Source organism: Salvia miltiorrhiza, chromosome 3 (genome assembly GCF_028751815.1).
Source record: "Salvia miltiorrhiza cultivar Shanhuang (shh) chromosome 3, IMPLAD_Smil_shh, whole genome shotgun sequence".
NCBI classification, from domain to species: domain Eukaryota; kingdom Viridiplantae; phylum Streptophyta; class Magnoliopsida; order Lamiales; family Lamiaceae; genus Salvia; species Salvia miltiorrhiza.
The window spans coordinates 5,949,353-6,093,531 of NC_080389.1; the positions used below are offsets into that span (position 1 = coordinate 5,949,353).

A 144,179-nucleotide genomic window follows, 5' to 3' on the forward strand; every position below is an offset into this window, starting at 1 on the left:
CTCCACATATGAACTGAAGAGCGTCTTCATAGAAGAAGGTGGAATGCCGATGCTCAAACATCTCTGAATCTGTGAATGCCCCATGCTGAACATTGGGAATCTGTCGCAACACATCAACATCTTCTTTTTTTTTTATAAAAAAAATGCATAAAAGTATGTTTTTATATGCTTTTAATGTACTTGATATTGAATTAATTGAATTATGAACAACTATTTATTGAATTAAGTAACTGCTAAAACAAATGCATGAAAAATGAACCGTACGTAATACTAAAAAAAATTGCTTCGGAGTCGGTTAGGCAAATATTTTCAGACGGCGTAGTTTAACAAATTCAGCCTCCAATGTTAAATCCTGGATGCACCCTTGGCCGTGAATGCCCCAATTATCTAAAGACTAGGGATCTACTGCAACACATCAACATATTCTACATATATCCTACATGGCATCCTCATATTTTACCATTTCAAAATTCCCTAGCTCCCTTTCATTTGAAATCCTATATATAATAGGAAAATGACTTATCCTACATGGCATCCTCATATCTCACCATTTCAAAATTCCTCATCTCCCTTTCATTTGCAATTATTTCTAATATATAGATTCTTAAATAATGCATTTAATACATCATTTTAATTCATGTGCTTATATGTTATTATGCCCATAATTATTTCTATTTATCTTAAGTTATCATTACATACATTCTTAATTTATATTTTTTATTTATATAATGAAAGAATAATTTTAGTAATTTCCGTTTCCTTTTTTTCTAAAGCCATATACTAAATTCAATAATTTTAATTTCTTATTTTTTATCCAAAACTATGTACTAAGTTCAATAATTATTCTTCATGACTGAACATGAAATTGATCATATTGATCAGAAAATTAATTAAGAAAGAGTAATTTTCTTAGCAATTTTTTTTCTTTTCTAAAGATATGTAATAAATTCAATAATTATTGTCCATGATTGAACACAAAATTGATCATATTAATCATAAAATAATTCAAAAAAATATTATATACTTAATTTTTATTTGTATAATGAAAGAGTAATTTGCTAAATAATTTATATTTGATCTTATTCTTTTTTCCAAATCTATGTTTCAAGTTCAATAATTATTCTACCTGGATGAACATAAATTAATTATTCTTATCCTCTCAATTCTTCGCTAAAAAAATTAAATTTTGATAAATTTTTTAATTTGAATTACTCAATCTACATGAACATGGATTCAAACAATGATATCATCGTCATAGTTTTAATAAGTTAAGCGATGAATACCATGAAACTACACATGTTTGTTTTGAAGAGAGATTTCTCAAATTTTCAACATTTAAGTAGCACATTTTTGTTAATTATAATAGGAAAACCAAACTTACCTATGTGGCATTTTAGAATTCAAGCATTTTAAAATTTCTCTATTTTTTTAATTTTCATTTTCTTTCGTAAGTCACGTCTCTTATTCCAGATTGATTTTTAATCAAACTTCATCTTGACTAAAGCCTAAAAGTTTGAAATTGGGCCTTTTGCCACTTATTCTAAAAGTTCATCTTGACAACCCAGTTGATTTTTTTTTCTTCCATATTTTGGTTTAATTTTCTATCATGCTTGGTTGTGAACATTTAAATAAATGGAGCATTATTATTGTATTTGTATTGATGCCCTGTTCCTGACATTTCAGGGGCCTTAGGCAAAATGAGAAAAGAGGGCCCTTTACATAATATATATATATATATATATATATATATATATATATATAATCAATATCATAAAAATCGATTTTTTCGAGCTTTTGCAGATGCAAAATCGTTAATAATTACATCATGAACATCAATATTTTCCAACATATCTTTCTCAATAGCCTAAATTGCCAAACCATTCAACCTTTCTTGTGACATTGATGACCTCAGATAGGTTTTTATTAACTTAAGCTTTGAAAAGCTTCTTTCAGTAGATGTTATAGTCACATGCACAGTTAATAAAATTCTATAATTAAGCAATTGAGACATTTGGATAGCAATCTGCAGATTTGACAAATGTAAGAATCTCAATGACAGACAATAAATTAAAGAGCTTTTACACTTTCAGCAAAAAGGGAAATAAATTCATTTTGAATTTTATGCCCAAGGTAATGATGATGAATTTCACAATCTTGAATCCGTCTAACTTTAGAGAGCTTTTAATTCATTTTTGAATTTTATGCCCAAGGGAAATAAATTCTTCACGATTTTATGCCCAACGTGACTTTAACTGAGGTTTGCGTCAAAGTCGTTGTTCGATAGCAAGGTGATTGAAGAAGGGGGGTGGGGTCGTGGCGGGCGCCGACACGCTTTTGCCTTGTGCCACAAACAATAATTCTAGAGGCCTAGTTGAGAAGAAGTAGGCGAAGTAATAGGTGAAATGCGAGGTGCCAAGAAATGAGGAAGTAGATTCTTCACAATGTTGACAAAAAAGTCACGTTGACAAAAGAGTGAACCTTCTCTTTGATATATAGTACTACTATTCAACCACCAATTAAATACAGTGTCTTTTCAATTAAAATAGTAAAAAAAAAAAAAAAGTTAGAGGTCGATCGAGATGGCAGCGGAGGCGGCAATCTTATCTTTGGTGGATCTACTGGGCAATCAGCTCATCCAGAAGGTGAAATTCATGCGAGGCGTTAAGAGAAATGTGGAGTTGCTGAGAGACGAGCTGAGGAGGATGCAATCCTTTCTCAAAGACGCCAACAAAAAGCAATTTGAAGACGAGAGCGTGCGTAATTGGATCTCGGGTATCAGAGAGTTGGCTCAAGATGCCCAAGATACCATTGAGATCTTCCTTCTCGACGTTGAGAGTGCCAAGAATTGGGGGTTCATCAAAAGGTGTACAAGCTACCTGAAGCATATGCACATTGGAGATGAGATTGAGTCGATCCGAGCTAGGCTTGATGCCATCGACAAAAGCCGCGAGACGTACGGGATCAAGGATCTCGGAGAGGCAACGGAGTCATCATCGAGATCGGAAGTTGAATCGCGGCGGCGGTTGATTCCTTGGCAAAAGGACGAGCACCTTGTGGGCGTTAAAGATGATGTGGAAAAGCTGCTGCATGAATCGATTTTGTGTGAGGAGAAGAAAGGGCTTTCCATTACGGTGTTAGAGGGCATGGGTGGGATCGGGAAATCGACACTTGCCCGGGAAATATACAACCACCCCAAAGTCGTTGCTGGTCCATTCGACCGCCGTGGTTGGGTTGTGGTGTCGAGTGAATTTACACCACAAGAGACGATCAAGCAGCTTATCTTGGAGCTGCCGGGTTCTCGCAACAAAAAGGTGCATGAATTGGAGGAGTCAACCAAGGACAAGCAATACCTCCTACAAAACCTTCAAGAACTGCTTTATAAGCAATTGAAGGGAAAATCATATTTGATAGTTCTCGATGATGTGTGGGAGAAGGAACATTTGGAATCTCTCATCACTGCTTTCCCAAATCAACAAGGTAAACAAACAAGTTTTCCTATTCTAACTTAAAATTTTGTCAATAATGAGTGATGCAATTTTTACCTTTTCAAACTTAATCATTGCAAACTTATGAAATAATGGTACTCTTAGGGTGTGTTTGATATAAAAATGAGATAAAGGGTGATAAATAAAACTTAGATAAATAATACCTAGATAAATAATACAGGGGGAGGAGATATTAAATTTCTTAGTGGAACAGTGATATAAGAGCGGGCCTCTCCCTTAATGCGGGCTTTCTTGTTAATCAATATTGCTATCAAACGCTTAGATAAAACATGATTATTTATCTATTTTGCTTTATCTAAGGGTTTTGTTGACATCAAATTAACTTAAAATTTATATAGAAGTAGTACTACAGTAAAAGAATTTCAATATCAAAATTTCCATATTTTATCTTTTTTTCTTATCAAAACTCGTAGGAAAAGTGAACGGGAAGAGAGATGCTTTCCACAAGCGGATGATCAACATGCTCAAAAAAGGTAAAACTAACACTTTTTTTTATCTATCTAATGATACAACTGCATATAAAAGTTATAAATTTTGTAATACATACATAAAACTTCTTATTACATCAAGATATTATTATTATTATTATTATTATTATTATTATTATTGTGCACGCATGATCACGATCTGAATCATTACACAAGAAACTTAATTTACCAATAGTAAAAACATAAAATTCAGGAAATTAATAAAATTTCGATAAAACTTTAGGAAATAGAAATAGAAATGATACCGTCAATGTGAATTTGGGAGGCACTTTGAATTCTTAAACGGCGAATTTCAGAACTGCAGTACAGAGAAATATTCAGAAAAGTCACACTTTGAATAAGACAAAGAATGAACACACTACAAGAAATCTTCAATACAAAAAAAAAAAAAAAAAAAAAAAAAACCTTACCTTACGCTGTGGCTACATGCTTTGAAATATTACTATACTAGTACGCTCTCCCGCGCGATGCACGGGCTACGATTACACTAAAGCATCAATATAACTAAATTAATAGCCGTCATTTAATATAATACTTTTGGCTCGTAAAAGTCCAAATCGTATATTATTAAATTGTTATATAAATAAATAATTTGTACACATAATTAAATAAATATATATAATATTTAAAATTCTAATTTTAAGATATATAACTAATATTTTATTTTCAAATTCATATTAAAATTAATACGAATTTCCTCCTCCTTAATTGCATTAAAAATTATTGTAGTTTAAATAATTATAATTAAAAATCATGTAAACTTTTTTAAAAGAAAAAAAAATGACATATGCTTATGTTTGTCACCAATAAACGAAAAAACAATTAAAATAGAGTACGATATTCAACATTATAGATAAATGAGAGCGAACAAAAATTAATTTTAATATTTTAATCGATCATAACTTAATAATCTCAAATTTATTTTTTATAATTTAAAACAAATTAAAGACCTTTTCACAATCTTTAACTTAACATCAATTTGCATTATTTTTATAATCGATATTAATGATTTTTTTAAAAAGAATTAACAAAAAAAGAAGATAGAAAATTTGGAGGAAAAGTTTATGAGGAGAGAGAAAAATTGGAGGTAAACAAACTCCTCTTTTATACTCCCTCCGTCCCAATGAAAGCGCGGTGTGTATTTCTTTTTAAGTCGTCCCAACGAAAGTGGTGCATTTTCCTATTTTGGTAATAATTTTACACTACAAACAATGTGGCCCCACACACCTTTACATACTTTTACACTACAATATTATTTTCCTTAAATCCTGTGGCGAAAAGAAGCGCACCGCTTTCGTTGGGAAGGAGGGAGTATTATATATAGATTATTTCAATAATGGTGTTATTGATGAGTTGTAAGTTCATATGTGCCAAGTAATTTGAATAAATATGGCAATATTTATCTTATTATGTATTTAAATTTTAATTTGTGTTGCTTTACAAACGGATATATTTTTTTTTATCAATCGATTAGTGGAAAAACAGTGGTTGAACATGATATAATTGTCATTCATTTTTAAATAATATACATGATCTTTTTAAATTTAAATAGACGTGCTACTATAAAATTAAACAGTTCAATTTGTTTTTTTATTTTTAAATAGGATCAATACTGGTTCTCCAATTAATAATTTTTCAATGAGCCATTTTGATGCTTAATATATAGTAAATGTAAATCTAATATAATATTTAATTAAAAATAGTAATAGTAGACATGTTAATATAAATAAATATAAAAAACAATACAAACATAATTAAAGATTTAATAAATTTAAATCATATGTGAAATATAATTTTTAAGATGATATAATTAATTATTCATCTATAAATTTATATTAAATTAATTTAAATTCTACTTTAAAAACAATATTTTTAAATTGAAGAGCTTTGAAATGAGCTAATATGTTAAAAAAAACACTATAAAAATAAAATTAATACTATAAAAGAAAAAATAAAAGATAAAATAACGTGACTTCAATATTAAAAAAAAGGGCGCTGATATTTGGACACTGAGTGTCTTGGACACTCATGGAGAAACCCGGTTTTTTGGAGAGTTTTAAGTTGACCGATTTTTTGGTATTCTGTCATTTGTCTATAATATCCCTTCCAATTATAATCAACCGATTTTTATGAAATGAAGTCAACACTTCTACAGAGCTCAATTGGTATGGGCCGAAAAATTTAGTTTTCCAACTGCACTAACTTATTTCAATTATATCATTCAACTTTATTTCATTAAGTATAATTATTTCGACTTCATTAATTACACTATAATAGTTAGTATATAGTTTTCCGAGCGAAATTCAATCGTTTGAATCATTTTACTTTATTTTTTTTCTCAAATTCACTAATTTACCTTAATTAATTAATAAAACTTTATTTTTTAACGAATAATTATTTCGACTTCGTTATTCACACTAGAGATGTTCATTTTCTTTTTGGCATGTCGCGTTTAGTACTTTATTGTAATACATTGTTATTGTCTTCGAGTAGAGTTAGTATATAATTTTCCGAGCGAAATCCAATCGTTTGAATCATTTTACTTTATTTTTTTCTCAAATTCACTAATTTACCTCAATTAATTAAAATTAATCCCATTTTCTTATGATTAAATCGAGTTCATAATTTACACTATTATAATAATTTTGACAATATTGCCTCGCGTTCATTACTTTATTATAATACATTCTAAAAATGTATATGTTATACATTTTTTCACTCGATTTCCCTACGTATGATACATTGAGTATAATTATGTCGACTTCATTACTCACACAATAGTGGTTCATTTTCTTATTATTATATCTCGTTTACTGCTTTACTAGAATACATTTAAATAAAGTATATGTTATTTAGTTTTTCGATCGATGTCCCATTGTATTCACCATTTTATTTTATTTCATTGTGTAATCGATCGACATGCTAAACGTAAGCCAATATTTATAAAATTGTATTTATTGTATTATAACAATTTCGATTTCAATAGTTTATTATAATATATTTATTGAGTTATCGACCGGTTTGTCACCGTACACAGCACTCTGACACTGAGTCAGAGAATGAGGAAGTTTCTGAGCTCGAACTCGAAGGTCAGACGTGGAGGCTAGCAAAGCTCTCACTCCTACATTCTACACAACAGAGGCTGCCAAACTCTGGAAGTATCTCAAAAATTCTCTCGTGTACAACGAGCGAAACATTGATGAGGTATCTTTTAAAGACTACAACTGGCTGGATTTTCTTAAATTTCTTAGATTGTTAAAGTCTGTGTTAGAATTTATGCCATATAACAAAAGGGTGGTTCAATTGGTTTATTCTAATCTGTCAACGGAGTTTGGGGATAAAAGGAATCGAAAGTATGGGAAATTGTTTTACAATAACAAGGTTTATAACCTTTACCCTTGCCATTATCAATGAAATGCTTGAGACGCCCAATGTGAAGGGCACAGTGGTAAAGGACATAGACAAAGTTGCAGAGGTGATCACAGGAGGCAAGTTAAAGAAGTGGATGAAATCGATGGAATCTTCGAACTTGTCCTATCTGTACTCGGCGTTATTCAAGATAATGACGTTCAATTGGGTGGTGTCATCCAATTTTACGGTCATCACACTGCAGCGCGACATATTGCTTTACTGTATTGGCGAGGGATTGCCATTCAATTTGGGCCAGGTCATTTTTGACCAAATTGCTGCTAAATCGCAACTATCTGCCTTGCTTTTTCACTCTCTTATCTACAGGGTACTTGATGTACTATTTTTCTAGCAACCAAACCGCAACTAACACGGTGTAATTGTAATACTAAATAGCAAGTAAATATATCGTCTCCACAGGGATTGAAATATCGAAATTACTCTAGCTATCTCCTAAACAAACAAAAATAGTAGACAGGAAACAGAAAATAGAGGGAGACTTAATTAAGACTAAACTCAAACAGAAACAAATAAAATTCACGAATAAAATCAAATAATAAAGACAACTGATCCTAGGGTAGTAAATTCATTAACTAAATCCACATAATAAATCTATTAATCCTATTAACCAATTTAATCCAGTTATGATGAGAGATCGCTTAATTAATCAACTCGCTAGAGCAGCAACGATCGTAGATTAGTAAATTCTCTATCTCCACTAGGTCTCAAGAAAATCTACTAACTCCCAATAGCACCTAAGAATAGCTCCCTATGATCCACCTATCTCCGTTGGGTCTCAAGGTTAAGATCATATCATACATTCCTGAATTCGCTAAACAGATATCTCCATTGGGTCTCAAGCCGAATAACTACACATGCAAACTATTGATCAGATAATTCACACGAATTCAAGCACCATGAATTATGAATCATAAACTGGAAGGTAAATAAGTACTAACAAATAAATCACATGAATCTAATTAACTATTTACAAACCCTAGAATCAGATAAGAAAACTAGCCAGACATGTTAAAATAAAACATAAACATAATTAAAAAAAAGTAATTGTAAAAACTGTATTAAATAAAACTGAAAGAACGATCTTGAATCTTCAATCCTTGCAGAAATCCAATCCAAGCTCTAAAAACTGGAAAACAATATTAATCTAAAGCTATGAAACTGAAAAACTAAAGTTGGGAACCCTGAATAGGTCAAAAGAAGACCTATATATAGTGTCAGGGTAAAATATAGAGTTTGAGCTCGAAAATAACACAGAAAACGCGTAAAAACATAAAAACACGGACCCGCGGCGACCCGACAATGATCGGGCGGCGCTCACCGCGAGGTCGCCACTAGCGCCGAAAACTCGGCGGGCTGCACGGTACACATCTCGTACAATTGTCCGGATCCATAATTTTTTAATGGAGTCTCCTCCCACATAGGTTAATTATAAAATAAATTAAATATAATATAATTCCTTCATAAAAACCCGCTCTGATACCAATTTTGAAAGCGCAAGCGCGAATTAATGTATAAGATGAAGTATTAAGAGAGATATAGTATAAGGGTAGGAATTGTATTTCACTATGAAGTGAGTATTTTTCATAAATGTTTTACAAGGGTGAGGAGATTTGATAGATATATTATGGAAGTGGGTATTAAAATTATTTAACCCTTGATTATATGCATGTGGTTAAAGTACGGATTCGACTTTTAGTTCCTTGTTGGCCTTGTTTTATGTATAAAAAAATTCATATTAATTTATACTCTATCCGTCCACGAAATAAGCACAAAATTTAAGAGTTGTGTGGGGTATGCTTGCCAAAAAAGGGAAATGAGCATTTATTTAGTTTCCCTATCATATGAATATTTGTGTTTTATTAAAGAAGATAGTTTATTAAAGATGAAAGAATATTTAGGCTATTGCCGTTGCCGACAACTTTAAAGCGCAAACCAATTAATTCAACAACAAAGGGAGGAATGTACATTACAAAGGAATTTTGCTATACTGTATAAATGCCCCATATAAATACAGAATACTCCATATTAGGAATAAATTCTCAATTGTGTATTTTCTTTTAGTACAAATTTATCATCATCATCAGAAAATATGGATTTTTTTTATCACATTCACTTTTTTTTTTTTTTTTTTATCTCTTGTTTTCTAGAATAGAAAATATGAGAAAATACTCACATCAATACTACATGATTGATGAACAAAAAATCATATTGTCTAGAAAAAATTATCCATAATGAAGAGCATGTGAAAAAATTGAAAAATGATAAAAATATTTATTTTCCACTTTTCACATCAAAGAGAACGCATTCTCGTGCGAAAAACTAAAATTACAAAAGGTGAACTTTTTCTTTATCAAATTTTAGTCATCCCTATATTTTTTATCCAATTCATCGTGAAGTGACAACATCAACCTCATTTGTGTCTTTGAATTTTTATGAAATTTTGGGACCATCTTGGTGGGGCCTACACTACTACAAAGTCACGCACGACAAAAAAGTGCAGCTTCTCTCTTGGATAAGTATATACTAGCCAGTCATTCATGACCAGTTCAACCACCAATTAAATATCTTTTCAATTAAAATAAAAAAATTAAAAAATTGTAGAGGTCGATCGACATGGCAGCGGAGGCGGCGATCTCATCTCTGGTCGAACTACTGGGCGATCAGCTCATCCAGAAGGTTAAATTCCTGCGAGGCGTCGAGGGAAAGGTGGAGTCGCTGAAAGCCGAGTTCAAGAGGATGCAATCCTTTCTCAAAGACGCCAACAAAAAGCAATTTCAAGACGAGAGCGTGCGCAATTGGATCTCGGAGATTAGAGAGTTGTCTCAAGATGCCCAAGATACCATCGAGATGTTCCTTCTCAACGTTGAGAGTGCCAAGAATTGGGGGCTCTTCAAACGATGTACAACCTTCCCGAAGCGTATGTATCACCTCTACGGAATTGGAGATGAGATTGAGTCGATCCTAAAGAAGCTTGATGAAATTAAAAAAAGTCGCGACATGTACGGTATCAAGGATCTCGGAGAGGCAGCCGAGTCGTCATCGAGATCGGAAGTTGAATTGCGGCGGCGGTTGTGTCCTTGGCAAAAGGACGAACACCTTGTCGGCGTTGAAGATGATGTAAAAAAGCTGCTGCAAGAATCAATTCTGTATGAGAAGAGAGGGCTTTCCATTGTGGTTTTAGAGGGCATGGGTGGGATCGGGAAATCGACACTTGCCCGGGAAATATACAACCACCCCGACGTCGTTGCTGGTCCATTTGATCATCGTTGTTGGGTTGTGGTGTCGAGTGAATTTACACCACAAGAGACCATCAAGCAGCTTATCTTCGAGCTGCAAAAGTCTAAAGAAGATAAACAAAAGCTGCTTGACGAAATAAAGAAATTGGAGGAGTCCATGAAGGATAAGCTGTTTGTCCAAGAGGAGCTGAAACAAATGCTTCGTAAGCAATTGGAGGGAAAATCATATTTGATAGTTCTGGATGATGTTTGGGAGAAGGAACATTTGGAATCTCTCATCACTGCTTTCCCAGATCAACAAGGTAAACTATACCATTTATCCTATTTTAATTTGTTTTAAATCTTATTTTACTGGATATTTCTTCTCCACTTTCAATTTGTATGCTTTAATTTTGCGATAATTAATTATGGTTTATTCAATTCAATTTTTTTAAAACAATTTATTCAATCCAATTAAGGTAATGTAATTATTTTAACAATTAATTTTATTTTTGCTAGCTAACAAGCGCCAATGCGTATTGTTTTATAATTATCCTTAGGGTGAAATATTTTGGAGAAAAAGCCCAAATGATGGTCCAAATAATTATCGTATTTTATGTGCTTGATTTCATTTATTTTTTATAAAAGTGTCATTTTTGTTGTTAATAAAACTATCATTTGTTGTGAGTAGTATCATTTACGTTGGTCGAGGTTACAGAAAAGGCGGTGGGGGGCAGGCCGGACTCGATCTGGTCGGGCTATCTGGGCTGGGTAGAACCTATCCTCATGGTGTGGATGGGTGTACATAAGACAAGCTCGCAACTTCATAGATTATTGCCTAAATCTACTTTCACAATAAAGCTCACTGTAGTTGCCATTTGGACACTCTTTTGAGGCAACACCCTATTTTAGCAAAAAATATATAATAGTTATAAAAACTATAGCCATATAGATAAAAATAGTAGCATTTCGAAATATTATTGTTAAGTTTTTTGAATTAATCAGTCGTTACTCTGATGGACAGATAAAGCAAGTAGATTGTTGGTTACCACCCGCAACAAGATTATTACAAAGTATGATCAATACGTCCACAAGATGAGTCTCTTAGACTCCAAAAAAAGCTGGGAATTATTGTTGAAGAAGGCATTCATTGGCAGCACAATTGGCAAATGTCCAGAAGAATTCGAGAGTGTGGGCACACAAATCTTGCAAAAATGCGATGGTCTACCATTAGCTATCAGCGTGGTAGGAGGCTTACTCATGGAAACACAAACCAAGAGTGGATGGGAACAAGTTCTTAACCAATTAAACTCTTATTTGGGAAGGACTGAAAGCGGCGTATCAGCAATTTTGGAGTTGAGTTATCAGAATTTATCTCCCCAATTGAAATCATGCTTCTTGTGCCTAGCTTTTTTCAAAGAAGACTTTACTATCCCAGCAAAAAGGCTAGTAAAGATATGGAATGCACAAGGCTTGATCCAACACGAAGGAAGCACAAGTATATTTGAAGAGATAGGAAGAGGTTATTTAAATGAGCTGATCAATCGAAGCATGGTTCAAATTCAAGATCTAAAAATCCACGATCAAGTCAAAAGTTGTCGCCTCCATGATCTTGTTCGTGAGGTTTGCTTAAGAAAAGCAAAGGAGGAAATAGGTCTTGAGATAGTAAAGGGGGACGGAGGGATGCCATCAGAATCATCCAATAAGCCTCGCCATCGTGTTGTCTATGCCAAAAATCTTGAGACTTCCTCGTCGAATCAAAATAAGCATGTACGCTCTCTTTTCCTACTTAACGTCCATGCTGATTTCGAATATATAACCACTCCATCTCATTACTGGAAGGGCTATCAACTCCTTAAGACAGTCGAGCTTGACGCCATTGCCTTCAAAAGATTTCCCAACTCTTTTCGGTTATTGATTGCATTGAAGTGCTTGAGAATATACGCAGACTATGGAACCCGCATAAAACTCCCATGTTGGTTTGATCATCTTAGAAATCTCGAGGTTGTTCACATGAAAAGGTGCTGTGTATATTTTCCAAGACTTGTTTCATTGAAAATGGACAAGCTACGTTACTTCATCAGCGGAGCTATTGGCCGTGGACCGACAAATAAAAACATGTGGAATAAAAATATTGAGTGTTTGAGAGGAATAAGGCACAAGGATTGGATGAAGTCAACTCTAACGAGTAGTTGCCATCTTCGTGAATTAGGCATACAGTTAGGAGAAGGACGGATAAAGCGTGAAGAGTTGATCAAAGCGAGAGCGTCATTGGAGAAGATGCAGAATCTTGTCATACTTCACTTAATATGGCCGTTCAAATATGATACTGACATAGCATTAGCTGTGCCGCAGCTCGCCAATCTCACCAAACTTAAACTGGAAGGTAAGATGCTCAAATGTCCAACTGCGAGTATGTTCCCTCCAAATCTTTCTCACCTCACGTTGAGACTTTCCTGCCTACATGATCCGATGGCAGAGCTGGGTAAGCTTCCAAAGCTTTTATTTCTCAAGCTACAGGATGCAGCTTACAGGGGTGAAACGATGCTAGTTTTGTGCGACGGGTTCCCCAGCCTCGAAGCCCTGGCTTTTCGAGATTTGTATGAACTGAAGAGCGTCATCATAGAAGAAGGTGGAATGCCGAAGCTCAAACATCTCCGAATCCGTGAATGCCCCGATCTGAAGACTGGGAATCTACCGCAACACATCAACATATTTACTCAATAAACTGATCAAGTTTACTTTACTCATCTTCTGTTATTCTTGTTTGTGTCTATGTGTAACAAGAAATGGAGTGTCTTGTGCTTGTTGAAACATTAATTTGTGTTCTATACACTTTTGCACATTGATTAAGGAAAATTTATTTTTCCCAAATTAACCTTAACGCATGGTAATTAATTTTCAATTAATCATGTCCATTATTTTAATGGGAATCAAATATGAGCCACTTAATTAATCACCCATTATGGTGGCATTGAAAAATGACATAATATTAGGGGTGATGAGAAGAAACGAACCATTTGAAGAATATCAGAATATTACAAATCACATTTTCTTGAAAATGTGATAAACTTGAATGAGAATAATAATAATGGGCTGTTTTGGTATAATAACATATATAGAACTAAATTCATGTGGCTTTAAATCATAATTTACTTTCAAATACAATAATTTAATTTGTATTCTCTCAAAAAAAAAATTATAAATTTGGTTAAACATATTTCAAATTCTCGTATAGAAATAATATACTAGCATTAAAATAATTACAATTTGCTATAAATATTATTATTTTAGCTCTTTTATTTGTAGATACTAGATTAAAGTGATTTTCCAATGCCGTGTATAAGTCTTGAAATAATTAAAATAATTTAATTCTTAAACTTGACAGATAAATTGTAATTGGGGGAACGTTGTTACCCATAGTAGTCGATAACCCGTCGAAATTCGACGAGTATCTTTTGACCTAGTTATTTTAAAGTTTTGATATATTAACAAATTCTTAAATAATTTATTATAAAGTGATAATATTAACACATTTAATTAAAATAAATGCCATGATAATTGAAATTTATTATTAAAAAATAATTTTACATTACATTTCAGACTATAATAAAGAAAAATATTATAAAGTAGTTTTTTGTTGCTTTTTCGATTTTTGCAAGAAACAAAAAGAAGATAAATATATTTTAAAATTTAATAATATTTTTACACGGATAAACAACTAAAAAAGTATACTAAGAAGTGTTTGCTTATTTTTTTATAAAATCTATATATATATGAAACACCAGTTTTTAACGGTAACTTTTTACCGCCAGATTTTCTCTCTCCTTCTATCACTCATTTTATCACACTTTCTCTCTCCTAACTCTCTCATCTCACACGTTTCTCTCACCATCTTTATTATATGATTTTTACCAAATTTTATCTCACTTCTCTTTTTTCTTTTGATTATTTTCTAGAAATCATCAAATTTGATTCGTGAAAAATATTCAATATGGATGTTAAATTAAAGATCGTGACAATATCTTTAATTTGATATAAAAATTATATTTAAAAAAATTGACATAAAAATGTTATAATAGTTTGAAATCATAAAATTAATTTATTCTTCTCTCCTCTCTCCTATTTCCTCTCTCCACTCTCCACTCTTTTTTTTAATATTGAAGTCACGTTAGTATTTTTTTAAATCATATTAGCTCATTTCAAAGCTCTTCAATTTAAAAGTATTGTTTTTAGAGTAGAATTTAAATTAATTTAATATAAATTTATAGCTGAATAATAAATTATATCATCTTAAAAATTATATTTCAGATATGGTTTAAATTTATTAAATCTTTAATTATGTTTTATTGTTTTTTATATTTATTTGTATTAACATATCTACTACTACTATTTTTAATTAAATATTATATTAGATTTCATTTACTATATATTAAACATCAAAATGGCTCATTGAAAAATTATTAATTGGAGAATCAGTATTGATACTATTTAAAAATTTAAAAATAAATTGAACTGCTTAATTTTATAATAGCACGTCTATTTAAATTTAAAAAGATCATGTATATTATTTAAAAATGAATGACAATTATATCATGTTCAACCCCTGTTTTTCCACTAATCGATTGATAAAAAAAATAAAAAAAAATTGTTTGTAAAGCAACAGAAATTAAAATTTAAATGCATATAAAGATAAATATTGTCATATTTATTCAAATTACTTGGCACATATAAACTTACGACTCATCAATAACACCATTATTGAAATAATAATCTATATATAATACTCCCTCCGTCCCAACGAAAGCGGTGCTCTTCTTTTCGCCACGGAATTTAAGGAGAATAAGATTGTAGTGTAAAAATGTGTAAAGGTGTGTGGGGCCACATTTTTTGTAGTGTAAAATTATTACCAAAAAAGAAAATGCACCACTTTCGTTGGGACGATTTAAAAAGGAATACGCACCGCTTTCATTGGGACGGAGGGAGTATAAAAGAGGAGTTTGTTTACCTCCAATTTTTCTCTCTCCTCATAAACTTTCCCTTCAAATTTTATATCTTTTTTTTAATTCTTTTTAAAAAATCATTAATTTCTATTATAAAAATAATGCAAATGGATGTTAAATTAAAGATTGTAAAAAGATCTTTAATTTGATATAAAAATTATAAAAAATAAAATTGAGATTATTAAGTTATGATTGATTAAAATATTAAAATTAATTTTTGTTCGCTCTCATTTATCTATAATGTTGAATATCGTACTCTATTTTCATTGTATTTTCGCATATTTCATTTTTTTCCTTTTAAAAAAGTTTACATGATTTTTAAATACAATTATTTAAACTACAATAATTTTTAATGCAATTAAGGAGGAGGAAATTTGTATTAATTTTGATATGAATTTGTAAATAAAATATTAGTTATATATTTTAAAATTAGAATTTAAAATATTATATATATTAATTTAATTATGTGTACAAATTGTTTATTTATGGGTTAAGTACCAAATACCTCTCCAACATTGGGGCCCCTATCGCGTATAGGACCCTATAGTCAGGGTCCGCGCTGTTTACTACCTCAACGTGGCTAAACCTAAGCAAATCCCCCCCTCAAATACCAAATACCCCCCCTGCATTAAGTCACCGTTGGGGGGGTATTTGGTACTTAATACCTGACTATAGGGTCTTATACGCGATAGGGGCCCAACGTTGGGGGGGGGGGATTTGCTTAGGTTTAGCCACGTTGAGGTAGTAAACAGCGCGGACCCTGACTATAGGGTCCTATACGCGATAGGGGCCCCAACGTTGGGGGGTATTTGGTACTTAACCCTTTATTTATTTATATAACAATTTAATAATATACGATTTGGACTTTTACGAGCCAAAATTATTATATTAAATGACGGCTATTAATTTAGTTATATTGATGCTTTAGTGTAATCGTAACCCGTGCATCGCACGAGAGAGCGTACTAGTAAATTTAGATATCAACGTTAAGGGTCTACTAGGCATGTACATGTGAGTCAAACGTTGTTTATCACATTAAAAAGTAAAGACAATTTGTTTTCACAAAATGTCGCATGCAATTTGATAAGGTGCGTGCTTGAGCATCAACATATAAAATTATAAATGACGATAGACGATATCTACATTTCAAATTCAAATTTAAATATATCTTTTTCAAATTTAAAATTTAATAATGAGATATAAAATAAATAGTCATTAAATGCATGTAATAGTATTACGCTTTAACTTAGAAAAAATAATTAATAGGAAAACCTTATAAATTATAATGTTAGTTAAATTGGCTTATTGCACTTTTTGCAATGATATCCGACTTTACTTTCCTTTAAAACACTTTTATAGCCTCTTTTATTTCTGCAGGTTTCGTAGTATCATGATTTTGTGGGGTAAAAATCTATTATTGTACCTTTACATAGGTGTCAACCAATAAATTGAGAGAGAAACAGTAAGATAAATACTAGTATTGTAATATTATTATGATCGAAACACCTCAATATGGATATTAATATGACCTTAAAAAAACATGGATATTAATATTATTTTTATCTCATTTGAGTTTATGATGTCTTTAGTGGTTCTCACTAAAGAAGTATTGAACCACTTGTCATTTTTCAAATCTTGGGCACCGCCAGAAATATCAGTAGTCAACAAAATGTTAAGGCCATTTAAAAATTTTAAAATCACCAAAATGTAAGATAGTAATATTTAAACTAAGATAGAAAATCACTATAAAGTGTAAATCTAGTTATTGACCTTTGAATAAAATCAATCACTTCCTTAATATCAGGTCAAATAAAAAATTGGTTTGTGTTGTTCATAGTGAAAACTTTTATTAACCTATAATATAATGTTAAATGTGTTACACTACAAAAAAAGGGCAAATACCGAGAAAAATTATCAAGGACATGCCGACCCTCGGTAATTACCGACTATTTACGAACGACAAAATAGACGGATCAGATATAACACACTTATCGACGGCGACCGTCGTCGATGATTACCGATGGCGTGGATCGCCATCGGTGAATATTAATTTGTCATTTAATTATTGTGTTTTAATATTATCAATGGCAGCTGTCGTCGGTGATTACCGGCGGCTTGGGCTACCGTCGGTGATCTTGACACGGGTCGGCTGGTACTGACGGAACATGCTGTCGGTAATTTTCGAGATAAAATCGGGCAGAATGTGCCCTACCTGCACATTACCGCCCGCGCCTCCCTCCTCTCCATCTTCGTCTCTGTCGTCGTCGACCACCGCCAGGTAAGTCTCCCTCCCTTTCGTCTCTCTCTCTCTGACCTGCTCACTCTCTATTTTGTCCAGCCACCACCGCAGCCGCGCCACCCCCCAACCGTCGCGCCACCCCCAATCACCGTACGCTCTCGCCAATTTTATTTATTTATTTACTATTATTCTTCATAGATAAATTTGTTAGATTAAGTATGAATAAGTAAATTTTAATTAATTTATAGTATGATTAAGTATGAATTTGTTAGATTAAATATGATTAAGTATGAATTTGTTAGATTAATTTATTTAGTTTAGATAAATTAGTTAGATTAAGTATGATTAAGTATGAATAAGTAAATTTGTTAGAAAAGTAAATTTATTGTTATAAATTTAAATAAGTATGTTGATAAATGTTTAAGTATATGCTAGTATGTGTTTAGGATAAAATGATTACATATATGCTACTATATTGTGGGATAGATTTAATCAATTTCTTAAAGATCTTCTCCCTTTGGGATAGAAATTGATTACTTCTTACGGATCTTCTCCTAACAAATGATTGCTTTTAATTTGATTATTGTATTTTTTATTGCTTATTTTATATTGTATTGCTTGAACAATTGGGGGTCGGGTAGACCTAGTAAATTAGAACCATTGTGGTTAACATAGCTGCTGGTAGAGTCGAGCACTTGGTAGTTATGATAGTGGAGTTATGTTGCCGAAATTTCGTTTGATTTAAGTAATTTATGATATTTTATTTATTTATTTTCAATTAGAATTTACAAGAATGGGTGATTATCGTATGTGGGATGCATGCGAGATACAATGATCGTTCTGCATTTGAAACGGGACTTGAGGGTTTCCTTGAGTATGCAATAAATCAAACGCGCGACTTACACACATGGAGTAGGTAATATTAGGTGTTCGTGTAGAAAGTGTCAACACGAGGCCTGTTTATCTGTGTCTACAGTCAGATAACATGTTACTAGGCGTGGGTTTGTCCACAATTACATAACATGGGTTTATCACGAAGAAGCACCAGTGTATAGGCCGTCATAATCTATTAGAATGGATGAGGATGATAAGTCATACAATAACTACGAAATGATGGTGTATGATCATGCTGGTCCTAGTAATATTGAATATCCTCCAAATCTCGAGGAGCCGCCCAATCCTGTCGCTCAACAAATTTATAACACGTTGAACTCAGCTGATAATCCATTATACCCAGCCTGTGATACTTACTCACAGTTATCCTTTATGACACAATTCATGAGCATAAAGATTGAAAACCACATGTCAGAGAGATGTTTTAATAAGTCGTCTTCGCTTTTTCAAAAGGCTTTATCGAAGGATAACAACTGTCCCAACGACTTCTATAGTACGAAGAGAAATCTGTGCGATTTGGGTTTGCCACTAAAATACATTACTAATCTTACCCAATTCATATTATTTTAACTAGGTTTTATTTATCACTCTTTATCTCAAGTAGACTATCAAACTGGGCCTTATAATCACTCGAAAAAAATATATCTATGAGGGCCACCTTAACAAAATCTGGCCCAAATTCCTCTTAAAGAAATTTCTAACAAACCCTTAAAGAAAAGCCCAAACAAAACAAACGAATACAGAAAGCAAAGAGCGGCAAATCTGCTGCTTCTCTGAGCTCTTCTCCGTATGCGCCACCTGCAAAGAGGAATTCCGTCTCTCTCTCTCTAACTCTTAAGGAAAAGAACACAATGAAGGAGAGAGAAGAAGAGAATTTCGTGACGCCGGGTGATATGCTGGGGAAAGCTCTAGAGTTGAAACCTGGCTACGGCGCTTACTTCTCGTCCCACGATAAAGCCATATACGCCTCTCTCACTCCTGCCCCTCCCGACTCCGACGATTCGGTAATCAAATGCCATAATTTTTTATTGGATTGAATTTTTTTTTTTGGGGGGGAATTTATTTGTGGATTTTTGTTTGTTAGAGGGCGACGGTGGAGGTGAAGGGTCACAAGGCACACGGTCCGGTGCCGGAGCCCGGAGTTGTTGTTACTGCAAGAGTAAGATTTTTCAATCTGCTGATTTTTTTTAATTTGTTTTAGTTGTGGAAGTTTAGTTGAATATTAGAAAGACTGATTTTGGTTTGTTTATGAGCTGAGTTAGAGCTTAATTTAGCTAACATTTTGATGTCTTAGGGCTTATAAGATGTAATTTCTCAAGAGCTTATAACTTGTTAAAATGTTTGCATAATTGACCTCTAGAGATAGAATTGTGAGTTATAGAGATGAAATCGGAAGGATATATATTGAAAATAAAAAATTCGCAGTAGGATTATTTTGTAAAATGATTGTTGCTTGTAAGGTTATGAAAAAATTAATTGGGGTTGAAGAACTTATTTTTGTGGAGCTTATTTTGTCAAACACTTCTCAAAAGCTTATAAGTTGTTTTAAGGAGCTTATAAGCTCAGCCATACACCTCCTTAGTAGCCTCTTCAAATGTAATCAACTTTGTATTCCTTCAAAATTGAATTATTTCTTCTAAAAATGTAATGTGCATACTATTATCTAGTTGATAGTCTTATATTTACAAGCTAACGAACGAGCCGAATGTTGTCAAGCTTAATTTCGAGTTGCGTATTTTAGCTCGGCTCATTTATTGATCTATCTATTGAGTTTGAGTTTATTTGTTTGTGCTTATGTCAATACTGCAGAAATGATTAGGATGCCTAGTGCACAACTAGCTTGTTTTGGAATTTGAGATTTAGATGGCAATTTTGTGAGATATGGTAGGGAAGTTGGATTTTGCATGGTTCTATTCTATATGCATTCCACTAGTTTATAGGCTGAATCCATTTGTAAAGCGCTTTGGTTTTAGAAAGCGATCATAGTTAAGAAAAGGTTGCTGATTGCAAGTTGTGCAACCTTGAGACGGTTCTGACTATGCTTATGTTTATTCCTTGTCCTTGTGACAGGTTACGAAGGTGATGGCTAAAATGGCTTCCGCAGATATAGTATGTGTAGGGCCCAAGTCCGTACGAGAAAAATTCACGGGCATCATTAGGTATGTGAAATAACTTTTACTCTTTTAGGCATTGTTGGCTTTTCTCTCGACTAATTGTGATTGAGACCTTTTCTCAATTCTACCCCGGTTCATCCAGAGGAATTTCTGGGGGATCTTGTTGGCCAAACCCTGGAATTTCTGGGGGATCTTGTTGGCCAAACCCTGGCCCGTCTGCCAATTGGTCAACTTGAGGCAAAAATGGCGGGGATAGGGAACAAAAAAGTCTCTCTCAAAATAAACTTCTGGGGTAAAGGCTCAGGCCAAAGGCACGGGATAATTTATTTACTCGAAAGAAGACAGTTAATGCATGATATCTTCAGTGCGATTTTTTCACTTTCCAATTACTGGCATTGCTTTTATTTTGAGTGCTATGGATGATGAGTACCTTGTCTTGGAATCACTGAAAGAAGTCCGAGGGTGTTTGTCACTAATTTTTAAACATACGACAGGCAACAAGATGTCAGAGCGACGGAGATTGACAAAGTAGAAATGCACTCCTCTTTCCGTCCTGGCGACATAGTCAAAGCTTTAGTTGTATCCTCCATACCAGACCAACATATTTATTTTTCGATAAATGATGACACTTCTATATGCAAAACCTTTGTTAGATCAAATCTACACGTGTTACTCTCTGTTTTTCTCGATCCCAATCTTTGAAATGGTTTAAAATTCAGTTTGCCAATTGAGTTGATAATCACTGATTTTATTATTCGGCATCATTGTTATGTTATCCTTAATGTTTCTCTCTTGGTCTGGGACGGAGGCAGTATAAACATAAAACAGGTAAGGAAATAGCTATATTTTATTTGGGAAAAAAGGTACTATTAATCGTATGAAGTGTGGTTTTGTGTTTCTTTACTTGGTGTGATCGGTTTCTACTTTCGGATAAGTTTATTTGGGCTTGTTCGGTTGGGCCCAATTTAATTTATTTTTTTAATGGAGAATCCCAAATTGATTATTAAGAAGAAAGGCGGCAGTTAGGGATGGCAGTGGATCTTGAACCTGGTCCAGATCTGTGGATCCAGATTCGTTTTTTACGGATCTGGATCTCAATTTTTTGGACCCGACGGATCTGGATATGGATCTCAGTTTTGAAAATGGATCTGGATCTTGAAATTTTAGATCCGGATTCGACCCGTGGATCCGTTTTATTTTATATATATTTTTTATATTTTATATTTAGTTTACTAATAATATTAACTAAATTAAAAATAATAAATAAATTATATTCAAAAGAATAAAAACTAAAAGTAATTAGATAAAAGTATTTTGTGTTATATTTTTCATGATGTAAATTAGATGTTGTTGATTTTGTGAAATTTTTTTAATTTAATTTAAAAATAGTAGATCCATGGATCTGGACCCGTTGACCCGCGGATCTGACGGATCTGGATCCAAAATTTTCAGATCCACGGATCTGAATCTGGTATATGAAAACGAATCTGAATCTGGTATTGGCCAGACCCGGTCCAGATCCGGCCCGTTGCCATCCCTAGCGGCAGTGGAGTGTGAATAGCAACATATATATATATATATATATATATATATATATATATATATATATATATATATATATTAACTAATAAAGGATTTTTTGTATTGAAAAAAAAAAAAAAAAACTAGTTAAACTTACAATTTTTTATCCTTCTATTTTTCAAGTATTGATTTATCAATTTAATATATTCATGAAGGATATGAGAAGAGATTATGAATTTTAAAATTTGGATAATTTTAGTTCTCTTTCGATGATGTCCTCCGATGTTTTTGCTAATTAAGTTGGTGTTATTTTTCTGGTTACCACTACAAGTGTAGAGAGAGTATTTTTTTGAAATGACTTATGTGAAGAATAAGTTGTGCAATAGAAATGGAGGATCAAGTTTTAAATGATTGTTTGGTCACTTTTATTGAGAAAAATATACTTCTGCAAGTTTTGGATGATGAGGCTATCAAACGCTTTGAAGAAATGAAGAGTACTTGTCCAAAAATAAACTACATATATAATATTTTCTTTTGTATCTTTGAACAATATTTTCAGACATACTATTTTTAACATTAAAGTATCTTTTACATTTTTATATTTATGAGATTATTTTTCCGTACCCCCAATTTAAAAATCTTGGATTCGCCACTGCATATTAAATCATCATGGCTAGCTAAATAACGTAGACATTCAGCTATATTGCTTAGTACATCGGTCCTTTAAGCTATGTAAATATTTCATGCTTCTACCTCAATATTAATTTGGAGATAATTTATCGAAAATTAGAAATTATGCGAAAGATCAAAATAATTGGAAGTTTCCTTAAAATTGAAAGTGAGTGTATTTGAAATTATAAATTTGAGTTCATAAATCAGAATTTGGTGCTTTGGTTGATCAAGTTGGGAATTTGCATCAATCTCATATTCTCTCTTCAACTTCTTTATATCCTTTGAAATTGTACCTATCCAATAATCAAGTATCTCGCACACACACAATGTTAGTACTCGTAGAGACACGCAATAAATGTGCTGAAAGTATATATAAAGAACAAGAACACCAAAATTGCTTACCCAGTTCGGTGATAAAACACCTACGTCTGGGGGGCCACGACCGAGGTAAATTATCAACTAGTGATGATAAAATATACAAAGGACTTACACGCGAAGACTCATTCTTCCTAGCCTCTATATCTTCTCAAACCGCCACCGATGTGAATAACTGAGAGCAAGACAACGACTCACCCTCTATGTGTGAATGCAACACATTCACCACCTAAATCCAACAATCAAACCTACTCCAACACGCTGGAGTAAAAGAAAGAACAGACAACTTCGCACGCTTACAAAAATATGAAATAAGCGACAAACTAGAACACACTCACACGTAATGTATGCTCTCTATAAACTGCACGAAAATACTCTCTAAATGATATAGAATAACAGTAAAAGTAGCAGCAAAAACGAGTCCTCTTCATCGCAAATATATAGCCAAACCCTAACAACTTCCTATCTCCATTAGGACTCTGAAGAATCACGAATGCGGGGCTGTTGGAGTCTATCCGAAAGATCTGAACGAATCTCACCAACACCAATTGAAGATTCGGTTACATATAGATCCATAAAAGCATATAAAGGATAACTCCAAGAACATCTCAAAACCCGCAAGTGTATAGTTGCAAGGAGTCTTCAGCTTAACTTAGGAGGTGATTGGTATGATAGAATGATGATTCCTACCTTCATTCAATTCCCTTGCTTGGTATGTTCTTTTTGTAGGAATTACCATTCCATTTCGAATTACCATTCCTACATCTATGGGAATGGTCATTCCTTTCATCTACCATGGTATTAGCCATTCCATTCCATTCTTAACCATCTAAATTTAAGTTTTGACATGTATATTTGTATAAAACATGCATCATCATCATTATTATTATTATTATTATTCAAAATATAAAAAATATTTTTTTCAATAAAAAATATATATTTTTTTAAATAAAATATTACTCCCTCCGTCTCACAAAAACATGAACGTTTTTCTATTTTTGGGTATCTCACAAAAACATGAACCTTTTCATTTTAGTACATCATGGCCCACCACTACTTTTCCTTAATTAATTCATTACTCTCACAACATCTTTTAAAGTGGGACTCATTTTCCACTTACTTTAACTCTCAACTAACATTTCTTAAAACCCGTGCATTTCTCTTTGTTCATGTTTTTATGAGACGGAGGGAGTATCAACTTTAAATGAGAAATAGTCTAATATATATATTACATCCACAAAATTACCATTTTAATTTAAATTTTTGCAAATGTTATTCATGAAATACATCAATAAACTATTATCTACTCAATTATATTTATAATTTTTATACTTTTAAAGTGATGTAAAAGGTAATTTAATAAAATAAAATAATTTCATTTAATTCCTAAATTTTATTTCTAGCTACCAATCATATGAATTGATTTTTTTTTTTTAGAATTATCATAGAAATTAAATTAAACAAAGAATGACAATTTCATTCCTTTGATATTCCTTGTGCATACCAAGCATAGGAATCATCTAAGGTTTGTCATTCATTTCCCACACTCATTCCATTCCTACTTCCATTCCATTCCACCCTTATTCCATTCCATCATATCAATCACCTCCTTAGAACATAAGAAGCTACTTGTGAACCACTGTTCTAATCAGCAAAGTAGAACATCCAAAGACACTTGTGTTGTCTACATAATAACAACTAATAAAGAGCATAAATATAACATCCTTTATTGCATTTCATCCGAATTTCTCTCCAATCTTTAATAAGTATATCTGAATTTCTCTAATAATTCTATTTAAAAATGATTAAATGAAGAAGATAAAGCTTAAATGATTTATCCGAATAAATCAAATATCTAGAGTTAAAAATATAGCTCTAACAACACTCATCTTATATAAGCTTTAAAAAAAATCCTATATAAGATTTTTTAAAGTGGTTTCTACTTTAAATTTGTCGGGCATATGTACTTTACAGCCTTACGAAGATTAGAAATGGTAACTTGTTTGGAATGTTTACTTTACGCCCTTATGAAGATTGGAATAAAAGTGTTAGCTTGTTTGCCATATTTAAGCCCTAAAATCGTGAAAAGATTGACATCGGAAAATTTTAGAGAGCAATTTTGTGATCGATCATTATGGCAGCGGAAGCGGCAATCTCATCTTTGGTCGAACTACTGGGCAATCTGCTCATCCAGAAAGTTGAATTCCTGCGAGACGTCGAGGGAAAGGTGGAGTTGCTGAGAGAGGAGCTGAAGAGGATGCAATCCTTTCTCAAAGACGCCAACAAAAAGCAATTTGAAGAGGAGAGGGTGCGTAATTGGATCTCGAGTATCAGAGAGTTGGCTCAAGATGCCCAAGATACCATCGAGATCTTCCTTCTCAACATTGAGAGTGCCAAGAATTGGGGGCTCCTCAAAAGATGTACAAGCTCTCCAAAGCGTATGTACCACCTCGACAAAATTGGAGATGAGATTGAGTCGATCCGAGATAGGCTTGATGCCATTGATAAAAGTCGCGAAAGGTACGGGATCAATGATCTCGGAGAGGCAGCTGAGTCGGCATCGAGATGGGAAGTTGAATCGCGACGGCGGTTGATTCCTTGGCAAAAAGACGAACACCTTGTGGGCGTTAAAGATGATGTGGAAAAGCTGCTGCATGAATCGATTTTGTGTGAGGAGAAGAAAGGGCTTTCCATTGCGGTGTTAGAGGGCATGGGTGGGATCGGGAAATCCACATTTTCCCGGGAAATATACAACCATCCCGACGTCGTTTCTGGTCCATTTGATCACCGTGGTTGGGTTGTGGTGTCGAGTGAATTCACACCACGGGAGACGATCAAGCAGCTAATTTTCGAGCTACAAAAGTCTAAAGAAGATAAACAAAAGCTGCTTGACGAAATAAAGAAATTGGAGGAGTCGATGAAGGACAAGCAATATCTCCTACAAAAGCTTAAAGAAATGCTTCATAAGCAGTTGGAGGGAAAATCATATTTGATAGTTCTGGTCCTTCTGGATGATGTTTGGGAGAAGGAACATTTGGAATCTCTCATCACTGTTTTCCCAGATCAACAAGGTAAACCATACCATTTATCCTATTTTAATTTGTTTTAAATCTTATTTTACTGGATATTTCTTCTCCACTTTCAATTTGTATGCTTTAATTTTGTGATAATTAATTATGGTTTATTCAATTCAATTTTTTTTAAACAATTTATTCAATCCAATTAAGGTAATGTAATTATTCTAACAATTACTTTTATTTTTGCTAGCTAACAAGCGCCAATGCCTATTGTTTTATAATTATCCTTTTTGGAGAAAAAGCCCAAATGATGGTCCAAATAATTATTGTATTTTATGTGCTTGATTTCATTTATTTTTTATAAAAGTGTCATTTTTGTTGTTAATAAAACTATCATTTGTTGTGAGTAGTATCATTTACGTTGGTCGAGGTTACAGAAAAGGCACTGGGGGCAGGCCGGACTCGATCTGGTCGGGCTATCTGGGCTGGGTAGAACCTATCCTCACCAGACGGAGCCAGGCCCCTAAAGACGGCTTTTAACAATCTTTATGGCAGAAAAAACTCTTTCTACTATTGAATGTCGGGAACTTGTTCTTGAGGAGCTTTTTCTCTTTGACTTGTCTCTTCATTCATATTTGATGATTTTCTGATAATAATTAAATATGTCCACTCCTATTTGATGACAAATTAATTAAAAAATTTAACAATACTATGTAATAACAAAAAAAAAGTATTTAAAGTAGTTGATTTTGTATACCTTGTAATCCTCAAGTTGAAAAATTGATTGTGAAAATGAAAGAATTCTCAACTTGTTGATGAATATTTTTTTTTTCGTTTTCATTACAGTAGAAGACAGACAGAGACAGAACATAACCTAGAGTGAAAATACGGTAATTTATAATAAGAGAATACCGTTTCATATTTTCTTTTGATAAAAGGAAACTTGTGGAAAAAGATAACCACAATTTCTCTTTCCTATACATCTTTTATTTATTTATTTGTATCTTCTCTCTAAGTAAGGTATATGACCCCTTTTTGCTCAAATTTTTGGTGGGGCAAAAATATACATATTTTTATAATTATATATATATATATATATATATATATATATATATATATACTAAAAAAAATTAGGAGAGGCAATTGCCCCACTAACCTATAAGGTAGCTCCACCCCTGATCCTCACGGTGTGGATGGGTGTACATAAGACAAGCTCGCAACTTCATAGATTATTGCCTAAGAGGGTGAGCTTATAAGCTCCTCAAAATTTAAAAGCTTATAAGCTCATTTAAAGTGTTTGGCAAAATAAGCTCATCAACAGCTTATAAGCTCCAAAAATAAGCTCCAAGAGCTTATAAGCTCCCCAAAAAATAAGTCCATCTACCCCAACTTATTTTTTTATAATGTCATATGCAACAATCTTTTTACAAATATTTTTCAACTGTAATTTATTATTTTCATTATATATCATTTAAGTTCATTTTTCTTCGATTTTCTCTCTCTAAAAAATATTGTCTCTCTCTAGCAAAAAAAAATCTCGCTCTAGCTTATAAGCTCAATTATCCAAACACTTTAACAACTTATAAGCTCTTAAAAATGACATCTTATAAGCTCTTAAAATATCTTATAAGCTCCAAGAGCTTATAAGCTCTTTAAAATAAGCTTAGCCAAACACCCTAAATCAACTTTCACAATGATATGAAAATGATTGAATATAATGCTCACTGTAGTTGCCATTTGGACACTCTTTTGAGGCAACACCCTATTTTAGCAAAAAATATATAATAGTTATAAAAACTATAGCCATATAGATAAAAATATAAAAATAGTAGCATTTCGAAATATTATTGTTGAGTTTTTTTGAATTAATCAGTCGTTACTCTGATGGACAGATAAAGCAAGTAGATTGTTGGTTACCACCCGCAACAAGATTATTACAAAGTATGATCAATACGTCCACAAGATGAGTCTCTTAGACTCCAAAAAAAGCTGGGAATTGTTGTTGAAGAAGGCATTCATTGGCAGCACAATTGGCAAATGTCCAGACGAATTCGAGAGTGTGGGCACACAAATCTTGCAAAAATGCAAAGGGCTACCATTAGCTATCAGCATGGTAGGAGGCTTACTCAGGCAAACACCAACCAAGAATGGATGGGAACAAGTTCTTATCCAATTAAACTCTTATTTGGGAAGGACCGAAAGCGGCGTATCAACAATTTTGGAGTTGAGTTATCAGAACTTGTCTCCCCAACTAAAATCATGCTTCTTGTGCCTAGCCTTTTTCAAAAAAGACTTTACTATCCGAACAAAAAGGCTAGTAAAGCTATGGGATGCACAAGGCTTGATCCAACAGGAAGAAAGTAGAAGTATTGATGAGATAGGAAGAGGTTATTTAAATGAGCTGATCAATCGAAGTATGGTTCAAATTCAAGATCTACACGTCAATGATCAAGTCAAAAGTTGTCACATCCATAATCTTGTCCGTGACGTTTGCTTAAGAAAAGCAAAGGAGGAAATAGGTCTGGAGATAGTAAAGGGGGACGGAGAGATGTCATCAGAATCATCCAATAAGCCTCGCCATCGTGTTGTCTATGCCAAAAATATTGAGACTTCCTCGTCGAATCAAAATAAGCATGTACGCTCTATTTTCCTACTTAACCTCCATGATGAATATAGATATATAACCACTATATCTCATTACTGGAAGGGCTATCGACTCCTTAAGACAGTCGAGCTTGAAGCCACTGCCTTCGAAAGATTTCCTAACTCTTTTCGGTTATTGATTGGATTGAAGTGCTTGAGAATGTACACAAATTATAGAGCCGACATAAAACTCCCAGACTGGTTTGATCATCTTAGAAACCTCGAGGTTGTTGACATGGAATCGTGCCGGGTATATTTTCCAAGACTAGTTTCATTGAAAATGGACAAGCTACGTTACTTCATCAGCGCAGCTATTGGCCGTGGACCGACAAATAAAAACATGTGGAATAAAAATATTGAGTGTTTGATAGGAATAAGGCACAAGGATTGGATGAAGTCAACTCTAACGAGTAGTTGCCATCTTCGTGAATTAGGCATACTGTTAGATCGGATAAAGCGTGAAGAGTTGATCAAAGCGAGAGCGTCATTGGAGAAGATGCAGAATCTTGTCATACTTCACTTAAAATGGTGGTATGCTTATGCTACTGAGATAGCATTAGTTGTGCCGCAGCTCGCCAATCTCACCAAACTTAAACTGGAAGGTAAGATGTCCAAATGTCCAAGTGCGAGTATGTTCCCTCCAAATCTTTCTCACCTCACATTGACGAGTTTCCAGCTACATGATGATCCAATGGCAGAGCTGGGTAAGCTTCCAAAGCTTTTATTTCTCAAGCTACAGTATGAAGCTTTTGTGCGAAGGGTTCCCCAGCCTCGAAGCCCTGGCTTTTCGAGATTTGGATGTGAAGAGCGTCTTCATAGAAGAAGGTGGAATGCCGAAGCTCAAACATCTCCGAATCCGTCGATGCCGCAATCTGAACACTGGGAATCTGCCGCAACACATCAACATATTTACTCAATAAACTGATCAAGTTTACTTTACTCATCTTCTGTTATTCTTGTGTCTATGTGTAACAAGAAATGGAGTGTCTTGTGCTTGTTGAAACATTAATTTGTGTTCTACACTTTTGCACATTGATTAAGGAAATTTTATTTTTCCCAAATTAACCTTAACGCATGGTAATTAATTTTCAATTAATCACCCATTATTTTAATGGGAATCAAATATGAGCCTCTTAATTAATCACCCATTATGGTGGCATTGAAAAATGACATAATATTAGGGGTGATGAGAAGAAACGAACCATTTGAAGAATATCAGAATATTAAATCACATTTTCTTGAAAATGTGATAAACTTGAATGAGAATAATAATAATAATAATGGGCTGTTTTGGTATATAATAACATAGAACTAAATTCATGTGGCTTTAAATCATAATTTACTTTCAAATACAATAATTTAATTTGTATTCTCTCAAAAAAATAATTTAATTTATAAATTTGGTTAAACATATTTCAAATTCTCGTATAGAAATAATATACTAGCATTAAATAATTACAATTTGCTATAAATATTACTCCATTCGTCCCATGAAGCAAGACCAAGTTTCCTTTTTGGTCTGTCTCACGAAGCAAGACCAGTTTCTAAAAGTAGAAAAAAATTTACTCTTTATTCATTTTTTCACCTACCACACTTAACACACAAAATATCAATTTCTTAATTTACGTGCCAAAAAGAACTTGATCTTGCTTTGTGGGACGGAGGGAGTATTATTTTAGCTCTTTATTTGTAGATACTAAATTAAAGTGATTTTCCAATGCCATGTATAGGTCTTGAAATAATTAAAATAATTTAATTCTTAAACTTGACAGATCAATTGTAATTGGGGGAACATTGTGAGAGCAAAAATAGGGTCCGTAAGTAGAATTACCCATACTAGTGGATAACCGGTCGAAATTCGACGAGTATCTTTTGGCCTAATTATTTTAAAGTTTTGAACTTTTGATATATTAACAAATTCTTAAATAATTTATTATAAAGTGATAATATAATTAACACATTTAATTAAAATAAATGCCATGATAATTGAAATTTATTATTAAAAAATAATTTTACATTACATTTCAGACTATAATAAAAAAAATTATATTATATAGTAGTTTTTTCGTTGCTTTTTCGACATCTATTTTTTGCAAGAAACAAAAAGAAGATAAATATATTTTAAAATTTAATAATATTTTTATACGGATAAACAACTAAGAAGTGCTTGCTTATTTTTTATAAAATAAATTTAGATATCAACGTTAAGGGTCTACTAGGCATGTACATGTGAGTCAAACGTTGTTTATCACATTAAAAAGTAAAGACAATTTGTTTTCACAAAATGTGACATGCAATTTGAAAAGGTGCGTGCTTGAGCATCAACATATAAATGACGATAGACGATATCTAAATTTCAAATTCAAATTTAAATATATCTTTTTCAAATTTAAAATTTAAATTTTAGATTAAGTGGTCTTTTTTAAAATAAATTTTAAAAGGATTAAAATTTAAAATTTGAAAGATTAAGTAATCTTTTTTTAGAGAATGAATTACCTCACTCTCCAATCCATTTATTCTAATAATTGAGTAGCAATTTTTTCAGTAATTAAAGCACACAGTCCTCGGAACAATGTAAAATCGCCTACGCAGTGTCATCTTCCACAAGCACCTTCATGTAATATCTAAATAATAATTCAAAAAAGACAATATTAGATCAGTATGATTTGGATATTGTAAAATAAGAAAGAACTGAAAGTATAATTCATTTATCTTTATCAAAAATTTAATAATAAGATATAAAATAAATAGTCATTAAATGCATATAATAGTATTACGCTTTAACTTAGAAAAAATAATACTCCCTCCGTCCACGAAATGAGTAATCATATTTTCTTTTTCGTCCGTCCACGAAATGAGTACCTATTTTCCCTTTTAACAAGTGTACTTCACACAACCCTTTAATTAATACTCTCAAAAAATGAGACTCTTATTCTATTCACACTACATTAATATATTTCTTAAAACGCGTGCCGTCCATAAATGGGTACTCATTAATTTTGTGGACGGAGGGAGTAATAAGAAAACCTTATAATTTATAATGGTAGTTAAATTGGCTTATTGCACCTTTTGCAATGATATCCGACTTTACTTTCCTTTAAAACACTTTTATAACCTCTTTTATTTATGCAAGTTCCGTAGTATCATGATTTTGTGGGGTAAAAATCTTTTATTGTACCTTTACATAGGTGTCAACCAATAAATTGAGAGAGAAATAGTAAGATATTGTATTGTAATACTATTATGATCGAAACACCTCAATATGGATATTAATATGACCTTAAAAAAGCATGGATATTGTTATAAAAAAAAAAAAGCATGGATATTAATATTATTTTATCTCATTTTAGATTATGATGTCTTTAGTGGTTCTCACTAAAGAAGTATTGAACCACTTGTCATTTTTCAAATCTTGGGCACCGCTAGAAATATCAGTAGTCAACAAAATGTTAAGGCCATTTAAAAATTTTAAAATCACCAAAATGTAAGATAGTACTCCCTCCGTCCCATTAAAGTTGGCCACATTCGTTTCGGCACGGAGATTAAGAAATTGGTTTGTGTTGTTCATAGTGAAAACTTTTATTAACCCTATAATATAATGTTAAATGTGTTACATTACAAAAAAAGGGGCAAATATCGAGAAAAATTATCGAGGACACGCTGACCCTCAGTAATTACCGACTATTTACCGACGACAAAATAGACGGATCAGATATAACACACTTATCGACGGCGACGGCCGTTGATGATCTTACCGACGGCGACCGCCGTCGGTGATTACCGCGTGGATCGCCGTCGATGAATATTAATTTGTCATTTAATTATTGTGTTTTAATATTACCGACGGCGGCTGCCGTCGGTGATCTTGATACGGGTCAGCTGGTACTGACGGAACATGCATGCTGTCGGTAATTTTCGAGATAAAATCGGGCAGAATGTGCCATACCTGCACATTACCGCTCGCGCCTCCCTCCTCTCCGTCTTCGTCTCTGTCGCCGTCGTCGTCGATCGCCGCTAGGTAAGTCTCCCTCCCTTTCGTCTCTCTCTCTCTCTCATGGTCGCTCTCTCTCTGACCCGCTCACTCTCTATTTTGTCCAGTCACCACCGCAGCTGCGCCACCCCCAACCATCGCGCCACCCCCAATCACTGTACCCTCTCGCCAATTTTATTTATTTATTTACTATTATTCTTCATAGATAAATTTGTTAGATTAAGTATGAATAAGTAAATTTTAATTACTTTATAGTATGATTAAGTATGAATTTGTTAGATTAAATATGATTAAGTATGAATTTGTTAGATTAATTTATTTATTTTAGATAAATTAGTTAGATTAAGTATGATTAAGTATGAATAAGTAAATTTGTTAGATAAGTAAATTTATTGTTATAAATTTGAATAAGTATGTTGATAAATGTTTAAGTATATGCTAGTATGTGTTTAGGATAAAATGATTACATATATGCTACTATATTGTGGGATAGATTTAATCAATTTCTTAAGGATCTTCTCCCTTTGGGATATAAATTGATTACTTCTTACGGATCTTCTCCCAATAAATGATTGCTTTTAATTTGATTATTGTATTTTTTATTACTTATTTTATATTGTATTGCTTGAAAAATTGGAGGTCGGGTAGACCTAGTAAATTAGAATCATTGTGGTTAACATAGCAGCTGGTAGAGTCGAGCACTTGGTAGTTATGATAGTGGAGTTATGTTGCCGAAATTTCGTTTGATTCAAGTAATTTATGATATTTTATTTATTTATTTTCAATTAGAATTTACAAGAATGAGTGATTATCGTCTGTGGATGCATGCGAGATACAATGATCGTTCTGCATTTGAAACGGGACTTGAAGGTTTCCTTGAGTATGCGATAAATCAAACGGCTTACACACATGAAGTAGGTAATATTAGGTGTTCGTGTAGAAAGTGTCAACACGAGGCCTGTTTATCTGTGTCTACAGTCAGATAACATGTTACTAGGCGTGGGTTTGTCCATAATTACATAACGTGGGTTTATCACGAGGAAGCACCAGTGTATAGACTGCCAGAATCTATTAAAATGGATGAGGATGATAAGTCATACAATAACTACGAAAGGATGGTGTATGATCATGCTGGTCCTAGTAATATTGAATATCCTCCAAATCTCGAGGAGCCGCCCAATCCTGTCGCTCAACAAATTCATAACACGTTAATCATTATACCCAGCCTGTGATACTTACACATAGTTATCTTTTATGACACAATTCATGAGCATAAAGGTTGAAAACCACATGTCAGAGAGATGTTTCAATCAGTCGTCTTCGCTTTTTCAAAAGGCTTTACCGAAGGATAACAACTGTCCCGACGACTTCTATAGTACGAAGAGAAATCTGTGCGGTTTGGGTTTGCCAGTAGAGAAGATCGATTGTTGTGTGACGAAGCCGTCATTTGAGCTTCGTACAAATAAATTTATCATGTGCCTACAACTAAGTTAGCTAGCAGTAAGTCCATAGTCGAATCCACAGGGAACTAAGTGGAAGAAAGCTAATGAAATGTCCAACAAAATATATAAAATATGGATTACATTTGTGGGCCACCTCAACAAAGTCTGGCCCAAATTCCTTTTAAAGAAATTTCTAACAAACCCTTAAAGAAAAGCCCAAACAAAACAAACGAATACAGAAAGCAAAGAGCGGCAAATCTGCTGCTTCTCTGAGGTCTTCTCCGTTTGCAAATCTGCAAAGAGGAATTCCGTCTCTCTCTCTCTCTCTAACTCTTAAGGAAAAGAATACAATGAAGGAGAGAGTAGAAGAGAATTTCGTGACGCCGGGTGATATACTGGGGAAAGCTCTAGAGTTGAAACCTGGCTACGGCGCTTACTTCTCGTCCCACGATAAAGCCATATACGCCTCTCTCACTGGATTCCGCTCTCTCACTCCAGCCCCTCCCGACTCCGACGATCCGGTAATCAAATGCCATAATTTTTTATTGGATTGAATATTCAATTTTTTTTTGGGGGGGGGAATTTATTTGTGGATTTTTGTTTGTTAGAGGGCGACGGTGGAGGTGAAGGGTCACAAGGCACACGGTCCGGTGCCGGAGCCCGGAGTTGTTGTTACTGCAAGAGTAAGATTTTTCAATCTGCTATTTTTTTGTTATGGAAGTTTAGTCGAATATTAGAAAGACTGATTTTGGTTTGTTTATGAGCTGAGTTAGAGCTTAATTTAGCTAACATTTTGAAGTCTTAGGGCTTATAGATGTTCTAACGGTATATAAGATGTAATTTCTCAAGAGCTTATAACTTGTTAAAATGTTTGCATAATTGACCTCTAGAGATAGAATTGTGAGTTATAGAGATGAAATCGGAAGGATATATATTGAAAATAAAAAATATCAGTAGGATTATTTTGTAAAATGATTGTTGCTTATAAGGTTATGAAAAACTTAATTGGGGTTGAAGAACTTATTTTTGTGGAGCTTATTTTGTCAAATTCTTCTCAAAAGCTTATAAGTTGTTTTAAGGAGCTTATAAGCTCAGCCATACACCTCCTTAGTAGCCTCTTCAAATATAAACAACTTTGTATTCCTTCAAAATTGAATTATTTCTTCTAAAAATGTAATGTGCATACTATTATCTAGTTGATAGTCTTATATTTACAAGCTAACGAATGAGCCGAATGTTGTCAAGCTTAATTTCGAGTTGCGTATTTTGGCTCGGCTCATTTATTGATCTATCTATTGAGTTTGAGTTATTTGTTTTTGCTTATGTCAATACTGCTGAAATGATTGGGATGCCTAGTGCACAACTAGCTTGTTTTGGAATTTGAGTTTTTAAGGGGAATCTAGTGGAGATTTAGATGGAAATTTTGTGAGATATGGTAGGGAAGTTGGATTTTGTATGGTTCTATTCTATATGCATTCCACGAGTTTATAGGCTGAATCCATTTGTAAAGCGCTTTGGTTTTAGAAAGCGATCATAGTTAAGAAAAGGTTGCTGATTGCAAGTTGTGCAACCTTGAGACGGTTCTGACTATGCTTGTGTTTATTTCTTGTCCTTGTGACAGGTTACGAAGGTGATGGCTAAAATAGCTTCCGCAGATATAGTATGTGTAGGGCCCAAGTCCGTACGAGAAAAATTCACGGGCATCATTAGGTATGTGAAATAACTTTTACTCTTTTAGGCATTGTTGGCTTTTCTCTCGACTAATTGTGATTGAGACCTTTTCTCAATTCTACCCGGTTCATCCAGAGGAATTTCTGGGGGATCTTGTTGGCCAAACCCTGGCCCGTCTGCCAATTGGTCAACTTGAGGCGAAAATGGCGGGGATAGGGAACAAAAAAGTCTCTCTCAAAATAAACTTCTGGGGTAAAGGCGCAGGCCAAAGGCACGGGATAATTTATTTACTCGAAAGAAGGCAGTTAATGCATGATATCTTCAGTGCGATTTTTTCACTTTCCAATTACTGGCATTGCCTTTTATTTTGAGTGCTATGGATGATGAGTACCTTGTCTTGGAATCACTGAAAGAAGTCCGAGGGTGTTTGTCACTAATTTTTAAACATACGACAGGCAACAAGATGTCAGAGCGACGGAGATTGACAAAGTAGAAATGCACTCCTCTTTCCGTCCTGGCGACATAGTCAAGGCTTTAGTTGTATCCTCCATACCAGACCAACATATTTATTTTTCGATAAACGATGACACTTTTATATGCAAAACCTTTGTTAGATCAAATCTACACGTGTTACTCTCTGTTTTTCTTGATCCCAATCTTTGAAATGGTTTAAAATTCAGTTTGCCAATTGAGTTGACAATCACTGATTTTATTATTCGGCATCATTGTTATGTTATCCTTAATGTTTCTCCCTTGAAAAGCTGTCCCTTGGTGATGCTCGAGCTTATTATTTGTCGACTGCAAAGAATGAACTCGGTGTGGTTTCAGCAGAAAGTGTTGCTGGTACGAACTTCTCTCTCCATTTATGCTATTGAAACTTGCCCACTTGGCTGCCTGTGCAGCTACGTCTTTCATCAATTAATAGTTGTGGTCCTTGTGGATGACTTCCAAGTATCACGTATAATGTACTTTTCTTCGTATAATTTCACAAGCCTTTGTCATTATAGCCTCCCTAAGGAACGTGTAGACGGGAGGCTGAAATTGTTCTTTTCGTCTCAATTTGCTTTCAATGCAAAAAGAAGCTTATGTTGTTTATTATTTTGACTACTAATTTATGTCTAGCTTAATATTGTTAAGTTGGGTTATATTATTAATCCCGTTTATTAGGCCTATTATGCTTAGGAGTCTTAATTAGTATAAGTAGCCTTGTACTCTTGTTATTTATCATTCAGTCAATAATATTCTTAGTTGAAGAACCCTAGGGGTTTTGGCCCTTGCGTGATCGTGCGGATTGGGCTCTTCACGAGCTTATCGTGAACTATCATTACATTCCCAAACTCGACAGCTTGTAAAACAATTCTAATCACCTCGTTCTTGGTTTTCCATTTAGTTCAAATCTTCCATTTCTCGTGCTCGTTTTAAGCATCTTTTTTTCAGCCTTAGATCATGCATTTTAAACTTGGTGCAGGTGCAACAATGGTTCCTATAAGCTGGACAGAGATGCAGTGCCCTCTAACAGGTCAAACTGAGCAGAGAAAAGTTGCGAAGGTCGACGTCGTCTGACCGGTAGAAGTAGCTGAAAAATGCAACATGCGAAGAAAGCCATTGCAGTTGAGAAATAGTGGAAAATGCGCAGTGTTAGCTTCTTAGCTTTGAGTTGAGAGGCTTGATTTGAGAAGTGTACTATTTCAGAATTTTATAGAAATCAATGTTAAAGTTGGCAATTTACCTTTCTCCTCAATGCAAATTCTTTAGTTATTTAAATTTTCGTGTAATTGTTAATGGCAAAAGGATAAAATTTTGCTTATTTTAGTATATGATTTTTGAAGGCTACATTTTGTCACCTGTTCATACACATGCTGTCATAAGCTCATATTTTTTGGAATTTTTTGCTACTTAAATAAAATAAATGTTATAGCCAATCAATATAGCATCTTATTTTCTTCAGGATAATTGTGTCGAGATATGCATTTATTTTTATGTTATAATATGAACTAAAACTTATGCCTTTAAATATATAAATTTTCAATTATATAAATTTTCAATTGTAATGATTTTTGGCACGGTTGTCAAATGTCTTCAAATTAATGATGAGGTGAATTGTATATAACTTAAACAATCAATATACTAAATAATATACTCCCTCCGTCCATGATTCAGTGCCCTGTTTGGCCTTTAAAAAGTGTCCACAAATGGGGCACTGAATTGTGGACGGAGGGACTAATTGACAATCATATAGTCACGATAGTTAGTTACAATGATATTAATTCATTGAAAATTGACAATCATATGAAAAATTACAATAATTGAAAGTTCGTATATTTGAATTTTTTTTTTTATATGCAAAACTTGAATTTGGTGATTTTTTTAAATATTTAAGCTGAATTACCCTTTCCTTTTATAGGAATGTAATGCAAATATGAATATATAAAAAAAATGTAATGCAAATATGAATAATAAAATTGTCTCCTCTCACGCCGACATCAATAAGGTATATTTTTACATGATATTTCATTATTATAATTATATGATCCAAAAAATTGGATAATTTGTCCACATTAAATCCACCTGTCAACTCCAAAACCAGAAAAATAAATAAATAAATGTAGAAAAAGATAACTGATTAACAAGAAAAAACTGCAACACCGTTTCTTGCTTAGAAACCAAAAAAAATGGCTACTACCTCACTTTCAGCTTTCAATCTTCTTCCTCCCTCCAAATTCTCTTCATCTCATGCCCACTCCTTCCCCCAAATTCCCCTCCACATCCCCTCCTTCCCAAATTGCAGAGCCCTAAAGTCCAAATCCCTTAGAACAATTTCATTTGCTCTTGCGGAATCATCGGACTCCTCCAAATCCCTAGACCCTGATCCCAAAATTCTTCTCCAGGAAGTCGCGGTATGGCCAATTATATTGTGCTTAATTCAATTCATAATACATTTATTGCTGAATTCGTAAATTTACCCTTTTTTGTTTTTCTCAGGATTGTTTTGTTCTTCCCGCAGACTTTTTCAAGCAGTTGCCGAATGATCTTCGGCTAGATGTAAGTTTCACTTTTTGAGGAGATGTGCTTGTTTTGGGGTTCGCATTTTTCTATCTTGCGTTTGTCGAATTTGTGAGGCGTCATTGTTTTGTTAATTGTGTACACTGTGCTCCTACATTTGTACCTTTTGCCTAACTATAGAAGGTAGAATAGATAAATTGTGCCTGCAATATCTGAAATTGATGAAAGTTATGTTTCTGTTGAAAAGCTGTAGAAATGCAACAATGGTATTTATGCATTGTGTTGTAATGTAGCTGAATCAGTAGGGGTGAACAAACACGAAAACTGAACCGAAATTGGCGGTTTGATTCGGGTTTTTAGGCAAAACGGTTCGGTTCTATTTGCAACTGTAAAAGTAGAATTTTTTCGGTTCAGTTTCGACCCGGGATTTTTCGGTTTGAACCCAAATACATACTTTTAAAATTATTAATTGCTTTTTTTTTTAGAGAGTTAATTGCTTATTTTAAATTGTAAGTTTATAATGATTGAGCTTTATATTAGTGTAAAAATATGTTTTGTGATGATGTACAAGTATTTCAAAAAATAACAAGAATTCAGTTTAGTTCTGTTTGAGTGAGCAAGATGGTTCGGTTCGGTTCAGCTTGGATTTCAAGCACCAATTAGATACAGTTATTTTGTTGGGTTCAGTTCGATTTCAAACCGAAAAAAACGAAATGCTGAATGCTCACCCTTATCTGAATGATCATAACTTCTCTTGGTGGGATGAGAATTTGTAATTTGAAGCACAAATACTAGTCGTAGTTGATAAAAAGAAACATCTGCAGATAGATACATCGTATTGGGCATGACTCCGAATTTTGCAGCTTCTCTGTGGAGACGTGTTATGTTTACGTCTTGATCGCCTTGGAGCATTGCTTTGGGTTATGTACTTATGTTGGGGGGTAGGGGGTTTCTGTATCTTGAGCATTGATCGTTGTACTTTGTTCTAACACGACTAAACCAATTCCTGATTTTCATATTGTTGTTTCCTCGGGCTTCTCTACATCTTCACTTTTATAGAGAAAATAACTTTCCCTCTTAATTGTTGAAGCTGAATGATGCGGCCTTTGATCTCTCAAACGGCACTGTCAAAGATGAGGTCGGTTAAGCTGAAAGATGCAGCCTTTGAAATGAATTTGAGCTGTCGAAATGATTGATGCATTGATGATGAAATTGTCTGTTTGGCTTTGTGTTTCAGTGTGGTGAAGAGGCCGGAGAGACTTTGTTAGATATAAGTCGAGCATGGGAAAATGCTGAGACATCGACTTCAGCAGCTTTGATGAGCAAGCTCCCCCAATTGGTGGGCTCTCTCACCAGTAAAAACAAGTCAGGCAAGTTTGCAGTGATGCCATCTCTGTTGTGTTTCGTGTTTCTGAAAAACATTTGTATTAGTACTTACTGATCATTTCGGTCTTACTGCTAGTTAGCACTCGGCAAACGCATGGTTTCGGCTTCTAGAAGGTTCCAGGCGATGGGTCAGTATGGTCAAGGTGAACTGCAAATGGTATGAATAGAATCTTGTCTCGCCTTGATAGCTACAAACGGAGTCTTGAAAGAGCATTTGTTTCTCCCTCTGAGTTTCTTGTTCTTCTTTTATCGGTTTTTGGTTTAGAATTCGTACGTAACTTTTAGGGATATTAGACTGCAATTTATTGAATTTTGCACACCAACTTAAACCATTACTGAACTTTTAATTTCATCTGATTTTGCTAACGAGGCCGGAATCCGTCGTGATTTATTCACCAAATCACAAGTTATATGTCATTAATTTACTGGCAACATTTCGTTAAGTAAAAACACGTCATCTTATTCGTCAGTTGATGGATTTTCAGGCGGCAATGTCAGCATAAATTCGGTAAGAATCCAACGTACTTAGCAAAATCAGATGAATTCAAAAGTTCATTGATTATTAGACGGATCTTCAAGCTGGCGTATGCAAAATCAGAATTTTGTCAAAGTTCAGTAATTTACATGATGTTATCCCTAACTTCTATTATTTGCACCTCAATTTATTGTTGATAATTCTTAATCAGCATAGATTGCCAAAGTCATGAACAGAGTAGGAAAGGTATTGTCCGAAACTCCAGTTTCCGAGGCAGCTAATGAAGAACCAAAACAGGAAACGAAGGTTCTGAAGGTATTATAGTCTTGCAATGAGCGAATCATCGCTTTACATTCGCTAGATTTATAGAAGCGTGGCAGCCATAACCCCGTCTCTCTGCAGTTTGGCGATCTCCAGGTTGAATTGACTCCAGAAAAGGCATATGTTGGTGCTGTCATCGCCTTCTTCTTCGGGTACACACTTGGCTTGAGCTGTGATTCTCCCGTTTCTCGAGCAAAGTTGTTGAGAAACTTATGCCTTTTTTTCGAAAATCCGCTTGCAGGATTCTCTCGTGGCAAGTGAGTCAAGGCGTCCAACGCATACCAGAGAGCTCATTGGAGTATGCAAATGACAACGCGTTGCTCCTTGCTAAGGTGCCTAAATAAATCATTTTCGATGCGTTTCTTTTTCATTTCTACACGTATTTGCTAAATGGAGAAGTGATCTGGGAAATGCAGTCGCTGCGATTGACATTGTTGTCGATCTTCTACTCATCAACGGTCTTATCTGCATTCGCGTCTGTCGGGCTTGTCCTACTTGCAGGACAATTGAAGTCGAAAGATAAGTGAAATTGTATGCTCTTTGAATTGAATGTTCATCTTCTTTTGCTGCCAGTTATGATGTAATATTTTGGCTCTATATAGAAGTTTAATTTTTCTCATATTTTCTATTATCAAGTGTTCTTACTCCTTTTGTTTTGTCAATTTTCTCATATTTTCTCCTTTTGTTTTGTTTTATTTTGTTTTGTTTTGTTTTATTTTGTCATGAGAATTAATAATAGTTCTCAACCGCTGCACGATCTTAAATTTTTTTTATTTAATTATGTCAAAAAGAAAGAAAGAAAAATAATAAGTAGTTCTCAATTTTCCTTCGTGATGATCTGAATCCACAACCTAATGATCGGGGAAAAACGTCTTATCAACTGAGTTGTATTTTATTGACTATTGTCAAACAACATCCATAGGTTAACATAGTTACTACCAATGATGTGATGGCATTCCATGAATCAACATGTTATATATATTAGAATAAAGTATTGTTTTTGTCCCATTAAAATAATTATTCACTATCTTCTCTAATTTCATATCCTTTTCAATTTTTATTAAAATGACTTCATACAATCTCATAGAAATAGGGCATTTACTCCACTTTAATCATTTTAACATTATTATAAATATGGGATCTGTAATTCATTTACAACATATTCAATCATTTTATTAAAATTTGTGTCATTCTTAAAGGGACATGAAATTAGGGAATGGAGGGAATATCTTATATTGTTCATAAAGATATAAAAAATATATGTGATGTTCTTTAAAAAGTTACACTAATTTATATATAATTATTCTATTGTGCTCTTATTTGTTGCTTCACATATTATTTTTCATAAATATTAAAATAATTATTTTAGTAATAATTTTTTTTAAGACAATTCAACTTTAAAAAATGTAATATATTTTGGGACATTTCAAAAAGATGTAGAGGGCGAATTTCATGTGACCTAAAGAATAATAAAATTTGAATGTTGAAGATGACACTAATTTAATAATTTATGCGGTATAGTTATATCATTAATGTAATCATTTAAATAAACAAAAGCAAACAAACAACAAGATTATTAACCTCAGGATACTCGAGAAATCTTGCAAGTGGCCCGTAATTATATGTTTATTTGGTACTTTCCACATGTTTAAATCGATTAATAGAGTAATTTATAATTTAGCTCAATTTATTAGACATAGTTCGCGATTTATGTGTTTGATCGATAATTTTTCGAGCTAGCTTAAAGATATTATAGCTGATGATACTCCCTCCGTCCCACGAATCTTGACACGTTTGGTTTCAGCACGAGAATTATGAAATTGTAGATTAGTGTTTTAAATGTGTAGTTAATAAAGTATAAAAGTGATAAAGTACGTAGGAGAGAGAATGCGATTAAAATGATAAAGTAGGGGAGAGAAGTTGCCTTATTTAGAAATGTGTCAAGATTCGTGGGACGGCCCAAAAAAGAAAACGTGTCAAGATTCATGGAACTGGGAGTATTTCTCAAGCTATGATAAGCAAATTCCCCCCCAACCAGAAAAGCAAAGATTATGTGTTCGGGCCTAGCAATAAGAGGTTAATGCTCAAGACCTAAAGTTCTGGGTTTGAGTTCTTTGTCTCACGGTCTTTAAAATTTCTTTATTTACTTATTTAATTTATCAATAAAAGATCATTAGCAAAAATATATGCAAAAGATTGTTCAAGAAGTGAGCGTTTCACTTCTATCAAATCTATCCTTTAATTTCAAATTCTTTGATAGCTATCATGATTCATGTGTACAAAATAAAATTATCAATATATATCTAATATTTATGATGCCATCGAAATAAAATATGAAATAAAATCAGACAAGTATGTGCATAAGTGCATTGACGTAGGAAAGGTATGGTGTTAGTTCAACAACTAATTATCACTAAATTATTGTCAGCTAAGCATCATTAATTTGGACTTTCTTCCTTATAATTTTGTCTAAAAATTCATCAAGAATCTTCTTCTCTGACAAAATAGCCACAACATTTTTTGCTGTCACACCATATGCAGACATCAACGTTTTCATGTATTTACTTCTTTTAATTTTATAATTAATATGATGTCTGTGTAGATCTGACTTTCATAGTTCGTATTTTCTCTTCTTTAATTTGTTTGACTAAACAGATTCCAATGACCAATTCTCTAAGTGAGAAGTCAATTAATAGCCTTTTGATCATATTTTTAGCCTCTTGAATTATATTTATAAATTGTAAATATCATTGTCTATATGCGTTATGCACGCATGCCATTGAGTCCCTTGAAATATGTTGAATAAATCGGGTCGAAGTCGAATAATTTGATTATACTTATCAACTTAAAATTCTACCTTTAAATACACAATTTTCAAGTGTTCTGATTTTTCACACAATATTTGTAATGTTGATGTGGCTAGTTGATGTTGCTAGTTAATGTGCCAAATTAATGAGATCATGACTAGTTAAAGTGGATATCCAATTACATTATTTAATATATCTAGTGCCCAAGACATGTAAATATTTCAGACATTGTTTGAGGGTTAATTGATAATAGTATAGAAATCAGAATAATTGCAAATCCGCATATTTAAGGTATAAATTTTAATTCATGTATCAAATCACAATTTAGTGGAAGTTTGTGCATTTTGTTACAATTATATTTTTATGTATCAATCTCTAATAGTATATACTGCATCTACTAAGCTCTACTTAAACAAGACATGGATTTGAAAATTCATATGATTTATTAATTTCAGACAAAGCTATCATGTAAATTTATTCAACTTTCATATTATATGTTATAAACACTCAAAACGCCTACGGTTTTCATAGATTCTTACAACCAATGATGATTGATTTAGTCAAAAGAATTAAAATAAAATAAAATATATATTACACTAGGTTACATTTTAGTGAGATTGCTATTTTTTATGAGATGTGAGACTAATGAATAAATCTGTATAGTGATGAATAAAATAAATATATAGTGTTGAATAATGATATTAAAAAAATTGGTAAAATTTTTGTTCCCTTCAAGATTCATACTCGGTAAAAAAAATCATAAATATCAATTATAAGATATATTAAATTAACACTTACAAATTAATTTCAGATCTCATCATATACGAGAAATCATTCCTACTATAATAGTACATAGTATAATGTTAGATTCTATAATTGAAATATGTCAACTGATAGTAATTCAGATGTGGAATCCGAGATTAATATTGGCACTAACGTGGGTGCTTCACAGCCTTATATTAGTTAATTTACAAAATAATTAATTTTCTGCAAGAAAACTTCAAATGGTCTAATTAATCCAATTCAATCAAAGCCGAAATTAAGTATAGATTGTTGTTATTGGCTATAAATTGTTTATGCGTATGTATATTTTAATAGAAAAGTATCGATTTCCTCAAAAGAAAAAAATAGAAAAGTATCGATTTCAGATTCTTAATCTTTGACAAAACTTGATGGTTAACTATTAGTATCATATTTTAATTTACTTTAATTATTTTATTTTGAGTTAGGTTTGAAGCTTACGCAAGTTGATTAAATGTAATTGTCGGCCCCAGCTTGGATAATGACTACTATCTTTTTGTTTATTTATTTATTTTCTTAGGGGCCAATTGTAGCAGCATTACATATGCTGTGATTATTTGAATTTAAATTTAAACGATTGAAGTGATTTATCTACTTAATTGAATTGCAATTCTTATAGAGACAATTGGTAATTAAATTCCAACCGCTCTACCTTATTGCATGCAATTAAACTCAATTTTTATAACGTTTTAATAAATATCCTAATTTTCCTCAAAAAAAAAATTATCCTAATTTTTTAAGTTCTAGTAAATTTATATTTTCTAAATTTTGAGTGAATTTGGAGTTGTGGAGAGCACAAAGGCTTTAAGTTTGAGTTTGTCGTAACACGATTTTTAAATTTTATTAATTTATTAAAAGGAGAATACATTTCCTTATTTTAACAACTTACATGTAATGGTGATGTGGACAGTATATTAATCTCATTTAATTAATCAACATTATTTGCTAATAGAGGAATTAACAAAATCACCGGTTATCATATAATGACATCGATCGGCACGATACAGATCCTTCACATATTTTAATATGATAGTTTATCTCTAACAAATAACTACTATATGAAATCTGAATATGCTACATTTTATTCAAACATAAAATGGTTTTATCTTGAATATTTTACTCTGTTAAAAAATAATACTTCCTTCATCCACGGTATCATTTCCACTTTGTGAACGACACGAGTTTTAAGAATGTGATGAATTGATAGTATGAGTATTGTTGTGATTGGAGTTTGAGTCTCATATTATTATTTTGAGTGGAGTTTGTGGACTCTACTGCTATAAATAGAAGTGAAAATGATATTGTGGACGGATAAAAATAACAAAAGTGAAAACGATATCGTGCACGGAGAAAATAAATTTTTCTCAAGTGACTATATACTAATAATTTGAACACTTGAAAATTTCTAAAGCTCTAATTAATTAAATGTCTGGCTTTTTAAAGTAGAGAGCCAAGCTTCACCATACCCACTTAAATCATTGCTGACCTATATTTAGGCAAGTTGTTCTATAACGGTTATTGTCAAGTGACGCACGAATTTAACTTAATGTATAATCTATACATAATTTATGGAATATTTCGATTGAAATCTAACGTTCTCTATGTATATATGATTTATGGAATGTTTCGATTGAAAATATTTTGATTTGTAGTATATCATATCTAACGTTCTCGATGTATATTATGTGTGTGTAGGAAGTAGTTCAAATGAAGACAAATATACATTGTATAAAATATTAACTATTTTCAATTTATAGATTGTGACACTTGTAAATTTATTATTTTGGTGAATGAATTCATAGTTTAGTGTTCGAATATCAATATGCATCGAAAATTTCATTTTTCTTAGAAACATTCTGCATCTTTCTCAATAAATTCATAATATCTCATAGCAAATTTATTTTGTACAATAAATTTGATCTTTATAATAACCACATTATTTGTTTATATATATGTCCTTCAAACTCGAATTGAAATTCAAATAACACTTGATTTGTAATGAAATATCAACGATTGAGTGTTGTATATATACCGAGCAGTACAAACCTTTTTGATCGTATGTTTTATCTTTAAAATAGTATTCATTCGGAGACATTCAATCGATAAAGACCATTTATATTAATAGAAAGGTTTAAAGTTCAAATTCTACTGTACCGTACCCCTTCCCAATTCAAAAGTAAAGCCAACGTCCCCTTGGGATTGTCTAGTGGTTGGGGTGTGGTTGCCTGTTGTCCAAAAGGTCACAGGTTCGAATACTCTCGGCCACAATAACCACTAGGTGGGGTGTGTGTGTGGTTTGTTTTATTTATAATGCAATTTCATCATAAAAAGTAAAGCCAACTATAGTCCTTTTTCTAATTAAAAAAAAAGGTACAGCAATTTTTTGTTCCAACTTAGGTTATAACTTACAAGTGAAAAGTATTTATATGTTAATGGCAATTAAAAGGTCAAGAGCAAGACTCATGTCTCAAATTCCAAAAAATCTACTTTTCATATGATGATATGAACAATGAAGAATATTGAATCTAAAGAATCTCATATTTTCTCATTAGAATTCCATCATACGACTTAAGTATTTAATTAGTTTGGACTATAATTGGTATGTCATCAAGACCCACAATTATTTCAAGATGGTACGTAACCCCTCACATTTTGCAAATAGTTGACCTTTTAAAGTCCAGTCATAAATTTGAAGAGAGTATCAAATCTTAAAGTTACAAATTATGGAGAAACTATCATATATAATGATATGCTCCCTTTGTTCCTTTTAAAGTGTTCTGTTGAGAAAATATATTTATCCTTTTTAAATTATCTTATTTCATAATTTAAAATAAAAATAATGATAAAATTCATATTCTATTATTTTTCCTTAATACTCTTTTATAAGTTAGTCATTACTATTTTCGTGCAAGTGCCGTTCCAAATTCTTCAGGCTTATTATTGCGTACATGCATGCACGGTGCTAAGAAAATTGATTAGTTATACGAACATATTTTGTAGCATTCCATTTTTTTTTTTCCTTTTTTGTAGCATTCCAATTATAAAAACATATTTTGTAGCATGAATCTAATGTATTTTGAGAAACAAGAAATTAAATAAGAAAATGGCCCAACAAAAGGCGAATTTAATTCTTTCGAATTTTCGAAGTCACATTGAAGGTGAGCAGACAATCGGATTAGTGAAATGCTCACTAAAGTAAATGAAGAAATAATTTATTAGATTTCAAAAATAGTAGTAATAAATATGGGTACAAATATAATATTTCATCCTTTGTTGATATGTGTATTTTTTTTTTCTCAATCTCTTCTACTTACACTATCTATCCACAATGTACTTAACAATATCCTCAATGAGGAACCCTTTTTCCACTGTCTACAATTCAAACAATTTTTTATTAAAACACGTGTCATGGTCAACCATGCATATTTATAGGGGACGGAGGGGGTATTAAGGTAAATTGCATATAAACTACAATTAATTTTTTTTAAAAAAACTCATTTTAATTTGCACACAAACTTTAAAATCAATATTAAAATTATTCAATTATTATTTTTCTTTAATTCTCTAATTTTACATACTTATCAACTTTTCATTGTAGTGTCATGACATAAATATGCTCGCATGAAAAAATAAATTTGACATCATATTATATAGTAATTAAATAGAAACATCGTCATTTGAAGCACATGCTTGGTCGAAAAATAAACCAGTATTCAAAATGTGAGAAAAATGATAATAATTGAGTACTTTCAATAGAGATTTCAAAGTTAATGCGAAAGATAAAAATTTATTGAAATTTCAGTATTCATATACAATTAATCCTTATATATATATATATATATAATGACGTAAGCGTCTCAAAAATCTCCAATTTCCCACCCTATATATAAAATTCAACTCCAATAATTCATTTCCACTCCAAAAAAACCACCCTCCCTCCCAAAAGATGGCCGATCCACTGAGCTGCGCCGCCGCCGACCTCCTCCCGCTCCTCGGCTCCGCCGCCAACGCCACGGCGGCGGCGGCCTTCATCTGCGGGCGGTTCGACGCGGTGTCGAGCCGGCTCTCCGAGGCCACCTACGCCATCGACAACACGTACCTCCTCTTCTCGGCGTACCTGGTCTTCGCCATGCAGCTCGGCTTCGCGATGCTCTGCGCCGGCTCCGTCCGCGCCAAGAACACCATGAACATCATGCTCACCAACGTCCTCGACGCCGCCGCCGGCGGCCTCAGCTACTACCTCTTCGGCTACGCCTTCGCCTTCGGCAGCCCCTCCAACGCCTTCATCGGGAAACACTTATTCGCCCTCCGCGACTTCCCCACTGTTATTTGGGTAGTGTAGAAAATAGGATGACGATAAAAGAATTAATGCAGAACCGAGGCGAGATAAAATCTCTCTCCGTAAGGCAAAATTACTTCCGCTCTTGTGCTTGCGGATCTATAGTAATTGCCCCCAAGATACAACGGTATAGGGTCGATAGACGATTCCTTAGCACTAGGAGATCGTTATCCGGTCGAACGGCTCGATACTCGGGACTTGAGTATGAACACTAACTAGTATGATAGGAGATGATGTGAATGGAATGCTTTGAACCACATCCTGGAGGGCCTATTTATAGTATGTAGAGGGGTGCGGTGGAAGGGTGCGTCTGTTGGGAGAAGGCCTTGACCGAACCATCACATCCATTCGGTCAAGGGGTGCCATGACCGAACCATTGCAATGGTTCGGCCCAAGCAGCCGCCCAGCCCTGCCACGTCAGCGGAACCGCTTGTGCCACGTCACCCGGACCTTATCCGCCATGTCATGGAACCGCCTGTGCCACGTCAGCATCCGCCCACCCTGCCACGTCACCGAACCGCCGAGCCATGTTGCCACGTCACCCGAGCCACCGTTTCATTTGTCAAAACTAAAGGCTCCTCAATGCTCCTCGCGACGACGCGAACGAGCGAAGTGCAAAGTGCGCCTACAAAGCGCCCATTGCGACAAGTGCGACGTGCACGTGCTCGGCCTCGGCCTCGGACTCGGACTCGGAAGGTGCTTCGCACCTTCCTCGTAGGAATCGAGTTTTAGCCTTAAAAGGCTAAGTCAAAACCTACTTGGGTGCACCATAGGTCCACCATAGAGGAGCACACTTGATTGTTCCTTTATGGTGGAGAGCACTTTATAAATAGCTTTACACTTCCTTAATTTTCCAATGTGGGATGACACTCCACATTTCCATCTTCAATGGCTATCTTTGGGCATTAATTACTCATTCAATTCTTAATAGATTTGAACAAGTAAATATACCAAATTAATCTACTCAAAATGTAGATTCCAAATATACCATTTAATTCCATTAATTACAAAGTAATTATGGACTAATAAAGCCATTTATTCCAACAATCCCCCACATGAATGATGATTAATGCAAATGCAAAAAACTAAGTCCCGACGACCCATTATTGCATTAGGATAGGTAGTTGTTAGCTTTGAACCTTCCTTAGTGTAATGCCATCGGATTTACTCGTTGCTCGGTGAACATGATGTCTTGAACCGGTCAACTTTTGTGTAAATCTAGTCAACAACATACACACAATAATAGATCTAATATCTTTCGTTCTCACGTTGTGTCCATTTCGGCCTTGGACCATTTCTTGGATTCACAAGTGTTATTGATAATTTGAAGCGGCCCCACTTCTTCACTTGTATAGGTGATCTCCTATAAAGAGTATCCTGCCATACTCCACCTAATAAGGCTATAGGAATCATTAAAAGCTTTTGACGGCTTACCCTTTACCACAAGCTGCAGGCTTTGCACTTGAGCAGCTATGAGAATGGATTTTGAAAATTTTCAAGTGCTCAACTTGAACTTCCATAATTTAGTTGTCTCATTGAACCAAGTTCTTGGGATCTCCAGTCATTATGGTTGAGTTACCACTATGAAAGTTCTTAACGTGTGGATTTTAATCCCATTCCCCTTACTGCGTTATACAATTGATCACGATTAATACCTTTAGTAAACGGATCCGCAATATTGTCTTTTGACTTTACATAGTCAATGCACATTATTCCTGTAGTGATCAATTGTCTAACGGTATTATGTCTTCGACGAATGTGTCGAGATTTACCGTTATACAAACTATTCTTTGCTCTCCCTATGGCAGCCATGCTATCGCAATGTATCATAACAGGGGGCAAAGGTTTTTCCCAACATGGAATATCTTCTAAGAAGTTTCTTAACCATTCGGCTTCTTCGCCGGCTTTGTCTAAAGCAATAAATTCCGATTCCATTGTAGATCGGGCTATACATGTTTGCTTAGAAGATTTCCATGATATTGCTCCTCCACCAATGGTAAATACAAACCCACTTGTGGATTTAGAGTCTTTAGTGTCGGATATCCAATTGGCATCACAATACCCTTCCAAAACAGCGGGATATCTCGAATAGTGTATACTATGAGATATTGTGTGTTTTAAGTATCTCAACACTCTTGTTAATGCGGTCCAATGATCCTTTCCGGGATTACTTGTAAACCGACTTAATTTACTAATCGAATATGCTATATCAGGCCTTGTACAATTTGACAAGTACATTAGGCTTCCAATAACTCTAGCATATTCTGATTGTGATACGGGTTCTCCTCGATTCTTGGCTAAGTGTATACTTAGGTCAACGGGCGTTTTAGCCGGAGGCAGATCAAAAGCTTTGAATTTCTTAAGTACATTCTCAACATAGTGAGATTGTGATAAGACTATTCCATCGGGTGTTCTAAGGATTTTAATTCCTAGAATCACGTCAGCTAATCCCATATCTTTCATGTCAAAGTTTCTCTTTAACATCTCCTTGGTTTCTATGATTATTCTATTGTTGCTGCCCATAATTAGCATATCATCAACATAGAGACAAACAATGACAAAATTGTCGGATGTTCCTTTAACGTATACACATTTATCACATTCATTGATTTTGAATCCGTTTGCCATCATTGCTTGGTCAAATTTCTCATGCCACTGTTTGGGAGCTTGTTTGAGTCCATACAAAGACTTTACAAGTTTACAAACTTTCTTTTCTTGACCAGGAATCACAAACCCTTCGGGTTGTTCCATATATATCTCATCTTCTAAATCTCCATTTAGAAATGCTGTTTTTACATCCATTTGGTGTATCTCAAGATTATATAATGCTGCTATAGCAAGTAGCATTCTAATGGATGTAATTCTAGTGACTGGAGAGTATGTATCAAAATAATCATACCCTTCCTTTTGTTTGTAGCCTTTAACTACCAAACGTGCTTTATACTTATCAATAGATCCATCGGCTTTATATTTCTTCTTAAGAATCCACTTGCAACCCAAAGGTTTATTTCCCGGAGGAAGATCAACAATAAGCCAAGTGTGATTGGATAAGATTGACTCGATTTCACTATTGATAGCTTCACGCCATAGATCGGCATCAGGACCAGACAATGCTTCCTTGATTGTCTTTGGTTCGTCTTCTAAAGTATAAACTACGAAATCCGGACCAAAGGTTTTCGCAGTTTTTGTTCGCTTTCCGCGTCTTGGTTGCGGTGTTAGTTCACGTGTTGGTCCGTTATTCTTAAGCGAAATTTCATCATAAGTTCTCTTTTTCGAACTTATGTCATTCTTCTCTTTCTTGGGGAATATTTTTTCAAAGAATATGGCATTTCTTGATTCTATAATCATTCCCTCATTCATATCGGGTACTTCCGATTTGTGTACCAAGAATCGGTACGCACTGCTATTGTTTGCATATCCAATGAAGATGCAATCAACAGTTTTTGGTCCTATTTTTATTTGTTTGGGTTTAGGTACTTCAACTTTTGCTAAGCACCCCCACACTTTTGTATATTTATAGGACGGCTTCCTTCCTTTCCATAATTCATATGGAGTTTTTTCTTGTTTCTTTTGGGGTAATTTATTCAAAATTTTATTAGCCGAAAGAATAGCTTCCCCCCACATGTTATGTGATAGGCCTGAGCTTATCAACATAGCATTCATCATTTCTTTCAATGTTCTATTCTTTCGTTCTGCAACACCATTTGATTGTGGAGAATAAGGTGCAGTCGTTTGATGAATAATGCCATTTTCACGACAAAATTCCTCAAAAGGTGCAACGTACTCGCCACCTCGATCACTTCGAATCATTTTGATCTTGGTGTTAAGTTGATTCTCAACTTCACTTTTGTATGTTTTGAAAGCTTCGAATGCTTCGTCTTTGCTTTTCAAAAGATACACATAGCAAAATCTTGTGCAATCATCTATAAATGTTATAAAGTAATTCTTTCCACCTCTTGTTTGCACAAGTTTTAAATCACATAGATCGGTGTGAATCAATTCAAGAGGTTTCGTTGATCTTTCCACTGAATGAAAAGGAGATTTTGCCATTTTTGCTTCAACACAAATTTCACATTTTTGATGTTGATTGAAAGACATCTTTGGCAATAAGTCTAAATTTACTAAACGACGTAGTGTATTTAGATTTGCATGTCCTAATCTATCATGCCATAAATTAGGAGACTCAACCAAGTAAGAAACATTTTTCTTTATTTCATTGTCACGTACAAGTACAGGGATAGCATTAAGCTTGAAAAGGCCATTATCTAGGTAGCCTTTTCCTATATAGTGACCATTCTTGGTCATTACAACTTTGCCTGCTTCAAACACTAGTCTAAATCCGGCGTTGCACAAAGCGGATCCTGAGATCAAGTTCTTGCGAATGTCGGGAACATGCAGCACCTTCTGTAGGGTTATCTTGAGTTCCGACGTCATCTTGAGCACAATGGTTCCAACTCCGATGATAGAGGATGAGGTAGAATTGCCCATATACAGCTTTCTGTCGCCGGAGAGAGCTTCATACGAGGAGAACATTGTCTTGTCGGCGCAGATATGCCGGGTAGCACCGGTGTCGATCCACCATCCTTTTGGACTCCCGACCATGTTGACCTCGTCTATGACGGCACACAAGTCAAGTTCGCCTAAGTCGAGGGGCACAGACTTTGTCTCCGTCACGTGGGCTTGATGGTGACCATTGTGCTTGTCTTTCTTCGGTTTGCGACAATCTTTCGCCATGTGGCCGGGTTTGCCGCAGTTGAAGCAATCTCCTTTGATCCTCTTCTGACCTTTTGAGTCGGGATTTTTGCCTTTGAACTTGCGTTTCTTCTTGTTGCTAGACTCGGCTAGGTTTGCTTTTGCCTCCATGGAAGTTTTGTTCGTCTTGTTTTCGGAGATTCTATTGTCCTCTTCGATTCTCAAGCGAACGATCAAGTCTTCAAGTCCCATCTCCTTGCGTTTGTGCTTGAGATAGTTCTTGAAGTCCTTCCAATGTGGTGGTAATTTCTCTATCACCGCGGCCACCTGAAAAGATTCAGACAATTCCATACCTTCGGCAAGAATGTCGTGCAGGATCAGTTGAAATTCTTGCACTTGCTCCACAACGGTTTTGCTATCGACCATTTTGAAGTCTAGAAAACGACCGACTATGAACTTCTTCAAGCCGGCATCTTCTGCCTTGTACTTCGTCTCCAAGGAGTCCCATAGTTCCTTGGACGTCTTGGCGCTAGAGTAAACATTGTAGAGAGTGTTGTCTAGCCCATTCAGAATATAGTTGCGACACAGAAAGTCGCTATGATGCCATGCATCATATGCTATCCGCAGTTGCGAATCAGTCTCGTCTTCCCCCACAGTTGGAGGAGATTCATTCACAAAACGAGCCATATTCAAGGTAGTAAGATAAAACAACATCTTAGACTGCCAACGTTTAAATTCAGAACCTGCGAATTTTTCCGGCTTTTCGGCAGCAGCAGGTGCTGGAGCATGTGGAACGTTGGTCGGAACTGGTGGAGCATTGTTGTTGGGCGGAACATTGTTGTTGTTGGTGTTGCTTCCTGTCGCCATCTTTTCACACTAATTTTGCCTTACGATTGTTATTTGGGTAGTGTAGAAAATAGGATGACGATAAAAGAATTAATGCAGAACCGAGGCGAGATAAAATCTCTCTCCGTAAGGCAAAATTACTTCCGCTCTTGTGCTTGCGGATCTATAGTAATTGCCCCCAAGATACAACGGTATAGGGTCGATAGACGATTCCTTAGCACTAGGAGATCGTTATCCGGTCGAACGGCTCGATACTCGGGACTTGAGTATGAACACTAACTAGTATGATAGGAGATGATGTGAATGGAATGCTTTGAACCACATCCTGGAGGGCCTATTTATAGTATGTAGAGGGGTGCGGTGGAAGGGTGCGTCTGTTGGGAGAAGGCCTTGACCGAACCATCACATCCATTCGGTCAAGGGGTGCCATGACCGAACCATTGCAATGGTTCGGCCCAAGCAGCCGCCCAGCCCTGCCACGTCAGCGGAACCGCTTGTGCCACGTCACCCGGACCTTATCCGCCATGTCATGGAACCGCCTGTGCCACGTCAGCATCCGCCCACCCTGCCACGTCACCGAACCGCCGAGCCATGTTGCCACGTCACCCGAGCCACCGTTTCATTTGTCAAAACTAAAGGCTCCTCAATGCTCCTCGCGACGACGCGAACGAGCGAAGTGCAAAGTGCGCCTACAAAGCGCCCATTGCGACAAGTGCGACGTGCACGTGCTCGGCCTCGGCCTCGGACTCGGACTCGTTCGCACCTTCCTCGTAGGAATCGAGTTTTAGCCTTAAAAGGCTAAGTCAAAACCTACTTGGGTGCACCATAGGTCCACCATAGAGGAGCACACTTGATTGTTCCTTTATGGTGGAGAGCACTTTATAAATAGCTTTACACTTCCTTAATTTTCCAATGTGGGATGACACTCCACATTTCCATCTTCAATGGCTATCTTTGGGCATTAATTACTCATTCAATTCTTAATAGATTTGAACAAGTAAATATACCAAATTAATCTACTCAAAATGTAGATTCCAAATATACCATTTAATTCCATTAATTACAAAGTAATTATGGACTAATAAAGCCATTTATTCCAACACCCACCCCCACCGCCGATTACAGCTTCTTCTTGTATCAGTGGGCTTTCGCCATCGCCGCCGCAGGTATATATATATATGCTTAAATCCGATTCATAAAAAATCGAGAAAATTAGCCGATCAATATTAAATCTTGATTCTTGATTAGTTTTGAATGATTAACCGTTATGTTATCATCTTTGTTTAAATCTTGATATTTCAAACAATCGAGTTTTCATGTAGAACTATGTAGAAGAAATACAGATTCTGATTTTGTCGGCCATTTTTTTCATCGTCATCTTTAGCTTATTTCTGCTTCTTCTTCTTCTTCTTCTTTTTTTCTTTTTTTTTTTAAATTTTATTTTTCCTGATTTTGTGTAAGAAATTATGGTTAGTAAATACAATGTATTCTGTGAAAAGTAAATATCTGTATATTTAAGTGAATTGAAGGGAAAAATCTTGAAAAAATAATGTGGCATTTATTGATAGTTTTAATGCAGCGGTAATGTCAACGGTTGCAGCAAGTACTATTTTCCCTGTATAGGAAGAATTGCATATTAAATCAAAAATAAAAGAAAGAGAAATAATGGTTTTCTGCCACCGTTAATAATAGGTGTAAGATTCTATTTCCTTGGATCTTTATAACTCGATTTTTTTATATATTTTTTTTTGTTTGAGCTCTTTATAACTCGATATTTAAATTTGGGTGTTGCTTGCTAGTTTGCTCTACGTGGGATATTACTAATTTACTACTAAATCGGATATAAGTCGTCATGGGACAAATGTCTGAAGAAGACGATTTATTGTTGCTCGAACGAGAAATATTGTTGCATTATTGTTAGGGATATCGTTCCAATTTGGATCTCTTAATAATATTTTAACTCAAACTTAAAAATATTATAAATATAATAGTATGTATTTCTTTCTATTCTTCATTTATTGGTGTAAAATCAAAATTTTGGGACAACTTAAATGTCTTTGTTAAACTTTTTTCAGTATTTTGAAAAAAATTGAAGGTGTTTGTATGCATATAATTGATTTTGATGTCTGTTTCTTGAAGACACATCTGCTTAAATGGTTTGAAAATTTTGACTTAGTACTACTTAGGTAAACAACGAAGATAAATATAGACTTATCCTAACTAAAAAGTCATAACCAAATCAAAGTTTGAACTAGAATTTAAGAATAACACTTATTCTTACCAAGACATTTGTCGTCGTTCATATGAGATTTTTTGTTACATTTATCTTGAAGCATCGTAAAGGGTATATTAGTACAATCATAATATTGTGGTGTTGCATGTTGTGATCAGGTATTACAAGCGGGTCCATTGCAGAGAGAACTCAATTTGTGGCATACTTGATATACTCCTCATTCCTGACCGGGTTCGTGTATCCGGTGGTCTCCCACTGGGTCTGGTCCGGCGACGGTTGGGCCGGCGCAGGGAAGATCGGTGGGAGCCTTCTCTTCGGCTCCGGAGCCATCGACTTTGCCGGTTCAGGTGTGGTTCACATGGTCGGTGGCATTGCCGGTCTATGGGGGGCGCTCATCGAGGGGCCAAGGATAGGCCGGTTCGACCACAGCGGCCGGTCCGTCGCTCTGCGCGGCCACAGCGCGTCACTAGTGGTGCTAGGCACCTTCCTTCTGTGGTTCGGTTGGTACGGGTTCAACCCCGGTTCGTTCCTGACGATCTTGAAGTCGTACGGCACGAGGGGAGCCTACTACGGCCAGTGGAGCGCGGTGGGGAGGACGGCTGTCACGACGACATTGGCTGGGAGCACGGCTGCCCTAACCACCCTGTTTGGGAAGAGGCTCTTGGTTGGGCATTGGAATGTGCTTGATGTGTGCAATGGACTGTTGGGAGGGTTTGCTGCGATTACCTCCGGCTGCTCCGTGGTTGAGCCATGGGCTGCAATCATATGTGGCTTTGTGGCGTCTTGTGTCCTGATAGGGTTCAACAAGCTGGCCGAGAAGGTGAAGTATGATGACCCGTTGGAGGCGGCGCAGCTGCACGGTGGCTGCGGCGCGTGGGGCCTGCTATTCACCGGGCTATTCGCCAAGCAAGCTTTCGTGAACGAGGTTTACCCAGGGAGACCGGATAGGCCATACGGGCTGCTCATGGGCGGTGGCGGGAAGCTCTTGGCTGCCCAGATCATCCAGATCCTGGTGATCATTGCGTGGGTTACGGCGACAATGGCGCCGCTGTTCTTGGCCCTCCACAAGCTGAAGCTGCTGAGGATTTCGGCCGACGATGAAATGGCCGGAATGGATGTCACCAGGCATGGTGGTTTAGCCTACATCTACCATGACCATGAAGACCACTCCAATCTGCCACAGTTCAAGATGACGAGGATCGAGCCGAGGGAGACTCCGACACCGGAACACTGATCCAGGCATGTTCAAGAATTCAGCATCTACCACAAAGGAACCAATGTTTTCCAAAACGCATTAGGCTGTGAAGCATGTCAAGAACTAGTGGTATATGATAACAATATTTGATATGCCTATAATTTGATGTTTTTGCTCTGTTTTGACTGGTAGCTAAGTTTCTTTGTGTAACAGAGTCGTATATTGAGTTCTATGTCAAACTTCTATTCTGTAAGATTGTATAAATATATATATATTCAGCTTCATTCGTCTAAACAGAAACGATGAATACACAGAACGGTTCGTGAATGAGAACCGTAGTACAGACATATACCAATCATTTCCTCGACCGGGCCACAATGACAATGACAACGACACAACGAATAATAGCAGTGCAAACCATACCAAAGGCTCATAATATGATTCATGTCTGAAATGGGAGAACTGGAACCAAAGAAACCGAACCTTTAAGGGCACTGGCAGTGTCGATCCTCTGGATCCTCACCGGGCCTGGCCTCGTTCTGGATCCTCACCCGTGTAAATGTCAAGCGACCTTAGCATCCGTGTAGAATAATTTTGTATGCAAACTCAGGATCAGAATAACTTGGTCCAAAATCCCAAGAATGGGAACATTGCAATCAAGAGTCTCATGAGCAATGGACTATCGCCCTTTGTTCTCCTACTTATCTTAAACCTCTCGTTGGCTCCTGGCTCTTCATCCTTCTTAATAGGCGTCACACGAGGATCCTTGTCCGCTCTCACTGGATTATCTAGCTCGTCCCACCCTCCAAAATCTTGACAGTTCCTACTCTCCTTTGCAGAATTACTATTGCCCTCGAACCATGACTTGTAATTCCCAGCTTCCTTCCTCTTCTGAGTTCGGGCTTCTTTTTCTTTTCTTGCTCTAGAACGAGCTTGAGATCCAGCGAAAGGCCTCTTCTTCCTCTTAGACTTCGGTCTTGGGGTTCCATCGGCCCTCCCCCAAAGCGTGTCAGCAGCTAGAGCAAATGCTGACTGAGCAAGGGGAAGAGCCAACGCCATGACGATAGCATCAGGGCCCGTGCCCATCAGAAATGAGATCACAACTGCTGGAACCATCCATCCAAAGGCTCGAAGTATCTGCACCATAGCTAACTCCATCAAGTCATTTAAGTGCAAGAAAAACTATTCCAACTAATATAAGCAGCATTGCATTATGCACTAACAAAGTTCTCCACCAAAAATACTAGTACTATTTTGAAGATAAAACAGATACCAGATCCTACATGATCTCTGCTTCCATGCATCAAAACATCAGAGCAACCAAAAAGTAATTAATCTAATTCTGAAAAAAGAATCTCTACATACAAACCTCATCCGCAACGAAGAAGAGTCAATACAGAACATGAAAAAGATAGCTTTAAACACCAGTTTCACAGAATCAAGCAAAAATTAACCGAATATCAACTACTTGAAGCTCCAAATTGAGATTAATCCGTCGTTAAGGCTATTAATAAAACTACAAAAAGATTAAAGATTCACACTCTTCTTTTGTAGACTACAAGCTCAAATATCACACAAGTCCAATGCAATATGATTGAGAATACTTCAGCAGCTACAATGCTAAAGCATCAAAACTTCAGAAACTCGATCTAAATAAAATGAAAATACCAGCAATTAACTTCTGAATCTGTCAAGAATCAGTAGAATTAAGGATGAACACTATCATAATTCTACATTAGTTCAGGTTATAAGCAAGCGAGAAATCGACCTAATACACTACCTTAAAAATCCAGTCGAATCCAATCGAAGCTTCGAGAATCCCAAAGCCATCTTCTTCTTCATCTCCTGCATCATCATCATCATCGGACCACCAAACCCTCTGCTTCACGGTGTTTCTGAACCCGAATCCATCCTCCTCACCGAACTCGTCCGTCGCATAAGCGTCGCTGAATCTGGACCGTCGATTGGGGTTCGAGTTCACGTCCCTATCCCACCGCGAGCCGCCGCTCCGGCCGCCGGTAAAAAACCGCCACCGACGCGTCTTGTAATTTTTACGGCCGCCGTCAGCTATGAATTTGCGGAAGTGATTATGAGAAGCTGGAATTGGGAATTCGCAGAAAATTAGAATCCCTTGAGACCCCATTGAGCATGGGGCGATTGAGTAAGATTTCAGGAAACCGCCATTGTTGGTGCAATTGGTTTAGAATTTAGGAGGTACAATTGGAGCAGCCTGAGGTGCAAACGCTATAAACTTCTTCGATTTCTGGAAACCGCCATTGTTGGTGCAATTAGATTAGAATCTGGGAGGTACAATCCGAACAGCCTGAGGTCCAAACGCTGTATGACTTAGCTCTTATCCACTTATGAGTTCGTAACTGAAAAGTTAGCTCGCCAAACAAAAAAAAATTGATAGCAACCGTAAAATAAAAAAAGGCTAATTGTTTTTTAAAATCTATCTATTATACTAAAACTAGTAAGACCATCCGTGCAATGCACGGCGAAATCGAAATTAAATAATATGTTTAAATAAATAAAAATAAATATTAAACAAAAACAAAATATAATAAATATAAATATGGTTTAAAAATAAAATACTAATTACTCAATAAAACTTCGAATATAAAAACGTAATTTTCAATTATATACAAAGTGTAATGATAATGATAGTTAATAAATTATTCTAAATTATTTGACAATGAAAAATAATATTACACATTATTATAAATGAGTATTTCACATAATAATAAATAAATAAATATTTTTATATACAAACATAAATAAAAAATTATAAAATTTTAACAAAGAAAAAGAAAATAAAATATTTTAAAATTTTAATAACCTATTCGTTTTAAATTCATTTTTGATAATTTTAATACCATATTATAGATCTTCTGACGAACTTAAACTTAAGATGCACATTGAATATTTTTTATAAATTAAATTTGACAATGTTTTGAAAAGAACTAAAATTGTAAAAAGAAAAGAGAAAAAAAATATTAAAAGAATTGATGGGAGAAGAGAGAAAAAAAAAATAGAGGGAGAAAACTCTTCTTTTATATATTACTATATGAGTAAAATTTTGAAATAGTCAAAATGAAACATAAAACACAATTTATGGCCACACATTAAAAAAGCATAAAATTTGGCCATTTTTATTGATTTAGACGTTTTTACCCTTAATGAGGCGGACCGGGTAGGATCAGGCGCACGGGTCGGGTTAGGCACTACGTTTTGTATAAAATGATCACACATGTTCAGTAAATGTAAATAAAATATTTAGTAAATATATGTTTTACAGATTTAGCAACTACGTTGGGTTGGATAGAGTAGGATTCGCGGGACAAAGGGTATTTAAGAGACAAAGGGAGAATCGTGTGTACGAGGTTGGGATGAGTAGAGTAGGATTCGCGGGGTCAAGGTTATTTTGGACCGAAATTATAAAAAATGACCATAATTTGTACTCCCTCCATCCCACGAAACATGACAAGTTTCCTTTTTGATTTGTCCCACGAAGCTTGACATGTTTCTAAAAATGGCAAAAATTTATTCACCTTTTCACTTTTTCACCTACCACACTTAACACATAAAGTACCAATTTCTTAATTCACGTGCTGAAAAGAACTAGGTCATACTTCATGGGACGGAGGGAGTATTTTTCAGATGAGTGGTCGAAAATTGAGTTCTATTCCTCAATATGGCTATATGAATGTATATTTTCTAATAATAGTATAGAAGGGGGCAAAAACATCTAAATATTTTAAATTATAATTGTTTAAACAAAATAACTCATAATATTAATATTATATGCAATCAAATTAGTTCATTAAAAGTAATTTGTCACTCACGTACACAAACATAAAAGATTAAATTTTCACCTTTAAAATTTCGAGGACATTATAGAGTAACATATCTCAATCAAGACAAGTGATTTACTATATTTGTTATCAACTTTATAATTTTTCAGTAGAAAATACGAATTAAGATGTGAGCAGGATTAAAAAATTTAGAATACAATTAAATTCTTTATTACAATAACTTATGAAGATTATGAACCGTGAAAGCAAGAATGTGAAAATGTCAATTCAAAATAATTTAATTTTCGTTAATTATTATAACAATCATTTACTTTCTTAAAAACAATCTTAAACTTTTATATTATCTTATGTCATTTTTCTCATTCAATTTATTTCATTAAGAAAATAATTCATTTTGGTGTTAAATTCATCTAAAAAAATTATAAATTCACACAAAAAAAGAGTATAAATTTTGGTGTGCTTAGAACAATCATCCAACTTCTTCTCATCTCTATTGTCCCCATCCGCATTAATAAAATATACTCTATTCATCTCAATTAAATAGACTTATTTTCTTAATGAATAAAATTTATTCATTAAAATATCTAGAAACTCTTTTTGCTAATATGCATAAAAAATAAATTTTAGAAAATCTCTTTTGATTAGTAGAAACTTTAAATAATAAATATATGGATATTTTGGTGGATATTTTAACTAGCTAATAATGACCGTTGATAAAAATATATTGTTAGTTGAGATATTGGTCATTGATTTGATACACGTACAACTATATAAGTCATCTTTATTTAAATAATTATACTATTAGTGAGATATTTCTTATAACAATAATACATAGCATCATCTAACTAGTTTTCTTATAGCAAAGTAACGACTAAATATTCTGCACACCAACAACATATAAAATCATTTGTATATTACAAATCTCTCCCTACTTGACAGTCCTCATTTCCTAATAATATCAAAGAAACCTGTACGCTTATTGTTTATTTTCCAGGGCAGACTTATTGTTAATCATCAAGAAAACAAAACTATGCCAAAACTTTTTGCTCAAGAAATGAATAAGAAACAAGCATGATTTCCAACAATCATAACACATAAAACAGGCATTTGAAGTTTATACCAAGTAACAAACATTAACATAGCTGGAACGTGCTTATTTAAAAATTTGATAAAACTCAACGAATAAAAGACAACAGAACACGAAATGTACATCATATAAAGAAATAGTAGTTAGGATTACTAAGGCTTTCACAAAGACACGCAGGAAATACACATCCTGCGCGATATAATCACGGAATGTGTCGAGCTTGACATTTCCAGCCGCCAAACTGATCATAAATGGAGTGTACAGAGCTTTAGTTAGCTCCTTTTTGAACTTGTTGACTCAACTAGAAACACCTCTAGATTGACTTGCAATAGGACAAGGACACTCTAGCAGTGGTAAGTTAACCCAATGTCGTCTCTCAAGGAAGATCTTTAAGGGCTTTTAATTATGTCACAAGAAAGCGGTAAACTTTGTATTATTAAACTAAGACTTGTAAAGTAAACTTCACTTGAAATTAAACTTAACTAGGCAAAAAGGAATTATTAACTAATGCTTGTAACTTAAACTTAACTAAAAACTTAATCTTAAAATTAACTAGGCGAGAAATAACAAACGTAAACACTTAAGCATAATTAAACTATTAAACCTAGGCATGATTAAACGCATAAAGTAAAGGCAGGATTTAAATACTTGAATTAAAGCTTTTAATCTAATGAACATAAACTAAATTGCATAATTTAAAGGAAAGCAATAAACGAAAGTAAAGCATAAACATAATGAAATTGCAGAATTTAAAGGAAAGCAAGTAAAAGCAAATCAAGTAAATAAACGTAAATACGAAATACCATAAATCGTCTCGAGAAGCAACCTGTCACTTGATTACAACTCTAAACGGAGAACTTAATCTAAAACGTGAATTGAAAGAACTATAATAAACTAACTAGAACAGAATTCGAAACTAAGAACTATGAAAGCAATAAACCTAAGTCTTTGGCTGCCTAGCGGAAACTAAAGATTAGGGCAAAGAAATGATGTCGTAGGCAGAATGATTGTCTTCTTGATTCACGTTCAAGCCCCTTTTATAGACTTCTTTCAACCCTAATTATCCTCAAACTCGCCTTGAAAAACTGGACTCTTAAGTAAATAGAATCGTGCATTGAAAGGTAAGTCCAGCTGGATCGTGCTCTGCAAGTCATCTTAGCTCTGGCGAGAAATTGTAGCTCTGGAAACGTAAGCGGCTCTGGAAAGGTATGACAGCGCTGGAAGTCAGCTCTGGAATTAGCGAGCTCTGGCGAATAAGGCAGAGCTGGAAGTCAGCTCTGGATATGTGACTCTGGCGAATAGTCAGCTCTGTCGAGTTTAGCTCTGCTCTGACAAGTTTGTTCTGCTCTGGAGATTTCAGCTCTGACTATGGAAGTTCAGCTCTGGAGATGGTCAGCTCAGGCTCTGGCATATCCACACGCTCTGCTCTGGCGCGGGCTTTTCAGCTCTGCTCTGGCTTGCGCTAGAATACACCATTCTCAACCAAAAATCTCCAAAATCACACTCTTCCATCTATAAAACCTAAGTCTCCTACAAAGCATAAAACAAACCATAAACGCACCAATTTCCAGAATATTTAACTCAAATTAAGCACATGCAAACCCCCAAAATACTAACAATTAAGCATAAATCACTTGTTCCAGAACTTCTTTCCTAAACTGTCTTCTATCTCCGCCGCCGGCAACTTCCCCGTTCCCGACGATGCCATCGGAACTTCTTAAAGATTTTTAAGAAATTAAAAATTACTAATACAATATATTATTGTGTTATGATTATGTTATAATTAATTTATTGGATTTAATTGATACAGAATTATAATGGTTGATTAATCTTAAATTTCAAATATTTTATATATATTGATTAAATATTTAAGAAAGAATAAATAAATAAATATCTTAAAGTCTATTTTAATCATAGATGTTACCAATATAAATATTTTAATAATATTATAAATATTTATTGAATAATTTATTTACATTTATCTGTATGACTAACAAATATAAGTATTTAAATGATAAAAAAAACACTAATACTTAAATTGGGGCAATATGAAAAATTATAACAAAAATATTTCATATAATCTTAAGTAGGCGAAAATAATAACAAACAAAAAAATAAAAACAAATAATTATTTCTAAAAATAGTAAGATTATTTTGACGGAAAAATATAACTTACTATTTATGTAAGTGGCTGAGCTTTTATATAAAAAAATAAAATAAATAAAAAATTAGATAGCAACCCTATATAAAATACAAAAAATAACGATTTCTTATCATTTGTAACTGTTTAACTAACTTCGGGATAGTGGGCCCAGCTGTAACTGCAAAACTAACTTGGGCTTAATGGGCTGAATATAAACGGGCTTTTCTGGCAGATTTTTATAAATAGTAAAGCCCATTACGCCTTTGTTTCATCCGCCCATTTTAAGATAGCCAGTAAAGTTGAAATTTGGAGTAACTTTAGCAACTCTCCTCCACCTTTCTCTCTCCTCCGCTCTCCGCCACCACCACCTCCTCCTCCTGCTGCCGTCACCGGCAGACGCAGAAAGCCAGGTAAAACTCCTTCTAGAGGATTAAACTCTAGAAGAACAAGGAAATCATTTGAAAACTTGATGCAGAAACTGATAAGTTCCATCAAAACCCTATCATCGCTACAATCGCTCAATTTTCCCTCAAATCTCTCGTCCACATCTTGTCGCTCTTTTCCTTTCCCGGCGCTCGTTCCACGCCTCCGATCTCGCAAATTCTCATCGACTCCTGGTGATTTTAGGACAATTCCGATGGCATCGTCGGGAACGGGGAAGTTGCCGGCGGCGGAGGAGATAGAAGACAGTTTAGGAAAGAAGTTCTGGAACAAGTTCAAAAAGGAGCGGACTGAAGCTCTGTACACTCCATTTATGATCAGTTTGGCTGCTGGAAATCTCAAGCTCGACACCTTCCGCGATTATATCGCGCAGGACGCGTATTTCCTGCGTGCCTTTGTGAAAGCGTTAGGAATCCTAACTATTATTTCATATGATGTACATTTTGTCTTCTGTTGTCTTTTATTCGATGAGTTTTATCAAATTTTTAAATAAGCATGTTCCAGCTGTGTGTTAATGTTTGTTACTTCGTATAAACTTCAAATGCCTGTTTTATGTGTTACCATTGTTGGAAATCATGCTTGTTTCTTATTCATTTCTTGAGTAAAAAGTTTTGGCTTAGTTTTGTTTTCTTGATGATTAACAATAAGTCTGTCCCTTAAAACAAACAATAAGCGTATTTCTTTGATATTATTATTATTAGGAAATGAGGACTGTCAAGTAGGGAGAGATTTGTAATATGGTTGATATTATTATTATTAGGAAACGAGGACTGTCAAGTAGGGAGAGATTTGTAATATGGTTGATGTGCAGAATATTTAGTCGTTACTTTAGTTGTTATTCTTGTTTAGAGGAATATTTCATTCTTTGGTGGGGAAAAATGGTGATTGATAGATTCTTTTAGCTTTCTTTCAAAAGATATAATGTTCCGTTTCTTTATTATTTTATTTTAATTTTTGCATCACAGGTTGTTAGAAGGTTTAGAAGGTTTTGAACTTAATATGGATATTCTCTGTTTGCTATAAGAAAACCAGTTCAGTGAAGATGATGCCATGTAATATTGATGAAAGCAAATTATGAAGACATTAACTTCAGAACATGCATGTGAAACCTATTTTAGAGGAATTTATTATAATATTTATAATAAATTCTAACTGTAATGTGATATAATTTCTAACTGTAAGGGGTCCAAGAAATATGGCTAAGAATTTTATCATCATCTCTTCTCAGCCCACATTGTTTTGTCAGCCCATCAGCTTGCTTATTGGTAGTCTAGAAAATTCATTATTGTAATTTTTCTGCAAATTGTATCTGATGATTTTTGGTTGTCAAATGCTAATGTAATAATTAACAGGTTATCTAATCCCATTCCCATGTCTAGGATAATATTTGGTGTTGATTTTGTCTGTTAATTTTCTTTTCTTACTTTTCTCCTTATGTTTACTTTGATTTATTGCATTTGCTAGATAAACATGTCCTCATGCTCAAGTTGGTATTCATGTGGCTGAACAGCATCCTAACCTAAAACTAAGACACAATGATATTTCTAATATTATTATTGAAAGGCTCTAGAAACAAAGATATAAATCCCGGGAGAGCCATATGCAACCTTGGAGAGCAATCATCACATGTAGCATTACCTAGCGCTTGTAATATAACTTGTTATCTAGGTAGAGCATTTTAATAGATGTAGACATAGATTTCAGAGATTCAGTGTGGGTTACTCTTTATGTAGTCTGTTGTTGTGGCATTGATATAAAGGTACAAGGTTTTTTCATTGACGGAAGAATTATGCATCAGGTATGAAATGGCTGAGGAATGTGCTGATGATGACGATGCAAAAGTTGGGATCAATGTACTGCGAAAAAGTGTTATTAAAGAACTGAAAATGCATGATTCATCTGGTGATGTAAGTATCAATAACACTGTGCAGCTGCATTCTTTGCTTTAAAGTTTTTTGTTTCTTGTTTGGAATGCTATATTTTCAATTAACATGTTGCAACTACAGATGTGATACCCTTGTCTTTATTTGTAAAATAGACCTTCTGAAAGAATGGGTAAATCTTTGTGCGTCTTTTTTCTGTTAGATCTTGGTGAAAAAGATCAGTAGAAACTTTTTGAGTATAAAATCATCAAGATACTGGATATGTCTTAATGGCGTCAAGGATTTAGTATTGTTGACTCATTTTCATCCTCTGGAATCTTCACTATTTATGTATCAGATCAGCAGCACATTGCTTATTATGCTATTTATTCCTATATATGGTGGATCCTTATCTTTCATTAAGAAAAGTAGAATAAAAAAGATTAGTCATGTGATTGGCTCTTTAGTTAACTAGGTCATACACTGTCTTGCCCCTTGTCATTGTTGGGTGAAATGCTAGATACTCAGAAACCTGACACAATAGCTTGTGGAATGTTTTATTTGCTAAGTTTAAAGAATCTAATCCAGCTGTTTTTCTTCTAATTAGACATTAGGTGCATCTTCATTCTGTAACTGTTTCCCTAACTGTTCTCCACATTGGCCTATGCAGATATGGGGTTTTGATTTGCCCAAAGACATTACTCCAAATGCTGCAACTGTTAAGTATACAGATTTTTTGTTGGCAACAGCCTCAGGAAAGGTTGACGGAATAAAAGCTCCTGGTAAACTGGCTACTCCTTTTGAGAAAACAAAGTTGGCAGCTTATACTATCGGTGCCATGACTCCTTGTATGAGGCTTTATGCCTTTCTGGGTAAGGAGTTGCAGGCACTTGTTACTCCCGATGAAGGTGTTCATCCGTACCAAAAGTGGATAGACAATTATTCCTCTGATGCTTTTCAGGTTTGTTAGCAATACCAGCTTTGCATTTAACTAAAGCAACACATATACTATGTCTCAGCAATTAAACCCCCCCCCCTCCCCGCTTTTCCTGTTTTAGACTGCAGCTGTGCAAACAGAGGACCTCTTGGAAATGTTGAGTGTGTCTTTGACTGGGGAAGAGCTTGATATAATTGGAAAGCTTTATCTTCAAGCTATGAAGCTCGAAATTGAGTTCTTTCTTGCCCAGCCACTTGCGCAGAAAATTGTTGTTCCTCTATCAAAAGAGCACAATCCAGCAGAAAATTGTCTCATGTTATTTTCAGATTTCGATTTGACATGCACTGTTGTGGACTCATCAGCAATTTTGGCGGAAATAGCAATTATAACAGCTCCAAAATCAGATCAAAATAAATCTGAAAATCAACTTGCTCGGATGTCCTCAGTAGATTTGAGAAAAACGTGGGGAGAACTTTCCAAGCAGTACACTGAAGAGTATGAACAGTGCATTGAAAGCATATTGCATTCTGATAAAGGTGAGTGTTATTATGGTTCTCTCATGATAATAAATGTGGTTAATCGTCTAGACCTGCAAATTAATTTGGAGTGTGGATGATAAATTTTTGTAATCGATTGTGCTTTGCAGAGGAAAAGTTCAATTATCAAGGGCTACGTACAGCACTTGAGCGCCTTTCAGATTTTGAGAAAAAAGCAAATTTGAGGGTGATTGAGTCTGGGGTATTGAAGGGTCTCAATGTTGACGACATTAAACGGGCAGGAGAACGACTCATCCTTCAAGATGGCTGTACCAATTTTTTCCAGAATGCTGTTAGGAATGAAAACTTAACCAAAAACATCAATATCCTTTCCTATTGCTGGTGTGGTGATCTGATCAGGTCTGCTTTTTCCTCAGGTAAGCTTTTATGAACTTTGGCTTAAATAACTTGTGTTGAGTGATTGAGTTATTGATCTGGCTATCACATTATGAAACATGTATATTGCATCCTTAAGTATTTATGCGTATTAAAGTGAATTTGTAAAACTTAAGCGTCGTCCTTACCTTTAGTTTAGGAATGTTCAACTTCTGATCGTGTGGATATGATTTAAGAGACCTTGAGTTTCAATTATGGTTTTACTTTCTTAAGTTCCTGTTTTGTGCTTATGGTCTTGTGTGAAAACTGAATTTGTACATGCTCGTAGCCTCGTACTTGAAGTGCTTTGTATTGTTTTGCATTGTCTAAGATTAGGATTGGGCATTACAAAGGTCTGCGTTTTCTTATTTTTCTTTGAGGGTCGAGGTATATTCTGGTGCACTAATTTGGTCTAACCTCATTCAGGTGGCTTAGAAGCTGTTACCATACATGCAAACGAGTTTGTCTATGAAAACTCATTATCCACAGGCGAGATTGTTAAGAAGGTTGAGTCCCCCATCGACAAAGTTCAAGCGTTTACCAAAATCTTGCAGAACTGCTGCAATGATAAGAAGATCCTGACGGTCTATATTGGAGATTCAGTGGGTGACTTGCTTTGCTTGCTTGAGGCAGACGTGGGAATCGTGATAGGTTCAAGTGCAAGCCTCAGAAGAGTGGGGAGTCACTTTGGTGTTTCTTTTGTTCCCCTTTTCCAATCTCTGGTCGCAAAACAAAAACAAGTGACAGATGAAAGCATGTCTGGTTGGAAGGGTCTTTCTGGAGTTCTTTACACAGTATCAAGCTGGGCAGAGATTCACTCTTTCGTACTGGGGTTGTAGAAGCTCTTGCTCTCGTATACGCGGCATCTAATGTTTTCGAGAGATGTCTATATAGGATATATACATACAAGCTTGGTGGCTGTTTTTGTTGCGGGCCACGCATATCATCAGCTTTGTTGCTCCCTTTGTTTTTACTACAGGGTCTTCAGCTCAACAATCTGTTCTCGCTTTCTTAGGTATCCATTCTAAACTGTAAATGCAATTCTTTTGGCTGGAGTTTTGCTTAAAAGCTTTCCCCCTCTTTACATTTTTCGTATCCGAAGCTTGATTTTCGCCTATCTCTGCCCATCAAGCCTTTGGTGTTTGTTGTTAGTATTGCAACATTCAAATGTAGTAGACATATATGTTTCACCATTTGTACCATGTTGCTATTCAAGTTTTGCATTGAATGGCATTTTGGAGTATTATCAGTTCTATGGTAAATTTTGTAGTTTTATGGTCATTTTATCTTTCTATGATTGTGTTGGATTATCATCGAATCATCAATTGTCGACTTTCGTCTTTACAATTTAGGGTTTAGGGTTTATATAGTTTGTTGTTGGCCATTCGATTGCACGTACGGGTGCCCCCTTCACCAGGGCCGGCCCTGAGGGCGGGCGGGCATGAGCGACGGCCCAGGGCCCCAAAAAATTGAGGGCCCAATTTTTTAATATATCTCATTAATTATAGTCTTTATGTATACTAAAAATATTAGATAACATAATTTATTGTCAAAAATTCAAAGTTCAATTTAAAATCAATTTCAAATTAATTTGATGATAATTTTGTAACATAATTTTAAGGGCCCAAAATTTTAAATATATCTCATTAATTATAGACTTTATATATACTAAAAAAAATATTAGGCAATATAACTTATTGTCAAATTTATACTCCCTCCGTCCGCGATATCGTTTCCACATTGTGGACGGCGCGGGTTTTAAGAAAAGTGGTGGATAGTAGTGGATATGTAGTGAGTGGAGTTTGGGTCCCACAATTGTTGTGAGTGGAAGTTTGTGGACCCTACTTCTATAAATGGAAGTGGAAACGATATCGCGGACGGACCGAAATGGCAAATGTGGAAACGATATTGCGGACGGAGGGAGTATTATATTAAAACTTCAAAGTTCAAATCGAAATATAAAATTATGCTGACAATTTAAATTTAAAATTGTTGAAAACGTATTTGAGATCGTCAATGTCCCTAGAGAGATTGAATGATTTGACAATATCTATATACATATATAAAAGCTCAATCACTTTCAAAAATAGTAAGTTAGTTTTCCTACCAAAAATCACCTTACTATTTTTAAAAATAATTTTTTCTTTCTATATTTTTTATCAATCTACTCTAGATAATAATAATAATAATAATAATAATAATAATAATAATAATAATAATAATAATAATATTCATACAAAAACATACTAAAAATTTAATAAATGTAAATCATATTAGAAATTCTATTTTTAAGTTATATATATATATATAAAATTATTTATCTACAAATTTATATTTTAAGCTAAAGAGTTCTAAAATGAAAAAATATAAATTTAATCTTAGTAACTGTATTAAATTGTTATAATAAAAACTTTAAATATAAAAATAATACTAAATAGTAAAAATATAAAAAAAAACAGAATAAAATAAACAAATTTTAAAATGTTATGATTCTTGATCATGACAAATTTTAAATTTCATCTTTGCTAGGTTGTATTTGTTAATTTTATCAAAATACAAATTTTAAAATTAAACTATATATTCATTAAATAATATATATATATATATATATATATATATATATATATATGCTATTAGTACTGTGTATATTTCAGTAAAAATTTTGTATAAGTTATTTTAATATAATGTGTATATATTATACCATCTTTAATTTTGTCATGTATGAACGAAATTAAAATTCAGGGCAAATTTCAGAATAAGCTAAAGTTTATGTATTTATATTGTAATTTTATATAATTGAAAAAAATAGCAAAATTAACTAATAGTTTGTGAATTTACAGTCAATTAACGCCTCAAAAAAATATATATTATGAAATGCAAATAAGTAAAAAGTAATTAAAAGTTCCAAAAATCCTTTCAAAACTAATAGAAACTTTGAAAGAAAAATATCTAGATATTTGGGTGGAAATTTTTTAAATAGATAATAATAATCGTTAGTTAAAAAGGTTTTGTCAAGATCTTGATCATTCATTTTATATCCTCCAATTATAAAATGGTTTTATCTTCATTTTAATGCTATTATCTTTATTAGAGCTATTTTATATAATAATATAAGTAACTTATAGAATTTTATTTTCTAAATATAATATTCTAAAAAATATATTTTTTTTACCGTGCATTGCACGAGAGTAATACTAGTTATGTATAGAAAAAGAGATTAAGAGATTTTAGATAACATGCAACTAAAAATGCTAGATGAAGTCATTTTTTATAAGTAATGGAAAATTTTATTTTTTAATATATTGAGGGCCCTTTTTTATAATTTTGCCCAGGGCCTCATTTTTCTCAAGACCGGCCCTGCCCTTCACCCCGGTGCAATCATCGTACAAAGAGTCTGGGGTTAGGGTTTAGGGTTTATGTTTTATCGAAGTTGTCCTTGGCCATTCGGTTCCATGGGAGTCGCCGAAGAGTGGGGAGTCACTTTGGTGTTTCTTTTGTTCCCCTTTTCCCATCTCTGGTCGCAAAACAAAAACAAGTGACGGATGAAAGCATGTCTGGTTGGAAGGGTCTTTCTGGAGTTCTTCATAGAAAAATAAAATGACCATAAAACTGCAAAATTTAGCATAGAACTGATAATACTCCAAAATGCCATTCAATGCAAAACTTGAATAGCAATAGGGTACAAGATGGTGAAACATATATGTCTACTACATTTGAATGTTGCAATACTAACAACAAACACCAAAGGCTTGATGGGCAGAGATAGGCGAAAATCAAGCTTCGGATACGAAAAATGTAAAGAGGGGGAAAGCTTTTAAGGAAAACTCCAGCCAAAAGAATTGCATTTACAGTTTAGAATGGATACTTAAGAAAGCGAGAATAGATTGCTGAGCTGAAGACCCTGTAGTAAAAACAAAGGGAGCAACAAAGCTGATGATATGCGTGGCCTGTTTTTGTTGCGGGCCACGCATATCATCAGCTTTGTTGCTCCTTTTGTTTTTACTACAGGGTCTTCAGCTCAGCAATCTGTTCTCGCTTTCTTAGGTATCCATTCTAAACTGCAATTCTTTTGGCTGGAGTTTTGCTTAAAAACTTTCCCCCTCTTTACATTTTTCGTATCAGAAGCTTGATTTTCGCCTATCTCTGCCCATCAAGCCTTTGGTGTTTGTTGTTAGTATTGCAACATTCAAATGTAGTTGACATATATGTTTCACCATCTTGTACCCTGTTGCTATTCAAGTTTTGCATTGAATGGCATTTTGGAGTATTATCAGTTCTATGCTAAATTTTGCAGTTTTATGCTCATTTTATCTTTCTATGATTGTGTTGGATTATCATTGAATCATCAGTTCTCGACTTTCGTCTTTATAATTTAGCGTTTAGGGTTTATATCGTTTGTCGTTGGCCATTCAATTGCACGTACGGGTGCCCCCTTCACCCCGGTGCAATCATCATACAATGAGTCTCGGGTTAGGGTTTATGTTTTATCAAAGTTGTCCTTGGCCATTCGGTTCCATGGGAGTCGCCCCCTTTAACCAGATGCAATCTCAAAAGGAGTTATTATTCTATTTAAATTAGACAATATGACAAAGATGGAGGAAAGTGAACAAGAGTTCCATTGTTGGATTGTTACTTTACTATTGTTCCTATCCAAAACAAACAAAATTGGATCCATTTATGATATGGTATCCACTTAGGCAAATCATTGTCGAGAAGAATTCATGATTCCACCACACCCCATAAGATCAAAGACAAAAACCCTCAAATCACGATTACTTTTCTTATTTATTTTATGCAATGCTTTTTGTGATTCTCGAAAAAAAAAAGTAGTTGATTGATGGAAATTTGAGTTCGACTGACTCTATGAGAGACTCCAATATTATTTTCTTTTGTTTGATTGAGATTCACAATCTATTATTTATTTTCTTACATCCGTACGAAAGGTGTCATTTTCTGCAATGACCCACAAAAGAAAATTGGAAAGAAAAAAAATAAAAAAAAAGTTGCAATGTGGCTCAGAGTTAATCCTATCTGGGTGGGTGGGTGGGATGGCTGTTAGTGACTATTAATTAAATGGTGTTGGAGACTTTTCTTTCTTTCATTGTTCTAAACAAAGTGGTGTTATTGGTTGATATATTTAGAAGTGATTAATTCAATATAATTTGTGACAAGGCACACACTAAGATAAGTAATTCGAGAATTTTGCTTTCACGTTAAGCACGGTTTTATCGTCTATCAAATACGTTGATTGATGGAATATATTTTCAAATATAAGAATATAATAAGAAATTAAAATTGCAAGATTCATGCATGCATGTCATAAACACTAACGGCGTACTATAATTTTAAAGATCGTGCGATGATAAACTCTAATTTGATACTTTTGACATTATGTACGAACAACTTTATTATTAGATCAATTCACACGCTCGAAACGTTAACCACTGTTCATATAGTCCAATACACGTACAGGCACACGTAAACGTATTTCTACTCCACCATAAGACATTAACCACTCTTCCGAAAGTCCAATATACGGACGCGCATAAACATAATTTTTTGTTGTTGAGCAAGTAATTTTACAAGATTGTGCAATGGTGGGCTTAAACTTAGAATCTTAATTACCTTCATATATTAATCGCTCTACTATAGTATATTTTGTGACAAGACATGTCATGTAATATATTTCATGTTGCACCTTTTACATTTTACTCCCTCCCGTCCACGAAAACCTATTCTTAGGGGAGATCAACAACATGTTTTTAAAAAAGTTAATTGTGTATTTAGTGAGTGGAGAAATGATCACCCATAAATTAAAAAAAAAAAATGAGGAAGTTAGTGAGAGAACGGGCCCCACAAATTAAAAGATGATGGGTCCATGAATGACAATATGTATAAATATGCGGGAATCTTAAAGTAATAGTCTTTGAAATTATCTTCAAAAAGGGGTTAAAACAAGTTTTCATGGACCGACGAAGATCTTTTTGGGCATTCCCTATATTTTGTTATTTTTCCTTTAAACATACATAAGTATAATAGTAATAATAACGAATAATATTTTCATAAATTATATAGTTCCAATACAATAATTACAAATAATTTAAGAATAGATACTTGTCGAGCTAGCTGTTTCTATTTGAGATAGTGTACAATGTGCATGCCCTAAATGTTATGTGTGTCCCGTCTTTTTTATGAGGTGGTCTTGGGTACACCCGGGTTGATTCGTACCCAAATCCTGATCCAAATCCGCATCCTGACTCAAATCGTGTAAATGACACTATTCGGTTATACAAACGACACTGTGTGTAATTGACATTATTCTGTTATACAAATGACACTGCGTATAAATGACACTATAGCATTGTAAATGATACTGTGTATAATTGACACTATTCAAAAATATAAATGACACTTCCTGTAATTGACACTATAATATTTTAAATGACACTATAACAGTTTAAAATGATACAATGTCATTTATATAATTGAATAGTATCAATTATAAGCAATATCATTTGTGTCATTTACACGATTTGGGTCGAGATGCGAGTTTGGATTAGCATGTGGGTCAGGATCTGGGTACGGGTCAACCCGGGTGTACAGGAGATTTTGTGCTTTTTTATTTCTCTATTCCCTTCTCTCTTTCATATATATTAGTATTAAATTTATAAAAGGGTTAAGGTACAAATGCACCCCTAAACAAGACACCCTTAGAGCGTATCCCTCCCCATTCTCGACGTTGGCCCAAATAAACCCCCAGAGTCCCTTAAAAGGGTACATTTAAACCCAGCGAGAAAACGGTCATTTTCTCACCGTTAACTCTTTTTTTTCTTTTTTTCTGAGTGGGCCCCCCTCCCTTTCACCCTCTCCGCAAAATCCTCTAGCTTCCACACCGCCGCCACTGCCCCTCCTCGTCCCAGCCACCGGCAGCCCGAACTACCTCAGACCCCACTTCGAGCTCGTCAAGCCCCGAGCTGAGCTCGTACGAAGCCGCGTGCCGCGCCAATCAACTCCATCGCCGTGGGAATCAGGAGGTCGTCAGAATCATCCTTGAAATAGCCGATCTGCTCTAGATGAATCACGAGGTCGTCAGAATCATCCACTTCATTCCAATCTATTTCGTCGATTTCCTCGCATCGGAGCCTTCTAGAATCTAGAAGAAGATCTCGAGGAGATCCTTGAAGTCGCCGAAGCCAACGAAGGCGGCGACGTCGCCGGCGAGGATTTTGGGGTGGTGTTGGTGTAGCCACAGCACGACGGCGTAGAAGCCTTGCCTGTCGGATTTACCGGTGCCTTTGACGCCGCGAAGGTTGCACACGAGCTTCTGCCGCTTCGGTTGTTGGTAGATTTTCGGTGGTCCGACGAGATCGGCGCCGACGGCCATGATTCTGAGATGAGGGCCCCATTCCAGAATTTTTTTTTAAAAAAAGGTTAATGGCGAGAAAACAGCCGTTTTTCTCGTTGGATTTAAATGTACCCTTTTTATGGACTCTGGGAATTTATTTGGGCCAACGTCGAGAATGGGGAGGGATACGCCGATACGCTCTAGGGGTGTCTTGTTTAGGGGTGCATTTGTACCTTAACCCTTTATAAAATTTATATTACAAAAAATAAAAATTTTGGGGTGGGCCGAAGCCCACACTAACCGTGGATATATCTATTATTTTATTGGATAATATCTGTCCAAGTAACGTGGGATATACAGCGACGTAGCACATCAAAATCAAATAGAAAAACTGAAACCATGCATCTTTAGGGATCTATGGAATTCTTATCCAAACTATAGCCCAATTTAACCATAGTCCTAGCTTAGTAGTACTAGTATCTTTTAACCTAAAATTCTTGATTAATTTTGTTAAAAAACTCTCAAAGCCGCCCCCATCATTATCTTTGATTGTTCTCTCTAAGCTAGTGTTTGGCCAGTTGATTTTTCTAATCATTCTTAGTTTAATTAATCCCCATTTAAATTAGGGTTTGACCAACAATTTTTCATGGGCTTTCCTCATATTCCCACTTCCAATCTGAGGAAAGCTTCTCTTGCACTTGTACAAAGTAAAAATTATTTAACGTTGTAGGCCCCCTTACTTATATTATTATTGTTATAATTATTACTACTATTATTTATTTATTTCCCTATCTTTGTACCTGTCGACCTTTGTTTATTTCCCTATGTACTAAGCAAAATCATTCTCCCATATTATAAGTACCTATATCCACTCCTTCCAAACCTCTCACCTCTCTCTCTCTTTCTCTCCTTCTTCTTCTTAACATTTTTCAGGTGGAAGAGATGACGGAGACGGCGCCGTCGAGGCGGTTTCGTGGGCATTGCTTAAGTGGGGATGAGGAGACACAAGTATGCAACATGTTACATGTGAAGCAATTGCCTCCAAGGGGTTGAGGTTTTTTTCTTGAATGAAGAGAGAAAAAATGCAACTTCTAGGCAAGTCTGATGCTTGGCTTCAATTTACAGTTTCTTGGCTTTTTTCAAAACCTAAGTTTGTCTCTGTTTTTTAAATTTTCTTTTCCAATGGCTAGTTGGGATTGGCCAAACAAGGTGGGAGAATAAAAATGGGATTTTGGAATCTTTTTGACAATTATTTTATGTGTAGTTGGTCCGAAAGATTCCCAAGATTGACATTTTCTCTCTGTTCTTTTCAACATAAAAATCCAATCTTTCTTTTCTTCTTTTTCATTGACAGATTAATTTTTATTGGAGTTCTTGTGTTTCTGATTAACTTTGTTGTAGGTTGAATTCTCCTTGTAATAATCCTAGTTTTAGATTCGTGGATCATTTGATTTGGTATGGTGTTTTTGCTAATCATATGTGGCGTTAATTAGTTGAAATTTTGTGGGTTGAATGAGTTCATGAATAAAACTTTGTTGAGACTTAGTTTTTTTTTTTATTGAAGAAAATGAACATAAAGTAGCAATTATTTAAGAAAAAAGGAAGCACAAATGCAACCAACATTGCACATGCAAAGCTAAAGGACTTTGGCCCCAGCAATTATATATACACACACACACACACAGCTGAGTACATATATAGACACACACATATATATACGTAGGGTTTAAGATATACTCCCTCCGTCCACGAAATGAGTACTCATTTGTGGACGACACGAGTTTTAAGAAATGTATGGAGTGTAGTGTGAATAGTTTAAGGGTCCCACTTTTTTAGAGTATTAATTAAAGGGTTGTGTGGGGTACACTTGCCAAAAAGGGAAATGGGTACTCATTTCGTGGACGGACGAAAAAGGAAATATGGGTACTCATTTCGTGGACGGAGAGAGTATATATATTACCATACCATAGCCCTTTTCTCTTTTGATTATTTTATGCAACATATGAGCTTTATATATTAAAAATTGGTTATCTTTTTATTTTTGTATGTTACATGTGATAATCGCACAAGCTGCTAGCTAGTTCAAAATGGAGTATTCATTATTCCATCACTAATTAAAAAATATTAATTAAATGAAGGCAACATATATATTACTCCATATACAAGTGAAGTGACTGATAATTGCAATTGGTTTTTCTTAATTCTATTAAAAATAGGTCGTGAATTTGATTCACACTATGATGTTAATTAGATTAATTACTAGTGAATTATTTCTTTCTCAAGGTATTCCAATTACGTTTTCAATTCTTACATAGCAATTAATCACGCGATTACTAGAAGTTAATTATTTTTTTTTAAAGACAATAAAATTTGTTAATTAGGTAAGGCGTGATCTCATGATGACAAATTGACAATAATTGATGAGACATATCTATAATAATGTGAAATAATTAATTGCGTGACCGAATTTCTTCACTATAGTTAATATATAGTTATGTCTTGCTTTGAAATTTCAATGAGCACTAAAAAGGGTCCCTAACAACTTATATGATTTTTTGAAAATATTTAATTTTCCCATGCTCCACCTAGCTAATTAGAGGGTTAACTAATAAGGACGCCAACTAATTAACAATCCTTATACATTAAATTAGTTAGGTTTAAGATATGATGAATCAATGAACGATATCGATCACCTAATTAAGATGTAAGTACTGATGGCGATTTTCTTTTTGTTTTTTAATTTCTTAACTATTAGCAAATTTATATTGTATAAATATAAACTCGTTCAATAATCCAAAATATTTAGTCATATAGATCATTCAAAGGGTTAATGAGTTGTAAATCCATAAATTATTAGTGAATTTTGACTTTTCTCATATCTATGAAATTAATGAATAAATACACAATTTTGATTATTTTTTAAATTTTCCTAATTAATATTCTGGTCAAATCGAAACTAACAATCATCCATTTTTTTTAAAACCCTGAATTCAATCTTTAAAAATTTTAGCCACCACATCTAAAAGTTTCGATGTAACAGCAGCTTCAATTTAACTAAAATTTTGAAAATCATTTATTCATCGACTTTATATATTATTGAAAAAGTACTCCATCCGTTCCATTACAGATATCTCATTACTTTTGGCCCAGCACGAAGATTAAGAAATACGTAATTAGTAGATAAAGTGAATTGATGGAAATTATTTAAATATTAGGTATAGAGAGGGAATATATTGTCAAAAAAGAAATGAAACATCTCATTATGAAAAGTGAGACATTTGTAATGGAACGAAAAGAGTTAAGAGCATCCACATTGGTGTTACATGATAGCTTACTTTATGGGAGGGACCACATGGTGTAAAGAGGCTGTATTGGGGTTACATGATAGCCTACATGATTTTTTTAGTTTTGATTTTTTTATTTTTCATTTTTCATTTAGGTTTAATTGCATAAATTTAAATCACACAATTTACTTAAAATTTAAATTGCATTAATTTTGAAATCCTAAAAATTACATAAAACTTAATAAAATAAAAACAAATCCTACAAATAACTATTTCGGCCCTAGAGGTTCGAAACGTGCCCAAACATGCTCCATCAAATCATATTGGAGCGCGGCATGCAACTGCCTATCTCGGAGAAGGGTATCTCTTTGCACATATTCCTCGAAGGAAACTACGGTTGCTCGACCACTCTCCGTCGAGTCACTGCTAGACGCCCCATGTCCCGCGTCGTCATCTCTCTAATTGGTGGCTGCTTCACCTTCGTGCTCCACAATCATGTTGTGGAGAATGATGCAACACAACATGATGTCTCGGAGGTGTTCCAGGTACCAATTACGCGCGGGACTGCGAATGATTCCCCACCGAGCTTGAAGGACTCCAAAGGCACGTTCGACATCCTTTCGTGCCGATTCTTGCATCTTCTTGAATCTCGCCTCCTTCTGATTTGTCGCCATCGGTGGACTCTTGACGAAGCAACACCACTCCGGATATATGCCGTCGCACAAGTAGTAGCCCATCTGGTAGTAGCGATGGTTCGCCTGAAAGAGCACAGGTGGGTAGGGATGGCAGTGGATCTTGGACCCGGTCTAGATCCGTGGATCCAGATCTATTTTTACGAATCTGGATCTCAATTTTTTGGACCTGACAGATCTGGATCTGAATCTGGATCTCAATTTTGAAAACGGATCTGGATCTGGATCTTGAAATTTTAGATCCGGATCCGGCCCAGATCCGACCTGTGGATCCATTTTATTTTATATATATTTTTTATATTTTATATTTAGTTTACTAATAATATTAACTAAATTAAAAATAACAAATAAATTATATTCAAAAGAATAAAAACTAAAAGTAATTAGATAAAAGTATTTTGTGTTATATTTTTCATGATGGAAATTAGATGTTGTTGATTTTGTGAAATTTTTTTAATTTAATTTAAAAATAGTAGATCCATGGATCTGGACCCGTGGACCCGCGGATCTGACGGATCTGGATCCAAAATTTTCAGATCCACGGATCTGGATCTGGATCTGGTATATGAAAACGGATCTGGATCTGGTATTGGCCAGACCCGGTCTAGATCCGGCCTGTTGCCATCCCTACCGGTGGGGCCGTTCCATCCAACACGTCGGCGAAGAGAGGCGACTGGTTGAGAACGTTGATGTCGTTGTTCGAACCAGCGACACCAAAAAAGGCATGCCAAATCCACAGATCGTGGGATGCAACGGCCTCCAAGATCAAGGTTGGCTCCCCTTGATCACCACGTGTATATGCGCCGTGCCACGCCTTTGGGCAATTCTTCCATCCCCAATGCATACAATCAAAACTCCCGAGCATCCCAGAAAATCATGTCGCACCTCGTGCATCTGAGTAAGACTCCCGAGCATCCCAGGAAATCCATGGGCTCCGAAAGCCCGAATGACAGCCTTGCAGAACTTCTTGAGGCATACACGCCCGGTAGAGTCGGCAACTTTGAGATACTCGTCAAAAGTATCCGCGCTGACGCCGGTGGCTAATTGGCGAATAGCCGACGTGCATTTCTGCAAAGGGGTGAGAGAGTCCCGACCTATTGCATCAGTGGTCATATGGAAGTAAGTATCTTCACTTTGAACAGCCTCGACAATGCGCAAGAACAGCTCCTTCTGCATAAGAAAATGCCATCAGAAAAATGTAGGTCCGTACATCAGATTGTCGTTGAAGTAGTCTTGCATAAGACGTAGATGGGCATCCTCACGATCACGGTGGACGTAAGACCGGGGACGTTTAACACGTCCCAGCTCTGGCACCGATTAGGTGTAGATTTGAGCAAGCAATTGTGTCTGCAACTCTATCTCCTCTATGATCGCGTGAGCTACACCGTCGGATGAATCAGACGAAGAACTATGGTCGAATTCCGCCATTGTCGGAAGAAGAAATAAGAAAAGGCTTGAAAGGTGTAGATTGAAATAGGAGAATTGTGGAGTGAAAGTGAGGAAAAAGAAGGTGGAAAAGAGAATATAAAGAGAAGAAGAAAAAAAATCGAACGGTCAAATTTGCACGCAAACCGAGACTATCAAAGCTGCCTTCAAATTCAAAATTCAAAAAATCGAATTTTCTAATTTTTTTTAATGGCGCGTGTTTCACACACGCTTTTCATCAACGGTCAAATGGACTACACGTTAGAACGTGTAGCCCTCGTGTAGACAAGGACTGCATCACCTTACACGATAGCGGCCTTACACGAGTAGGCCGCATCGTGTAAGCGATGTGGATGCTCTAATTAACTAATAATTTATGAATTTATAGTCAATTAACCTTATTTCTTAACCTAACTATCTATGAAAATTTATAATGTAGTGTAAGAATCCAAATTGAAAAGAGTATAAGAATCCTAATTGTGAATTAATTTTCTATTGGTTTGTGAGTCATGGATGAGTCAGCAAGAAGATTATAAAAATAATTTATGAGTGGTGAATTAGTTGAGATGGCAGTTCACAAATATGGATGGATTAATTGGCTTTTTAGGTGGCGCCTCCAACAGTAAATTCCACTAATCAAATTCCACACATTGTAACTTTTTTGGCCTAATCTTTGCTTTATGTGTTGCATGTCTTTGTTTTTAGCTAATTTGCACTTGCCACGTGTCCCTCGCCAATTCAAGTCAATCAAAAAGTTTTGGAAATTCATCCATTCATAACTACAGACAGTTAAAGAGAAAAAAAATGTGTGGATGAAATTATATTTTTATATTTGAAAATAAATTTAAACAATTGAAATTTCAAATTTATATATAAAAATTGGAACAAAAAAATACAACCCAAAAATAAAAAATAAAAATGTCCTAACAATCGTGGGGTTTAGCTTGAGGCTTGGTTTCGTCTCCGCTCAACTATACTAGTTAGATTATCTTAGAGCTGTCAAATTGTATGTAGTGGTGAGCATTTAAATTCCGGATCAGATTTTTGTCTAGTTTGATTTGATCTGAAAATTCGAATTTTGAAAAAAATAAATCCAATTCGAATCATAATATTTGAAAATTCGAATTTGAAAATCCAAAAATTTTCGGATCAAATCCAATTCGAACCAAAAAATCTAGAGTTAAAAAAAATCTAAAAAATCTGAAATATATACCAAACTAACCAATTAGACAATTATAATCGGATTAAAATTCTAAGTAATAAATCATTCATACAATCAAACAAGAAAATAGTATATATATATATATATATATATATATATATATATATATAATATTATAAAAATTATAAATATAATTCAAATTTTGAATTTTAAATATATCAATCTGATTCGATTCGAAAATCTAAAATCTATCTTAAATATATCTGATTCAATTCAAAAATTCGAACTAAATTTTAAATTTCAATTTTGATTCGAATTGAATATTCAAATTTTGAATACTTTGCTCACCGCTAATGGTGCGGATCGGGAATGCAGAACATTCCATGGCCACGGGGCCAAATTGGTCGAAAATAATTTAGATTTTGCTGCAAATAAACAAGTGAAATGCAATAAATGAATATTCCTCAATCCTCAGCCCAGCCCAACATGAGCCACCATGCAAAAAAATAACTCAAGAATGTTGCTATAAAGATTCAAACCAAGAACCTTTTATGTGGAATGTTGTTGAAGTGACCAATATAGCTAGCTATATTGAATTTTGCATGATATAAACTTGAAATATAAATATAAATATAAAGACTCCTGGTTTGAAATGCAATGTATGCATATTCCTCAGCCCAGCCCAACTTGTAGAAATATTTAGTCCCAAATTTTTCCAGTCCAACCCAATTTTAATATTGGATATATTAGGCAACTTTTAGCTGCTCTGATAATGCCTAAGGCCAAAGGTCTTAGATTCGAGTCCCCTGTGGCGGAACATTTAAATTTCTTTATTTAATACTGTTAATTTATTAAAATAATAATAATAATAACCACACTCAACTACACGTGTGTGTGTGTGTGTATTTTGTAATTTGAGATCCTTTTGTTATATATGTGTTGGGTGGAACACAACTTGTTTAATAATTCATTTAGGTTTCTAAAGAGGGGTTTTTTTCTAAAAAAGTATCTTCAAAGAATTGTAATACGCTTTGCTCCAACTAATAGATAGTTAACCCTTCCATAAATCTAGTTATAACTTGTAAATAGTAATTAGAAAGTTGAAGTATACTTAAGTAAAGAAAGACATTTAATAACCGTAATATGATGAACTCGAAATCTAGGACCTCAGGTTTTGGACATTAACCATCTACTGCGAGGCCAACACACGCACATCTTATTTAATTTATTTTTTGAATAAATTACATAAGTAAATAATTTTTTTTTATTAAAGATCGCAACTCCAACTATAAAATTGATTGTTTGAGTTATTTACAAGAGGAAATGAGAAATTATAATTTCTTCTTAAAATAGAAAGATAAACCTTATAAATCAAAGCCCTATATGTGAGGTCGGGCCCAATAGACTTGTTATTTCAACGGCAGAGGGTAAAGAAAATAAAATTGGAAGAGCGCAAAAAAGTTGGAAAAAATAAATAAATGAACTTCAGAAAATTGGTGATGAGGGCTAAAAAGTTGGAAAATAAATAAATAAAAGAACTTTAGAAAATTAGTGACTGGAAGAATATGTAATCTTATACTATAGTCTTACTTATTTTCAGTACTATCAAGTATGATTAAGATTCTCTCTCTCGCCCCCAATTTATTTTAAAAACGATGTACGTGTGGTCATTTTCAAAAGAGAAACTTCATAAACACAAATTTTAGCTACTGATTTGAAAAACACAAAATTTAATTATTTTTTACGTTATAAAACTGTTTTGCCCTTAATTAGGATGAACTGAATTCGGATTTGTGCGCGGATTAGGTACACTTGGCACTATTAGTACTAAAAGTACCAATAGAAAAAAAAATTAATTAGTACACTTGGCACTGTTAGTGCCAATAGTGCCATATACGAATTATACTAGTAACCATATTAGTATCAATAGTATCATATACTTGTGCTGATACTTGTCTTATATAAATAAGTGCAGTTATATGGCTATTTTGAACACTTTCTTGTAGGGTTTAGATTCTCCATTTAGGGTTTACATTATCCATTTAGAGTTTAGATTCTTCATTTAGGGTTAAATCATTAAATGATACTTTTGGCACTAATATTACCATTTGTGCCAAAAGTACCAATTTACTTTAAAAAAAAAATTGTTGGTACTTTTAGCATTAATATTGTCATTTGTGCCAAAAGTACAATTTTTTTTTTCTGTTGGTACTTTTGGCACTAAATAGTGCCAAGTGTACCTAATTTGCGCGCTAACTCGAATCCGATCCGTCATAATTAAGGGCAAAATAGTCTTAAAACGTAAAAAGATATCTAAAATTTGTGTTTTTTAAATGAATGGCTAAATATTGTGTTTAATTGTTCAAAATGATTATCTCAAAATGAGACTCTTTATTTTATGCCAAACAATCATGGTGATTCTTCTCTTGAATGTTCTTGATAAATTCTAAGCCTCTGAAGTTTGTTTTTGCTAAAGAAACAAAAAGAGGAAAAACAAAAGGAGAGAAAACCACCCAATTAAGTACCAATTATTATCTTAATCGTAAAACTTAATTATATATATACACAAAACAATGACATAATTATAGATAATTTTTTCTTGGTAGCCCAAGTCTTAATAGGGAAATACTAACAAAAAGCGACACTTTTTGAAATTAAAAGGGTACATGAACTCCATTAAAATGACTAAAGAATCTAAAAAATATAATAAAATAGTATTCATTATTTGTACCTCTCATGTAAATCTGGATATTTAATCCATGCATCCCTAATGATGAAATATGAAATTTGATGTGTTGTTACATTTAAGCATGTGGACACCTCATGTAGACTCATAAGTAGATCCTTCTTTACGCTATATATATTTTTTTATTATTATTATATGCTATCATTGAGTTTTTATATAATGAAAGGTCGATCTTTTTTACTTCTTTTAGGTATTTTTAGATTTTTTTTATAAATACTTATCATGTGAAGGCATTACTTTGGTTAAGAGATAATATAAATGAGAAATTATTCTTGGACATGCCAATATATAATCATAGGTATTCAACTTGAGATCGATTGACAATAATAATAATAATGCTGATTGTAATGTAATTACAATTTTACCCTTATTTGCTACCAATTTGTGCAATGGATCATATATAGTTCAAAACTAGAATATGGCACCATATGAATTTAAACCTTGAGCTATGATGATTATATATAGTTCAAAATAGGCAATTGTGCCATTATTATTATGAAATTTACAAAACTAGAATATGGCACCATATGAATTTAAACCTTGAGCTATGATGATTATATAGTTCAAAATAGGCAATTGTCACCATTATTATTATGAAATTTATAATGTTTTTATTTAGGTATATATATATATAGGGGAGGGCGCTAAAATAAAAACACTTCTTAAAATATAAAATATAAACAATTTTCAGCCCTTAGATCATCAAGATCTACGGTTGATTCGTAACCCTGTTGGATGAATTCTTGGTCCTGAGTTCGAATTCCAAAGGTAGCAAAAATTTATTTTTCACAATTCGTAACCATGTTGGATGAATTCATACGTGTTCTACATAAAATTCGTATATTAAAAAATGTTTTTATTTTTTTGAAGAAGTGTTTTCACGGTGGCCCTTCCCTATATATATATATAGGAGAGGGATATAATAAAAACACATTTTATTGTATAAAATAGGAACCATTTTCAGCCCTTAGATCATTAAGATCTTTTGTTGGTCAGAGAAAAATATTTAATTATAACAACTGGTACCAGAGATACCAAAAGAGTCAATTACAGAGAATACATGAAATCTCATTTGAACACCAAGCAGGAAAGGATGACTCCCAAGCAAAAATTACAAAATTTTTGTTCCAACTCCACATTCTAGCTTTGATTTCCATGGTACGTAGTGCTTTTGATCTCCCACACCTTGTCTTCAAATCTGCTTTCGTTCCTTCGTCTCCATAGAATCCAAGTCATGCAGATCCATAGAGCCTTCAAAAACTTTCAGTACTTCTTCTCTTTTCCCAAATGTGTAAACGAGATGAAGTGATCATCAATACCTTGCGATCGAGCCGCGCAAAAACCGATCCAGCTCTGGATGTCGTCCCACACCGCGTCGGCCTTCGGACAAAGGAGAAACATATGGTTGATTCATCACCTTGTTGGATGAATTCATGGTCCTGGGTTGGAATCCCATAGGTAGCAAAAAAATTATTTTTCGCAATTCATGCCTTTATACAGTGAATTTATACGTGTTCTACATAAAATTCATACATTTTTACTGGTTTGTAGTTTTTATTTTAAGAGTTTTACTGTAGCCTTTCCCATATATATATATATATATATATATATAAATTATGTGTTCTACATAAAATTCATATATTTGTACTGGTTTGTATATATAAAAATCAAGTACAATCTTCATTATCAACACCAACTTTTAACATGTTAAAAAAAACACGAACTTTTAACCTTTTTTTTACGCGAATTGGAATTTTGTTTTAGGTTTTTCCTTTAATTCGGTTAATCGACCAGTTAGCCTGAATTTACAGTTAACTTGGAATTTATTTGATTTGTTTGCCAAAAAAAAAAGAGAATATATAGTTTGGGGCGAGTCTCTAACGAAAAATCCGTGGGAGTATTAAAGTTGTCATAATTGAAAGTGATTCAAAGTACATGAATATTTATATATATACCCTTTAGAACCAGATCAAATACAAATTTATTTTAAAATATAAATTAAGAACTATTTTCAGCCATTTAATTGTGAATTTTTACGGTGAATTCATCACTTTTATTTTTTCAAATTTACATTTTTCACCGTGAATTCATCATGTTTCACATGTAATGATCGAATTTATCATGTTTCACATTTCGTAATTTATAATGTTCAATAACCGTACCATGTATTTATAAGATTGTGAAGAGGGGCAAATACGTAAAATCAATTATCTATAGAAGAAGGTGCAGGTGTAGCTTCAATTCACATGGTGTCCAGCCCCTTTTCGACTTTTAGTGTTTGTTTATTTATTTGCAACTATATATCAATAAATTAAATTTTGTACTGTTTTCATAGTTTTAAATTCATGCAAAGATTCAATGTTACAGATGGGGTGCATGTTCTTTTTCCAAGTGATGATAGTCTATATTATCGCAAATGGGGGGGGGGGGGGGGGGGGGGTAGGGGGAGGGGATAATGCATTTGCGTTGCGTTGCACACTCATCATGAATCATTGATATGGTTTTAATTTTTTCTATTTTAATTATAATAAATACAATTCAAATCCTATTTACACTCGTAAAGTATTAATAATATCGATCGAATTCATGAATTGTCAATTTCAATGTCTACATTCTATCAAGTGGCCAACGTGTGCATGGAAAAGAGAGAGTAAATAGTGTTCATTGTTGAAAGATTGTGACAATGAAAGTTTTTAAGGATTATAAATATTCTTTATATTATATACTTAAAAAAAAATGGTTATGTATGCTGTGAGTTCTCTTTTGTTTCATTTTCTAGGAAAATAGTTGCAACTACAATCTCCTTCTTTTTTACTACATTTTCAATATTGTTGAATTTTGGAATCAAATTTAATTGTTTTATATTACATATGATTAAACTTTGAGAAATTTCCCAACCATATATCATAACTCTGCATATTTAGTTCATACATGAAGTATTATGCCCAATTATATGTAGGAGATATATAACTATGATATATGAGCAACTTTGCTAAGATAATTCTAAGTGCTACAAAAATATTACTCTCTTCGTCTGAAAATTGTATCAAATTTTCTATTTTTCGTCTATCCTTTAAAAATGTATCACGTCTATTTTGGGACATGACCTCACACAACTTTTTAATTTTTTATCCATTAAAAATACCACATCTAAAAAGTGATACATTTATCAGGATGAATTATTTATTTTATTTCAACATTTTTTTTACCAAGAGCATAATTAGATAAAATAAAGGAAATAGAGAATTAAATTACAAACTAACACTTGGACATTGCAACTATAAATGGGTTATTTAAGATGTAAAATATTTGCAACAAAAAAAAATGGGTTAATTAAGAAGATATGCTCTAACTTTGCGCATCTTTTTTTCTTTTTCTTTTTTGAGACTTTGGGCATTTGAACACCTTATAAACTCATTATTTATCCATTCAAATATTGATCAAATTAAAATAAAATAATGAATATATGTTCTTTAGAGAGAGAGAGAGAATAACATTGACAGCTCCACTAAATGAAAGAAGCTTGACATCCCACATGATGGTAGTTCATGCATGAACAGTTTTCTGTTGACAGCCACAAAACAAGAAACATTATCTTTAATTCAAGGTAAACACCAGGTACAGAATGTGTAATTAAGATGCTTAAAAATTGATTAATCTTGTTTGAGTTGACCTAATCAACCAATAATTTATAGCTAAATACAAACTGAAATGTAATTAGCAGCACTGTCACTTCATTAAACACATTCCCTTCCATGTTTTAATGTCGGAACAAATGTGCAACAGTCCAAATGGTTACAGTCATTTGCAGCAAGATTAATAGCTGGTTAGAATCCCAAGACCTCACGAACTCAATTAAACTAATTAATCCTCCATCACCACTTAATCATTAGATTTATGCTTAGTACAAAGAAAATCCACACACATGCAAAAAGGGGTCCCATCTCTCTCTCTTTCTCTCTCTTTTTCTTTTTCTTTTTCTTTTTTTAATGAGGAGAAATCGACTATTATCAATCTATTATTCACGATGATTCTGAATATTATCTCCGTCTACCAAGAGTATATAAGGAGTTAGGAATCCACGACTATTATTCATCGTATGTTTTGAGTAAATCTTGGTAACATCGTACAATTAATTTATATAAAAAGAGATAAATCTAATAGCAAATCCTGTGTGACAGACTCAACCTATATTAGATATTCTCTTCGTCTCAATTCAATAGGCCACAACGCTTAAACATAGATGCCAAGAAACGTATAGTTTATAATGAAATAAGTGAGATAAAGTCATTTTTTTAGGGATATATTTGTCTAAAAAATAGAAAAGAAAAATAAAGAAAAAAAACAATTATATATGAAGTATAATGACATTTATTCTAAATAATGAGCTATGTTGAGATATTTATTATGTATTGACTTTCTATTTTAGGAAGTGGCCATTAAAATGGGACGTTCAAATAAGGAAATATGACCTATTGAATTGGAACGGAGGGAGTAGATAGTGACGCAACAGTCGATTGGGCCCCTCGAAAAAACAAAGGGTCCCACACTCTCAATAATTATACTAACTAACTGATTAACCAATCATTGTTGCAGCTTTGTTCATATAGCTCTTCCTGTCCATGATCAGAGCCACCCCTTCTTGCAAGAACCTAAAATGGTGCAAGAAAGCTGAAAATCAATCAAACCTTAATCAAATCAAAAACCACAAGTGTAAACAAAAATGAGGCCTCACCTCCTCTTCCTCATCCCCCTCTTCTTCTACTGTTCCATTGCTTTTCATTCTGTTCTTGCCTCCACCAATGAGCTCTCATCTCTTCTACAGATCAAATCCACCCTCATTGATCCACTAAACCAGCTACAAAACTGGCAAGAAAACTCAACAGATTCAGACAAAGCCACCTCACCACAATGCCGTTGGGCCGGCATCCTCTGCAGCGAAGAAGGCCTCGTAGTGAAGCTGGACCTGTCCAGCATGAATCTCAGCGGCATCATCTCCGGCCACATTCAACATCTGAGCAGCCTCGCGGAGCTCAATCTGTCGAACAACTCGTTCTCGAGTGAGCTCCCGAGGGCCTTGGGGAACCTCACCTCACTCAGAAGCATTGATCTGAGCCAGAACAGCTTCGTGGGGAGGTTCCCTCCGGGGCTCGGAGCCTCCCCGGGGCTGCAGAGGCTCAACGCCTCGAGCAACAACTTTGAAGGCTTGCTTCCATATGATCTAGGCAATGCATCTTCTTTGGAGAGCTTGGATTTTAGAGGAAGCTTCTTTGAAGGTTCAATTCCTTCATCTTTCAAGAATCTGAAGAAGCTGAGGTTTTTAGGCCTCTCTGGGAATAACCTGACCGGGAAGATCCCGGTCGAGGTGGGGCTAATGGAGTCGTTGGAGACAATCATCATCGGATACAACGAGTTTGAGGGCGGGATTCCGAGGGAGCTTGGTGGTTTGAGGAATCTTCAGTATCTGGATTTGGCTGTGGGGACTTTGAGCGGTGAGATTCCTAAGGAGTTGGGGAATCTGAAGAAGCTCACAACTGTTTACTTGTATCAGAACAGCTTTGTGGGGAAGATTCCACCTGAGATCTCCGGGTTGGAATCTGTAACCTATTTAGATCTCTCAGACAACCAGCTTTCAGGTGAGATTCCTCATGAGGTGGCTGAGCTCAAGAATCTGAAGCTGCTGAATCTCATGTGTAACAACTTGAGTGGTGAGATTCCTCAGAGGATTGGTGAGCTGAGGAATCTTGAGGTTCTTGAGCTGTGGAGGAACTCTCTTACAGGATCTCTGCCTTGGAATCTTGGGAAAGATTCCCCTCTGCAATGGCTGGATGTCTCATCAAACTTCTTGTCCGGTGAGATTCCACCTACTCTGTGTGAGCAGGGGAATCTCACTAAGCTGATCCTGTTCAACAACTCCTTCTCCGGTGCCATCCCGGGGAGCTTGGCGAACTGCTCGTCCCTCGTTCGCGTTAGGATCCACGGGAACCGCCTCTCGGGTTCCATCCCCTTAGGCCTCGGAGCTCTGCCTGAGCTCCAGAGGCTTGAGGTGGCCACCAACAATCTGAGTGGCGAAATCCCCCCGGATTTCGCCCTCTCCCCTTCTCTCTCCTTCATCGATCTCTCGAGGAATCGCCTCGATTCCTCGTTGCCCTCGAGCCTCCTCTCCATCCCCACTCTCCAAACATTCATGGCTGCATCAAACAGCTTCTCGGGGGAGATCCCTGATGAGTTCCAAGGCTGCCCTTCTCTGTCCGTCCTCGATCTCTCCCACAACCGTTTCTCCGGCGTGATCCCGAGGAGCGTCGCCTCGTGCCAGAAGCTAGTCAACCTGAACCTCGGAAGCAACAACTTGAGCGGAGAAATCCCAAGAGCAATAGCCACAATGCCAACTCTCTCCATTCTTGATCTCTCACAGAACTCCCTCGTGGGGAGGATACCTCAGGATTTTGGGAGCTCCCCTGCTCTCGAGACGCTCAACGTCTCCCACAACAACCTCGTGGGCCCCGTCCCGAGCAACGGGATCTTGATGACGATCAGCCCGGACGACCTAGCCGGCAATCCCGGCCTCTGCGGTGGTGCAATGCTCCCATCTTGCTCACATCCCCTGATCAGCAGCTCTTCACATAGTAGTAGCAAGGCTCATTTGAGGCATGTTTTGGTCGGATTCGCAGTCGGAATCTCTGCGATTGTCGTTGCCGGAGTAATCGTTTTCATAATAAGACAGATGTATAGGAAGTGGTATCTATGCAGCTTCACAGATTTGTTCAGGAAAAGCAGCTCGGAATGGCCGTGGAGGCTGGTGGCATTCCAGAGGCTAAACTTCACGAGCGCGGAGATCTTGGCCTGCGTGAAGGAGGCGAACGTGGTAGGCGTGGGCGGGACCGGGGTCGTGTACAAGGCCGCCACGCCTCAAAGGCCGCACGCAGCCATAGCGGTGAAGAAGCTGTGGAGGCCATCATCATCGGAGGCGAGCGATGTGGAGAGCGGCGATGATCTGTTTGCAGAGGTTAACATTCTGGGCAAGCTGAGGCACCGGAACATAGTCCGGCTGCTCGGGTACCTCCACAACGAGGCCGACGTGATGATGCTGTACGAGTTCATGCCCAACGGGAGCCTCGCGGCGGCGCTGCACGGGAAGGAGGCGGGGAGGGTGCTGGTGGATTGGGTGTCGAGGTATAATGTGGCGCTGGGCGTGGCGCAGGGGCTGGCGTACCTGCACCACGACTGCCACCCGCCGATCATACACAGGGATGTGAAGTCGAATAACATCTTGCTGGACGCGGATTTCGAGGCGAGGATCGCGGATTTCGGGCTGGCGAGGACGATGATGCACAAGAATGAGACGGTCTCCATGGTGGCTGGATCGTATGGCTACATTGCACCAGGTAAATCCTGAGTTCTGGTTTTTATCTAGCTATAGCATTGCTTTTTCTTTGTGTTAAGATCCTCTATTGCCTATTTGTGTGACGTTATTGACTGCAACACTTGACTCGTAAGTGGACCCACAGCATGGATGAGTCGAGTATTGATTCAACCTATGTGGATGCTCTTCGTGCTGCCGCATGTCGAACGTTCATGAATGCAATAGAAGATGTGTCGCATTGGAAGGCGAAAATTAAAAAGTCTGAATTGTGTTTTATTGCTGAATTTTTTTTTGCAAACTTTTCTTTTCCATCGGTCTTAATCTTACGTGAAAGTCGACAATTAGTTACATGGCAATACAGAAGTCAAAAAGGTCCTTTAAATCTGCATGTCGTAACTAATTTGTTCGTGGGCAAACGGATCGATATTGGCATGGAGATTCAGATGGAGTTCTTAGCTCGGAATTGCCATATAACTAATTTTTGCATTCCATGTAGGATTAAATGTGACCGAAATTTTAATTTGGGTGCAATTTTAAAAAAAATTAAAAATTCGGGTACATTTTTTTACCAAAAGAATAGTATTATGAAATTTAGGTATATTTCGTATATTTATAGACAACTAACCGGTCTAGAAAGATCGATCATGTCAAGAAAACGTGTTTCTAATATGCGTTTTGAAAAAAAATACTAGTACACAATTTTTTTTTATGTCCAAATTAGAATTTCGGTCAATCTTATTTATTTTAAGTGAAAGTCAAAAATTACTTACGTGTGGCAAAACAGAAGTCAAAATTCCACATAATCAATTTGACTGGAATTCTAATTCGGGCGAATTCTTAAAAGTAAAAACTTGTGTATTTTTTTACCTAGAAAATAGTGTTGTGAAATTTGACTATACTGTGTATTTTATAGTTAATTAACCCGTTTGCAAAAGACTGGTCTCATATGAAAAAGCGCGTTTCTAATGTGCGTTTTTTCGCCCTCATGCAGAGTATGGATACACACTCAAGGTAGATGAGAAGAGCGACATATACAGCTATGGAGTAGTCCTACTCGAGCTCCTAACCGGGAGGCCGCCATTAGACCCTTCATTCGGGGAGTCGATCGACATAGTCGAATGGCTGCGTCGAAAAGTGAAGAGCAAGGCCAAGTCAGAGGCAGCATTGGATCCAGACATTGCAGGGCAGTGCAAGCATGTGCAGGAGGAGATGATTCTTGTGCTCAAGATTGCTCTCTTGTGCACCGCTAAGCTCCCCAAGGAGAGGCCCTCGATGAGAGACGTGGTCACGATGCTCGGGGAGGCGAAGCCGAGGAGGAAGAGCATCTGCCAAAGCTGGGGATACACTGCTAGCAAGGAGAAGCTCATATTTGCACACTCACCGGTTATAGGCCTTTTGTAGTTTTCTTTTTAGCAGTGAAGACTTCTTGAGTTTATTTTATTTGGAATGCTTTTGAAGTTTTATAGAGTTGTAAAGTTTTTTTTTGTATATGTTGGTTTTCACCTTCTTGTGTTTGTGGGAACAAGGGAAGGAAGCATAGTGTTTATACAAGGTAGTTTTTCTTTGATTTGAGTAGTTTTAATATTAATAGAAGCTTTGTGTGGAGTTGGAACTTAGAGAGTGTTTGGCTAATCTTATTTTAAAGAGCTTATAAGCTCTTGGAGCTTATTGATGTGTGTATTTTAGTTACTTAGTTTAGTGTGTGTTTGGCATGATTTTTATATGATTTTATATAATTTGTGATATTTTGGCGCAGGAATTAGATGGATTGGTGATGGATCTCGTGGATGGAGGAAATATTGAAAGTCGAGAATTTGATGAAGAAGTTGGTGATTTTTGGAGGAATTTAGAGATTTGGCTTTGGAGCTAATTATTTTGTAATTTAATTAAGCCAAATACTCTTTTAATTAATTTTGGGCTTTAGTTTTTTGGAAAGGGCCGAAACCCATGCTAATTAGGGTGTTCGGCCACTTAAGGGTTTAATTCCCTTGTATTTGATTTAAGTTAGGACTCTAGTTTTAGTGGAGCCGCAATTGGAGACTAGATATAAGACTAGTTTGACTTGGTTTTAAAACACACAACTTTTGATACAGCCGCATATGTTTAGTTTAGCACTTTTAATTTGCATGCAATTTGATTCACACGTTCTTTTAGTAATTGGAATTCCCTTGTTTTACTTTACATTGAATTCTTGCTTTTTAATTGACAATTGCGATTGGAGTTGGAGCAAGGGGCCAGACGAGTTTTCTTCTTGTTCAAGTGGTTACTTTTAATTCTTGCAATTTATTTTGTTTGCTTTTGCTCGGTTATTTTTCTTATATTTATTTTTATTTATTTGATTGTTTTTAATTTAAGTATGAGTAGCTAACTTTTTAATTCGGCGAGAATAATGAAACTCTAATTTGATAATCTGTGAGACCTAATTGGTTTAAAATTGATTCCTATTGATTCTGATTAATTCCTAGGTTCCAAGATAATTCTGATTTTATTTAAGCCTGATCAACTTAAGTTTAATTGGATTATAGTCAATTAGTTCCTGCCAATCCGTAATTGTTGGAATATGACTGATTAGTGATACAACTACCATGTTCGTAGTAGGAATTAATTGGTATATTAATTATTACTAGCGTATCTAGGATAATTGATATAAACTGGGTTCCTTCATCTTAATGCTATTAGAATATTAAATCTAGGTCTGGCGTCTCCAGCTAGGTTATATTTTAATAAGGGAAATAAGCAGGTCTGGCGTCTCCAGCTGTTTATCGACACCGTAAGTAGGAATTGGGGTACGTCCGTTGCGTTTCACGGTATCCTATAACTGGTTGGTTGATAGGGATTAATTAATTATTGCGTCGAGGATCAGAGTTGAATTAGAGTGGATTTATTTGAGCCGAATTACCTCTTTAATTGATTTAATTCAAGAATTATTTTTATTTGATTTAATTTGCTTTTCTTAGTTAATTAATATTTTCTCCAAAGTTAAGGCGTGGTGGCATCACCGTTTTTATAGATTTAGGGATTTGAATGAGTTTTAATTGCTCTCTGTGGGATCGACCCTGCTTACCATTATACTAATTTATTTTGGTAATTCCGCAGGAATTATTTGGTGGTTGGCGACGTCCACCAAATTGGCGCCGTTGCCGGGGAGCGGTGTTAATTAATTCTTTTCCCTTTGTCTATTTTTCTTTTTTTTATTTTCTTTGTTTATGAGCAGATCGTCCAAGCCAAACCTCCTCTTCGATAGTGAAATTGAGAAGACCGCGAAGAAGCTAAGGAAGGAGGCAAAGGCGAGGAAGCTACTGGATCTGCTGGATTCGCAGGCTAACCTTCCCGTTCGACAAGAACAGTTCATCGAGAAGAAACCCAGTTCTGTAGCTGCGGAAGAGGTTCTGTTTGCCCAAACAAACCACGACTCGGAGACAGAATCAGACTGTGAAGAAGAAACCGACTCAATTTCGGTTGCAAGTACTGAGAGTGACATGGCTGACGATCCGAGACTGTGCGATCTCTCCAGCCACGAAGCTGATGACCCCCCAACCCCGATCCGGATGCCGGCGGCTGCTACTGCTATAGAAATTAAGCTTGGGTTGCTTAATGTTCTTCCTAAGTACTATGGGAAGAAAGGAGAAGATCCATATAATTTCCTGAGCGAATTCATCAAGATCTGCAAGGTACAGAAGCGCCCCACTGATGTAACGGAGGAACACTTCAGATTAGTTGTTTTTCCCTTCACCATGACAGCAGAGGCGAACTCTTGGTTCGCGAGTCTCCCACCGTATTCTATCACTACATGGGCGGAGATGAAAAGGCTATTCCTGGAGCACTTTTTCCCTCCCACCAAGACGAACGCGCTAAAGAAGGAGATCAGTGGTGCAAAGCAGGAGTATGATGAATCGTTAAGCGCCTACTGGACCAGATTTAGGAGATTGGTGGATAGTTGCCCAAACCACAAGTTTTCTGAGGGTGACTTGTTGCAGTATTTCTACCAAGGGATGACCGTTGACACTAAGAATTTGGTGAACTCAGCAAGTGGAGGGGGATTTTCCCAAAACACGGTGAGTGAAGCCAAAAGATTAATTCAACACTTGGTGGAAGCAACGAGGGAATATGAGGAGCCGCGCATCCAACTGCTCAAGAAAGCTGCTCAAGCTAGTTCATCAGATTTTGAGGAGAAGTTCGAAGCAAGGATGGGGAAATTGGAGAGAATGTTGAGTACTGTGGTGGAGAAGGTTGCAACCGCTGGACAACCGACAGAAAAGCCATGTGGAGCATGCGGTAATTCAGGCCACACGAGTTTGCAATGCACAGGGGATGAGGAAGAGTATCAAGCCCATACAAACTCTTCCCAGAATTTTTACAGCTGTGACGCGCCACTGCCCCATTTGCCCAAACGGGACCAGTACGCGAACAATCACAATGCGCCATGGAGAAATCATCCCAATTTCCGATGGAGAGATCCCGAGCCAAAGCAGCCACCAGCGATGCAGCAGCCACAGCAGCAAAACTACCGTCCCCCACATCAAAGGACGGGGTATCAAGCTCCACAAGCTCAGCAACATCCTCCCGAGAAGCAAGGTAAGTCACTTGAGGAGATGATGGCAGATTTGATAGGCAACCAACAATTTCTGCAAAATAATGTGCAACAGCTTCAACAATCTCAAGCCGAGCAGAAGGTGCAGATTGAGGGGTTGGCTCATCAAGTGTCTCAACTCGCAACTTCCGTGAATCAACTCAAGGGCCATCAAGGCAAATTGCCATCGCAAGTCCAAGTGAATCCTCAGGAAAGTGTGAACTTGATCACCTTGAGAAGTGGCAAAGAATTGGATGAACCACCAATCAAGAAAGTGGAAAAAGCTCGAGAAGGCGAATCTGGGAAGAGCAACTGTTTGCCCAAACAGAACGATTCTGAAGAACTAGTGCTCACTGGAGGTCAATCTGGAAATACGTCTCGTTTGCCCAAATAGGACGGTGAGTCCGAAGCTGTGCAGAAAGGAAGGGAGGCGGAACGAGAAAGGGTTGAAGATGATTCGACCAAGGAGGAACCAATACTGAGCCTCCGCGATCCTAAGTTTGTGCCACCAGTACCTTTCCCAAGAAGGTTAGCAAGGAAGAAGCCTGAGGAAGAGATCAATGACTTCATGAAGATATTTGGAAAGTTGGAGATTAATCTTTCTTTCCTCCAAGCACTCAAACTCCCTCATCTGAGCAAGTTTTTGAAGGACTTCATCGATGGAAAGTCTAAGAAATCTGGAAAGATTGTGATGGGCGAGAACGTGTCAGCAGTGATACGAAAAGAGTTGCCGCCCAAATGCAAGGATCCAGGTATGTTTTCTCTGCCATGTTTCATCGGTGATACTAAGATTGAGCATGCTATGTGTGATCTAGGAGCTTCTATTAATGTCATGCCCTTAGCTGTTTATAATAACCTAATTGGTGTGAAGTTGGTGGCTACTAAGGTGGTGATTCAGTTGGCTGATGGGTCACGTGTTCATCCTGAGGGTCTTCTAGAGAATGTTCTTGTAAAGGTGCATGATTTTGTTTATCCTGCTGACTTTTATGTGGTGAAAATGAGTGGTATGCAGTCGAAAGAGTCAGCCAGTGTTCTGTTAGGTCGTCCTTTCTTAAGGACCACTAGGGCAGTCATTGATGTTTATAGTGGTACAATTTGTTTGGATTATCATGGAGAAAAGTTTACTTTCAACATTGATGATACCATGAAAAGTCCCCTTGTTGTTAAAACTGTTTGTGCCACTAACATTACTGACCCTTCTGTCCAAGAACATCTTGAGACTAAATCTGTGCAGGACAAGTTGGAACCGACCTTGATCAAAAGAGCAACTGGTCTTGATGCTCGTGGGATGAACAATGAAGAAGTCAAAGAATCTACCAAGTCTCCTCATGCCCACCCGAAATTGGCAGATTCTGAAAATACGTTCTGTTTGCCCAAACAAGACAAAATTCTTCATGATGACCCGAAATTCACAGGTTCTGGACATACGGTTCGTTTGCCCAGACGGAAGCCACGTTATAGAACTCTGCATTTTAATGTGGAACCACCCGACTTAAAAGATAAGTGTGAGGAGGAGCTCCGTTTGGAAGCCTATAATACCAACATGGGGTATGCAGATCTAACAGCGATAGCTTATCACAAGCATCGATTCTGGAGAACATTTGAAGTCGGTGAAAAGGTCCGATTCATGCTTGGAAGGCAATGGATAGGTCCTTTTGAGATACAGTCTGTTTGGCCAGGCGGACCAGTGGAGATTAAGAGTTTGGCTACGGCAAAGACGTTTGTAGTTAACTATCATAAGTTGGAGCCGTATTGCGATGCATCTCATATGACAACAGTGGAAGAAATTCCATTGTCACCTCAGACGAGATTCTGATTGCATCAATAGTCTAGCCAAAGACTTTAAATAATGGCGCTTATCGGGAGGCAACCCGATTTTCTTTCCCTTTGTTTCTCCCGTTTTGTTTTTCTTTTTCTTTATTTCCGTTTCGTTCAATTTTTCTTTCAATTTTAATTCCCTTTCTTTAGATTTAATTTTTGTTAAAGTTTCTTAAAAAAAAAAAAATCAGGTGACGCAGCAGTGGATTACGTGAACGTGGCGGCCCTGTAGGAGAGCATTGCAAACTTGAGCGCCACCATCAGACAGGAGCTGCGGCGGCAGCGCACACAGTGATTTCCTTCCTTGTCTTGTTTTATTTTGCTTGTTCTTGCGTTGTTTTTTATGTTTTGTGTTTCGTTGTGTGTCTTGTTGCTCCTTTGCTTATACTTTATTTTGTTTACTTGAGGGCAAGCAAAATCTAAGTGTGAGGGGGGCGTCTTTGAGTTTGTTTTCTGTTGAGTCTGTTTTATGTCGTTTTGTGAGTCTTGAGCTTTGTGTTGTTGAAATATTAGTGATAAGCATGCTGCCCGGTTGAGTTATGTGATGAACTTGAGATTTGATACTTGAGAATTGGGATTTTGAGATTGAAAATTTTGTGTTTTTGTTGGATGACATTTGGGATGACAAATAAGAGCAACAATGAGTAAAAAGCTACATATATGTGAGAATTGAGCTTATTAGAGTGGAGCACTCTCTACTATTTTTCTTTTTGAGTGGTTTGTTATTCATGAAGTTGTGATATGTTGTGAGTCATTGGTGATGCATGATAGAAGGCACTAGGGTAGCCTTTTGGCCTGCTTTTGAATTCCTACCGAACATTAACCCCTAGTGATCCGTGTTTGAAGCCTTGAACCTTTTTGTTCTTATTAGTCACTAAATAATTAAGCCAAGGCCTTTTTTTGGACTATCTCTTTGGCCCAGTGATGCATGTCTAATTCTGAACTTCATTCCATTAAGTACTAGAGAAAGTTAAGCTGTGTTCTTATGTGTCGTTTGCCCAAACTGCTGTCTTGTGTAAAATGATAAGGATCTGTGATCCGTTTGGCCAAACAGTGCATTGATTAGTTAAGTTTTTGGGATGAGAGCAGTTTTGGGAGACGATTTGTGGGGATATTTTGTAGATGATGATTGCATGTTGATTGAGGATATAAAAAAGAAAGGTGCTGCAGAAAAAACAAGAAGAAAAAAAAGAAAAAACAAAAAAAAAGAAGAAAAAAAAAAGAAAGAAAAGAAAAAAAAATGTTGCACCAGTTTGAGTTGAGCATGTAGTATCATTGTTATTATTGGAGTTTTTTTTCCCCCGAAGTTTGGTTGCTTTCTTTCTCTATAGACTTGAATTGTGGATGATGATTTGGGTTAGATATGCACACTTTGATCTTCAATGTTTAAGCTTAGGACCCCTAGGATCTTGCCTACATCATGAATGGTCCTTAGCCCCATTACAACCAATGAGAAAAGACCTTTTTGAGTTACTGTGTGACCATGACATATCACGACTAAGTGGATTTTCCTTCTTGAGTGTGAATTTCCAAAATGAATTCTTGAGAGAAGAGTGAACCGTGAGAGGAACTCGTTGTTGCTTGATTTGGACTAAATTGACAATGAAAACACTTGTTTGACATTCTCCTTTTCTTGAATTCGAGAGTTGAGAGTTGATTGTGAGTTGCATAGTTTGACTTGGCAGTAGGTTTTGTTGCTAGTGTTTGATGATTCTTTGGCTGCAGTTGTCTGTTGAGTTTGTCGTAGTAGTGTCCTCGTCTTTTCTGTTCCTTTTCCATTTGGTTTTGTGTCCGTTGTTCGTTCTTTATTTTGGAGTTTTAGTGTCGTGTCGAGGGAGGAAGTTGTCTCTAATGGCTAATTTTCAACATTAAATTATTCTTTCACGTCATACTTGAGGACAAGTATGATCTAAGTGTGAGGGGATTTGATGTGTGTATTTTAGTTACTTAGTTTAGTGTGTGTTTGGCATGATTTTTATATGATTTTATATAATTTGTGATATTTTGGCGCAGGAATTAGATGGATTGGAGATGGATCTCGTGGATGGAGGAAATATTGAAAGTCGAGAATTTGATGAAGAAGTTGGTGATTTTTGGAGGAATTTAGAGATTTGGCTTTGGAGCTAATTATTTTGTAATTTAATTAAGCCAAATACTCTTTTAATTAATTTTGGGCTTTAGTTTTTTGGAAAGGGCCGAAACCCATGCTAATTAGGGTGTTCGGCCACTTAAGGGTTTAATTCCCTTGTATTTGATTTAAGTTAGGACTCTAGTTTTAGTGGAGCCGCAATTGGAGACTAGATATAAGACTAGTTTGACTTGGTTTTAAAACACACAACTTTTGATACAGCCGCATATGTTTAGTTTAGCACTTTTAATTTGCATGCAATTTGATTCACACGTTCTTTTAGTAATTGGAATTCCCTTGTTTTACTTTACATTGAATTCTTGCTTTTTAATTGACAATTGCGATTGGAGTTGGAGCAAGGGGCCAGACGAGTTTTCTTCTTGTTCAAGTGGTTACTTTTAATTCTTGCAATTTATTTTGTTTGCTTTTGCTCGGTTATTTTTCTTATATTTATTTTTATTTATTTGATTGTTTTTAATTTAAGTATGAGTAGCTAACTTTTTAATTCGGCGAGAATAATGAAACTCTAATTTGATAATCTGTGAGACCTAATTGGTTTAAAATTGATTCCTATTGATTCTGATTAATTCCTAGGTTCCAAGATAATTCTGATTTTATTTAAGCCTGATCAACTTAAGTTTAATTGGATTATAGTCAATTAGTTCCTGCCAATCCGTAATTGTTGGAACAGGACTGATTAGTGATACAACTACCATGTTCGTAGTAGGAATTAATTGGTATATTAATTATTACTAGCGTATCTAGGATAATTGATATAAACTGGGTTCCTTCATCTTAATGCTATTAGAATATTAAATCTAGGTCTGGCGTCTCCAGATAGGTTATATTTTAATAAGGGAAATAAGCAGGTCTGGCGTCTCCAGCTGTTTATCGACACCGTAAATAGGAATTGGGGTACGTCCGTTGCGTTTCACGGTATCCTATAACTGGTTGGTTGATAGGGATTAATTAATTATTGCGTCGAGGATCAGAGTTGAATTAGAGTGGATTTATTTGAGCCGAATTACCTCTTTAATTGATTTAATTCAAGAATTATTTTTATTTGATTTAATTTGCTTTTCTTAGTTAATTAATATTTTCGCCAAAGTTAAGGCGTGGTGGCATCACCGTTTTTATAGATTTAGGGATTTGAATGGGTTTTAACTGCTCTCTGTGGGATCGACCCTGCTTACCATTATACTAATTTATTTTGGTAATTCCGCAGGAATTATTTGGTGGTTGGCGACGTCCACCAAATTGGCGCCGTTGCCGGGGAGCGGTGTTAATTAATTCTTTTCCCTTTGTCTATTTTTCTTTTTTTTATTTTTCTTTGTTTATGAGCAGATCGTCCAAGCCAAACCTCCTCTTCGATAGTGAAATTGAGAAGACCGCGAAGAAGCTAAGGAAGGAGGCAAAGGCGAGGAAGCTACTGGATCTGCTGGATTCGCAGGCTAACCTTCCCGTTCGACAAGAACAGTTCGTCGAGAAGAAACCCAGTTCTGTAGCTGCGGAAGAGGTTCTGTTTGCCCAAACAAACCACGACTCGGAGACAGAATAAGACTGTGAAGAAGAAACCGACTTCAGTTTTGGCAAGCTTGGCGCAGTTCTGGCACAAGCAAGACTCCGTTCGAGCTGCAACCTCTGACATCATAACTTAACACGAATGGTGCTATGCGTTGACATATCAAGTGCAACCGCATGTTTAATTTCATCCAAGGCGTAAGGCCACCAACCTTCATTACGATCCAAGTTGGCCATCAAATCAGCCGGCTTGTTTCATTCTCGATAAATGTGTGAAACTTGAACACAGAATTGGTCAAGGAGCCTTAAAGCGTTCTTCCAAGCTGCCAGGAAGCGCCAAGACACATCAGTCGACCGTGTCTAAAGAAGGCGGACTATATAGGTCGAATCCGCTTCGAGCCAGAGCTGCCTCCAACCCCGATGATGAGCAATGTCAATAGCATGAATAACCGCGAGGAGCTCAGCCTCAAAAGCAAAGTCCTTGCCCCCTTTAAAGTGGAAGCAACCACGAACCCAACCCCAATTATCCCTAAACACCCCGCCAGCAGCGATAAGGCCTGGAGCACTCGTGTTCACTTTAATCTAGCTACCCACCGGTGGCCACCAATGAACCTCGATCATCATCGGAGGTGGCCTAGCCCGAGTCGCCACACCAATGCGATGAAGAATAAGATAGTCACTCCAAGAGTTATTGGAGTGACCAAGTCTAGAAAACTGAGAATCCATCTCTTTGAAAGAGACTTTAAGGAAACTCAAAATCATCTTAGGATGGAACTCCTTTTCATTGAAGGTGGTTTGGTTGCGGCAGTCCCAAACCATAATAATAATTGCTGCTATCCAAAAAGCCGACACCAATGGGCTAAAATCCGCATTCCACGAGGAGACTAAGAAAGAGTGAATGTCCGAGCTCCTCTCCAAATCATGTTTATCAAACTAATTCAGAATTTCCATCCAAGTGGACCGAATACCAGGGCACTCCCAAAAGAGATGTAACGATTGGGTCCCTTAATCCCCCTTCTGCTAAGACTATCCAACGTTGGCATTTTGGAGTGGATGATTCTCCAACATATTATAGATCTGCGATCCGGAATGAAGCGCTCCCAGAGCCACAACCCCCAACTAACTTTGGGAAAAGACGGACTGACTTCAGCATAGGCTATAAGAGCTCATTTTGTACACAATATATGTTTGATTGATTTTTTTTTACTGTCATATTAATATCATGTTTAGGAGAATGCAATAAAATATATGTAAAAATATAGGATGTAAATAATACGATGCATTACAAATATTAATTTAATTTTGGGACTATGAACTATAAGGTAAAATAGTAAATTTTAATTATTATTTTAAATAGAAAATTATAAAAAAAGGGTTAAATGCATGTAATATCATGAACTTTAGTCGAAATCCAAATTTAGTACGAACTTCAATTTGCCCAATTTATATGGCTAACTTTGTTCCGTGTTCAATTTTAGCACCGATTTGTTTTCTGGCGAAAATTTCAGCACCACGTGGCAATGACGTGTTTTCCAAATGACATGTCATAATTTGTAACTTAAAAACGTCCAATTTAAATGTGTAACTTTACTTCATGTTCAACTTTAAATGTGTAACTTTACTCCGTGTTCAATTTTAGCACTGAATAGAGAGAGAGAGAAAGACGAGCATTGTCGGAGAAGAAGAAGAAGAGGCGGCGCGAAGGTGGGTGGCGAGTCGGGCGTCTCCAAAATCCATCTCAGATTCTCCCGTCCCAGCCATCTCCGCTTTCAATACTAACAAGCCGTTCACCCTCATCTCTTAGATTCTTCCGTCCCAGCCAATTCTCCCCAAACCCCATGCCGTCTCCAAAATCCAATCGGGAAAGACAGAGATGGTGAGGGCACGAAGGCGGCAAAGAGCTGTCGTGCCGATGTGGGAATTGGAGTGTGGAGGTCGGTAGAGGCCATGGGTACTGTTGTGGTCGCTGAAAATCAAGAGGAGGTATGGTATGAATTGGGGATACCTAGGGTTTTATAGAGAGAAGATAAAGATTTGGGGACTGGTTAGTGGCGGCGCCCTTTACTGAAGAGGAGGCGGCGGGGCTCGCGACTGCTGTCGCCAGGAAAGAAGACGGCAGCGTAACCATGTTTGTGAGTGTGTGTTTTGCGAAATCAGAGAAAGAGAGGAATATCGAACCTAGAGATGGAAGAGAGGAAGGTCGGATGGAAATGTGGAGGTGGCTGCCGAAGGCGAAATGAGGTAGTGGCGCCGCACCTGTGATGTCTGAGGTTTGTGTGTGAGGTGTGTATAGTGCGTGTGTGATGCTGGAGGAGAAATGAGGGAGATTTAAGCTGGGCGAGGGATTTGATAGCCGTGGCAGCGGCGGCGGAGGCGGAGGAGGGGTGGCGGGAGAAGGAAGGGGTGTTGGAAGAGGAGTGATCGAGAGAGAGAGAGAGTGACGAGAGAGAAAGCTTGGTGAGCAAAACGTAGCGTTTTACTTGGCGGCCGAAAGCTTGCGCCGACAAGCCACGTCAATGACACGTAGGATCGAAGCGTGTGCCGACAAATCACGTAAAAAATCGGTGCTAAAATTGAACACAGAGCAAAGTTAGCTACATAAATTGGGCAAATTAAAGTTCATGCTAAATTTAGATTTCAACTAAAATTCATGATATTATATGCATTTAACCCAAAATAAAATGAGAATTACGAATAGAATCATCCATCACAAATATATTATACGCTATAATCACATTGCATGTCCCAAATGAGTCCCAATAAATTTAGGATATTACACATTTTTGTACATGTGTAGGCCCAACTCATGTTTGTGATAAATTCTTTACAACAAATAATTGCAATCCACCAAAACAACCCAATTCCCCCTTCTAGTAAAAGAAAAGAAAGCCCATTTTCTTCATCCAAATTTTGTCAAGAATTGAAATGATTTTTTTTTTAAATATTTAATTAATGCTGATGCGGCGGCCGAACTTGATACCATCTGGGCGCTGCTTGGGAACGTCTAAAACGGAACCCAACATGTTGAACTAACCAACCTAGAGAAAGGAAAATATATAGAGCCGACAAGCAACCATCGCAGCCGCCGCCGCTGCCGCTGCCGCCGCCGACATTATTCAATGCTGAAGAAACATAGACCAAATTATACATACATGCTGCCATATTATAAATATAGATAGATATATGTTGGACAAAACAACCCAGATAAAATAAAATATATAGAGCCGGCAACCATCGCCGCCGCCGCCGCCGCCGTAGAACTAAAAATGTCACTCGCCTTCAATACCGGTGTTACCCCTTTCTCCGGCCACAGAGTTGGGAGCAGGAGAGAAAATCTTCGAGGTTAATTAGCAATTTTTACATGTTAATTTATTGATGATTATACATTTATACTTATATATACTTGTTTGCTTTGCAGTGCAAGGATTTCCGATGGCCACCACCAATAAGCCATCTCTCACCGTTAAATGCAGCCTTACTACAACAGTAAGTTGCAAACTCAAAATCTTGTTTTCAGTTTTATCAAGGCTAGATGTAGACAAGGACCAAAGCAGAATTTTATTTTTCATATAAAGAGGTCGATCCAGGGACGGATCCAGAATTTATTTGTTACGGGGGCACAAAAAATTATATATATATATATATATATATATATATATATATATATATATAATATGTTTAAAATCCCTTCGAATTTTATCTCGAATATTTGGATTATAATTCAAAATCTGAATTCTTAGTCCAAATTTATAAGAAAGTCTTTTGCATCAAAATCGTCCCTACTTGATTTGGCACTATCATTATTTTTTTTTAATAACAAATGATGATTCCAATGCTTTTTTATAAATCTTTTCGTATAAACTTAAAGCAAAATCATATAAGAACAGAATTTTTGCAAGATTGTAAGCTTATTAATTTATATTGTAATATCGAATATTTAATTAATCATATCTGATAGTGCTAGAAATTGAGATACTTTATATATGTTGCCGTACGTGTTGATTTGGGTTTGGCATTGGCAATATGAGATATGACAAAATTTGTATAAATATACATATATAATTAATAATAAAAAAATAAGTTGTGGGGGCACGTGCCACCATAGTGGGTAAGGTGGATCTGTCTCTGGGTCGATTGTATTTTTAAGATTTTGAGTTTTTAAAACAAATTAATTTTTTGAGGCATTGGCATGTAAATACTCGAACTTTTTCTATTTTTTGATTTTGCACCCTATACTTGAACTTTGTATTTTTTCTGATTTTGCACCATACAATTTTTTGCCCTCAAATCGTTACTGACATAACAGTTTGATTGAGAGGGAAGTTTGAAGTGCATAATGAAGCCAATAAACTTGTTGTCAATGTGGGATCTGCAACATGTAATTGTGATTTTTGGAATGTCAATTTTGCTACTATATCATCAACGATTTGGGAGTAAAAATTCGCCGGGTGCAAAATCAGAAAAAATACAACCACTTATAGACAGATTTTAAAATTGGAGTGTAAAAATCAAAAAATAAGAAAAGTTCGAGTATTTACGTGCCAATGCTCTAATTTTCTTTTATGATGCAATTTGATGGATTTTGGCACGGTAATTGTCATAAAAATGTATTTGACTATTAAGAATAAAAAAAATGTTTGACAAATACATCGAATTAAATAAACTCTTTGTACGTGTTTGCATCAAAATAATGCGCACTATCTATATTTCAATTTTTTTTATTGGAAGAAGATCAAGGGAGTTGCAACTTTTTTAAAAAAATATCTTTTAATTTTTAATAATTAAAATGGCATTGTTTTTCATTTTGATTATCAGAAAAACTATGAATAGATGTTCTAACGGTTCCATCCATTTTTTTTTTTTTATCCATGTAAAAACTAAGGAATGTTAAATCGAAGCAAAATTTGATAGTTTGGATATTTAATTGGTATGGAATATTGATAGTATGAGTTATTTTGATCTAAACACGAATACTTAAACGGTTAGATAAAAACTTGTTCAAAGCTTATTTATTGAAGCTTGATATCTAAATGAGTCAGTCATGAGCTCGTCGACACTTAATTCTCAAGTTTTTTAACATACTTCTTTAAATGATTTAGTTTGATAATGTAAAATTATTAACTTTATTTGTTATACTTAAGAAAATAACGAGTTTTAGTAAATGTAATTATTGTTGAGAAAAAATAATACTTATTCCATCTACGAAAAATGTGGCCTTTTTACCATTTTGGTCCTTCCATAATAAATATGGTGTTTTAATTTTAGAAAAACATATCTCAGTGTGCGTGTGTTGGCCGAGCGATAGGTGGTCAATATCCAAGGCCTGAGGTCCTGAGTTCGAGTCCACCGTCATGCGGATTTAATTTAAATTTCTTTATTTAGTTGTGTAATTAAAAAAAAAAAAATATATCTCACAAACCGATTATTAACTACCTAACAAAACAACTTTGGTGAGTTCATTTTTCTACTTTATACACATATCACAACCATTTATTAAAATACATGTCTTCCAAATTACATCATTTTGGAACATTCACAAAAATTAGTCTTTTTTTTTTTTGAACAATATCCCACAACTTATTTATCATTTCTAATACATGGTGGACTTCTTTCTCCACTTACAATATCATTTCTAATACATGGTGAACTTCTTTCTCCACTTACAATATAATTAATTATAATTATTAATACTACATTTTAAGTGAAACCCTTTCTCCATCCACGATACACTTAATAATTTTTATTAAAACTTGTATTGTCTCCTTCTAAGACTAAATACAGAGTAAATTATTTGGATGTAATTCTAAATTTAGAAAACCTTGAACCTCGAAATACTCAATTAAATAAAACTCAAGCTTGATTCAAAAGATAAACAAGTGTCACAGCCCGCCCTAACTAGGGATAGTTAGGCCGAGTGATCCACGACTAGGGATGGGGTTAAAGAAGAAGGGGAAGAAAAGGGGCGTCATTTATAGCCGTAAAACTTACTCATCTTAATAAAACTCGTCATTTTTATTCATTAATACACAATTGAAAACAGTCTACGAAAGACAGCATAAAACTTAATTAATATCATTAATCAAGTTATACATCGTATGAAACCATTCTCTTAAGACTCAAAGTATGACATAACATACTATAACATCAACAACATCTTGCAGCGGAAAGTAGCTAGACATATGTATGAAGACATATTCTAGACAGGTTAACTATTTATTAACAACCCTGGAGACTCCGCTCATTGCAGCACCATCATCACATCAGCTCAACCTGCACATTTAGAAAACATATGCAGGGCTGAGTACAAAAGCACTCAGTGGGCACGTATGCCTAGGTATAAAAATACATGCTTCAATACTATAAATTGTCATGCCATCATAATCAGTACAGCAAGGGAGTTTTTCGCTAAAAAGGCCCAAGCTTACTAAGTTCATTTGTGATTCTTAAAGTTCGTCTGATCAGACTAAGTTCTTTTGTAATCTATCATATCTGAAACTGTGTGCCGGAGAGGTGGCCACCTCTCACGGTCACTTGACCGGCCAACCCGCTAGATGACTCACGGTCACTGGTGTACACTAGCCCTGGCAGGATAGCTATCAACTGCTCAGGACCCGAATTCGATTGCATCATTGGCAAAGCCAAAGCAGATAGATATCATACTAAAATTTAAACATTTTATGGCAAGACAATACTTGAAATAACTTTAACTCAAATATTTTGTAACGAAATAACTTGCTCAAATGTAACATTAAACTCATTTGATAGATATATAAAACTGAAATTAACAGTTAAATCATCTCATGCATTCATTCGTATAAGAGGCCTACGACACGCAGGGGATCTCTATATACGTATAGTAAAAGTAATGCCCACCTCGTTGTGTCTCTGTATCAATGAGTAACGTCACTCTCTCCCTCAAGTCGTTACTTCCCAAAAGGACCTTCATCGTTATGAAGAATTGGTGAGAAGTTATAAAAGAAACCTCGATTAATAATCTAATCTCTTTTATGAAACATTAGTATCTCTAATGTTCATCTCTCTTGATTGTTAATCAATATAACAATTATTATCTCTCGTCATTACTCATTAATTATAACATCCTTATGTTATAATTAGCAGCGCTTCAATTAAAAGAAATATTTAACACATCGAAAAGTCCACTTTCTTAGCAGATCTATTCGCTCTCATCTCGTCTAATTAACCGATTAGAAAGTTAAACTTTCCATTAGGCATGTATTTGAGTCACGGGTCAACAAGAATTGACTATGCTCAAATTCTAATTTCACTAAAAATTTCGGCATGACCTATTCATATATAATGTCAGCCACGAGATTTCAACGCGTGAATCTCACTACGTGAACTCGTCTCTCGACTCAAAACTTAACATCTTGACATCTTTTCAACGCAAACCAAACAATTCAAAATCATCAAAACTCTTTATCAGTAAACTATCATTTATACTCGACACCAATTGTTCGAGTGTCAGATACCAACATTTATGTGCGTTAATCATAACTCTCACAACTCACACCATTTAGTCATATCGTATCATCCATCAAAACAAATATAATCAAGTTGTTTTCTAGAAAGTTTTGCTGTTTTTGTGTCATCTTTAAAAATTCATAACAACCAACTCAATCATCATAAACTCTCATACCAATTGATCTCAAAAACTTCATGAAGTGTAGTTCACTCTAAAAATGGTAGTTAACCAAAAAGGTTAAAGGTTTTTGGAGATATTGCTCTTTTAGTGCAGGCTGTCAAAGATTGACAGTTTCTGCCAATTTTGTTTAGGCCATTAGAAACCAAGGCAAACCTTAATAAAATTCCATCAAATTTAATCATCCAAAACTAAAGGTATCCTTGAAGATTTGGTTAAATTTTCACAAGAGAAAACGTTCATATGATCTGCCAAATAAACAATGAAACTCATACACTTTTACTGTTGGACAAATATGACAGCAGAACAGGGCATTTTTGAAATAATAAACTGCTCTGTTTCAGAGGTCATAAAAATCGAAATCTTATGTTTTTAGAAAAGTATTGAAGTCTAGTTTCGTTTAAAAAAAACGGTGATGCAAAATCCTTCATGGATTAATAGATATAAACGTTTTTGTGAAGTCTACCAATAGTTGACAGATTCTGTCAAGGATTTTTCAAAATATCTTTAAAATAGCAAACATCATCCAAAAGACATGAAATTTTGCAGCAACGAAATACACATATCATAGATAAACATACTAAAATTTCAGAGCCATCAAGCAATGAAAACTCATCGAAACATAAGCTTGAAACTGCTGTAAAATTTTGACAGAATTCCAGTTTTAATTTCGTTCAACAATTATCATCCATAAATTGTAAATCAATTAGCATGCTCATGTGATATCGTAGAACACATATACGCAATAATATTCATTATGCAACGTCTCAAACTTCACGAATTTAAATAATCATACTCTAAAAATTTATACAATTTTCGTGCTTGGAAAAATACGAATTTAATATATATCGATTCTAGCATACCCCTAAGCACAAATATCAAGTCAAAACGATCAAACAAAAATCGAAAGACAAGCTAATATGTGAAAAAACGGGGCTGCCCTCATGGGTTTCATAGCTACGGTTCGTTCCGTTCTTACTCCCTTCATTAAACATGCTCAACATCTACCCAAGAACAACATACTAAAATTTCACGACGATCCGACGTCGTTTCGAAATAAAGTCGAGAATCGACGTTTTTCGACGTCGACGAAAATCGAAAAGAAAACCATCAAAACGTAGGTAGAGATCTTACCTACTTAGATACGTGATCGAAAAGATGATCGGCGCTCGTCTCGGTGCTCAAATCGGAGGTCAAAAGCTTGAGCTCAAGCTAAAAATGAAAATGGCGTGAGTGGTGTGTGTTTTAGGTGTTGGTGTGTGTGAGTTGTGTGTGGGCTGAAAATCAACGTGAGTTAAGAGTGTTTGACTGAACTTGGGCGGTTGGGGGTGGTTTTGGTGGGGTAGGGTTAGATATTTAGTCGTTAAATATCTCGTCTCGTCTCGTCTCGTCTCGTTTTAACGACTAACAACCCATACTCTTCGTTACTCGCCCTCTCAACCTCTACTCACTTTCATTACACTCGTAATTCCATATAAATATAGAAAACGCAAGCTCGTTCTCGAAATTCTGATAAACGAGCTCGGTTCGTTTATCGAGAAATCCCGGTTTACTATTCACTCGTCGTCCAAAAATAAAAACTTTCATTATTGGACTCGTATCGAAAAACTAAGAATATTTCTCGACGACGTGCACGTAAGATTTTGAAAGTCGACAAAAAGACGAAATAGCCGTATTTTACTTATTCATCGTCAAAAAGTCAAAAATTTCAAAAACGTCTTAACGGACTCAGATTTCACTTCCGAGTTCACCGTTCTCATTCAAATAATTATCTAGAATTATTTGAATACTCAAACTCAAATACGGATATAAAATCCCACATCATTCTCACATCATCAAAAGAACATCTCAACATTTTTAAAATATAACAACAAAACTTCATATAACTCTTCATCTCTTTACAAAGTAAATCAAACAAGGGATCTAAACCCTAATTACTCAAATTCAATCAATTAAACACGTCATCAAAAGCCCGGGTATTACAACAAGTCAAGCTTGAAGTCTTGAAGATGCTAGTATTTGACTTAGCTCAGTTCTATTCGATTACACCCACAGATAATATACCAGCTTAACAACCTTTGTGTTGGAGAAATTGCTTATAATTAAAGTCTAATTCCGTTTAACCAAATGCCCTTCTTTAATTCAGGATTTGATGGGGAAAATAAAAGAGAAGTTGAAGGGGGAAGACGATAGTTCTCCGGCAACTGCGAGTGTTGAAGCTGTGAATAATATACCCTCTAATCTGTGTATAATCGACACCCTTCAAAGGTTGGGAGTCGACAAATACTTCCAATCTGAAATCAACACTATTCTAGACGACACATACAAGTAAGGAATTGTTTTCGTTGTCCCTTAGAGCACTCCCAGCAGATCACCTAAATGTGTCACTAACTCTAAATTTAGGCTAAACCAATTGAAAATGAGATAAAAAAAATGCATCTAGCAGATCCCCTAAATTGGATGGAGTCCACAAAAAAATTTATACCTACCTAAATTGATCAATCTTAAATTTACACCCACCCTAAATTTATTTTAAACTTATAATTAGTAGGGCCCACACATAATTATTGTTTTTATGTAGAAAATAGGAGATCTGGTGTATGCATTTATAAAATCGAGATCCTAAAATTAAATAGAGAAGCTTTTGGGAGGAATATAAGAGCATAATTTTAGGATTTCTACTGGGAGTGCTCTTATGGTGGCACCCTATAGTAGCTAATAACTTATATTAATAGGAAATTTTATCCATATAGATAAAAATTATAGAAATAGACTATTTTTTACTTTAGTATCTTTACAAGAAAAAATTGATGTTATACGACCAGTTTCGTGTAACAATGACCATTTTTTACTTGAGTCAATTTTTGAGATAGTCGTATTGAGCAATGAAACTCAGTATTTGGTCTCCCATCTTAAAAACACAAATTTTGATCATTTTTTATGATTTAGGACTGTATTACCCCTAATGATCGGATTTGGGTTGCGCACGGGTTGGACTTCGGGGTTGGGCTGGGGTGCGCGGGTTATGATGGTACAGTTGGTACAAATGGATGAATTAGTGTCAATTGTGTTATTCATTAGGTATACTTTACACAATTATGCTCATTTGTGTCAAATGAGACTGAAGATTGAATGATGGTACAATTGGTACAAATGAATAAATTCGTGTTAATTGTGTCATTCATTAGGTACACTTGGCACAATTATGCCTATTTGTGCCAAATGTGATTGAAGATTGAATGATGTTACACTTGGTACAAATGGATAAATTTGTATCAATATTTATGTCATTCATTAGGTACACTTAACACAATTATGACCATTTGTGCCAAAAGAAGGGGGGGAGGGGGGTGGAGAGAGAGACAGAGGGAGAACCACGTGTACGGGTTGAGCTGGGTAGAGTGGGATCCGCGAGGTCAAAGGTAATTTGGACCGAAATTATAAAAAAAAATGGTCATAATTTATGTTTTTCAGATGGGAGACAGAAAATTGAGTTTCATTACTCAATATGACTATATGAGTGCATATTCTCCTTTTACTTTAATATTCTTAAACAAAAAATTTGATAATTACAAGAATTTACAATTTCGTGTAACAATATTGTTATACGAAAACTTCGTGTAGGCGTGTAAGGGTGCCCTTTTTGTCATGTAGGCTAGGCATAATAGTAAGAAATGATTGCTAGCTCCACATTTTTATCTATATGGGTATAATTAAGAAATGATTGCTAGCTCCACATTTTTATCTATATGGGTATAATTTCTATATGAGAAATGCTGGAATTGGATGTTGTCTCTTTTCCTTATTCTATTCTATTTTTGAATTTATTTTTTGACAATGGAACCGCAGGCCAGCGGAATAGTGTGCGTGCGTTTATAGTGATAGAGTGATTAATATCTACCAAAATGTATGATGTTTGAGAACAATCACACAATCGTTAAATTTTTTGTACTTGACCCAAGAAAAAAATGGCAGAATAGTATGCGTGTGTTGGTCCAGTGATAGAGTCGTTAATGCCTAAGCTAAATTTAAATATCATGTTCGAGTCTACCATCATGTGATCTTAAACAACATATATATTGATTCAGTTATTAAAAAAATAGCAATACAATTACTAATACAGATAATAAATTTTTATATCTATCTCATTTTCTTTTCGGCCTTATTTTTTACTCCAAGATAATATCAATCTTGAAAAGTAAATGGTCCTTATAGAGTTTTACAGAACTTCAAAATTATGATCAAACTGCAGGTTGTGGAAACAGAAACACAAAGTTATATACTCCACAGTTAGTATCCATGCAATGGCGTTTAGGCTTTTGCGAGTGAAAGGATATGAAGTTTCATCAGGCATAATTCTTTCATTTATGAACATATATATATATAATTAATGACCCTATATATGCTATAATATGAACAATTTTTTTAATTCTTTTTCTCTTGCATTGTGCAGAGGAACTAGCTCCATATGCTAATCAAGAGCGCTTTAGCCAGCAAACAATTGATGTGGCGATGATTATCGAGCTTTACAGAGCAGCACAAGAGAGAATATTTGAAGAAGAGAGCAGTCTTGAGAAAATACTTGCTTGGACTACCACCTTTCTCAAGCACCAGTTGCAAACTAACTCCATTTCTGACAAGAAATTGCACAAACTGGTGAGCTCTGCGCTTTTATTCGGAGTTTAAATTTTTTTAGGTTACTATTAAGGACGATTTGTAAAAATAGGCCAATTTTTTCGAACTTGCAAAAATAGGTCAATTATTTTAAATTTTAGCGTCCGTCAACCACATTTGAGTCTAATCGGGCTATTTTAGGCCACATTTGGGCCCAAATATGACTCAAAATATGGCCTATAGATGCTGAATTGGGACCGAATGTGACCCCAAAACACCGAAATTTAAAATAATTGGCCTAAATTTGCAAGCTCGAAAAGAATTGGCCTATTTTTGCACACAAGCCTAAGATAGTGACCACAAAAAAAAAAAAAAAATTAAACTCCATTTATTCACAGAGTAATTGTGTCTAAATACACAAACTTTAGTTGACTTTCAATTGAGTGGACACCTAAAATGTTTATTGACCTGGTCACAATGTTATTAATTTATCATTTTAGTTAGCTACGATGACGTTAATTCGTTGAAAATTGACAATCGTGTGAAAAATCATAATAATTGAAAATCTGTGTATCTGGAGGTAGAATTTTAAATTCATGTGCAAAACAAGAATTATGTGAAAGTTTGTGTATTTAGATGCAATTACCCTTTTGTTCACCGCTAAGGGTGTATTATATTTGGTTGTAAATTTATCATTAAGAAATGAAGGATAAAAATATATTGCTTTAAATCTCTCATTTCTTTTTCCTCATTTTGTACAAAAGAAAATTTCACATTTTCTCATTCCTTTGTTTTTCACTCCAATAAGAGATACAATAATAAATATTATCCTTTCGTTTTTGTTATCATAATATTGTCCCTCATTGGAGTGAAAATTTGGAACTAAAAAGGGTGAAATTTCCTTTTGTATAAATAAAGAATTTAAAAGCAGAAATTTTTTTGTATCCTTCATTTTTTCATAATAAATATATATAAGGGCTAAATGCCCATAAATCCTATAACTACATGCCTTATCACGTTTTGCATCGGTTTCAGAATTTTTGCCATAGTATATCCCAACTAAGCCTCCAATCGATTTTTGCATCCGGCGAAGAATTCCGGCGACTTAACTTAATCTACGTGTCACATTTTTTGATGACAAGGTAGAATAAAGTCTACATGGCAATAACATGTTATTTTTATTTTATTTTTAATAAATGACGTGTAGACGTCATTTTGCCAAGGATGCCCAAACCCGACCCAGTCCCACAACCCCAGACCCGGTCCAGCAGCCTCATCTCTCTGACCCGGTTTGGATTAGGGTTTCTGGCGAAAAGGAAAAGGTGCGCCGCCTAAGGTTTCCGCCACTAACCCCAGCGAGGCGGCGCGAGTTAATTAGGAGATTCGAGTGATGTCGTGGTGGACGATTTTGCGGCAGTGAAGGTAGGCCAATTCGGAGAGGACTTGTTGGGCGAGATCATAGAGGGCTTTTTCCTGGGGGATGTGTGTGCCTTCGAGGGACTTTATCTATAAATTCGAGGAGGACTTGAATCTCTCAGTTGTGGTCGAAGAGGTTGTGGCATTTCACGCCTCCGCTGGGGCGGTGAAGGACCTTGTAGACGAAATCCGAGCTTCAGACTTGAGATTTCGGTGGATTCCTCTAAACTCCACACGACTTCACGCGGAGTCTATGGATTCGAAAGTCCTTTAAAATCCATGAACTTTTTAAAGTCCTTTAAAATCCTATAGAATCACAATCCAATACACCCCTTTTAGTTGGGATATACTGTGGCAGAAATTCTGAAACCGATGCAAAACGCGATAAGGCATATAGTTATAGGATTTATGGGTATTTAGCCTTAAATATAACCACAGAGAGAATACACCCTAAGAGTAAGTTTTACACTAATAATTGATTTTCTTTCTTTTGAATAAATTCAAGGTGGAATTCTACTTGAATAACTACCACGGCATAACCATAAGGTTGGGAGTTAGACGAAACCTCGACCTATATGACATGAGCTATTATCAAGCTATCAAAGATACAGATAGGTATAAAACAAGATTGTTACATGATTCAATTTTGTTGAGCTAATCTGTCTTATACGGTAATTAGCAAATTAACCATCCATTTTTCTTTTTGCTTTAGGTTCTCTAATCTATGCAACGAAGATTTTCTAGCATTTGCTAGGCAAGATTTTGCTACTTTCCAAGTCCAGAACCAGAAAGAACTTCAGCAATTGCAAAGGTAAGACAAGACAATGTGATATAAAGGGTGATTAAAATGAATTCAGTTTAGTGTACATTCGGTTCTCGGTTCGATTTTTTGCTAAAATCGAATTAAATGAAATTTATATTTGATTTTAAAAAAAAATCAAATTGAACGAAGTAAACCGACTAAACCAAACTGAACGGTTGAAATTTTAAAAATTAAATCCGAAAAAAATCAAAATAATCCAATTTTTTTTTTTAAAAAAATGAAATTAATTAAACTGTATTTTTTATTTTTATCATTATCCCTCTTTCATTTCAATAACATGCAACACTTATATAACAAACTAACAATTGATCTTTATAAATACTCCCTCCGTCTCAACTTTTAATATTCATCTTTCCTTTTTTGGATGTCCCACATTTTTGTATTTATTTATATTTTTAGTAAAAATAAGTGGGACTCTTACTTCACTTTAATTATTTTAACAATCACATAAAAGGTGGGACCCTTATAATTCCACTCAAAATACATCCAACCACTTTATTAAAGCATGTGTCACTTTCAATTGAATACTAAAAGCTGGGACGGAGGGAGTAGTATATATATTAATATATTATTATAATATAAATATAATTCGATCGGTTTTAGATAAATTAAATCGAACCAAGCCAAAAAAATTCATTTAAAAAAAAATCGAACCAAACAAAAAAATCGAAGAAATAGATTACAGTATTTTAATATTTTGGTTTGGACGAATTTAGTTATTCGATTTAAGATATTTTGCTTACCCCTATTCAGGTATATAGTACTACTTCCTCCGTCCCACTCCAATAGGCTCACTTATTTTGGACACGGAGATTAAGAAAACTTACTTTTTAGTAGAAAAGTGGTGTGATCCACACCAATTAAGTAAAAAAAATTTACTCAAAAAGGAAAACGAGCCTATTATGTTGGAATTTAAGAAATATATAAAGGAAAATTTGGCTAAATTTGGAGGATAGAGAATAAATGTGTAGTGTGTGAGAGGATGTGTGTGTTAAAAAAAAATAGTGATGAAACTATTTATGTGAATGGGGTAAGTGGACGTATAGGTGGACTTGTGGGTTTTTTATTATACAAACTCACTTTTCTTCACTCCTTAATTTGCATACAAACTACAAGCATATTTATAGCCTACAAAGGTCGGTTAAGTATTTGCTAGAACAATCTAGCTATGCAATTTTCTAAATTAATCTACTAGGTTCTAGATTAGTCTTTTGCTTTTGCTTTTCAATTTCACACGTGCACTAGCTAGTAGATTCTAGGTTGTTCTTACTACATTTTCTATTTCTATTATTTATTATTTTCATACAAAATATCTTCTTCCTAAATCAAGTTTAATTTATTATTCCAACACTCCCCCTTAAACTTGATTTGTCATTCCCAGCAAACTTCTGAACTTGATAAAGTCTTCGTATTTGAGCGGCTTTGTGAAGATGTCGGCAACTTGATCTTGTGATTTCACATACTCCACTTGGACCTCCTTCTTTGCGATGCATTCCCTGATGTAGTGGAAGCGGGTGTCAATATGCTTGCTTCGATTATGAAACACTGGATTTTTGGATAGCGCGATCGCTGACTTATTATCCACGCAAATAGTTGTTGGCTCCTTTTGTGGCCATCCAAGCTCTTCCAGTAAACTTCGTAGCCAAACTACATGGCAAACACTGGATGTGGCAGCCACATATTCAGCTTCACATGTTGATAGCGTGACTATAGGTTGCTTCTTTGACATCCAGGTGAAAGCAGTGTCTCCCATGAAAAATACGAATCCGCTTGTACTCTTCCGATCATCATTATCTCCAGCCCAATCGCTATCACTATACCCAACAAGCTTATAATCATCAGTACTTGAATAGAACAGGCCATAGTTGAGCGTACCTTTGAGGTATCGTAGTATTCTCTTTGCCGCCTTAAAATGCGTAGTGGTTGGATTCTCCATATAGCGACTCACGAGTCCTGTCGCATAAAGAATGTCCGGTCATGTGCAAGTTAAGTACCGTAAGCTTCCAACCAAGCTCTTGAACAATGTCGGGTCCACCTTTTCTCCTCTATCGTTCTTGGATAATTTTATCCCGCATTCCACTGGCGTGTTGATTGCTTTGCAGTCCTCCATCTTGAACTTCTTGAGAATTTCCTTGGCATATCCTTCTTGTGTGATGAAGATCCCATCTTCGAGTTGCTTGACTTCCACGCCGAGGTAGTACGCCATCAGCCCAATGTCTGTCATCTCAAACTCCTTTGACATGGCCTTCTTGAACTCTTCAATCATCTTTGGATTATTTCCTGTGAAAATCAAATCATCTACATACAAGCACACAATTAAGACATCTCCTTCATTGGCTTTCACGTAGAGAGCATGCTCGTGAGGGCATTTGGTGAAACCATTCTCCTCCAAGTACTTATCGATCCTGCTGTTCCATGCCCTTGGTGCTTGCTTTAGTCCGTATAGAGCCTTCTTCAACTTCAAGACTTTATCTTCTTGCCCTTTCACCTCGTAGCCCATTGGCTGCTTGATATAGACTTCTTTGTCTATATATCCATTCAAGAAGGCTGACTTGACATCCATTTGATAAATCTTCCATCTATTTTGGGCTGCAAGAGAGAGTATTAGTCTGATAGTTTCTAATCGAGCGACGGGAGCAAATACCTCATCATAATCAATTCCAGCTCTTTGGCTATATCCTTTTGCGACGAGCCTCGCTTTATATCTTTCCACTTCACCCTTGGAATTCTTCTTAACTTTATACACCCACTTGACTCCAATAGCCTTGTGCCCTTTTGGTAGTGTCACGAGCTCACATGTATCATTCTTCTTTATGGCTTTGATCTCTCCATCCATCGCGACTCGCCAATTTTCACTATCTGCTGCTTCTTCAAAGCTAACAGGTTCACAGTCAGCAAATAGGCAAAATAAGGTAAGATCTTCTAACCTTTCAGTTTCCTCTATATCTCGCCCAAACTCCTTGCTCGTGGTGTAGCTCTTTCATTTAAGAAAGATGGTGGCGAGTCTTCAGTGACTGGCACTGGTGAAGCTGGTGGAGTCACTGGCTCTTGTTGGACTTCTCCAACTTGCTCTTCTGCTCTTTGTTCTTCTAACTGTGGGGTGTAGGTGAAGTCACCGTTGGAGCTGAAATCCCAGACTCCTTCTTCGTCGAACTCCACGTCTCGACTTATCACTGTTTTCTTGGTATTTGGATTATATAACTTATAGCCTTTAGAGTTAGAGTCGTACCCAATAAAGATGAATGCTTCACTTTTATCATCGAGCTTCTTCCTTCTCTCATCTGGTACATGCACGTAGGCTTTACTTCCAAATACCTTTAGGTGGGAAATTCCTGGCTTTCTCCCGCTCCAGGCTTCTTGTGGAGTCATTCCCCACACGCTCCTTGTCGGTGATCGGTTGGACAGGTATACCGCGCACGCCACAGCTTCAGCCCAAAACTCTTTAGGCAGATTCTTCGTCTTTAGCATGCTCCTCGCCATCTCCATGATTGTCCTATTTTTTCTTTCCGCCACTCCATTCTGTTGAGGGGATCTCGGAACTGTCAAGGGCCGCCGAATTCCATTTGCTTCGCAAAATTCTAGAAACTCCCTTGACGTGAATTCTCCGCCTCGATCGGACCTCATGGCCTTGATTTGTCGTCCGCTCTCCTTCTCGACGGCAGCTTTGAATTTCTTGAATGCATCAAATACTTCTAATTTCTGCTTCAAGAAATATACCCACGTTTTTCTAGAAAAATCATCAATGAAGAGCAGAAAATAATTATTTTTACCGAGGGAGCTTGGATTTATCGGCCCACACACGTCAGCATGAATCAACTCCAGTGGCTTTTGAGCTCTTGAGCTTGACTCCTTTGGGAATGACTTTCTGAACTGCTTCCCGAGTAGACAACCTTCGCAGAGTTGATCGGGATGCTTGATGGATGGTAGTCCTCTCACCATCTCCTTCTTTGACAATAACTCCAATCCACCAAAGTTTAAGTGCCCAAACCGAAGATGCCACAACCAAGACTTATCTTGGTAACACGCTTTTAGGCATTTTGCCATGTCATTTCGAATATTCAATAAGAACATTCTATTTTCAGACATTGGCACCTTGGCAATAAGATTATTTTTGCCATCTCTTATTGAAAGATTATAATCTCTCATGTGAATATCATAACCTTTCTCAAGAGTTGTCCCAAACTCAAGATATTATTTTTCATATTGGGCACGTAATAAACGTTGGAAATAAATTCATGATTTCCATTCTTCAAGCGAATTAAAATTTTTCCTTTTCCTTTAACTGGAATTTTAGATTCATCACCAAAGGAGACATTGCCACTTACTGATTCATCGAGCTCCACGAACATGTTTCTCTTCCCGCACATGTGATTGCTAGCACCAGTGTCGAGGTACTACGTGTCATCTTGTCTTCCAGCTTCTCCTTTATATGCCAGAAGCACACTACCAATATCTTGATTTGTACTTTCGGCGTAATTGGCCTTCTCTTCAATCCTTACTTTTTCACTTCTGCACTCGGAAGCATAGTGCCCAAATTTATGGCAATTATAACACTTTATTGAGGATTTATCGTACCTCGACTGCAGGTTGCTCCTCCCCCGACCATTTGTAAACTCAATTCTTTCACCACTGTTGACGAAGCCTCTTTGTCCTCGTCCACGTCCACGTCCACGGCCTCGGCCTCTGGCTCGATCTTGTCCTTGGCCACGTCCTCTCCCGAACTGTCCATGGCCATTGCTCGGACCTTCTTCTTTCTCTTTCGGGCTTACTTGCAACTTTAAAAGTTGCTCTGAAATTTCTTGCTTCTTCTTTTGCTTCTCCTCGTATGCTTGCAACGACCCCAACAAGAGATCGATTGTCACCTCCTCCAAATTTTTAGTTTCTTCGATCGTCACCACAATGTGCTCAAACTTTGGGGTTAGTGACCGCAATATTTTCTCCATAATTCTAACATCCTCCAATTTTTCACCATTTCTTTTCATTTGATTAGACACCGCCAAGATTCTTGAAAAATAATCCGAAATTGATTCGGACTCTTTCATATGTAATGACTCAAACTCTCCTCTTAAAGTTTGAAGTCGTACCTTTTTTACTTGCTCCGCTCCTTTGCACGCGTTCTGGAGCTTCTCCCACGCTTCTTTGGCGGTACTTGCATTCGAGATTTTCTCGAAATCATCGTCCCCTAGCGCTTGATAAATGAGACAGAGAGCCTTCTTGTCTCTCTTTCTCGCGTCTCGCAATCTATCCTTTTGTTGTTGGGATAGTGCGGCCTCGTCCTGCGGCTCCTCGTAGCCATTCTCCACGATCTCCCAAACGTCGTGGGCTCCCAATAGCGCCTTCATCTTGATGCTCCAATTGTCGAAGTTGCTCTTGTTGAGCATGGGGACTTGAAACGATTGTAAATTCGCCATACCACAAGTAGAATTTTGTGGCTCTGATACCACTTTGTTGGAATTTAAGAAATATATAAAGGAAAATTTGGCTAAATTTGGAGGATAGAGAATAAATGTGTAGTGTGTGAGAGGACGTGTGTGTTAAAAAAAAATAGTGATGAAACTATTTATGTGAATGGGGTAAGTGGACGTATAGGTGGACTTGTGGGTTTTTTATTATACAAACTCACTTTTCTTCACTCCTTAATTTGCATACAAACTACAAGCATATTTATAGCCTACAAAGGTCGGTTAAGTATTTGCTAGAACAATCTAGCTATGCAATTTTCTAAATTAATCTACTAGGCTCTAGATTAGTCTTTTGCTTTTGTTTTTCAATTTCACACGTGCACTAGCTAGTAGATTCTAGGTTGTTCTTACTACATTTTCTATTTCTATTATTTATTATTTTCATACAAAATATCTTCTTCCTAAATCAAGTTTAATTTATTATTCCAACACTCCCCCTTAAACTTGATTTGTCATTCCCAGCAAACTTCTGAACTTGATAAAGTCTTCGTATTTGAGCGGCTTTGTGAAGATGTCGGCAACTTGATCTTGTGATTTCACATACTCCACTTGGACCTCCTTCTTTGCGATGCATTCCCTGATGTAGTGGAAGCGGGTGTCAATATGCTTGCTTCGATTATGAAACACTGGATTTTTGGATAGCGCGATCGCTGACTTATTATCCACGCAAATAGTTGTTGGCTCCTTTTGTGGCCATCCAAGCTCTTCCAGTAAACTTCGTAGCCAAACTACATGGCAAACACTGGATGTGGCAGCCACATATTCAGCTTCACATGTTGATAGCGTGACTATAGGTTGCTTCTTTGACATCCAGGTGAAAGCAGTGTCTCCCATGAAAAATACGAATCCGCTTGTACTCTTCCGATCATCATTATCTCCAGCCCAATCGCTATCACTATACCCAACAAGCTTATAATCATCAGTACTTGAATAGAACAGGCCATAGTTGAGCGTACCTTTGAGGTATCGTAGTATTCTCTTTGCCGCCTTAAAATGCGTAGTGGTTGGATTCTCCATATAGCGACTCACGAGTCCTGTCGCATAAAGAATGTCCGGTCTTGTGCAAGTTAAGTACCGTAAGCTTCCAACCAAGCTCTTGAACAATGTCGGGTCCACCTTTTCTCCTCTATCGTTCTTGGATAATTTTATCCCGCATTCCACTGGCGTGTTGATTGCTTTGCAGTCCTCCATCTTGAACTTCTTGAGAATTTCCTTGGCATATCCTTCTTGTGTGATGAAGATCCCATCTTCGAGTTGCTTGACTTCCACGCCGAGGTAGTACGCCATCAGCCCAATGTCTGTCATCTCAAACTCCTTTGACATGGCCTTCTTGAACTCTTCAATCATCTTTGGATTATTTCCTGTGAAAATCAAATCATCTACATACAAGCACACAATTAAGACATCTCCTTCATTGGCTTTCACGTAGAGAGCATGCTCGTGAGGGCATTTGGTGAAACCATTCTCCTCCAAGTACTTATCGATCCTGCTGTTCCATGCCCTTGGTGCTTGCTTTAGTCCGTATAGAGCCTTCTTCAACTTCAAGACTTTATCTTCTTGCCCTTTCACCTCGTAGCCCATTGGCTGCTTGATATAGACTTCTTTGTCTATATATCCATTCAAGAAGGCTGACTTGACATCCATTTGATAAATCTTCCATCTATTTTGGGCTGCAAGAGAGAGTATTAGTCTGATAGTTTCTAATCGAGCGACGGGAGCAAATACCTCATCATAATCAATTCCAGCTCTTTGGCTATATCCTTTTGCGACGAGCCTCGCTTTATATCTTTCCACTTCACCCTTGGAATTCTTCTTAACTTTATACACCCACTTGACTCCAATAGCCTTGTGCCCTTTTGGTAGTGTCACGAGCTCACATGTATCATTCTTCTTTATGGCTTTGATCTCTCCATCCATCGCGACTCGCCAATTTTCACTATCTGCTGCTTCTTCAAAGCTAACAGGTTCACAGTCAGCAAATAGGCAAAATAAGGTAAGATCTTCTAACCTTTCAGTTTCCTCATATATCTCGCCCAAACTCCTTGCTCGTGGTGTAGCTCTTTCATTTAAGAAAGATGGTGGCGAGTCTTCAGTGACTGGCACTGGTGAAGCTGGTGGAGTCACTGGCTCTTGTTGGACTTCTCCAACTTGCTCTTCTGCTCTTTGTTCTTCTAACTGTGGGGTGTAGGTGAAGTCACCATTGGAGCTGAAATCCCAGACTCCTTCTTCGTCGAACTCCACGTCTCGACTTATCACTGTTTTCTTGGTATTTGGATTATATAACTTATAGCCTTTAGAGTTAGAGTCGTACCCAATAAAGATGAATGCTTCACTTTTATCATCGAGCTTCTTCCTTCTCTCATCTGGTACATGCACGTAGGCTTTACTTCCAAATACCTTTAGGTAGGAAATTCCTGGCTTTCTCCCGCTCCAGGCTTCTTGTGGAGTCATTCCCCACACGCTCCTTGTCGGTGATCGGTTGGACAGGTACACCGCGCACGCCACTGCTTCAGCCCAAAACTCTTTAGGCAGATTCTTCGTCTTTAGCATGCTCCTCGCCATCTCCATGATTGTCCTATTTTTTCTTTCCGCCACTCCATTCTGTTGAGGGGATCTCAGAACTGTCAAGGGCCGCCGAATTCCATTTGCTTCGCAAAATTCTAGAAACTCCCTTGACGTGAATTCTCCGCCTAGATCGGACCTCATGGCCTTGATTTGTCGTCCGCTCTCCTTCTCGACGGCAGCTTTGAATTTCTTGAATGCATCAAATACTTCTAATTTCTGCTTCAAGAAATATACCCACGTTTTTCTAGAAAAATCATCAATGAATAGCAGAAAATAATTATTTTTACCGAGGGAGCTTGGATTTATCGGCCCACACACGTTAGCATGAATCAACTCCAGTGGCTTTTGAGCTCTTGAACTTGACTCCTTTGGGAATGACTTTCTGAACTGCTTCCCGAGTAGACAACCTTCGCAGAGTTGATCGGGATGCTTGATGGATGGTAGTCCTCTCACCATCTCCTTCTTTGACAATAACTCCAATCCACCAAAGTTTAAGTGCCCAAACCGAAGATGCCACAACCAAGACTTATCTTGGTAACACGCTTTTAGGCATTTTGCCATGTCATTTCGAATATTCAATAAGAACATTCTATTTTCAGACATTGGCACCTTGGCAATAAGATTATTTTTGCCATCTCTTATTGAAAGGTTATAATCTCTCATGTGAATATCATAACCTTTCTCCTAGAGTTGTCCCAAACTCAAGATATTATTTTTCATATTGGGCACGTAATAAACGTTGGAAATAAATTCATGATTTCCATTCTTCAAGCGAATTAAAATTTTTCCTTTTCCTTTAACTGGAATTTTAGATTCATCACCAAAGGAGACATTGCCACTTACTGATTCATCGAGCTCCACGAACATGTTTCTCTTCCCGCACATGTGATTGCTAGCACCAGTGTCGAGGTACTACGTGTCATCTTGTCTTCCAGCTTCTCCTTTATATGCCAGAAGCACACTACCAATATCTTGATTTGTACTTTCGGCGTAATTGGCCTTCTCTTCAATCCTTACTTTTTCACTTCTGCACTCGGAAGCATAGTGCCCAAATTTATGGCAATTATAACACTTTATTGAGGATTTATCGTACCTCGACTGCAGGTTGCTCCTCCCCCGACCATTTGTAAACTCAATTCTTTCACCACTGTTGACGAAGCCTCTTTGTCCTCGTCCACGTCCACGTCCACGGCCTCGGCCTCTGGCTCGATCTTGTCCTTGGCCACGTCCTCTCCCGAACTATCCATGGCCATTGCTCGGACCTTCTTCTTTCTCTTTCGGGCTTACTTGCAACTTTAAAAGTTGCTCTGAAATTTCTTGCTTCTTCTTTTGCTTCTCCTCGTATGCTTGCAACGACCCCAACAAGAGATCGATTGTCACCTCCTCCAAATTTTTAGTTTCTTCGATCGTCACCACAATGTGCTCAAACTTTGGGGTTAGTGACCGCAATATTTTCTCCATAATTCTAACATCCTCCAATTTTTCACCATTTCTTTTCATTTGATTAGACACCGCCAAGATTCTTGAAAAATAATCCGAAATTGATTCGGACTCTTTCATATGTAATGACTCAAACTCTCCTCTTAAAGTTTGAAGTCGTACCTTTTTTACTTGCTCCGCTCCTTTGCACGCGTTCTGGAGCTTCTCCCACGCTTCTTTGGCGGTACTTGCATTCGAGATTTTCTCGAAATCATCGTCCCCTAGCGCTTGATAAATGAGACAGAGAGCCTTCTTGTCTCTCTTTCTCGCGTCTCGCAATCTATCCTTTTGTTGTTGGGATAGTGCGGCCTCGTCCTGCGGCTCCTCGTAGCCATTCTCCACGATCTCCCAAACGTCGTGGGCTCCCAATAGCGCCTTCATCTTGATGCTCCAATTGTCGAAGTTGCTCTTGTTGAGCATGGGGACTTGAAACGATTGTAAATTCGCCATACCACAAGTAGAATTTTGTGGCTCTGATACCACTTTGTTGGAATTTAAGAAATATATAAAGGAAAATTTGGCTAAATTTGGAGGATAGAGAATAAATGTGTAGTGTGTGACAGGACGTGTGTGTTAAAAAAAAATAGTGATGAAACTATTTATGTGAATGGGGTAAGTGGACGTATAGGTGGACTTGTGGGTTTTTTATTATACAAACTCACTTTTCTTCACTCCTTAATTTGCATACAAACTACAAGCATATTTATAGCCTACAAAGGTCGGTTAAGTATTTGCTAGAACAATCTAGCTATGCAATTTTCTAAATTAATCTACTAGGCTCTAGATTAGTCTTTTGCTTTTGCTTTTCAATTTCACACGTGCACTAGCTAGTAGATTCTAGGTTGTTCTTACTACATTTTCTATTTCTATTATTTATTATTTTCATACAAAATATCTTCTTCCTAAATCAAGTTTAATTTATTATTCCAACACTCCCCCTTAAACTTGATTTGTCATTCCCAGCAAACTTCTGAACTTGATAAAGTCTTCGTATTTGAGCGGCTTTGTGAAGATGTCGGCAACTTGATCTTGTGATTTCACATACTCCACTTGGACCTCCTTCTTTGCGATGCATTCCCTGATGTAGTGGAAGCGGGTGTCAATATGCTTGCTTCGATTATGAAACACTGGATTTTTGGATAGCGCGATCGCTGACTTATTATCCACGCAAATAGTTGTTGGCTCCTTTTGTGGCCATCCAAGCTCTTCCAGTAAACTTCGTAGCCAAACTACATGGCAAACACTGGATGTGGCAGCCACATATTCAGCTTCACATGTTGATAGCGTGACTATAGGTTGCTTCTTTGACATCCAGGTGAAAGCAGTGTCTCCCATGAAAAATACGAATCCGCTTGTACTCTTCCGATCATCATTATCTCCAGCCCAATCGCTATCACTATACCCAACAAGCTTATAATCATCAGTACTTGAATAGAACAGGCCATAGTTGAGCGTACCTTTGAGGTATCGTAGTATTCTCTTTGCCGCCTTAAAATGCGTAGTGGTTGGATTCTCCATATAGCGACTCACGAGTCCTGTCGCATAAAGAATGTCCGGTCTTGTGCAAGTTAAGTACCGTAAGCTTCCAACCAAGCTCTTGAACAATGTCGGGTCCACCTTTTCTCCTCTATCGTTCTTGGATAATTTTATCCCGCATTCCACTGGCGTGTTGATTGCTTTGCAGTCCTCCATCTTGAACTTCTTGAGAATTTCCTTGGCGTATCCTTCTTGTGTGATGAAGATCCCATCTTCGAGTTGCTTGACTTCTACGCCGAGGTAGTACGCCATCAGCCCAATGTCTGTCATCTCAAACTCCTTTGACATGGCCTTCTTGAACTCCTCAATCATCTTTGGATTATTTCCTGTGAAAATCAAATCATCTACATACAAGCACACAATTAAGACATCTCCTTCATTGGCTTTCACGTAGAGAGCATGCTCGTGAGGGCATTTGGTGAAACCATTCTCCTCCAAGTACTTATCGATCCTGCTGTTCCATGCCCTTGGTGCTTGCTTTAGTCCGTATAGAGCCTTCTTCAACTTCAAGACTTTATCTTCTTGCCCTTTCACCTCGTAGCCCATTGGCTGCTTGATATAGACTTCTTTGTCTATATATCCATTCAAGAAGGCTGACTTGACATCCATTTGATAAATCTTCCATCTATTTTGGGCTGCAAGAGAGAGTATTAGTCTGATAGTTTCTAATCGAGCGACGGGAGAAAATACCTCATCATAATCAATTCCAGCTCTTTGGCTATATCCTTTTGCGACGAGCCTCGCTTTATATCTTTCCACTTCACCCTTGGAATTCTTCTTAACTTTATACACCCACTTGACTCCAATAGCCTTGTGCCCTTTTGGTAGTGTCACGAGCTCACATGTATCATTCTTCTTTATGGCTTTGATCTCTCCATCCATCGCGACTCGCCAATTTTCACTATCTGCTGCTTCTTCAAAGCTAACAGGTTCACAGTCAGCAAATAGGCAAAATAAGGTAAGATCTTCTAACCTTTCAGTTTCCTCATATATCTCGCCCAAACTCCTTGCTCGTGGTGTAGCTCTTTCATTTAAGAAAGATGGTGGCGAGTCTTCAGTGACTGGCACTGGTGAAGCTGGTGGAGTCACTGGCTCTTGTTGGACTTCTCCAACTTGCTCTTCTGCTCTTTGTTCTTCTAACTGTGGGGTGTAGGTGAAGTCACCGTTGGAGCTGAAATCCCAGACTCCTTCTTCGTCGAACTCCACGTCTCGACTTATCACTGTTTTCTTGGTATTTGGATTATATAACTTATAGCCTTTAGAGTTAGAGTCGTACCCAATAAAGATGAATGCTTCACTTTTATCATCGAGCTTCTTCCTTCTCTCATCTGGTACATGCACGTAGGCTTTACTTCCAAATACCTTTAGGTGGGAAATTCCTGGCTTTCTCCCGCTCCAGGCTTCTTGTGGAGTCATTCCCCACACGCTCCTTGTCGGTGATCGGTTGGACAGGTACACCGCGCACGCCACTGCTTCAGCCCAAAACTCTTTAGGCAGATTCTTCGTCTTTAGCATGCTCCTCGCCATCTCCATGATTGTCCTATTTTTTCTTTCCGCCACTCCATTCTGTTGAGGGGATCTCGGAACTGTCAAGGGCCGCCGAATTTCATTTGCTTCGCAAAATTCTAGAAACTCCCTTGACGTGAATTCTCCGCCTCGATCGGACCTCATGGCCTTGATTTGTCGTCCGCTCTCCTTCTCGACGGCAGCTTTGAATTTCTTGAATGCATCAAATACTTCTAATTTCTGCTTCAAGAAATATACCCACGTTTTTCTAGAAAAATCATCAATGAAGAGCAGAAAATAATTATTTTTACCGAGGGAGCTTGGATTTATCGGCCCACACACGTCAGCATGAATCAACTCCAGTGGCTTTTGAGCTCTTGAGCTTGACTCCTTTGGGAATGACTTTCTGAACTGCTTCCCGAGTAGACAACCTTCGCAGAGTTGATCGGGATGCTTGATGGATGGTAGTCCTCTCACCATCTCCTTCTTTGACAATAACTCCAATCCACCAAAGTTTAAGTGCCCAAACCGAAGATGCCACAACCAAGACTTATCTTGGTAACACGCTTTTAGGCATTTTGCCATGTCATTTCGAATATTCAATAAGAACATTCTATTTTCAGACATTGGCACCTTGGCAATAAGATTATTTTTGCCATCTCATATTGAAAGGTTATAATCTCTCATGTGAATATCATAACCTTTCTCCAAGAGTTGTCCCAAACTCAAGATATTATTTTTCATATTGGGCACGTAATAAACGTTGGAAATAAATTCATGATTTCCATTCTTCAAGCGAATTAAAATTTTTCCTTTTCCTTTAACTGGAATTTTAGATTCATCACCAAAGGAGACATTGCCACTTACTGATTCATCGAGCTCCACGAACATGTTTCTCTTCCCGCACATGTGATTGCTAGCACCAGTGTCGAGGTACCACGTGTCATCTTGTCTTCCAGCTTCTCCTTTATATGCCAGAAGCACACTACCAATATCTTGATTTGTACTTTCGGCGTAATTGGCCTTCTCTTCAATCCTTACTTTTTCACTTCTGCACTCGGAAGCATAGTGTCCAAATTTATGGCAATTATAACACTTTATTGAGGATTTATCGTACCTCGACTGCAGGTTGCTCCTCCCCCGACCATTTGTAAACTCAATTCTTTCACCACTGTTGACGAAGCCTCTTTGTCCTCGTCCACGTCCACGTCCACGGCCTCGGCCTCTGGCTCGATCTTGTCCTTGGCCACGTCCTCTCCCGAACTGTCCATGGCCATTGCTCGGACCTTCTTCTTTCTCTTTCGGGCTTACTTGCAACTTTAAAAGTTGCTCTGAAATTTCTTGCTTCTTCTTTTGCTTCTCCTCGTATGCTTGCAACGACCCCAACAAGAGATCGATTGTCACCTCCTCCAAATTTTTAGTTTCTTCGATCGTCACCACAATGTGCTCAAACTTTGGGGTTAGTGACCGCAACATTTTCTCCATAATTCTAACATCCTCCAATTTTTCACCATTTCTTTTCATTTGATTAGACACCGCCAAGACTCTTGAAAAATAATCCGAAATTGATTCGGACTCTTTCATATGTAATGACTCAAACTCTCCTCTTAAAGTTTGAAGTCGTACCTTTTTTACTTGCTCCGCTCCTCTGCACGCGTTCTGGAGCTTCTCCCACGCTTCTTTGGCGGTACTTGCATTCGAGATTTTCTCGAAATCATCGTCCCCTAGCGCTTGATAAATGAGACAGAGAGCCTTCTTGTCTCTCTTTCTCGCGTCTCGCAATCTATCCTTTTGTTGTTGGGATAGTGCGGCCTCGTCCTGCGGCTCCTCGTAGCCATTCTCCACGATCTCCCAAACGTCGTGGGCTCCCAATAGCGCCTTCATCTTGATGCTCCAATTGTCGAAGTTGCTCTTGTTGAGCATGGGGACTTGAAACGATTGTAAATTCGCCATACCACAAGTAGAATCTTGTGGCTCTGATACCACTTTGTTGGAATTTAAGAAATATATAAAGGAAAATTTGGCTAAATTTGGAGGATAGAGAATAAATGTGTAGTGTGTGAGAGGACGTGTGTGTTAAAAAAAAATAGTGATGAAACTATTTATGTGAATGGGGTAAGTGGACGTATAGGTGGACTTGTGGGTTTTTTATTATACAAACTCACTTTTCTTCACTCCTTAATTTGCCTACAAACTAAAAGCATATTTATAGCCTACAAAGGTCGGTTAAGTATTTGCTAGAACAATCTAGCTATGCAATTTTCTAAATTAATCTACTAGGTTCTAGATTAGTCTTTTGCTTTTGCTTTTCAATTTCACGTGTGCACTAGCTAGTAGATTCTAGGTTGTTCTTACTACATTTTCTATTTCTATTATTTATTATTTTCATACAAAATATCTTCTTCCTAAATCAAGTTTAATTTATTATTCCAACATATTAGAGTGGGACGTCCCAAAAAGGAAAACGAGCCTATTAAAGTGGAACGAAGGGAGTATCATTTTTCTGAATTCATTTTTTTGTGCAATGACTTCCGATCCTAATGTTTCATCCAAATCTATTTTATATGACAAATCTGATGTGTATATAACTCCACCCTCACTACAGAAAAAAAAAAAAAAAATCACTAGTGACATGAGGCTTGGTAGGAATAATGTACGTGTGCTATAAACATGAGTGACATTTGATGATCGATGTAGGTAATCACTAATAGTTACACTTTCAAACACCACTAATTTTTGTGACACGAATACTAGTTACGAAACCTCATATCACTGATAGAAATATTTTTTGTAGTGCCTATATATAGCTTGAACATAAACTGAATTACATGATGCAGGTGGTATGCAGATTGTAGGTTGGACACCTTGAAGTTTGGAAGAGATGTTGTGCTCATTAATAATTTTCTAGCTTCCTTAGTTATCGGTGATCTTGCGTCTGATCATGCTCGTCTAGCCAGTGCTAAAACATCTGTGCTTGTCACACTCATTGATGATTTGTTCGATCATGGTGGTTCCACACAAGAGTGCTACAAGATTCTTGAATTAGTAAAAGAGTAAGCTTATAATTTCTTATATCAACCCCATGCATCTTTTTTTAATGATTTTCTTCAATTTCCTACCTAGGAGGTGTTTGACTAAGCTTGTTTTAAAAATCTTATTATAAACTCATGGAGCTTATAAGATCTAGTTTCATAAAAGCTTATAAATTGTCAAAGTGTTTGGATAATTGAGCGTATAAGCTACAGAGAGAAAAGTTTTAGTTAGAGAGAGAAAAAATCGAAGAAAGATAAAATTAGAATGATATATGATGAAACAAAAAAATTATAACTGAATTATTTTTGTAAAATGAGTGTTGCTAATAAGATAATGAAACATGTTGGGGTAGAAAAAAATAAGAGTGTGTTTGGCTTCCTTCAAAGTGTTTGTCAAACGAAGCTCCCCAAAAAATAAGTCTATGTCCTTACTTATTTTCTCATTATCTTATAAGCAACATTCATTTTATCCTTTAAAGTGTTTGGCAAACTAAGCTCTCCAAAAAATAAGTCTCTATCCTAACTTATTTTCTCATTATCTTATAAGCAACACTCATTTTATTAAAATAACTCAACGGTGATTTTTTTTTCATCATATATCATTCTAATTTCATCTCCTTTTGATTTTCTCTCTCTAACAAAAATTCTCTCTTTAGCTTACAAGCTTAATTATCCAAATACTTTGATAACTTATAAATTCTTACGAAATAACATTTTATAAGCTCTTAAAACATCTTATAAGCTATTTTAAATAATTAAGCTCAGCCAAACACCCTCTTCTTATTCGGGTATATAATTAACCAACAAAATAGATGGAAAGAGAAGCCGGCTACTGCAGAATACGGTTCCGAAGCAGTAGAAATTCTTTTTACAGCACTGTACAATACAGTGAATGATTTGGCGGAGATGGCTCATGTCGAACAAGGACGCAGTGTCAAACAATTTATAATTGGATTGGTATGTACCTACCCCCCTCCCCCCACCAAGAAAAAGAAAGAAAAGATATGCATTTTAAATTTTTTCTTTTTTCTGATTTTAAAGATTTTAGTTGTTTGTTCGTTCATTAATAATAAAATATATGGGTTATAGTTTATAGTCGAACTTTTAACAAATTTTTTAATTTGTATATTCTAAATTTTAAAAAATTATTTAATCATAATCTGTTTGATATTTTTCGACACCAGAAGTGGATTTTCCGGCCAAATGAGGGCAACCACCGATCTACTTTTTATTGTTAGGTCATTGTCTTCCCTCAATAGATTGTCCAAAACGGCCGTAAGCCATTTGGCGTCGAAAAATTTTAAACGGATCATAATTAAACAATTTCTTAATATTCAGGGAATACAAAATGTAAAAAATCGAAGTTGAAGTTATAAATGGAAATTCGCTCAAAGTTCAAATTATAAATTATAATTAGCCTATTTTTTTTTTTTAAAATTACAGCATGTGTCGTGAATTTGTCAATAATTAATACTCCCTCCATTCTCAAAAATAGTTATGAAAATGGACGATATGGGTTTTAATAAAAATGGTTGAATGCATTATGAGTGGAGAAATGGTTTCACCTAAAATATGGTATTATCTATGATAGTTAATTGTATTGTGATTTGTGAATGGAGAGAATGGTCCACTATGTGCTAGAATAGGTAAATAAGTTGATATATTTAGGATAATATGTTTTAGAATAGTGTTTATAAATGGAAATAGACTATTTTTGTGAAAGTACCAAAATGATAAAAATGGACTAGTTTTCAACAACCGAAAGGAATATATATATATATTTTTCTTGTGAAATTTAATATCCATCTTTAGGTAAAAGATTTACATTTTCAAATTTTTTTTCTTCTAAAAAATCAGCATTGCAACATTGTATAACATCTCATATTACATTCGCAGTGGGTTGAAATACTATCAGTTTTCAAGATAGAATTAGATACATGGAGTGATGGCACGCAACTAAGCTTGGATGAGTACATGTCTTCCTCGTGGGTGTCGATTAGTTACAGAATTTTAGTTCTCGTTTCGATGCAATTCATCGGCGCAAAATTGTCCGATCAAATGCTTGTGAGTCAAGAGTGCACTGATTTGAGTAAGCATGGTTCGATGGTTGCCCGGCTGCTCAACGACGTCTGCAGTTTTGAGGTAACGTTTCTCCGAGATCGTAAAAATAGTCCGACCTCTCTAAAAGCATCCATAACAGATCACTCAAAAACGATCCTAACTTTAAATTTGAGCTAAAATAAGTGAGATAAAATGATCATCCAACAGATCACCTATATTAAGTTAGGCCCACAAAAAAATTTACACTCCCTCATATATAATCCTAAATTTGCACTTGCTTTTTGTTGGCATAAATATTTTTCATTCTTCCGCCACAAAAGGAGTAAATTATCATTTTTATAAAATAGGTATTGAAAAATAGGAGAGTTGTTGCGTGCAATTGTAAATAGAAGTTAAAAATAATTTAGGGGAGGTTTTAGGAGTATTCTTAGGAGTAAAATTTTGAGAGATCTGCTGTGAATGCTCTAAATTAGGGATCACAGCATATACTCCCTCCGTCCCACTCTATAGGCTCACTTCTTTTTTGAATACGGAGATTAAGAAACTTACATTTTATGAGAAAAGTGGTGTGGTACATATTAATTAAGTACATTTTTTTTTTACTCAAAATAGAAAATAAGTTTATTCTAGTGGGACGTTTCAAAAAGGAAAACGAGAGTGGCACGGAGGGAGTAATTAGTTATTGAACTTTGAATAATTAAATTTTGGTTTTGCACATTGAACTTTTAATTTAATACAATTTTGCTTAGGCAGCTGGAATCTGTTGTGTTTTGATTTGTCAAAACACAATTTAGATGTCAGTAATTAACGGACTACGTTTTTTGAAAAGTAAAAGTGACGTTGTTTTTTAAGTTGGTCGATTTGGCTACCTAGTATTTTCAGGCGGCCATCTCAGCATAAATTTATTGGAAATCCAACTTTTTATTAAAATCAAAATTATAAAGTTAAGTGATTCTTAATTTGATATTTAAGTTGCTGTGCAAAATCAAAATGTGATCATATGTTAATACTTTGAATTATGCCAACAAAAACAAGAAGGAAGTTCCATTAGAATAGACTCTTTTCTTTTTTTTTGAGTGAAAAAAATAAATTTAAAATGATTAATTGATGTTCACCACACCGCTTTGCCCCTCAAAAATAAGTTTTTCAATTTTTGTGTCAAAAAATTTAAATCTATTCTAATGGAAAGGAGGGAATAGTAATTAACTATGACGCAAAGTAGTAAATATGACACTAGATAAAATTGGGCTCGGACAACTCATATGGCTTGGAAATTTGATCTCTACCATACTTACAACTTTTTTTTTGATAGTTTGGGGCCTTTTATTCTCGTGTTTTTTGAGAGGTTAAATCATTTATGCAACTCGTGCTATAAATGATAATTCTCTATCCACGAAAAATTTATCACAATTTTTTTTTTTCATCCATATACAAAAATTTGCTATTTTCAGTTATAATAGTAGGATCCACACAACTCCACTCCTATTTAAAGTGAGACCCCTACTCTACTAACAAATTCATTCACATTTTATTAAAATTCGTGCCGTCCACGACATGACAATTTTTTATGGACGGATGGAGTACCAATACCAAAACTTAAAGTAACGTATATTTGATAGAAGGAGCGCAACGAGAATACAGGAAGCAGTATGAGCATTCTGCTAGCCGTTGGGAGAGATGGAAGAGGTGTTAGTGAAGAGGAAGCTATTGCAGAGATAAAAGAAATAGTTGAATATCACAGGAGAAAAGTGATGCAGATTGTGTATAAAAAAGGAACCATTTTCCCAAGAAAATGCAAAGATATATTTATGGAGGCATGTAAGGTTGGTTGTTATGTGTACTCGAGCAGCGACCAATTTACTTCTCCTCAACAATTGAAGGATGATTTGAAATCCTTCCCTGGCTTATAATTAATTAAATTAGGAATATTTCACTTCCACTACATATATTTGTCTTTCCTTAGCACTTTCACACAACTCCATATTAATATAGTTCCTAAATTTCAAGTAAATTTGTGTTCATGGTAAATATCACTTTAAAATTTAAATTCTTTCATGGTAATATAGTTTAGAGCTTGGTTCTCAAGCACAAACCTTCTTGACTAGTTGCTGGGTTTTACTGTTTTGATTGGGGGAAAATGTTTGCTTTGCTCTTTCTTTGTTTTTTGTTCTCTTTTCCTGGAGACTTTGGCCCTTGTTTTGGGCGCCTTAATCTCTTCTTTTGTACTGTGTTGGTACTTCTGGTACCAATGCTTTGTGGTTAATTATATTACCCTCTTTTTCTGATAAAAAAAAAATTAATTCTTTTTGCAATACTAATTATATCCTGATTTATCTAAACTCTTTTTTAAAATCACGAACTATCGATTTTAAATTAATTATACTCTTTCTCCTTTTGTGAGCACCGATGGCATTTAATCCACGTGAGCATTACTCTTTTTTTGTTGTACATGTTTATTTTGATTTAATGCCCGAAAAATTGTTATTGGCATTATTGATGCAAAGATATATTTTTGGAGGAATGTAGGGTTCCGTCCCATAAGAATATCACTTGGGATGATATGGGTTTTAAAAAAAGGTTGGTAGATAATGAAAGAGTTACATCCGGCGCACCAATTAGATTGGTCATTTTTATTTATATGTAAATTCAATCTCATTGGAATTTATATTAATAAAGGCATTTATTTATCTAATGCGATTTAGATGAAGTCCTTAGACCATAAAGAGTTATAAGATATGATCACGCATATGATGGTGATTATGAAATATGTCTTTAAAGCTTTGGTCTTAAAATAGTTCCGAGTGAAATAACTATTCAAGAAAAGGATATTGAATTGTTGGAAATAGCTCGCACATATGATACACACTCATAAGATGAGAATGTTGCGTTTCATCAACATTAACGTAGTTGACGTAAGTGTATATATGTGGGTGCTTGTTGGAGAACAAGTACACCGAACTGACCCGATAGAAATTCTTATATGGAATTTGTTTTATCGAAATGAGAATTACTATATTATGATAGTATACGATTAGTCCTTTGACTTGAGACACCATAGTAATCTTGTATTAGTTCTATTTCATTTTGATATATTTTCTGATTGCTAGTCAATCACTAAAGATTTTATGTTGGATGAAATATGAACTTATATGGAGATTAATGAGTGGTCAATAAAGAATCTATTACTTGTGAGACAAGAGAATTTCCTATAATTTTCATTGTTCATAACTTGAAGACCTTGGCCAGGGCATAATGAATTATGATTCATTAAAGAGTTATTGAATTCAATTGAAAATATGATTATTGGATTATATTGAGTTTTCGATTTAATTCCATACTCAATATCCAATTGGAAAATTAGATGATAGAAGGACTGTACGTGTATGACGATTCATAATCAAAATAGGTTTACTCGCTATTTCACATAGTGCTAGATGACCATGCTACTTGCTAGATGTTCCCATGGTTTATAGGTTCTTAAAATTAAATAGTTAATTTCAGGTGAATTAATTTATCGGATAAATTAATTAAGTTGTAATGTGTTACAACCCTGTTGCTAGTGCTAGTCGAGAACCTAAGAGGGTCACACACAATTTAGTAGAACGTGTCAGATTGAATCGATTTAAGAGTTAAATCTAATTCATTAATTTGATTAATTAAATTGAGACTTGTTCTAAATTAATGAGTTAATTTAGATATTCAATTAAATTAGTTTTGTTGAATATAATCCGATTAACAAGTCTGATTCTATATTAAATTAATATGATTAATTTAATTAGAGATAAAGTTAATTAGATTAATTTTAAATCTAGTAAAATCAGATTTATATATATATATATATGGATATATATATAACTGTATCCTGATATAAGATGTCCGGATACTCTCCGGATTGGAGAAGAAGAAAAGAAGCATCTATTCATTAGACGTAACCGCAGTAGGTTTTTAATTCCATAATTAAGGGAATTAATCATCAGCGTTAATTGGGGATCGTTTCTCCAAGATTAAAAACGGCTTCTGCGTTTTCTTTCTGGACGCTCTCTCTCTTCTTCATCTCGTTCTCTCTCTGATTTCTCTAGAACACAAGAGTGCTTAGTTTTGCTAGCGAAAAACTAATCGCTTGACACGGTCGCTAAAGTGTGGACTTGATAGAGGGGATACGCTTGGATCCCTGCGAGTAACCGATTGCTTCCAATCCCGACATCAACCGGAGTGCGAAAAGGTATGAGATTCTTTTCTCGCTCTCTCATCATGTTAACGTGAAGTCGTTAATGCCGTTGGAATGAAATAATAGTTATTTTATTTATAATTTCGAAAATAAATTATTTCCGCTGCGTTTTTCGACCCGATCCCAACAGATAATATGTTGAGTGAAAATAAGTGGTTCTGATTGAATTGATTGTGGAGTTACGTAGAAATGAATAGTTGTGGTTAAAAACATAAAGTGAGACCATATCCTAAAATGGAAGTGTTACTTCCTTATGGAACAAGCGAAAATGAAAAATGCGATATTTTTTTATAGGACGGAGAGAGTAATAATAATAATAATAATAATAATAATAATAATAATAATAATAATAATAATAATAATAATAGCACAATGAAAAGCGTTGTCCTATTAACAGTGCGACACTGTTTATTGCGCCAAAAAGACGTGGAAGAACATCGCAAAGATTGGAGTGAATTGGTTGGAGTCTTGGATATATCTTACACATAATAATAAAAATAAGGTGTGATAGACAAATCTATAGAAATTGTGATATCTCCCTTGTAATTATTTGATCTCAAAAATCATTATATATATATTTTTTAGTATGTAAAAGCATCCCAACAAAGAGCCCTTTACAATATTAAAGATCTTTTTACAAACTTAAAGATCTTTCTAGTTAATAGGTTTCGATGAGGTCTTGAAAATTAAATCCCCAAGTTTTTGAAACTTTTATAAAGTTATATTTCAAGTTAAATTGGACAAAGTTGAATTGGATTCATCGTTCCAAGCCTACCATCAAAAGTAAAATCATGAGATGCTACCACACTATATCACTTGCCATGAGTCATGGAGTGGTTTGGTGATGAAAAGCTGTGATTTTTACTAAGTATATAGATACTCATGGAATAATTTATCACTACGTTGTCCATGAGTCGTGGAACGCATTGATGCTTTATTTACATGAATGTTTGATGGGTATAACTTGACGCTTAGTACTATATGGGCTCATAAAATTGAGGTGTATAGGAAAGGTGAGGTAAAATAATATTGAAGGTTATATAGAGATATAATTGTCAAAGAGTTGACTACCGATAAAAGTATTTCATGGGCTCATAGAATTGAGGTATGGAATATATTTTGTTGGGCTTCAATTCCCTCTAGGAAATTTGATTTCCCGAATTTCATTTGGGGTTATGGAATTTGAATAAAATAGTGGGAGACAATTAATAATTAAAGACCTTATATTAATTGAATATATTTTTCACCTTCTGCTAATTTTCTGCATCTTACTTGTAGATTGTCTGCACAATGTCGAAAAATCCATTAACATCTATCCTTGACCAAAACAAACTTACCGGTCCTAACTATGTTGATTGGGTTCGCAATTTGAGAATTGTTCTTAATTGCGAAAAGAAGGCTTATGTCTTGGATGCCCCAATGCCTGAAAAACCTGCTGATGACGCTGAAGAAGCGGTGCTTACGAAGTACCAAAGTCATGTGGATGACGATTTGCAGGTTCGTTGCTACATGCTAGCATCGATGTCGAATGAACTTCAAAGGCAAAATGAAGGTGTGGCTTCGGCTTATGAGGTCCTTCTCCGTTTACAAAGGTTGTACAGAGAAAGTGTTAGACAACAAAGATATACGATATCTAAGGGACTTTTCCAATGTCGTATGACTGAGGGCTCTTCGGTCCAATCTCATGGGCTGAAGATGATAGCTCTCATGGAAAGGTTGGGATCTCTTGGAGTCGAGATAGAAGCTGAACTGCAAACTGATCTCATGTTGCAGTCTTTGCCACCATCATTTGACACTTTTGTCGTCAACTTCACTATGCATAGCATGACTACTAGTCTTCCCGAACTTGTCAATATGCTTGTGACGGCGGAGTCCACTATGAAAAAGGACAAGCCGGTTCTTCTTGTTGGTTCCTCCTCCTCGTCTGTAATACCCGGGCTTTTGATGACGTGTTTAATTGCTTGAGTTTGAGTGATTAGGGTATAGATCCCTTGTTTGATTACTTTGTAAAGAAATGAGAAGTTATATGAAGTTTTATTGTTATTTTTTTTATATTGAGATGTTCTTTTGATAATGTGAGAATGATGTGGGATTTTATATCCGTATTTGAGTTTGAGTATTTGAATAATTCGAGATAATTATTTGAATGAGAAAGATGAACTCGGAAGTGAAATCTGAGTCCGTTAAGACGTTTTTGAAATTTTTGACTTTTTGATGATGAATAGTAAAATACTGCTATTTCGTCTTTTTGTCGACTTTCAAAATCTTACATGCACGTCGTCGAGAAATATTCTTAGTTTTTCGATACGAGTCCAATAATGAAAGTTTTTATTTTGGGTTTGTGGGAGAGAAAATCTTTTCTTGGTTTTTGAATAATGGGGATCCGTTTTCATTTAATTGCATTGTTTAGTACCATATTCTGCAATGAGTGATTAGTTTAGTAGTAATCAATAATTGGGAGCAGAAGATGATGTTTTGTCATATTTGGAAATTGAGTACTACCAAATTAAAGGCCAAATCTTCAACTTGAACGGTAGGGGTCCCTTTGTTATTTTCTTTTTGGATTTGGATGGAGAAAAAAAAGGTGTAAACAACAGACATTTTTAATGGGGAAGCCCATGTACATGTACCACGGCTGTGCAATTAGTATTCTCCTGTGGAATTTCTTTGTTGTTTACTGAATTATGTTGAATCAGATCTTTACTATAAATTTGTAGAAATACTAATAGGCATGGTATTTATATAGACTATAGATGCAGATAGGGATACTAGAGATGAGATGAGATATTATTATAAAATCCTGAGCTTTTAATTTGCATCCTTTATTAATTTTATTCTTTGAAGCAAGTTTATAATTCCTAGTTAAAGGGATTATTCTATTGTTTTCAGAGATGAGAATGGTGATAAATAAGAAATATTATTAGTCGACTTATTGCTCGACTAATTGAAGTGACGGATGTTATTTAATTATTTATCTATGAGCTTTCTTATTTTAATAAGTGATGATTTATTATTAAAGCATAAATATTAGATTTATTATTATTTCTTAATTATTGAGATTATTTTTCAAATTATTCAAGTGAGGTTTTATATTATTAAGTTATGATAAGGAAATGTTAGAATTATTTTGTGAGTTAGTTAAGGTGTAGAATTTTAAACCCACACATACTCATATTTTATTTTGTATGTGATGTGTGGCTCGATAGTTATAAGAAGAGTTTGTTCCTAAAGTGCTTGATTGAAGGTTATATAGTGCTATTTCTATAATAGCAATTTTATAGATTTTAATAATAGGTGTATTTTATTGGATAAGTATAGTGGACTTTATGAATTAGCTTATAAGGAAAGACAACCTTCCTTTTCTCCCTTCTTCTACCAAGGTGCCGTATCCCTCTTCTTTTCTTCAACCTCCATGTTTGTCGATCCAAGCTCCAAGAATCACTCCAAAAATCACACCTATATTCATCCAGAAACGTATATTAAGGTGAGAAATCTTGGATTAAGTCTTATTGATAGTAGAATAGAAGAAATTCTCCTATCTCTTCTTCTTGCTATTTCGAGAAATAGGCTGTTGTGGAAGAAAACGATTTTGCCTCTTGTATCATGTTGATTACTACCTGTTTCAAGTTAGTAATTGTTTAGAATTAAGTTAAACTAAAGCATGCTAATGTGCCTATAGCTGTTATTTGAGGAAAATATGAAGTGATATGTCAATGAGCATTGCTGTCAGATTTCGGGTTGGACAGAACAGTATGTTTCGGGGTACTTTTGATGATGTTTTCGTAGTCCAAATAACTTGAAATTTTTACTGTAATAACTTCATCATGTGTAGTCGTTCTCTGCAAAATTTCAGCTAAATCCGAGACCATTAGATATGCTAAATTATTTTCTGAAATGTACTGCACGAAGCAGCGAAGTTTAGTGGTAGATTCTGCCTTTTGTGATATAACTTCTCATACACTTGATGTATTGTATTTTTGTAATTTTATAATAAAAATAGACTGAGAGATTTCTAAAAATGTAAAGTTTGTATTTTTCTCTAAAGAGGATGATTTTATATGATATTTCAAAGTTGATATTCATATATGATTACATATTTGAGATTTCCTACTTGAGCAAGTTATTAATAGAACTATGCTAAGTGATTGATGTTTAGTTATTAATTGTAAGCTAATCTATATAGAATGGATTAGTTTACTCTTAAGCTTTTCTCAAGTTGAGATATCCCA

At 35.6% G+C, this 144,179-nt stretch overlaps 10 protein-coding genes and 2 long non-coding RNA genes across 17 annotated transcripts in view; 10 read left to right on the forward strand and 2 right to left on the reverse strand.

Moving 5' to 3' along the window:
- Positions 1-2,553: 2,553 nt before the first annotated feature.
- LOC131017206 (putative disease resistance protein At1g50180) lies at positions 2,554-7,762 on the forward strand. Its single transcript, XM_057945942.1, has 3 exons — positions 2,554-3,477; positions 3,920-3,979; positions 7,032-7,762. Exons 1-3 carry the CDS (start codon positions 2,580-2,582, stop codon positions 7,037-7,039), a joined length of 966 nt encoding a protein of 321 aa, XP_057801925.1. The 5' UTR covers positions 2,554-2,579; the 3' UTR covers positions 7,040-7,762.
- Positions 7,763-9,919: 2,157 nt separating this feature from the next.
- LOC131017199 (probable disease resistance protein RF9) lies at positions 9,920-13,512 on the forward strand. Of its 2 annotated transcripts, XM_057945935.1 has the most exons (3): positions 9,959-10,961; positions 11,663-13,024; positions 13,118-13,512. In XM_057945935.1, the coding sequence occupies exons 1-3, from the start codon at positions 10,037-10,039 to the stop codon at positions 13,363-13,365; spliced, it is 2,535 nt and encodes an 844-aa protein (XP_057801918.1). In that variant the 5' UTR covers positions 9,959-10,036; the 3' UTR covers positions 13,366-13,512. The 2 variants fall into 2 exon arrangements, with proteins under 2 accessions (XP_057801917.1, XP_057801918.1); XM_057945934.1 differs by having other exon boundaries at positions 9,920-10,961; positions 11,663-13,512.
- A 5,933-nt stretch (positions 13,513-19,445) lies between these two features.
- On the forward strand, positions 19,446-37,984 carry LOC131017209 (uncharacterized). 3 transcript variants are annotated; one of them, XM_057945946.1, is made up of 6 exons: positions 19,446-19,778; positions 19,859-19,933; positions 20,845-20,933; positions 21,383-21,467; positions 36,982-37,063; positions 37,689-37,984. In XM_057945946.1, exons 1-6 carry the CDS (start codon positions 19,626-19,628, stop codon positions 37,781-37,783), a joined length of 579 nt encoding a protein of 192 aa, XP_057801929.1. In that variant the 5' UTR covers positions 19,446-19,625; the 3' UTR covers positions 37,784-37,984. The 3 variants fall into 3 exon arrangements, with proteins under 3 accessions (XP_057801929.1, XP_057801930.1, XP_057801928.1); XM_057945947.1 differs by lacking the exons at positions 19,859-19,933; positions 20,845-20,933; positions 21,383-21,467 and adding exons at positions 35,158-35,232; positions 36,171-36,259; positions 36,676-36,760; XM_057945945.1 differs by lacking the exons at positions 19,446-19,778; positions 19,859-19,933; positions 20,845-20,933; positions 21,383-21,467 and adding exons at positions 34,769-35,070; positions 35,158-35,232; positions 36,171-36,259; positions 36,676-36,760.
- LOC131017203 (putative disease resistance protein At1g50180) lies at positions 25,471-30,181 on the forward strand. The gene is made up of 2 exons (XM_057945938.1): positions 25,471-26,527; positions 28,366-30,181. Exons 1-2 carry the CDS (start codon positions 25,591-25,593, stop codon positions 30,039-30,041), a joined length of 2,613 nt encoding a protein of 870 aa, XP_057801921.1. The 5' UTR covers positions 25,471-25,590; the 3' UTR covers positions 30,042-30,181.
- Positions 37,985-38,775: 791 nt separating the features above from the next.
- On the forward strand, positions 38,776-42,024 carry LOC131017207 (uncharacterized). Its single transcript, XM_057945943.1, has 9 exons — positions 38,776-39,117; positions 39,203-39,262; positions 40,314-40,361; positions 40,461-40,593; positions 40,690-40,766; positions 41,301-41,399; positions 41,487-41,557; positions 41,647-41,737; positions 41,822-42,024. The coding sequence occupies exons 1-9, from the start codon at positions 38,893-38,895 to the stop codon at positions 41,930-41,932; spliced, it is 915 nt and encodes a 304-aa protein (XP_057801926.1). The 5' UTR covers positions 38,776-38,892; the 3' UTR covers positions 41,933-42,024.
- A 6,887-nt stretch (positions 42,025-48,911) lies between these two features.
- LOC131017204 (ammonium transporter 1 member 2-like) lies at positions 48,912-58,612 on the forward strand. The gene is made up of 3 exons (XM_057945940.1): positions 48,912-49,331; positions 55,993-56,056; positions 57,282-58,612. The coding sequence occupies exons 1-3, from the start codon at positions 48,960-48,962 to the stop codon at positions 58,355-58,357; spliced, it is 1,512 nt and encodes a 503-aa protein (XP_057801923.1). The 5' UTR covers positions 48,912-48,959; the 3' UTR covers positions 58,358-58,612.
- On the reverse strand, positions 57,122-60,664 carry LOC131017208 (uncharacterized). 2 transcript variants are annotated; one of them, XR_009099476.1, is made up of 3 exons: positions 60,099-60,664; positions 58,802-59,455; positions 57,122-58,383 (listed from the first exon to the last, which is right to left on the reverse strand). XR_009099476.1 is itself a non-coding variant. In XM_057945944.1 (2 exons), exons 1-2 carry the CDS (start codon positions 60,459-60,461, stop codon positions 58,931-58,933), a joined length of 888 nt encoding a protein of 295 aa, XP_057801927.1. In that variant the 5' UTR covers positions 60,462-60,654; the 3' UTR covers positions 57,122-58,930. The 2 variants fall into 2 exon arrangements, 1 of the variants encoding a protein (XP_057801927.1); XM_057945944.1 differs by having other exon boundaries at positions 57,122-59,455; positions 60,099-60,654.
- Positions 60,665-65,629: 4,965 nt separating this feature from the next.
- Positions 65,630-70,792, forward strand: LOC131017217 (bifunctional TH2 protein, mitochondrial-like). 2 transcript variants are annotated; one of them, XM_057945955.1, is made up of 7 exons: positions 65,634-65,773; positions 65,991-66,209; positions 67,603-67,711; positions 68,337-68,627; positions 68,725-69,139; positions 69,250-69,516; positions 69,941-70,792. In XM_057945955.1, exons 2-7 carry the CDS (start codon positions 66,001-66,003, stop codon positions 70,351-70,353), a joined length of 1,704 nt encoding a protein of 567 aa, XP_057801938.1. In that variant the 5' UTR covers positions 65,634-65,773; positions 65,991-66,000; the 3' UTR covers positions 70,354-70,792. The 2 variants fall into 2 exon arrangements, with proteins under 2 accessions (XP_057801937.1, XP_057801938.1); XM_057945954.1 differs by having other exon boundaries at positions 65,630-66,209.
- Positions 70,793-90,751: 19,959 nt separating this feature from the next.
- LOC131017218 (MDIS1-interacting receptor like kinase 1-like) lies at positions 90,752-95,147 on the forward strand. The gene is made up of 2 exons (XM_057945956.1): positions 90,752-93,553; positions 94,523-95,147. Exons 1-2 carry the CDS (start codon positions 90,892-90,894, stop codon positions 94,930-94,932), a joined length of 3,072 nt encoding a protein of 1,023 aa, XP_057801939.1. The 5' UTR covers positions 90,752-90,891; the 3' UTR covers positions 94,933-95,147.
- Positions 95,148-106,691: 11,544 nt separating this feature from the next.
- LOC131018203 (sclareol synthase, chloroplastic-like) lies at positions 106,692-138,051 on the forward strand. The gene is made up of 13 exons (XM_057946928.1): positions 106,692-106,910; positions 106,987-107,054; positions 107,468-107,470; positions 113,375-113,556; positions 115,481-115,578; positions 115,682-115,884; positions 117,764-117,873; positions 117,971-118,069; positions 133,467-133,682; positions 134,474-134,618; positions 135,558-135,803; positions 137,342-137,619; positions 137,985-138,051. Exons 1-13 carry the CDS (start codon positions 106,835-106,837, stop codon positions 138,049-138,051), a joined length of 1,791 nt encoding a protein of 596 aa, XP_057802911.1. The 5' UTR covers positions 106,692-106,834.
- LOC131017219 (uncharacterized) lies at positions 109,579-112,483 on the reverse strand. Its single transcript, XR_009099481.1, has 3 exons — positions 112,363-112,483; positions 110,442-110,508; positions 109,579-109,838 (listed from the first exon to the last, which is right to left on the reverse strand). It is a non-coding gene; the product is annotated as an uncharacterized LOC131017219 (long non-coding RNA).
- A 5,019-nt stretch (positions 138,052-143,070) lies between the features above and the next one.
- The window catches only part of LOC131017221 (uncharacterized), a 2,154-nt gene continuing 1,045 nt past the window's right edge, over positions 143,071-144,179 (forward strand). Inside the window, exon 1 of the long non-coding RNA XR_009099483.1 lies at positions 143,071-143,434. This is a non-coding gene — a long non-coding RNA (uncharacterized LOC131017221). The remainder of the gene's footprint in view (positions 143,435-144,179) is intronic.

Coding starts and splice junctions, on each gene's coding strand:
- LOC131017206 (XM_057945942.1), top strand. CDS start 2,580: ATGGCAGCGGAGGCGGCAATCTTATCTTTGGTGGATCTACTGGGCAAT. Junction 3,478..3,919: donor TGCTTTCCCAAATCAACAAG/GTAAACAAACAA, acceptor CAAAACTCGTAG/GAAAAGTGAACGGGAAGAGA.
- LOC131017199 (XM_057945934.1), top strand. CDS start 10,037: ATGGCAGCGGAGGCGGCGATCTCATCTCTGGTCGAACTACTGGGCGAT. Junction 10,962..11,662: donor TGCTTTCCCAGATCAACAAG/GTAAACTATACC, acceptor TCTGATGGACAG/ATAAAGCAAGTAGATTGTTG.
- LOC131017203 (XM_057945938.1), top strand. CDS start 25,591: ATGGCAGCGGAAGCGGCAATCTCATCTTTGGTCGAACTACTGGGCAAT. Junction 26,528..28,365: donor TGTTTTCCCAGATCAACAAG/GTAAACCATACC, acceptor TCTGATGGACAG/ATAAAGCAAGTAGATTGTTG.
- LOC131017209 (XM_057945945.1), top strand. CDS start 34,900: ATGAAGGAGAGAGTAGAAGAGAATTTCGTGACGCCGGGTGATATACTG. Junction 35,233..36,170: donor GAGTTGTTGTTACTGCAAGA/GTAAGATTTTTC, acceptor TCCTTGTGACAG/GTTACGAAGGTGATGGCTAA. Junction 36,761..36,981: donor ACATAGTCAAGGCTTTAGTT/GTATCCTCCATA, acceptor TCCCTTGAAAAG/CTGTCCCTTGGTGATGCTCG.
- LOC131017207 (XM_057945943.1), top strand. CDS start 38,893: ATGGCTACTACCTCACTTTCAGCTTTCAATCTTCTTCCTCCCTCCAAA. Junction 39,118..39,202: donor TTCTTCTCCAGGAAGTCGCG/GTATGGCCAATT, acceptor TGTTTTTCTCAG/GATTGTTTTGTTCTTCCCGC. Junction 40,362..40,460: donor ACGGCACTGTCAAAGATGAG/GTCGGTTAAGCT, acceptor TTTGTGTTTCAG/TGTGGTGAAGAGGCCGGAGA.
- LOC131017204 (XM_057945940.1), top strand. CDS start 48,960: ATGGCCGATCCACTGAGCTGCGCCGCCGCCGACCTCCTCCCGCTCCTC. Junction 49,332..55,992: donor TATTCGCCCTCCGCGACTTC/CCCACTGTTATT, acceptor TTTATTCCAACA/CCCACCCCCACCGCCGATTA. Junction 56,057..57,281: donor TTTCGCCATCGCCGCCGCAG/GTATATATATAT, acceptor TGTTGTGATCAG/GTATTACAAGCGGGTCCATT.
- LOC131017208 (XM_057945944.1), bottom strand. CDS start 60,461: ATGGGGTCTCAAGGGATTCTAATTTTCTGCGAATTCCCAATTCCAGCT. Junction 59,456..60,098: donor GATTCGACTGGATTTTTAAG/GTAGTGTATTAG, acceptor GCTATGGTGCAG/ATACTTCGAGCCTTTGGATG.
- LOC131017217 (XM_057945954.1), top strand. CDS start 65,833: ATGCAGAAACTGATAAGTTCCATCAAAACCCTATCATCGCTACAATCG. Junction 69,140..69,249: donor CATATTGCATTCTGATAAAG/GTGAGTGTTATT, acceptor TGTGCTTTGCAG/AGGAAAAGTTCAATTATCAA. Junction 69,517..69,940: donor CAGGTCTGCTTTTTCCTCAG/GTAAGCTTTTAT, acceptor AACCTCATTCAG/GTGGCTTAGAAGCTGTTACC.
- LOC131017218 (XM_057945956.1), top strand. CDS start 90,892: ATGAGGCCTCACCTCCTCTTCCTCATCCCCCTCTTCTTCTACTGTTCC. Junction 93,554..94,522: donor GTATGGCTACATTGCACCAG/GTAAATCCTGAG, acceptor GCCCTCATGCAG/AGTATGGATACACACTCAAG.
- LOC131018203 (XM_057946928.1), top strand. CDS start 106,835: ATGTCACTCGCCTTCAATACCGGTGTTACCCCTTTCTCCGGCCACAGA. Junction 106,911..106,986: donor CAGGAGAGAAAATCTTCGAG/GTTAATTAGCAA, acceptor TTTGCTTTGCAG/TGCAAGGATTTCCGATGGCC. Junction 135,804..137,341: donor ACGACGTCTGCAGTTTTGAG/GTAACGTTTCTC, acceptor TATATTTGATAG/AAGGAGCGCAACGAGAATAC.